The following is a 144,179-nucleotide window of genomic DNA, read 5'->3' on the forward strand; positions in this document are numbered from 1 at the left end:
GTCCCGATGAACTGTAGATCCTGTATGGGGACGAGATGCAACTTCTCCCAATTTATAAGAAAGCCAAACTCCTCGAGAGTCCAACACTCCAGAGGTATCTGAGACTGAAGAACGGACAGCACCGGATGATGGAGAAGCCAGTTGCCAGGTAGCGGTAAATCACCCCTAGACCATGAAGATGAGCAACCAGGGGGACATGACCTTGGTGAACTCTCTGGGAGAAGTAGCGAGTCCGAAGGAAAGGACCCTGAACTGCCAGTGAAGGCAGCCAAAAAAAGCAAAGAAGCTGCTGATGCTGCTGGGAAAGGTGAATGTGCAAATAAGCATCCCTTAAGTCCACGGATGCGTACGATTCACCTGGGCGGATAAGGAATGATCCGCTGCAGTGTCCCTCTTGAACCGAGGTGTCCTCAGGAAGACATTCAGACATTTTAGACATTTCAGACTGAAGATGACTCTGACCTATTTTTATTGAAACCAAAAAAGCTGAAGATGCTTCTGATTTTTGAAAGCCCGGTGAAGCATAAGCTCCACATCATCTCTAAAGAGGCGGCTACCGGTGAAGGGCATGTGTAGCAATCCCGATTTCTGAGCGGAATCCACCTACCAGTCTCTCAGATTAACATGTCGATGAGATGAAACGGAAGAGGCCGTGGCAGAAGCCTCCAAACATCACAAGAAACATCTACTAAAAACTTGGCTAATCTTTCCATATTGGCATACAGTGCCAAACATTCAACCCCGTCAGTTGTCATGGACTAGAAGCACTTACCAAGGGACTGAGAGGCATATAAAGCATAAATTGTGGCACAGAGAGCCAAATTCAAACCTGAAAAGCACTTCTTCAGAAAGGCTTCCACCATGCGATCAACTAAGTCAGAAATAGGAACCTCATCAGACAAATAGAAGGATGTCCAGCCAAATGAGAAAGCAGGGCATCAATTTTGAGAGAAGATGGAAACTCCACATCATCCTTATCCAGAGAATAGAGGCAAGTCAAGAACTTGAGAAGATCCACCTTCTCAGTATTTTTGCAGTCCCACAGAAGACGATCCAACACCTCCTTGTTAACAGCCAAGCAAGTAAGCAGGTGAGAATGAAGCAGCTGAAAAAGCCTCGGACCTGGAAGGTCATCCTCCATAAGGATATTCTCATTGTCACCCAAGTACCGGAAGAGAGCCAAAGATCCTGCTTCTGAATGATTTTGGAACTGGGCGCAGCTTCAGGAACTGGAGGGTCATCCTCCTCCTCATACTCTGGAGAAGGCCAAGAAGATGCAGAGGCGGGAGAAGATACTGCCAATGACGAGACAGAAGAAGTGGGAGATGAGGGGGAGTAACAAAAACCTCCAGCCTCGTTGGACCTCTGAAAAGCCTCAGACAGCGAAGAAAGCAGGAGTTGAAACTGGTCATAAGACAGCCCAAAATCCTGCACCAGGAATATCTGTCTCATGCATGCACCTTTTCAATTTCTCCTGAGGAGCACTGGAGCGAAGGTGTCACTTGGCCGTACGCTTCCTGTGTTCCATGGTGAACTGAACAGGAGAAGGAAGCAGGGTCCCAATATAAGGCCCACTAGGACACCAAGTAGGCTAGGTCAGTGCCTGAAGAAAGAAAAAACACCCCACATTTTTTATTTTGCCATTCCCTACATTTTTTATTTATTTTATTCATGAAAAAATGGAGACAATACATGACATAGCAGGATTCCAAACTACTGGGTGACAGGCCAATAGCTTAACCAGCAGGCAAGATGCAACCCAGCAACTGGTCGGCAGTCCTTACGCCATAAGAGAGTGTCAAAGAGCAGACCCATACCAACCTAGCCAGTGCCGCAGGCGGGAAGCGCTGCTCGCCGGGTGAAACCGCACTGAAGCATAGAGAACGAACACAGCATTCAAGCACCACGCGTGTGAAAAGGGAAGTGGGCAGGTGCAATAGCAACAATGCAGTGGCCATCCACTGGTCTCACAGCAGACATTGGGGGGTGGTGGCCAGCAAAGTGCTCAACGCTTGACAAAGACACAGGAAGATGCACATTGGCCCGGGGCACAGCCAATGAAGGTAGGCACCCCAGACAGCAACAAAGGCAGTCAGAGCCGTCCCAATAGAGAGGACATGTAGGCAAAGGAAGGCCCTGCCTTCCTATGAACCAGGGAGACAGCCAGAGGAAACCAACCACAACTCCAGGCTCAGTGCCCCACACAGTACCTAATCCTGTCATGGAGTCACAAAAAAAGAGGGGGGGGAACGGGGAAGCCATGAAAACCATCCCCAAGAGGCACTGCGTCCCAGGGCTTACCTAGTCTCTAAGGACTATATATGGAACTTAGAGCAGATTAAGAAAACAGGATGTTTTCTGGGCTCCATGCCTTTTTAATCACTAGATTGGTGGGAGGTGCTTGGAGGTTGAGAAGGGTGGTGTGGGTTGCATTGAGCCTTTTCGATTGGTTCTGGCGAAGGACCTGGGTAGAGGTAGAACACCTCAGGTAAGTAAGTATTGGGACAAGAAAAAGAGTTGAGGAGGTAGTGCTCTATGTCCTTAGCACACAATTGTGTATTTTCAGCTTCCTCACGATGGGTGATGCACGAATGCATTCACTGCATGCTGCCTCAGGCAACCTTACAGACGCTGAACAATTTGGCCTCACAGGATGACGTTAACCGCAGTTTCCTTATGTCTGAGAATGGCCCTGAAGGGGGCCATTTTCAAAGATCTTCTCTGAAGGGAGGACCTGCTCACCATTTACATTTAAGTTGCCTAATGAGCCGCAAAAGTGTGCAAGAATTTGAAGCAACCTTTTTGTGCTTTCAATCTGGTAGAAAAACACAAAACTGCTATTTTTAGGTCTCAGCTAGCCCGACCTATTGATTCCAATATATACCATGTATTTAACAGAAGGTTTAGAGCCAGCTTCTTACTCATTATAATAGATGTGTTGCCTATCATAGTTGTATTCTCCTGATTCATTGGTTTTCCTCCATATACTTGCATTGGTCCCACCCAGAAGCATTTCTGTCTCACAGTGTTCCGATTGGATGAGATGTGTCCTGCCACTGAATACTCGAGGGGACTACTTTTTATTTACTACAGAACACTCAAATGGACTGCAGGTTTACTTGCTCCCTCCCCTTTTTTTGACTCCTTATCCTCCTCACTTTCGGCTACCCAATGCTCCTGTTCCCTTTAACCCCTAATTTTGATTTCATTTTTCCAGCTCCCAACTGATGCAAAGTGCTATTCAGTTCCTTTATTGCACTTTGCATGCAGGTAATTTTAACTGGCCATTTCCCCAATGTTCCTGCCCTGCTACCTGTCTTAATTACTTATTCATTTATTACAAGGGCCTAGACACTGCACCGTGCTGGTTGGGAACTCGCTTCCTTTACTGAGCTTTTCATGCACTTCTGCATTATTTTCACATCTTAATTTACCACTGTAAAAGGTTCTGCTGCCATGTGTGAGTTGTAAATAAAAAAGAACCGCCTGTGTCACGAAACTTAACATGTATCAGCAACCATCTTGGAATGGGTTTCTATAATAGAAAACCCATCCAAGATTGCCAGTGATGCACGCACGTCTTGACACATGCACATCTGAGGAATTTCACAAAAAGCATTGGCAAAGCCAACAGCTAAATCTTTCAAAGTTAAACTAGTTGGCTTCGCAATCCTTGTGTTAATACAGACAGCGCATTTTATTCAGCATAAACTGTCATTTCCTTCTTAAAGAAACTGCTAAATTTACGTACAAATGTCAGCTTAACTTCTATGCTAAATTACTCTTATAAATGTGAGAAAAACAACGATGTGGATAGCACTTATTGTATTAATCAAAACTAAAATGAACCCTAAAATATGTTTGTCACATTTCTATTTCACATTACTGTTTTTGTGGATGACGCTCTGATATGTGAAATAGGCAACTCATTTTTCAGCAAAAGTACACCCTATAGACTTCTCAGGGCTATCCTACTACCGTTAGGGACACTGCAGTTTGATGGACATCACTGCGACGTGTTAGGGAGATTTAACCCCTTTCACAGTGTATGCACAAATGTGCATTTATACTATGGAATGCATTTTGCACAATGCCACCTGGGTCAGAAGCCTGGTCCCGTAACATATCCGTTGATGTCCTTATCGGTTCAGAGCATTTGATATACTTTCCAGTGATAGAATTATGCTTATTAGAGGATTTTAAACATTTAAAAAATCCTGCTTGCCCACAGAATATTATCAGGGATGTAGATATAGGACACATATCTACAACTAAAGGTTAACTGCAATTAAAGTGCTGTGTCGTCATTCTACACACCAGGCACATAGCCTATGTTAATTACTCCCTACTTTTATTTCTTAGGTCTTGTACACAAAACATCATTAATTGCGAGTTCACTGGAAACCTAATTAATGGGCACAGTCATATTACGTTTCCCTATCTAACCTGCTCGGCCAATTGCCAGTCCAGCTTGGATGTGATTCGCTCATACAATAAGGACTGGCAAAGCCTCTGGGTCTGGCTTTAATGCCTGTATGAGCTTTCCACAGTAAAGTCAGACCTGTTAGCTTTGCCATTGATTGTTAACAAAGTACTTACCTCCAAGTCGCAAGTGAAGATTTGGAAAGGACGTTTTATTTTTGCATGCTGGAATGAAAACTTGATATCAGACAGGCTTGCAGTGGTATGATTGTGCAAGAAAGCAAACTAAAAAAAAACATACTGACATCGGAGTATGAAGGCTTCGATAAATGTTTTGCCACAACTGGGGATGTATACTCTCTTCTAGTCATTGATATAATTCCAGAAAAATTAATTGTAAATTACGACATCAGAAAGCACTAGTGATCCTAGAAAGATCAACACGATTTGGAAGCTTCATCAATTAGAATATTGACTCAACCAAGGCTGCCTATAGCTCAAATATAGCTTTGCTGGGTATCGGTATTAGCATTTACTGCTGACACTAGTATAAGCATTGAGACTGAACCTAATGAGAAGCCGAATAGAAAGATGCAGATGGTATTTTTAGTGACTATTTTTGGGCATTTAATTTTCCGTCACTTCTAAACAAACAGGTCTCATTTTTAAGAGAGAACCCCTGCTCTGAAACCCCATTTAATTTTGGAGAAGATTAATCATTTGCAAATCCTATTTTTCTTCCACGACAACTTGGAAAACATTCTAAATGACATTAGGTGCATAACCACACAAGAGCAGTCACGCTTAATTAAGAGTTGGAGCAGCCGCGTGCATCTCTGCAACACTCTCCAGGGCAGTGATTGAGGAAGTACTGGTGTGAGGAGCGAGTAGACACATGTTTTGATTATATGTGATATTGTAGCTTTGTGGCCGCTTAAAATTGAGAATTAGAGGTATGTGTATTAAATAAATGTGTTTTTGATCAAAAAAAATTAGGGTATGTGAGCAAGATGTAAGTATGGAATGCATGTGGGGTGGTGTTGTTACATTTAGGGAATGGCAGGTGGTATATGGATGTATGGAACATGAACGTATACATTATGACTGAAGATGGAGTACATGCGGAGGGTGATTGAGACGAAGGGAGTTAACTAAAATATGATTGCAGCATATGTATAGAGTATATTACATGGAGATAGTTTTTTAAATAAATGTGGGAAGGGTATAATAGTTACGGGGTCCTTTTTAGGTCACTGTTAGCCAGCGCATGCGCTGTCTCGAAGAGACATGTTTTCAATCTGTGGGCTTCACCCCAGCCACAGGCTATTTGCTTGCTCCATTGTTGCTCTCATATGCTTTGTCCCCATTTGTCCATGGCATGCATGAGTCATGCCTCTGTTAATATTGTAAAAGTCAATGTCGTTGTGCACCATGATACATACACATATAAAAACAAAACTGCATCACTATTATCAAATTTACCCGTCATGAACTCTCTATTAACCCCGACTCAAAAGTACGTGGTGAGGCAGGGTCTGAGGCCTGTGTTTACTGGCCGGTCACAGATGGGGCAGCACGTTCTCCAGCAGAGAAACGCGCAAACAGGAAACTCAGATCCATCTCACTCTTAGGCAGAGCAACATCAAAATGGTCCCTGGAGACTGGCCCCAATGAATCACACATGGTGCACACATTCTAAAAACACCATAACGTTAAGATGCCACATGAAGTTAGGAACACTCAACCAATCAGAACACAGCATGCAAAGTAACACCCAGTGATGATGCGTCCCCATGCCAGACATCTGGTCAAGTTACTTACTGGCCCTCATTGTGTCTACGCAAGGTCGATGCCCACCTGCATTTGTTATCAGGACCTTATTTATGACTCCAAGACAACTACACACATTATCAAAAAAAGAATACTGAAATTGCTTTGTGGTGCCCAGAGAAAAGTATAAAACAACACTCAGATCAACTGTACTTTAAGACAGGCCTCAGACCCCATTTCTGTAATTGTTCTCCAAGACGTAATGTTTGCCCTGGAGCCGATATTGACAGACTATCAGGCACACTTAGTCCTGTGTACCACACAGAGCTTCTCCTTGTCACAGGATAATCGCATTTGCTGGGAGCGGGCTATGGTATTTTTTGAGAAAGTCAACATTTGTTTTGTCGGTTTTTCTTTATTCTAGTTGAAAATTGATATAACTTTGAAGTTGTGGTGCTGATAAATGAAAGCAACTTTATTTTTAGTATTTTGTCGATGACTCAATATGCTATATGAAGGCATTGCTACTTCTCACAATCGCTATTAAATACCAAAGTAAAGTTTGCTATTTGATGCCAAATTTCATTACATTAGAATTAACAATTGAACTTTCTTCTAGCTTTTGAACCTTCATATGTATTGCTATTTGTGTTTGTGAAATGTTCAAGTTTATGCATCTGTAAAGAACACTGAGCTCTTAATGAAGTAGTTAGAGCTAGCAACCCCGTGTATATATTTCCCCATGACCAGAGTAGAACCTAAGGTTCCCGGAAACCATAAAAGCTAGTCCCCTAAAAACTGCCCAACTTATCATGGAGTTGCTGCTAAAACACATGCAAACTAGGATCCCCACACAGGTAAAATCTTAAGTTTTGCCAGAAATGGCATACACACTAAGACACAAGTGTTTCCCCTGGCCAAAGGAGGGAACCTTGACACATAATCAAACACGAGGACACATATGGAGCAAACACATAGCACAAAAGGACAGGAGAGGAGCACTATTAGAACTATGTGCTATCTTCAAGGACACTCAGGCCGATAAACCTAACCCGCAGTCAGCAAGCAAGGTGTCTGCACCCTCACCTGCCATATGCAGGAATGGAGGTGCTCTCCCTGATGCCTATCATCCCCGCATAAGGTTACACCAATCCACTGGTTTGGTGAGACGAGGGCCACCTACCAAACAACACACTGTTAGGTCCAGGCATGACAGCCTAACAGGCCAGAAGGACCAGGTAATTCCAGACCCACCCCAGTCTCACGCTAGAGCTCCCCGAGGATCAACCGCTCCCATACCCTCCGTCCATCGCATTCAGCCCCCAGTGGCACAGAGACCATCCACTCTCACTGTTTCAGGTGAACATACTCAACTGACAGGGAGATTCACAGCATTTCTGGACAGTGATACAACTAGCAGGGTAGGGAAAAGGGTCCCAGTCATCTGGGACCCAACGACCAGGGTGGGCACTGCCAGGCACGAGCACATAACCATTGAAGGCTGGCCCCCAACGGAGATAGTAGCGAGAGACGAAGGAGAAATCTTTGCACGCCAGTTCTGCGACTTACTACCAGACTGGACTAAGGAGGGGAACCAATGTGTCCCGTCTTGGCCTATGCATTTTCAAATTTCACACAGAAGCATGGCGGGTTGATGAGGCCGGAAGTCTATCTTTCAGCATATTGGATTTAGTAGCTGTATGTCTTCCAGGTTGTTTTAAAATTTGCTGCAGCCATTTGTGTTGCAAGTGACCACAGTGAAGGAATACTGATGAGGCATACTGTAATTGTGAATGTTCCACACTCAATGGAAATGTTGCTAACATACCAGAACTCTGCACATGACAAACAGAAGACTGACCTGTTATGGACAGGACAATCTACAAGCAGAGAATATTTCCATCAAGATGCAATTCTCTGAATCCAGCAACACTGCTTCCCATTTCAGATATCAAATGTGAAGACAGGGAGGATGGTGTAATTGATGTCGATTATGAACCAGAACCTGACTGCATTGCAGTTACTGAGTTGTGTACCAGACATTTAAAAAACAAACAACAACAAAAAACTTAGAAACAGCTGACCTGGCTTGATCTGTTGATGGCTCATGTTTAAGAAAACAAATTGGCTAAAGTGTGTGCATCAACAGGAGTAAAACAGCCAGACAAACTTCCTCTGTTAATCAGCATTAGAAGTACACCAAAGACTGGTTTGTTGCCTCATGAGATCATTATGGGAAGGGGCAATGAGACTTGCCAATGTTCCTTCAGCTGAATTAATTTCAATAACTGATGACATTGTGCTAGATTACTGCAGAATTCTGGCTGATATGGTGAAATCTGTCATTAGGCAAATGTGGCAACAGAAGAAACAAAAGACATTCTCCGTCATGGACTGAATCCTGGAGACTGTGCAATGGTCTGGAAACACAAAGAATTGCTTGGCGGGGACCCTAACGTGAATTTGATGATAAACCCTGCAAAAAAGTGTGCTTGAGCGGAGCCACGCTACTCACTGAGAGGAGTAAAGGCCACAAATGAAGGAGTGGTAGATTCGACCACTTAATCAGTCAGAGAGCCAAGAGGCCTAATTCAAGGTCAGAGTCAAGTAAATCAAAGAAAAACAGAATCATGTATGCAGCATGGATTGGGGGGAGAATTTTCAAACTTAGTAATTTGAAACCTGTGAAGAAAGCCTCAAACTGACAAAATTTCAGGTTAATGAGAGCTCTGATGAAGAACCTGAAAATGCCTAAAGTTCAATTGAAAAAAACAGGGATCAGAATGAAGGGCTGTTAAAATGTAAAAAGCATGAATGGCAGCAAGAAGCAGTTTCTGGCCCAACCAATGAAAGTTGCAGTTGAAAATCGGAGTAACAAGAACCCTAAGAAAAGGAAAGAAGCTCACAGAAGACCATGCAGCGAGAACTGATCTAGGTCCCAGTCCTTTAGAAAACAGGGGAAGCTTAGTGAAGACTGTTGGTGAGCAAGAAAAAGCTGAGGATAGTCTAAGAAAAGCAATTTGTGGAAAAAGTACTGTAAACCTGAACATTCAGTGAGACACCTGGATTCTGAAACCAGCGGGAGTGAAACCTGTTGCTAGAAGATTATCAAGACCAGCCCCTAATAGAAAATACACACCACCTGAATTGGTAGCCACAGTGTTAGAAGAAGAACAGGAGTTAGAAAGATACAATGCAACATAGCACCAAGTACAATTAGGAGTGAATTTGAGAGTGGCACAGAAGAGCCATCTTGAAAAATAAGAGACTGTATAGGCATTCAAGATTAAGAACTGAAATCAACTTTTAAAAACAAAACAAGCACATTTTGACATTGATTGTTTTATTGAAATAAGAAAAGCATATTATTTTAAAGAAATATTGTATTGACTTTGAAATTGAGCTAACAATAGTGGAAGATGGAGTACAGCAAACACTGTAAAATTATAGGTCTTGTGGTTTTAATAGCAGCTTGTGCTTATCTCCAATGGGACATTCTTCCACGAGAACTGTGCTAACTGTTGCTAATAAGTTGGAATCATAATGTTGAACATTAAGAGAAACTAATTAGTGGATTTCAGGATAACAGCTGTGCTAAAATGATACACAGTGATAGTAACATGAAAATTAGGAATTGTGTTTTGTTTTTTTTCACTTCTTCGGCTGGTGACGTTTCTACTTACTGCCAATTTCTTACTCTGTCTTGTACTGCATATGATGCAATATCCAATAATGAATTTCTTTTCCCTTACCTGAAGGATGTCAACACTTCTTTAGGAAATTTACAGATAAGAGGATAATAAGAATATTAAATATGATCAATTTCTGAAGATGATTTCATAAACTAAGTACGATAATAAAACCAATAATTGCAGTTACTTATGTAGTTTGAGTGAGTAGAAATACTAATTTATTATTAAATAGAACAATATATGGGTAAGGTATAAGTGACTGGAAAGTAGTTGAGGTGGCCTTGGACCAGGTAAGTGACGAAGTAAAGTTTAGGCTCTCTAGTTTGCATTCTAGGTTGATAATGAAGCAGGAGAGGAGAGCTGTTTGGTGCCTTTGAAGCATAGTAAAGCTGAATATGTAGAAGAAAGTGTTTGTGAGAGGAGCTATGAGGTGGGTGGGAAATATTTAGTGAGAGGAGAACTGATCCTGAGAAAGAGAACAGCTTATTTCAATTTGCTGCATATTTGGGGTGGGTTGTGTTGTCTTGCCTTACTGTTTCCAAAAGTGTATCATACAAATGAAATAGATGATGCAGCAAATCTAAGGAAAGTGAAGCTAAGATCTGAAACAGTAGTTTTATACAGCTAGAACATTAACACAGGTGGAGCAAAAGATAATGGCTATTATGGCAATAGTTACGCAAACTAGATCAGCATTAGACATTCTCTTGCCAAAGGAAGACTGAGGCTCATTTATGGACAGCAGGCGTAGGGCAGCGCCGCCAAGACTTCTACGCCAATTTGAGGTGATAGGAATGTACAACGTATTTATGAAACATGGTGCATTCATGTCCTTTCCCCCTGCACAGTTTGCTGCCTAGTGCTAACGTAGGCACCCTTTCACCATGTCGCAACGGTGATTGTTTTTGTGCAGCAAGGGGCACCTTCCAGGACAAAACAATCCAGAGGTGCTTTCCTTTTTCTATGTATGCTGCAGGACACAGTACACATGGAAAGAGGAACAAACGAGGAGAAATAAAAGTACTTATCATTACACCACCCGAGTCGTATGATTTTGGTGCTGCCCCAGGTTTATGTCATTAAGTAAATCTTGGGCAGCATCAAAATCCATGGGTGTTGCGCTTGGAATGCCCTCCTAGGACAGATTAAGGCAATGATGCAACTTCAGCTGCTTTGCCTTACTCCACATCTATGAGGCAATGAAATGCCATGCAAAGTGGCTTTGTGTGGCCTCCGTGATATGATTGAGAGGCTTGCGCTATCCAATATATCCCAGATAGCAGTAGGATTACTAATTCATACTAGTAAAATTACGAATAATTCACATTAATTGCAACCTTGATGAGCATGGCTTATGAGAAGGTGTAGGATCTTGGTTTAGCGAATTAGGAAAATGATTTAGTAAAGGGGGAAGGTGAATGGTTAGATAACCACGGTGGAGGTGCCTGGGGGCCAATATTCACCCCTATAATGGTATTGCATTTGTTTGGCTTTTGATGAAATGTTCTGCGTTTGATTAAGAAATGTGAGAAACAAGGTAGCAAAAGTGGATTGAAAAGAGATCTGAGGAAAACATGATGGTGGATATCAGGTTTACAACCAGCTAAATATTTCAGAGAATTCCACAAAGAAACAAAGAGATTAAGCCTAAAGGAATTTTCATAAATAAAGTTTATACTGGGTTTAGTGATTATAAAATAATGTGGCGGGGGTGTGTAGGGAAGCTTTTCTAGGTTCATATTTTCCTGCAACAAATACTAAATGGTTATGTTTTTTTCTGATCCAATACACAAATGCTGAATCAATGTGATTACACTAGAAACAAGTTTAATAAGGATTGTTAGACCAGGCATCCTTGGTGTGGTTTCCACCGTCTTTTTAAGGTCAGGCGCATAGGCGCTCAGACCCCTTTTGTAATCTCTGTGGGCTTTGAACCATGCCAATGTTTCATTGGTTTGTGGGCTTGCCTTTTCAAATTTGCTTGATTTTAGTTGTGAAAGACATGCATACGTCATTCCTTTTCCAGTGTTTAGCCCTCCTACACAGCACCGGTAAACTACTGAAAACATGAGTCTCCATGTTTTCGCATGGCTTCCGGACTACTTTTTCTTTTTATTTCCTACACAACTTGATCTCGCTGGCCAGTAGTGGAGCGCTTTGTCTGACATCAACCCGTTACATATATAATTGCATAACAGCTGATACGCTGGACTGCCAGTTAGCTTTGTTTTCCTTTTGTGTGCTCCTTCACACTCATGCAGCTTTAAATCAGCTCGCTTATGTAAAACTGTATTACTTTTCATTTTCAATTTATGTGGCTAGAAAAGTCTGGTTAGGACTTCACAATGCTAATAGCTCTAAGTCAAACAAATGCAAGGCCCGTTGCAAATGCTTGTTTGCCTCTGCTTCCTGTATTTTTACTGCATGCTGATATTAATTTTTTTGCTGGTTTTTAGTACTCTGGGCACTTTACCACTGCTGACCAGTGCTTAAGTGCGCCCTGTGTAAATTGTGATTATGATTGGTTATGTCCGATTGGTTTATTTGATTTACTATTAAGTCCCTAATAAAGTGCACTAGAGGTGCCCAGGGCCTGTAAATCAAATCCCACTAGTGGGCCTGCAGCACTGTCTGTGCCACCCTCATAAGTAGCCCTACAAACACGTCTCAGACCTGCTACTGCACTGTTTGTGTGTGCAGGCTTGCATTGCCAATTCAACCTGGCTAGTGTACCCACTTGCCAAGACCAGACCTTCCCTTTTAGTACATGTAAGTCACCCCTAAGGTAGACCTAAGGCAGCCCCATGGGCAGGGTGCATTTTAAAGGTAGGACATGTGCTGATGTTTTTCATGTCATGATAGTGAAATATTGCCAAATTCAGTTTTCACTATTGTAAGAGGCCTATCACTCCAATAGGGTAACATGGGGATTGCTTTAAATACCTTTTAAGTACAGTTTACCATGAGGAGAAGATAGTGATATGGAGTTTGCGGTCTCTGAACACACAATTTAGAAATACAAAGTTTGAAAATGCTACTTTTAGAGTGGGCATTTTCTTGCTTAACCATTCTGTGCCTGCCTGTGGAACCCACATCTGTGTAGCTGACAGCTGGGACCTCCTGCATACACTCTAGACAGTCAAAGGGAGCGTAGGTGTGCCTTGCAAATCCTGATGGGTCTACCTGGGCTAAGTGGTGGAAAGAGCAGACACCTGCGCGTGAAAAGGGCTGGACCTTCCTGAACAAAGAACCCCACCCCATCGGAGAGGGTCTGGAACAGAGCAGGATAGAACTGGATCTTATGAGGAGGAAGGATTTGCCTTTGAAGTTTGCCTACTTCAAAGGCCAAGAACTAGTATAAGTAGTGGACCCAAAACCCTGGACTTTTAGAACACTTTTGGATCAAGACAAACCTCTGCCAAGGAAACGAGCTGAGAGGAGTACTGCCCCTTCACTGTGTGTGTTGGCCTGCAGTTGCTGCTTCTGCCTTTAAGAGGAGAAAGAATGGACTTTGCTGTGTATTCTGCTTGTGAAGTTTCTCCAAGGGCTTGGATTGAGCGTGCCTCCTGTTAAGAATTCTCAGGGACAAAGACTTCACCTACTAGCCACTGGGTTCATTTGTTGTGGACCCTAACTCACCATGTAGTGCCTATTCCAGTTTAAGCCCCTTGGGAATGAAAACTGGCCTAACAAGAAGAATCAAGTGCAGACTCATGACTCTAGGGCTGCTGCTACTGCCCGACTCCACTTGCACCCGAAGCCGTGGTCCCCACAGGAGTGCGACAACCACGACTGATGCCGCTGAAGTCCTGCAACACTGAGTCCCAAGAGCTGTGTCACCGATGTCCACGACACTGGACTCCGCTGTGGCATGACCACAACCCCAAGAAATCACCCATCACATATTGACCTACTGGATTCATCAACCCAATGGATAACCAGGAACAGCCTGCTCACACAGACACATCAACTACCCTGCTCTGCCATAAGAAGCAGACACCACACCGGATCCAGCGACGCCGCACCTCCCCAACTCCATGCACTCGCCCGTTTCCCTTGTTAATAAAGGTATTGTAGATGGGTGGGACAAGTGCCGCCCTCCTCGCAGGTGGAGTCGGACCGTTGGTAACGACTCCATCAACGACGTTGTGATAGCCCCAGTAGGAGTTATTGTGTTTCTAAGCACTATATTGAAGTTTAATCTTTGAAAATTTGTATTTATGCTGGTTTACGTTAGATTTTTGTTGTTTTGGTCTTGTTTTACTCCGATTAAATATTGGCATTTTTATAAGCCGGTGTGGAGTGTCTTTGTAGCGTTTTCATTGTATTACTGTTTGTACAAATACTTTACACATTGCCGCTGAGATAAGCCCGACTGCTTGTGCCAAGCTACCAAAGGGGTGAGCAGGGGGGTTATCTTAAGTGTGTATCTCCCCTAACCTGACTAGAGTGAGGGTCCCTACTTCGGTAGGGTGCACACGGCCTGCCAAATAGAGACCCCATTTCCAACAAGGATGTGTAGAAATCTGTTAATGCATCTTTAGTAGTCACATTTATAGAAACAACGATTTTGGATCAAATGGATTCAGTTTCCTGTCAGGCCACTCCTGCTCACTTCCCCATTCCCACCGTTTCCCCTTTCTTTCCCCCGCAGGCTTCCCAGAAGCAGATACAAACTGACTTGATGGATTCTTCCACTGTTTGAATACCAGGTTCCACTAAACACCTATTCTGCCAAAGTTCCACCGTGCAGACTAGGCTTATTAATAAGTGCAAAACATCACTGCTAAATGTCCTATTTTGTTTGAACATCCGCAGATGTGAGTCACATAGAAGCTGCTGGGTAAACTTTCAAAATGGAGTAGTGCTTGTGTATTAGGGCTATGACTTTCAATGGTCTCATTTGCCCACAAAAAGATAATTACCATCACGCCATGATGATTCTGCTGTTTTTGCCAAACTGTTATGCAACCTTTGTGTATAAACCCTTTATTTTGAGGGGAGCGTTACGTTTATCCTAGGGATACTACTTGATTTCCTTTGATTTTTGCTTCTCACTGGGACATTGAATTTGTTCTATTATTCTATACAACTTTAATTTGAGCCTTAAGGGCAAATTATTCTGCATTGCCCAAATTCTTGATATTTTAATATAACCTTTTAATGTGCCCTCTGGACTAGAACTCAGTTGATTGGTCTAAAATGTATTCAATTTAGTCCATTGGACTGGTCTGTTCCTAACACCGAGATACTTTGGCCCAAGCTTCTGCAAATAGGTCTCTCTATTATACAAGGTACCAACAGTCCTGGATAGAGTTAATGGGTTATGTAGTAACTGCTTGCACTAGAGCATGGCAACAAGCAAGGGCACCCACTCTCTCCATTACTACTGGCACTGTAAATAGAACTGCTAGCCTGCTAGATCAGATCATGCGAGGCATTTTTTTTTTTTATTTAAAGATGGAAGCTCTGTAACAGATACTTTAAGCGTGCAATGTCCTTTATTGAGTGGACCCAGCGGACCCCTTGACCTCAGGGTAGGTCGCCCCCCTGTCCCCGCAGCGCCACCAGCTCTTGTGTGTTGCCTTCTCCTCCTTCTGCTTGCTGATCCGCCTGTTACCCCCTCTGCCTTCTGTATCCTGTGTGCTTGTGATCCCGTTTGCATTCTGAACCCCAGTGTGATCGTGCCCCCCCCTTTAGCTTCCTGTATCCTTGCGTGCTTGTGCTCCCCTCTCCCCCCTTTTTGCATTTTGTATCCTCGTATGATTGCGCCCCCCCCCGTTTATTGCCTTCTGTACCCCTGTAAGACTGTGCCTTCTGTCCCACTCACCGTTTCCCCCCCCCCTCGCCGTCCGTTTTTCCCGCTTTTTTGAGGCCGCCTCGTCCTTTAGGCCTCTCTGCGCCGCTTTTTTCCGCCTTCGCCTTTTGCCGCTTTTCCCGCCTACCCGCCCTCCTCCCGCCTCCCAGCTCACCCCGCCCCCCCCCGGCTACCCCCTTAAATGGCGGCGCTGCGAGGCCGCGCCAAAGGCGCGCCTAAGGCAAGCCCGTCTGCGCCCAGCGCCCGAACCCCTGGTCCCCGCCCCCCCCCCGCCTGACCTACGACTCCGCCATCCTCACCAGCCTCAACCCCGGCCGCACGCCGGGCTGCTACCGCGCCACCCCGAAACGGACCCACAGATCCTTCACCTGCAACAACTGCCACTACTCCTGCCATCGGACCCACTCCGCTCCCGCCGAGAACAACGCCCCCGGAAACAACCTCCACTGCATCCTGATCAACACCCGATCCGTCCACAGGCACGCCATCGAACTGTGGAACCTCATCAACTCTACGAACCCGGACATTGCCTTCCTCACCGAGACCTGGATGAAACCCACCTCGGCACCCGACATCGCCATAGCCATCCCCGACGGCTATAAAATCATCCGGAGAGACCGCACCAACCGCATCGGAGGAGGCATCGCCATCACGCACAAAAACTCCATCCGAGTCACAACCGACACCGACAACTCATTCCCCGACGCCGAACATCTCCACTTCACGATCCACAGCGACCCCAAGACCACCCTCAGAGGCACCCTCATGTACAGACCACCAGGACCTCGCTCCAAGTCCAACGAAGACATCGCAGACTTCGTCAACCCTCGCACACTCTCCTCCACCGACTAGATCCTCCTAGGAGACCTCAACTTTCACCTAGAGAACCCCACCGACAACAACACCACCGCCCTCCTGGACAACCTCGCCAACCTGGGACTGAATCAGGTTGTCAACACCCCCACCCACTACGCCGGACATACGCTCGACCCCATCTTCTCCTCCAGCAGACACGTCACCTTCAACCACACCACCGAACTCACCTGGTCGGACCACAGCTGCGTCCACTTCAGCTTCAAGAAGACCACTGTGCATCACCACACTCAGCAACCACCAAGAAGACACTGGAACCGTATCACCACGGAACAGATCGCAGCAACCCTCTCCCAGAACAAACCCACCGGCACCACCGACCCAAACGAAGCCGCCAACAACCTCACCAACTGGCTCTCCGACTGTGCAAACCTCCTGGCCCCCCGAAGACTCAAGCCAGCACCAACAACCACAAGAAAAACTCACGGTTCACCCCCGACCTCAAAGGCTCCAAGAAAGAATGCTGCACCCGAGAGAAGACGTGGCGCCTCAACCAGACCGAAGAGAACCTCTCAGCTCTCAAGGACGCCATCCACCAAAATCACCAACACCTCCGCGCCGCACGAAAAACCGCCTACCGGAATAGCCTGGACAACAATGCCCACAACAGCAAGGAACTTTTTGGCATCATCAAAGAGCTCTCCAACCCGGACGCAGAAAACAACTCCATCCCTCCATCACAGGACCACTGCGACTCCCTCGCGACCTTCTTCCACCAGAAAATCACCAACATTTACAACAGCTTCCCGACCGCCGACGCGAACCCCCCCCCCCCCCAGAACCCACCAACGAGATCACCACCATCCTCAACTGGAGCCCAACCACCACCAAGGAGACCACCCGCGCCATGAATTCGATCCATTCCGGCTCCCCATCGGATCCCTGCCCGCACCACATCTACAACAGGGCAGACGACATCATAGCACCACACCTTCGAGACGTCATCAACGCCTCCCTCACCACCGCCACCTTCCCGGAGAGCTGGAAGCACGCAGAGCTCAACGCCCCCCTGAAGAAGCCCACAGCAGACCCCACCGATCTCAAAAACTTCAGACCCATCTCTCTCCTGCCGTTCCCCGCCAAAGTGATTGAGAAAATTGTCAACTCGCAACTCACCATCGCCCTGGAAACCCACGACTCCCTCGACCCCACACAGTTCGGTTTCAGAGCCAACCACAGCACCGAAACCGCCCTCATAGCAGCCACGGACGACATCAGAGCCCTGACCGACAAGGGTGAGACCGTGGCCCTCATACTACTGGACCTCTCTGCAGCCTTCGACACGGTCTGCCACCGCACCCTGATACGACGCCTCAGCAACGCCGGCATCAGAGGCAAGGCCCTCGAATGGATCATCTCCTTCCTCTCCGGCAGGACCCAGAGAGTCAGCCTCCCCCCTTCAGATCGACAGCCACGGAAATCATCTGCGGCGTACCCCAAGGATCTTCCCTCAGCCCCACTCTCTTCAACATCTACATGACCCCCCTGGCAAACCTTGCACGCAACCACGGACTCAACCTAATATCATACGCCGACGACACCCAGCTCATCCTTTCCCTCACTAACAATCCCACCGCAGCCCGAACCAAACTTCACGAAGGAAGTGGCGAACTGGATGACAGACAGCCGTCTGAAACTGAAAGCAGACAAGACGGAAGTCCTCATCCTCGGCCCCACTCCCACCGCATGGGACGACTCCTGGTGGCCCCCCGCCCTAGGCAGCACTCCCCAACCCACCGACCACGCACGCAACCTCGGCTTCATCTTGGACTCATCACTCTCCATGACCAGGCAGGTGAACGTGGTGACCTCGGCATGCTTCAACACCCTCCGCATGCTCCGCAAGATCTTCCGCTGGATCCCCACCGACACCAGGAAGACCGTCACCCACGCCCTCGTAGCCAGTCGCCTGGACTACGGGAACACCCTGTACGCCGGCATCACCAACAAACTGATGAGAAAAATCCAACGAATCCAGAACGCCGCCGCGAGACTCATCCTGGACATCCCTCGCCACCACCACATCTCCGGACACCTGAGAAAACTCCACTGGCTCCCCATCAAGAGGATTACCTTCCGACTCCTGACCCACGCACACAAAGCCCTCCACAACCTCGGACCCAAACTGATCAACAGCCGCGTCTCCTTCTACACCCCCCTGCGCACTCTACGTTCCGCCGGTCAGGCCCTGGCAGCTGTACCACGCATCCGCAAAGCCACCGCCGGAGGAAGATCCTTCTTCTTGGCAGCGAAGACCTGGAACTCGCTGCCCAGCCACCTTTGCGCCATACCTGACCACCTCTCCTTCAGAAGGCAGCTCAAGACCTGGCTCTTCGAGCACTGACCCCCCCCCCCCCCCCACCCCCCAGCGCCTTGAGACCCTTTATGGGTGAGTAGCGCGCTTTATAAATGCGAATGATTGATTGATTGAGCTGTATAAATCCCAATTATATTTTTACTTTTAAGAGACTTGCAGAACTACACCAGCTATAAAATAAACTGAGGGAAGTCAGTCATAGACAAGATCAATAGGGCGCAGAATCCCACAGTAAATCAAAGTGGTAGTCCATAAGTAATTATGACTGAGTGCCAAACAGAAGCATGGAGATGGTACTAAGTGTAATTTGCATGAAATTAAAGGACAGCAATTTTTAAGATTATATTACCAAAATTAATTTAGGCCGTGCAAAACACTCCATTCACATTACCAGAGTACTTTTTTTCCTGAGGCTGGGCAGAGAACTATGCACATTGTTATGGGTTGCAAATAGACCCAGAATAGCACTTCAGACATTAAGTAGGTAACTATATAAGGGCTCATTACTCAGCACTCCACCGGTAGGTCATGAACTACTGTGTATCCACCAAGTGGACCCATCTTTCTCTAAAACTGTCCAATTGTTCCACAATTGGCACAATCCTGGCCCACAGCTAATTCCTTTCTAAAAGGTATTAGTGGTACCAATGGCACTGTGACCAGGGAGTGTCCCTCAGGGCTGCAGCATATACTGTGCCACCCTGAGGAACCCCTCCCCAAGCACATGCACACTGCCCATGCAGCTTGTGTGTGCTGGTGGAGAGAAAAGGTAAAGTCAACATGGCATCCCTCTCAGGATGCCACACCCAACCACTGCCTGTGGCATAGGTAGGGTGCACTATAACACAGGTGAGGGCATAGCTGCATGAGCAATATGCCCCTGCAGTGTCCAAGTCCATCCGTAGACATTCTAAGTGTATTGTGGCCATATTAAGTGCATAAGCTGGGAGTTTGTCATTAACTCCAAAGCTCCATGATGGCTACACTGAACTCTGGGAAGTTTGTTATCAACCTTCTCAGCACAATAAACCTACACTGATGCCAGTGTTGGATTTATTGTAAAATGCACACAGAGGGCATCTTTAGAGATGCCCCTGTATTTTACCCAACCCTTTAGTGCAGTCTGCCACTAATAGATGTGTTTCTGACACACAGGCTATGACCCATGGGGTTGAGGGCCTCCGTGCTCTGAGGCCAGGAACAAAGCCTGCACTGAAAGGGGGGGTCTTCACCTGCCCCCCACCAGGAACTGCAACAACAGCTCAGGCCTCCTGTTACAGAGCCCCATGCCCCATGGCACTCTAGCTAGTGGAGATGCCCGCCCCACGGACAATATACTACTTTTGGTGGCAAGTCCAGCTGGAAAGTTAGGAGGAAAAACAAGGCGAGACCACTCCAGCTAGGACCACCCCCAAGGTGTCCAAAGCTGAAAGGACCCCTCCCTGCAAAATCCTCCATCTTGGTTTGGAGGGCAGGGACCAATAGGGTTAAGTCTGTGTCCCCCTCCCCAAGGGGAGTGGACACCGGAAGGGTGTGGTCACCCTCAGGGACAGTAGCCATTGACTACTGCCCTCCGACCATTGCAACGCCTCTAAATGATGGATTTCGGCTTCCCTTAACCTAGCTGGTCAGATTCCTAGTGACTACAGGAAGACAAGGGAAAAAAAATAAATAAATAAAGAACTGCTAAGCTAAACCCCAGCAGAGAAGACTGAAGACACCAACTGATCTGTCCCCAGCGCTACAGGCCTGTCTCCAGCTTCAAAAGCCCTGCTACAAAAAGGTGACGTATTGCTCAGGAACAGCGACATCTTAAGAGCTTCAAGAGGACCAGCAAGTCCTGCCCACTCTGCACCCATGTCCAGGTGGCCCACCGGTCCAGAGCAGGTCTCCAGACGCTTCAGAGGTAGTGTCCACCCTGGGTTGACCCCTCCTGACAAACAACACCTGTAGCATAAATCCAGAGGACTCCACTCACTGCAAGAGAATCGGACGAAGACTCCCGACACCTAAAGGCACCCCTGCACCGGCAGCCCCCTGGCCGTAGGGAAACCAACCACCTGTTCAGCAATCAGCCATCCTCTTTGTCCAGTCTGTGGTTTCCCAGAACCGACTCCCTGGACCTAGCCTGCAGCATCTTTGTGACCCCACCCCCTATTAAAAAGCATTGGGAGCCCGATGCGGTGTTTGCACCCTGCGCCACGGAGGGCGTGTTTGGTGCTGACCGGGTCACCCCTCAACCCTCTGTGCTCACCTGAGGGCCCCCCCCCAAGTCTGCCCTTCGAAGACACAGGTACTTACTGGTAAGCAGGCCTGATTCAGAGAGCCCCCCGTCTACACAGGAGCCCATTTTAAATCTTGCATCATCCTTGACCTCTGCACCTGGCCAGCCCACTGTTGGTGGTGGTGGGTGTTTAGGGTTAACTTGAACCCAAACCTGTGACATCCGAACCGCCAGAGACTGGAATTTTAAGTCTTGTATTTAACTCAAAACTGTACTAACTTTTCTTTCCCTTTAGCACCGTTTCTGAAAATTGCAGTGTCAACTTTTAAAACCGATATTTGCTATGTTCTTGAAAACCATTTAACTTGTCAAATTGAAACAAGTGGTATTGCTACGTGTGTGATACTTACACTGAGCGTGTGCTTCCTTTACTACCTGAGTGTGTACAACAAATGCTTTGCGCTACCCTCTCATAAGCCTAACTGCTTGTCTAGACTACCATAAGAAAGCTTCAGTATTTTCTAATTTAGCCTCTGGGGAACCTCTGGACTCTACACACTATATGTCATTTTGGCATGGTATATATAGAGCCAGCTTCCTAAAAAGCCTGAATAATCATTGAAGGAGTGAGCTGGTGAAGCAAATTTACCTCAAATAAAGATGGTACAACTGGGACGAGCAGGCAACGGGTTAAAAATAACACTATGGTGAATTAATGACATGTACGGAGCTGTATTGACTGGAGCTTTATATAGCTCAAACTCAAGTGGAAGGCACAGGGAGGGACTTTACCTGACTAATAGTTACATTCTAGAAGTACACACTTTTTTTTAATTATTTTTTTTTTAAACATGGGGAGATAAAGTGGTTTGCCCAGAATCATCAGATGTTGATCTCGCGACTCGAATCTGGTTCACCAGTTCCAGAGACAGCAGCTATGGCTGTTACGCCACATCCTCCCCCATGTAGGAATGGAGCGGAGGGATCCTAACTGTGATTATGTGAAGCGAGATTTTATTTAAATAAATAAAAAGTGGGGGAGACTAGACAAGCCGACAGTGATGGAGGATCGCCAGTCAGCTTACAAGACAGTTTAACAGCAGATAGAGGTAAATAAAACCACAAAACATACCGAGAAATCAAGTAACCGTAGGTCGAAAGTGGGGGCAGGGGAAAAATATACTGCTTTGGAGAAACGACCGAGATACGTACAAAAGAAAAATAAACTATTGGGACGCAAATCTATTTAAATTGGCAATTACCGAACAGTGACGCCTTTTCGGTGCAAATACAGGAGAACAGCCTATAAGGACTGGAAAGCCATAAAGCTAATTATTGCACAAAGCAGTCTTCATTAACATAGATTGTTCTTAAAAGGTGGACAACATCTCCAGACCACGAGCGAGCAGAGTAACAATTCCTGGCCGACGCGCACACGGTGGTAGGAAAAACTCGCCTGAACAGCTAACACTGCAACAAATAAGCAAATGTGGAAACAGCCAGGAGTTCGGCACAGTACAGTAGTAGGTTGAAAACAAAGGAAAGACACACGTTACGAAACGCAAACAGACAAAACACAAGGATTTCCACGCGGAAAAAAAAAAAAAAAACACTTTCAGGTTCGCCTGGGTTAATTTTGTGGGCGAAAGTCGCTGTATAGACATCGATCCCACGGCTCTCTCACAAACCCTAGATCCACGCCAAACCACAGCTGAAAGCGGGTACACCAAAGAAAAGCAAACTAATCCGTAACAAATTATTACAGGGAAAACACTGCGAACGATGAGATTCCCAAAAAATAGGCTGTTTCTTTAAAGGCCTGCAAAAAAAATGGTCGTGGTCCACCCGCCGATCTCATTATAAACGCCTCCTTTTCAAATAGATTTCTTTGTTCGAGGAAAACACCCTGCCACCGGCTTTAGGATTCTACAGCCCATGATCCACAGCCCCAAACTCCTGTCGGCACTCCCCAGCTAGCGCCGCGCTCGCTCTTCAGCAGTCACTAGGCCCCAAAGACTACAGGCAGCAGGCCGGGGCTCAGATCAGGATCGCTGGATACTCACGGGCGGGTCGGTGCTCTGGGCCGAAGCCTCGCACCCCCGGCCTAGTATATCTGATCGACTCATCACGTCTGAGCCCGAAGGCGGGATCCGCTGCCTGATGCTCGGAGCCTCTGCGCACAGAGCCCGGCGACGGGGCTAGCGGCTGAGGAAGCCTTCTCATCCCAGCCCGGGGCCAGGAGCGGAGAACCCCGGGCCGGTCAAATAAGATCAATGTGTATGAAGGGCTGAGGGGAGAACAGGCACACATCATGCAAAACAATTATGAACATGCAAAGTACAACTACACCACAAACACACTCTAAACATCCTCTCACGCAGCCAACCTTCCCACTCTGCAACGTTTTTTTCCTCCGTACACCGTTTTAAAGGGTTTCCGCGCGTTGCATTCTGGGACAGAATGTCACGTTCGAAACGTAGGGCTCAAAATATGTGGAAAAGGCGGCCATCTTGGATGAGTTTAGTATCTGTAGGTACGTCGATATTTTGTGAAAATGTGAGTTTTAACACCAGAGATCGGGAAAAATAATTATATGGAAAACAAAACTATTGCTTGCGTAAAGAGAAAGGCAATGAAAGAACGCGTTCAAAGCTATTTTTGAGGTAGTACCTCCGCTAAAATTATGAGTTTTCCACTGGTGAAGCAAAGTAAAACGAGTCAAATGTATGTTAAAATATTGTTACAATCGTTGTCCGTCTTTTTGTTGTCTTGCGTCGCGGTCCGTTGGATTGGTTCTTACAAGAAACGGAGAGTATGTGTCTAGCACGCGCACAAGTGGTCGTCAGCCCGGCGTCCTCCGGTTGCCCCAGGAGACGAACTCTCACCCCCGTGACGTAGGAGTGACGGTTCCCGCCAGTCCGGGCCCGGGACGTCTGCTGGTTGAGAAGCCGAGTGAACGGGGAGACGAGAGGCGCTTGAGCCGCAGCTGAGCGCAGGGGCGGCCGGCATGGACGAGCTGTATCTGGAAAACATCGACGAATACGTGACGGATCAAAACAAGATAGTGAGCGCTTCTTCCATTTTCGTTGTGATCGGGAGCACCCTTTGCACGGACAGTTATGTTTTGGGGGTGCATTTACACCCCTGTCATAGATCTTCAGTAGCACATGTGTTTCACTCTGGTGCACCTGCTCTCGTGGGTAGATCTGGCTCTGACGTGCTTTAGGGCATATGCACGACGGTTGTGGTGTCCAGTAAGTCAGACTTGGCAGTGACCGCATCAGAGAGATGTTTCTAGGTGCACGTGCATCTTCTCCTTTGGAAGTGCAGAGTTGCGTATGTCACTTAGTCTGTCAAGGGCAAGCGCCTGTTGTGCACTCTGCTGGATCAGACCTGCAGTTGTACCAAGGGTGGGCGCCACCTGCGCGTGCACCTCTCCAACACGTTCTCTCTGTTTGCATATAGGTTGCATCCTCCTCCTCCCCCCAACCCGGGGGATCCTGTACCCCTCTGCAATAACCTCAGACATTTATAGGTCACTTACATCCTCGTGTACGCGCGTGTCTGTTGCTCATCTGATGTATTGTGCAGGCGCTGGAAGGACGCGCCAGACACAGCAGGAGAAGGTGAACTTTAATTGTTTTGACAATCAAGTAGTAGTTAAAAGCTGGGGGTGCGCTGCAAGTCCCCGAGAAAGTGCCTGTTATCTACCCTGCCATTCCCTGGGGAAACCCATGTCATCAGCAGCTGGACCCCGAGCCTAACCGAGAGTAAATCAGCGGGCTATGTAATAACCACGATACAACACCACCGACTCGTTAGAGTTAAGAGGAAATCCCGACCTGGCGTGTACTTCAGTCTGTCATAGCCTAGGGCAGAGGTCTTCAAACTTTTTGATGCCGGGACCCCCTCTTAAAAAAATTTAGGTGTAAGGACCCCCTCCTGATAAACATTTCTAGAACCTGGTACTCCTCATCATCAACAATAATAAACATCCCCATTTCACACAGCAAATCATTTTTACTGTGAGGAAATAATATTAAACAGTGTTTCGCAAATCAAAGATCAGTGAGTGTGGGGGCGTGGTCAAGGGTGTGGCTAAAAACAAAGGTCCTCATTTATTAGGAATTGACATGTGGCAGAGCTGCAAGTCTTCTTGCTACACTGCCACACTCCAATACAAAAGGGCAGGAATGGACTGTATTTATGAAATACAGTACATTTCTGTCCTATCCCCCCGCGCTGGCGCACAATTGCTGCCTAGTGCCAACATAGGCAGGATTGTATTTGTGCAGGAATGGGAACCTTCCTGCACAAAAACAATCCAGAAAGGCATTGTACCTCTTTCTACATGTGTGGCAGATAGCAGCACACATGGAAAGAGAAAAAACCAAGGAGAAATTAAAATATTTCTCCTCATTCTGCCTGCGTAAGGTTTTGGTACTGCTCCAGTTTACGTGATTTTGTAAATCTCGGGCAGCGTCAAAATCCATCTGTGTTGCACAGGAACACCCACCACTACTTCCATGGAACGCCTCCTGGACGCAAAGTAAGGCAATGCAGCAGCTTGCGCTGCATTGCCTTTCTCCATATCTACAACGCCATTCAAAGCCACTCAGGAAGGCGTTGCGTCACCTCATAGGTATGATTGAGAGGCCTGTGCCGCTGGAGCATTAAAAAAAAGTGATGCTCCAGCAGCGCAAGCCTCTCATGAATAAACCCAAAATATTCTCTAAATTTGTTTACGTCTTTCACCGCCAGGTAGCTACATATAAAATAATAGCCAGCTGAAATGAAAAATAAATAAAATAAAGTTGTTACTCATTGGGAAATGCACTGTAGTGAAACCTCTATTAGTTAATGCACTGCAGAGGTCTGTGTTTAACCGGAGAGCAACAGAACTAAATCTTTGTTAGTACAGTTGAGAATAATGACTTGTGTATTTTTAGTGCCATGATGTCACAGCCTGTGACAGAAAGCACTGTGAATATATAAAAAGGCATTATTTTATACTTGCATTGCACACAGTATTAGATAGGCAACTACAAAAAGGTTTATTATAAAACAGTGCTTCCAAAATGTGTATTCAAGTAATATCAGAGCATATGCAATACCTTTTTTTTTAATAGCTGTCCCTTCAACACCTCCAGGTGAAGTAAGCGCTGTGTAAATACAATTAAAAGCATGCACTTCACAGCTCAGTTGTTAACTCTTTGCACTACCCCTAAAAAAAAAAAAAAAAAAAATGTTTGTCCTCACAAAGCTTTGATCATTTAAAGCTGCTCCCAAGCACCCTTTACATTTGCAGATCAGCTAGTAGAGCACATTTGCTTTTCATTCAGGAAGCAGAAGCCCTGGCCTGAAAGTCTCCTTAGCTGTCTGTGAGGCTTTCGCAGCACAGGAGACTCAAATTAAAGTTCAGCTGAGGCATTTTAAGGATCAGCTGGGGGAATGTGCGACCCCCTTTCCAGGTCTCCACGGCCCCCCTGGGGGTCCCGACCCCCAGATTGAAGACCTCTGGCCTAGGGCGAGGGTTCACCTACACTTAAGCAGCCAAGGACACCCGCATCTGTTTGTTAAACACTCAGGCACATGATTGACACCTATGCACAGAGGACCACATGTGCATCTATCCCTTATAATAGGGGTGCGCAGAGTATCTTGTATCATACACTGTGGTGACATTTATTTATTAGCAGGGCACAATTCCTATAAAAAGAAGTGGGGGGGACTAACCAAATTAGGCAGTACGCAAGTGACATCACAACCATGGACTCGCAGGAAGTGACATCACAAGATGTGACATCAGATCTAAAGACCATCATATGTTTAGCCAGTCTAAATGGGTACATTTGAATGCTTTACATTATTTAACAAATGGGATTTTGCGTCAGAGGTGTGCCAAAAAAGTGACCCAACCCCAACGCAAAATCTGGGCCCCAACTTATACATTTATGTTTTTTAAAATCCTGCCACAAAGAAATTGGCAATAAGGAGAAACATGGCAATAAACCTGTTCTGCTTAATTTGTTACAAAATCTGCAGTTTAAAATATCTTATGGGTTCAAGGCACCTGTTGCAGAGATCTTTGTATGCCAACTAAATCTCAGAGGATAATAATGTTAAATTAACTCTGGAGGTTAACATATTTGCTGAAGAGATCTGTGTTTTGTTTAGTCCCAGTTTTAAATAAAAATAGCGTAGGGTGTTAATGTGTCTTCTGCAAAACACTTCATGTAACATGCAGATGACAGTTTTTTATTTTTTTTTAGATAGAAAAGTGTTATTGCTTTTAACACAGATCTTTTTGTTACTTGAAGTTTATAAATTGTAATCCTTATAGTAAGCACAGTAAGCTATAAAGGAAATGTGGCTCCTACACCCTCTAACCCTCACTGTCTTACGTAACACAGATTTTACAAATTTATATGATTTATTGTCATTGTATAGTCTGTGTGTGTGATGTAAAGCACATTGATATGAGCAGTGCTATAGCACTATAAAGGAAATAAAATAGTGGTAGTTAAATTATTTGTGCAGATACTGAGACAGACCAACACATCTGACATTCTTACAGTGTATGCATATCTCTTATATACAGGGACTAAACAAAGTCAAACGCATGCCTTTCATAAGTACCTGTGAAGTGATAACCTGTGAGCCTTTGTTTCCCCTTCATTGCATTTAAGTGTGAAGCTCCCCATAGCTCTAACAAAAGGAGGCCTGATGGCCCCTTAATTTCGGTCTTTGTTATGGGCACAGCTGCAGTATGATAACCCCACACCCGGCTTGCACTTTGCTGCTTGAAAGGAAAGAAGCCAACATGCAGGCACTGCTGAATGTGTCCCAATGTTTAGCATATTTCTGTGGGGCCCAACCTCATGACAGGGTAGACAGTGTCTACCTTGTGAAAATAGTGGGTAGACGCCGTCTTCTGATGTCTAACCTCAGCTTGTGCCCTGTTTATGATACCCTCAGCTGTGCACTTCTGTTGTATGGTCCTAAGTATGCAAGTTGAGCCCCCCAACGCACATATCAATCTTAAATACATGACTCGCCTAGCAGTTACATCCCAAGAGGCACATATTTTTCTACCAGGTTAACGTGCATCTTTATATTTTTTCCCATGGTCACATCTGACCATTAAACACCCCAGGGACCGTGCAGATTTGCTTATACGCCTAGAGCACACAACAGGTATACCGTCAAGAGTGCAAGCACATCTCTCAATTATGAAGAGCATAGGATCTCATGTAATACCTTCTACTGGAACAACTGTGAGTTATATTGCCAAAGGTTCTTAAGTTGGGTTCCATGTGAAAGTTGTGTCTATAGTGTGTCTATATTTTCCTGTGGAATCTTCCAAGAGTATGTGTGATTGTTCAACGATTCCGGTACACCTGTGTCAGTTATTTTCTCTGGAGATACATCTGGCTGATAAACATTCATAAAGGACATTTGTCCTACATAGAGTGCCAATCAAACTTATCAGTTATACCTCATAGAGAACACACATATTGAGAATACACACTGTGAAACCAGCGATCTATGCTACTATCTCGTTGACCCTGCCATCAGTTAAGGTGTCACAGTTCTCGTGTCTCTTATACTTCAGGGACCACGTATGACAAGAATACACCCTATACTATATTGATCTCTTATACCACATAGATAACACCTCTGTCAGTTGTACCTTAAGGGAGCATATACGATTGTGTTTTCATCCAGGAAAATACATGGCATCTGACAGTCACACCTCTGGATATCTCAATGGGGTTTCATCTGCCATACCATATTTTAGACTATAGCCCAGGTGCCAGTTCCAGCATAAAATAAGGTTGGAAACACTATTTTTTTTATTGGAAGATCTTTAAAATTTTGGTCACTGAAGTGATTTAAATGATGTTGCTTTCTTTGCCCAGACTGATGGGGTTAGGGCTTACGTAGGGTATGTAAGAGTCGCAGTCTGCAGTCCTTCTCTCTGTGGGGAATTGTGGGAGTAGGTGAATTGAAGAGGAGTAGGAGGAGATTTAGACTTGTGTATGGGAGTGGGCCAACACATGTGAAACCAGTGTTTTGTTTGATTTCCCCCATCTTTTTTTGTGTGGAGAAGTAGTTTAGGCTAAAGTTAAGGTTTTGGGAGATAAGGGTTATTGTAATACAGCTAGGCTCACAGAAGCTGTTGTGGAGAAATGTTAATGATGCTTACTCAAGTTAGTTTAGATTTTGGTAGAGAAAAAAGCCATTTTTAATGAAAGTAGGACCTGTATAGTAGCCTGCCTTCTTTGAGGGTGAAGCTGTCATAGTCCGATATGGATTTGGGTCAGATGAGCAGGAGTCAAAGACAGCACAGTTTAAGTTTGTTGAAATCGAGGAGGACATAGTTGGGGTTGCAGAGTGGACGTGGCAGTGCACAGATGTGCTAAGATATGATTCCTTGATGAGTAGCTGATTCAGACAAATAATGAGATTACTGAGCGGTTGTCCTGGAATCGTTGGCGTTAACTGTATCCTTGGCCATGAACTCAATGTTGTTTTCAAGCCCATGTGTCAGTGGCAAGGGGTATTCTGTTGATGCAGAGGAGAATGTCCCAGTTACTTACCAGTAATATTCATTATACCGTGTTCAGGTCGTATTCATCACACCCTACTGAGTGAGAACCCATCTCCAGCAACAGAAATGGTTCCATACCAAAGCTAAACCAAAAAATACTCCAAATATGTCTGACTTCCTGTTTCTGCATTTGGTGGGAATAAAGCTGAAATAATCATACTCTACATCCTTGTCATACTGAGCATAAAAACTGAAGAAAAAAATATACGCCTTTAATCGATTTCTGGTTGCGCGCCCCCTCCTCCCCCCATCTATGAAATCAGAGTAACAAAGATTACTTGTGAGTTACCAGGACATTTTTATTTTCTTGCCTGTCTTCCTCTTCCCAGCCCTTACTGCATGCAGGTATACCAAAGGTACAAGTGCAGCCAAAAATGCTTAGGAGACATAAAGTTACTGCAGCAAAAACTTATTCAAAGATTTTTTTAAGGAGTTATGCAGTGCAGCACTCGCCACGTTCACCTAAAACAGAACACAGATAGTTACGGTGGTATGAGGGGAAGGCCAGGTTACTGCCATACAAATGTTTTTCGCTGAGGCACCCTTTAGCGTTTCCCAGGATGCAAGCATTCTTCAAGTCGATCTAGCTTTCACTGAACCGGGCAGTGATTGTTCCTTATTCTCATAAACCAAGACAGTGGTCTTTTTCAGCCACCTACTCAACGTAGCTGAAGAACGTTGAGAGCCCACACCTGATAGACCAAATGTTACAAAGAAAGCTTGAATTTTCCTAAAGCTCTTAGTTCATGATAAATCAATAATCAAAAATAACCTTGATACATAAATCAAAAACGTGAAGATCCAGTGTGAGAAGTCTGTCCTCCTCTGGAGAGGACGGGCACTGAAAATAGGAAGAACTAGGGTGTTGAGATATATGTTCGGCGGGACGATGGGCAAAAATGAAGGAGTTGGTCTCAGAAAAACTTTATCTCAAAGAAAAAAGTGAACATAAAGATGAGCCCCCAATTCCACGTACCTTCTCTCAGAACAGATAGACACTAAAAATAAAACCTTATACAATTGGAGTTTCACATCAGCAGGCTAACCGCTCACAAGTTGACCACCGAAGAGCCTTCTAAACAAGATGCAGATCCCAAGATGAAATCAATGAACGAACCACAGTTTTTTGTTGTTTTTTTAAGGAGAAACTCCTTAAAAGTCTGGATACTGGGGTGTCTGGAGTCCGCACTTCTGATTTCCCAGACTGCTGCCCATTTTCTGCGCAAAGTCGAGGCCACTTATCCCAACACAAAACCATCCCTTATACAATACAAGATCTTCATAGGGTCAAATGAAGATAGATTCAAATCTTTTCCCCAGTTGGATGAAAATGATTACTTGTGCTTAGCATAAATCTGAAGAGTAGCTGGATGTCTAGATTGTTGAAAGAGAAAGCAACGTCCTTTGAACAACTCAACTCTTGAAGGTTTAGCGTTTCAATTTCCAGACCCAGAGCCGAAGACAGCTTAACGCTGACTTGCTGGGGACTGGAGGGGCTAAGCAAGCTGGATCTAGTGAAAGAACCCATTGCGGAAGGAACCACAGATCTTAGAAGAAGAGTGAACCAATTGCATTTGGGGCTAAATGGAACAGCAGCACTTCCACATGGTCTGAATGGACTTCTGTAGCACCATGGGAATAAGCAAATTGGTGGTAACGCGTAGGGTTGACCAGATTACTGAGGACACAGGCCATGTTCCTGGAGTCTGTGCAAGAGTGCAATAATTCGATAGCTAAGGATTATTTTTGGTAGCGAGTAGATCCAGCCGTGGCTTTCTAGATTCAAGCACTATCCACTGGAAGATCTCGGACAGAATGGTCAGGGAGCATGGCAGGCGAAATGACCTGTTTAGATGATCCCCCAAGTAAATCCTTCCTCATATCTTATTAGTCAAATCTGCTAGGTTGGACGAAATCTCATACCTCCTCCCCCAGTGATTTATATAAGCCTTGACCACCTGATTGTCTGCACCAAAACTGATTAATTGCTTAAGAGTGGGGCAGATTGAGAAAGACCTAACCGAACAGCCTTCAGCTCTTTCCAATTGGATGAGCTGTGATTGAACACCTGCCTTGCACTTGTTTGTTCCCTAAGGTTGTCCCCATCCTCTCCTGCTGGCATCTGTCATGATCACTTTCTAAAAGGGAGGGAGAATGGACAAGCTCCTGCTCAGGGATTCCAAATGCACCCGCCCCGCAGGTCCTCAGCAATCTGATGATGAATCAGAACTGGTGGCTGAAGTCATGAGAAGAAGGGATCCAGTGCTTTAATAGGCGAAGAACAAGTGTCCAAGAAACAGTTGAAATGTTCATACATCAGTGGTGGCAATATCTCAAACAAGGTCAGGGCAGTTAAATACAAATACGGGGACATGGTCAGGGGCAGTGCTTGTCTTTAAATTCTGAGGCTCTTTGGGTGTATATCTGGGAGACTTATTCAAAACGTGCTGTGGTTAGTTCTCCTGTGAAAAGGCCATTTTTAAATTAATGTATTTATATAGAGCAGCTGCACCAGTCTGCATTGGCATGATAAACAATTTTAATAGCCATTTAATAAATGTATGTTCATTTTTAGGGCCGAGCCTGCAAGTGCATGGACTAGCGAATGCGTCTCGCATGTGAGACGCTGTTGTGTTCAGTACAGGGCTTGGAGCCGCCTGTCGCTCACCATTTGTTGGTTTGCGTGGCACTCTTCTTTACAGCCTCAAAATTCATCAAGACAGGACTGGCACCATTTCCGGTCCTCTGTGTGGAGCAGGGAGCAAGCACAAATTGATTTTTTACTTAATTAGTGCCCGTCCGCTGCTCCAGACGCGATCGAGGTACTATTTTGTTCTAATTTACAGTGCCCTGCAAACAGAAGGCTTGTGAATGGCAAAAACGTGCCCAACAGGATAAACGAAATTGCAAAGTTTGATTTTTTTAAGCTAACTTTATTTTATTTTGTTAAGTCATCTTTATTCAATTTCCACTTGTCATTTTTTGTTTTTGCTCGTGGGCGCTGTTGTCAAAAGATGACAATTAACTTGTTCAAAATATGCTAGACCTCTTGAATTGCAAATGCTTGTTATGTAAATGGTGTAACATCAACCATTCTCTGCTTTGTGCCCGAGACCTCGCCGATAGATTTGCCAGGTGAGACTGCTCTATGATTCTTATGTGGCAGCGTGAATATTTTTCCCACTGAAGCGTTGAAATTGATTCTGATGAACTGAATTGCTATTGATGGTATTATCCGGATGAGGACTCTTATAGATATTTGTTTCAAGGGGGCAATGCGCTGTAAGCCGTGTACTGGTAGGGCACCATAGCAAATGGGAAGTACACTGACTGATCGTCTAATGAGAGGCCCTAAACTGAAGGCAGTAAGGGCACATGTACTCGGGATAACTGCAAAGACCCACATTTCTAAAAACAAAATAAGTAAATACAAGCTTGCCATGCACCCAACCCACATGCCCCAAACCATTGAAACAGATGAAGGACAACTATGGAACAACGGTGGACACACAATCTGAGCCATCCTACAAACACAGTGGCTCTGAGGTAGGTACAGTTGGTGTACTGTGATAGAATTTCTGTTGTCTGTAACTAGTCTCTTTGTAGCATGAAGTACTCCCTTGATGGAGGTGAGGTGGCTGTTCAGGCATCTAATTGAACTTTGCACAAATGCTTTGTGAACCAGGCAAGGCCTATTTTTACTCCACCGTTTCCTTTATCTGTGTGGTACATTGCAGCATACTTTGGCAAGATGGTTAAGGCAGTCTAATCCGTTTTTCCTACCCAGATGGGACCTGATGATTTAGTATCTCCCAGATAATCTGTCTGTTAACGTATTTTGCAGTGGTTAACTGTTTTAAGGAATTTCTTGCTCAAACGTCGTGGTCAGGCACCTACAACAAAAATAAGGTCCAGGTAGCCCAACTCAACGTTTTGTAACTTAGAAGCAGAGTTCTAATGAAGCGTGTAATGACGGCCCTGACCTTGTTTGAGATATTGCAACCTTTTCTACAGAGGCAGCTTGCTGACCAAGCTGGTTATGGTATATAAAGAGCAAAATACCTAGAAATTCAAAGCTTTGGATCAGGACCTCTTTTTTTTCCATTTGACTCCTAGCCAACTTTCCTACATTCATTGCTGTACGCCACCAGGCAGTCCAGCACCCCCTCTATAGAGCGGTCTCCTTGAATTCAAGCCAGGACTGTGTATTGTTGGTATCAGCTAACATAGCTGACAACAGGCTAGGACCCCCTGGATCACTGGGAACCTAGTGGCACAATAAATATGGGAGAGGAAGAACCCAGAGGCACTCTGCAGTGTATAAACAGTTGGGTCGATGACCTTCGCACACTCGATTCTTGTGTTCTCTCTTCCACAACTTATTCAGTAGGCAGTGCCTCCGTATATTTTTGTCTCGCAATTTCATTTATTTTATTTACAGACATTTCAACTGCTAACTATTTGCAATATTGGGAATGCAAGGATTTGCAACTTTCAGTACCTGGCCACTTGTTTGGGAACATTCATTTATTTTATCCTGTTTCCTCAACATTTGCTCCCCTTAATTTCAGGTGACATACAAATGGCTCAGCTATACTCTGGGGGTGCATGTAAACCAAGCTAAACAGTAAGTATTTCTACACCCTTTCTTTTTCCTTTAGCATCTTTTTATTGGTTACATTGGTTTATATTTTGTTTCCAAACTTACAGCTGACAATGATATTTCTATATTTAGTTTATATATTGTTTGGCAAATATACAACATACATTCTTAGTTTTAAGTGCTGCGCATTGTTAACTAGGAGGTTTTTGCAATTGCAGGATCTCTTTATTCTAGGTAACCGTCCTGTGTGAAAATATTTAAGAAGGGGCTTATACTGTTGTGTATTACAGTTCCCTGATTATTTTAATTTTCAATCCCTTTAAATCGAGGTGAAGCTCGGGTGCTTATAACTCCACTGGGCCTGGCTTTCCTGGACACTTAAGTAATCTGATAATTTTTAAGTACACCTGCAATGGGTTCAAGTTAGGTTTGTAATTTCTTAATACAGTTTTCATATGATGTTTAGTGAAGCTGCAAAGGAACTCCAAATTACATATCAATTTTGCTATTTTTATTTTAATTGAAATTGACATTGTTTCTGTACATTCAACTATCAATTGATGTCTTTTTCCAAATGGGTAGGCCCACTGTTACAATTAAACATTTAACAGATCTACATGTTACTAAATTAAAAAATGGACAGTAACTTTAGTATATGCAATTCTGCTTTAATTAACCATAATGTTAGATAATTGTGCAGGGGTGTGGAATTCCTATAGCCCAACGCGCAGGACATATTGTTTGTGGTCAAGGACAACACGTTTTCATGTTTCTTTTTTTCTTTGGGACAAGCAGGCCCAATCCCATTCAGCACAAACCCTTTGGCTGCCAGTTTACAGTACCACATTATAAAGTAGGGTTGGGAATTGTCTGCCGTTAAAGTAATATTTGCATCCATATGTTTATGCTGCTCAAGCTTGTACCTATGGTTCATTAATGCAAAGCCTTTATTTTTGGGGTGAGTGCTCTAAATACATGTTGTAAGCTCAGACTGCACTACTGACAGTGGCTCCAGTAACAAAAATGTGTACACATGCTTGCAAAATTTAACAATACGAAGCTACATGAAATGCTTTCAGAATGCTCTCCGATTAAATGCAAATATTTGCAGAAGCTTGAAAGCAAGAGTGAGGATTCTTCGCTTTCATAATAAAATGTTCACAAAAAATGTAATCAGGGAAAAATGCTTTGCTAAATTACTGTGAAATGTTATGTACAATTTTTTTGAAGCATCATTCAGTAAAATGTTTTGATGCATGCTAGTATTTCCCAAAAATATTCATAATGGAAAATTAGTGAAACCAGTTTCAACAAGATTATGGCAAACATGAAAATAAACAAGCAATGGCAAAACCAATAGGTCTGCCATCGGTGGTCATTTTTTTTGGTTTTGTCAGTGCATGTCTTATTTTGACATGACTTTTTTGGTAAAACTTTATTGTTGTCGGAGCTGCCAGGCCTTCACCATTGTGACAGACATTGGACAAGTAGATATTTTATGAAATTTCACATCCCTGAAGGTGTGAAGAAGACTTGCCAAGAAAGGATATTAATATAGTGCCTCCACGTCCTTGATCTCTCTCCTGAATGCATTAAACAACTGGAGGCAGAATTGACTCTGGGAGGCACTTGTAGCCCTTTTCCCAAAGCCTCATCCACATAAATCTAAACAAAATTGTCAGCGCACTTAACATGTATGTTAACTCTTTGCTGTTAGCACTTCTGTGAATTTTCTAATGTCCAAGAGGAGAAAGGTGTATGACTCTGTTTTTGTGTCAGGGTTGAAACTTCTGTCTCCTTTACTGTCTCTGTAACCCTCTTGTTACTACTTTCCTCAGGATGTTATACGACTATGTGGAAAGGAAGCGAAAGGAGAACTCTGGAGTACAGCTGCATGTAACCTATCTGGTGACTGGGAAGCATGTTCAGAATGGGTACCCAGTGAGTGTTTTGTACATTCCTTTGGCTCTAACTGATTTACACTTTTAAGATATGTTGTATTTATTTATTTATTTGTTTGTTTTGTAAAGTTCTGACCCATGACTGGATTAGCTACGTAGCACTGCTAAGGCATATCTAGGCTAGATTAATCCCCTTTGCGACAGTGGTTGGATACATGTTTGTGAAGGGTCAGGGATATGATGGGGTTTATGCAGACCGTTTGTCGGAGACCTTTCCTTACTCGCCCTTAGTTGTCCCTTTCAGATGTTGGGGGATTCTTTTCTTTTCAAGGTAGGATGGGGAAGTTACCATTGAAAGTTAGGTTTTTAATTTCATCATGAATACTTCCAGACTTGGAAGGCTATTGCGATCTTGTCCAGTGAATTGCACATTTTATACACCCACCACCCAGATGTTTAGCATCATATCTCACCCCTTAAGCATCCCCCACCAGTTCTTCTTGCGTTTGATTCAGATCTGTGTGACTAGGTTGCCTTTTTGAATCTCCAGTTGTGGACTAGGGTTTAAGTAAGAACAAAAAAAATATAAACATAAGGTTGCTTATATTGAGACAAAGTCTGGCGGGTCCCTGGTCAGTTTAATACAATGTGTTACCTGAATGAGTAGAACAAACTGACCATCTCAGTTGCAGCTCTGTGATGGCCAAGGGAAACTGGGTGGGAAGAAGTTTAGTCAATTTGGCCTACTGACTTTACCAAGCCATAGGATGCACACGATTGTTCCTTGGTGTAGCTTTCCCACCCTTGCAAACTTCCAAAATATAACTTACTTTAATCCAAACAACATTGCAAGTTTGAGAGTCTCTTACTGTTCTTTTTAAAGTAGACCACTTTGGTGATGGGTGAGGTGAGAGGTGTTTTTTTTTTTTCTTTTTTTTTTAAACAAACAAACCTAAAACATATTTCTAGAAGGGACAACTTTTGAAATAGGAACATGTTGGTTGTCCAGTTTATCCAGTCCCTGAGGTTCATTTATGGGTGTCAGAGTTACATGATCGCTTGGATTTTTATCCTCAATCTTGGGATAGATGACCCTGAGTGAGTCCCTTGTAGTTAGCAATTTTAGCATGTTATGTAACTAGAGCTGACTGAGGGAACTGGTACTTCAAGTGCAATGGTGGCTAACGATCTGCTTTTCTGCATGAAAATTTTGTATGCATCCACTGCAGCCAAACAACAGCATGTGGTTGTGTTTTGTTTCCCCAGGTAGTTCACAAAGGCAGAAACCACTAAAAACAACAAACACACACTTTCAATGCAGCAAAGTAAACTAAGCAGCACATGTGCTATGTAGCAGGCTATCACGTGGGTCAAGAGGATTACCCACAGCACACAACCCTCCAACAAAAACATTAACCAGAACAATTCTTATGCACCCATCCCATCACAGAGATATGCCATACTATTGTACTTGTAATAGCCCTTTATGCCCTGATTTACCACATGTTAACAAGGATGTCTAACATTGCCAAATTGTCTGCAGAAAATACGCACATTTCTCTCTAGCATGACAGTTAAGCATCCACCCTGCAGGCTGTTCATTCAGCTGCCTGTCCAACTGACTATATATCTCTGCATGCTCTTTGTATGTGTGTTGTGAGTAAGCAAGCGTGCTGTGAATTCCAATAGATCGTTGGATGAGAGTGGCAGTGGGAGTTTAGGTAGGTGCTAAAACGTGAAGACTGGATAGAGCCTAAATATGGCCTACCTGGTCGGCCAGTCAAGACTAGGGTGCACTAGGTTAAGGGGACGTCTAGTGATAACTCAAGTCCTGCCCGTGGATAGCTTTCAATACAGTATGAATAGGCTGGGGCATCAATCAAGCCTGAAAGTAAGATTGGTGACTTTTTGAGAAATAGGTCACTGACAAGAAGTGGCATAATTCCCAATCATTTGAAACCGTGCTTGGATTGAGAAGGCAGTGGTTTCTCCCAGGGGCGAGCAGGATCATTCAAGCAGAATCACACAGGTCATTAATTGTGGTAAAACGTAAGACGAGCGGAATGCACCCTTCTAGATAGTTGTGTAAACATCTGGGCCATACGTAAAAATGAAAAAGTCCAACATATGTTTGCTTAGCGAGGGAGTGCTTGAAGTGGCCTAGCAGGAATTGGTGTTCAAGATATAGTTGCTAGATCTTAGAATCTGTTATGGTTAGGCAAAATTAAACTCGTGCATCAAGACCAAGGCACTGTGAAAATCACACTACAAAACCTGTGTGAATGTATTTACACAATTGCAAATGGGAACTTTTAGTAGGGGAGGAGATGACTGGGAGGGGCATTTACATTGCCTGCAGCCATAATAGCATCACAACATCTGCTGATGAATATGTTTTGAGCATATGCGTAAAAGTGGGAGGAGATAGAAACACCTCCGGAATAATTAGTGCACCATGATTTGTTTGAATAAGGACTGTGTTTATGGGCAACAGATAATAATGTAATTTTTTCTGTAAGGAATTAAGAGCAGAGGAAACAAACGTGATCTAAGAAACACTTCTTTGAGAAATAGGTGTTTTTATTTTTTTTGATTAGGATAATGGTCTTCCTCTCTTGGTGTATGTTCATATGTGTTTGTGTACACTAATTCAAGGAGATTCTTCAAGCAGCTTGACATGTTATTTTCGTTATTTTTCTGAACTGATGCGACACCAGTGTTAGACCTGTCAGCTCTTGGCCTGGTTTCCCCAGCGTTTTTGCTTCTGACCTCCTGGTTTTGATCCTGTGCTGAAATTAAATTGTTGCTGGCTTTATGACTCTGGGCACTTTACCAGTGCTGAACAGTGCTCAAGTGCAAGTGCTCCCTGTCCAAACTGTATTGGTGATTGGTCTATCCATGATTGGCATATTTGATTCACTAATAAGTCCCTAGTAAAGGTCACTGTGTGTGCACAGGGCCTGTAAATCAAATGCTGCTAGTTGGACTGCAGCACTGATTGTGCCACTCACACGAATAGCCCTGTAAACAGGTCTCTGGCTTTCCATTGCAGTGCTTGTGTGTGTAGTTTTGTCATGTGCACCCACTTGCCAGGCCCAAGCCTTCCCTTTCACTACGTATAAGTCACCACTAAGATAGGACCAAGGCAGCCTCAAGGGCAGGGCGCAGTGTATTTAAAAAATAAGACATATGTTTTACATGTCCTGGTAGTGAAATACTGTTAAATTTAGTTTTCACTATTGCAAGACCTGTCTCTCCCATAGGGTAACATGGAGATTGCCTTGAAATACCTTTTAAGTGTAATTGGGAGTAGATAGAGATGTGGAGTTTGGGGTCTCTGAACTCACATTTTAAAATATATCTTTTAGTGAAATTGTTGTTTTTTGATTTGTAGGTTTGAACATGCCCCTTTTAGAAAGTGGTCATTTTCTTGCATAGCCAGTCTGTGCCTCTGCCTGTCTGTAGAATACACATCTGGGTCAGGATGACAGTTGGGCTGTTTGTGCATTCACTCTAGACAGTCACACAAAGGGAGCTGAGGTGTGCCCTGCATATCCTGATGGCACATCACCAGACTGATAGGTCTTCTTGAGCTAGAGTGGTGGGAGGAGCTGGCACTAGCACCTGAATAGGGTTGTGCCTCTCCTTACACAAAGCACTGTCTAACCCCCTGAAGTGTGTCTATGGCCAGTGCAGGAAAGGCGGGGTCTTGTGCACTACAAAGACTTCAATTTGCATACTTCAAAGACCGAAATGGTATAAGTACTAGACCTCTGACCCCACATTGTTAGAACACTTCTGGACTAAGAACATTCTGCCAGGAAGAAGAGCTGGATGCTGTAGGAGGGACTGCCAATCTGCCTGTTGCTTTGTTGTGCGGATCTGCTGCTTCTGTCCTGAGAATGAAAGGAATGGACTGGGCTTTCTACATCCTGCTTTCCAAGGTTCTCCAAGGGCTTGAACTGAGTCCTGACTTGCCAAGTGGTGCCAAATCCAGTGTCATCAGTGGTGCAGATGGGGAAAAAAGGTCATTTGTTTTGGCAGTTGTTCCATCAGTGGTGCAGGAGGTCCCAATGCAGCTACAAACTACTACCAAGTTGTTGCCAGTACATTGCCCCAGAGGGATCCATGGATGTTAAATCAAACTGTCAATCATGAAAATCAGAGTGTCTGTATCCAGTGTTATGTGACAATGCTGGCCTTCATGAAAGGGTGGTGAATGCAAAGAATCGACATTCTAAAGAATTGAAAAATGCTTGTGATAGGTACATGAGCACTGTGTATTGTCTTTGAGCGGAGGGAAAAGCGCAGAGTAGAGGCCATTACCTGTCATTAGGTTCTCTGTGTCTACAGCGCGGTCTGTACCTTCCTGAGGGTCACCTAAACAACCACCCACAACACCACACCACACATTTTCTCACTCCTGCGCTCTCTCTCCTTCCCCGCTAGTTTGATGTACCACTTGTCCTGCCTATCTTTTTCTTCTATTGTTCTATAGTGTATGCTTTTTTTCTTGTGCTTACTTTCCTTCTGTCCTTCGTGTATTGAATTTTGTCATGTCATTTCGGATCTACTCCCGCTGAACTGCTTTTAATTTTAAATACCTAAAATTTTCTCACAAATCACTTCATTTTTTTTTTTCTGCAACTCTGTTCAGATTCATATTTGTGTGCAGTTTAGGATTGAATTTGAAGGCTAACGTGCCTCTAGTATGTAGCACAGATACGTAAAACAAGTAAACAAAATAGTTGCTCACTATTCAGATGTGTGAGTAAGCACATTACGATTGGTTTAGAACCCAGTATATGCCTGATTGCTTTCTAACTGATTGCTTTTGGTTTCTACCACTGACATATTGTCTTTTTTGCAGTATCACAAGGTGGCCATAGTGAAGGAAGAGAAGTTGGAAGGTAAGCTACAGTTACAATTAAAGTTTGAGACCCATGAGTAATATCAAATGGCCTTTATCCCGCTTAATTTACCATTGCTTTGTCCCTCTGATTTTGAACTTTGGGTTTTTACCTTATGCTGTCCCATGGTTGCTGTCTCTTGACCCCCACTGACCCACAGATGACCCCTCCTATCTGCCCATCCAGCAGTGACCCTGCCCAGCTCCCAAGGGCAACTGCTAGAGCTACTGAGGGCCACTAGACCCCACTTGCCACACACCTCTGGGCCTCTAAAGAGCCACTCCTGAAGTCCAGTGCCCCTCCCCACCCGCCCCAAGGGTCAATGACACAAGGGCCAACCAAAGATCACACCGGCCAATCAACCCACCCCCTGCCCTCCATGCTCCGACAGTTATTCAAACACCCCCCCACCCGCCCCTCTCCAAATGGCTGATCAATCTCCCCACCCACCGCTATCCCAACGGCTGATCAACTCCACCGACCCACACGGCTGTTCAACCCCACCGACCCCTCTCCCAACGGCTTATTAACGCCCCCCCACCCACCCATCTCCCAACGGCTTATCAACACCCCCCCCCACCCACCCCTCTCCCAATGGCTTATCAACACCCCCAGCACCCACGCCTCTCCCAACGGCTTATCAACACCCCCCCCACCCACGCCTCTCCCAACGGCTTATCAACACCCCCCCCCCCCACCCACCCCTCTCCCAACGGCTTATCAACACCCCCCCCCACCCACCCCTCTCCCAACGGCTTATCAACACCCCCCCCCACCCACCCCTCTCCCAACGGCTTATCAACAGCCCCCACCCACCCACCCCTCTCCCAACGGCTTATCAACAGCCCCCACCCACCCACCCCTCTCCCAACGGCTTATCAACAGCCCCCACCCACCCACCCCTCTCCCAACGGCTTATCAACAGCCCCCACCCACCCACCCCTCTCCCAACGGCTTATCAACACCCCCCCCCCCACCCACCCCTCTCCCAACGGCTTATCAACACCCCCCCCCAACCCACCCCTCTCCCAACGGCTTATCAACACCCCCCCCCCCCCCCCACCCACCCCTCTCCCAACGGCTTATCAACACCCCACCCCTCTCCCAACGGCTTATCAACACCCCCCCCCCCCCCCACCCACCCCTCTCCCAACGGCTTATCAACACCCCCCCACCACCCACCCCTCTCCCAACGGCTTATCAACACCCCCCCACCACCCACCCCTCTCCCAACGACTTATCAACACCCCCCCCACCACCCACCCCTCTCCCAACGGCTTATCAACACCCCCCCCACCCACCCCTCTCCCAACGGCTTATCAACACCCCCCGCACCCACCCCTCTCCCAACGGCTTATCAACGCCCCCCCCACCCACCCCTCTCCCAACGGCTTATCAACGCCCCCCCCCCCCCACCCACCCCTCTCCCGACGGCTTATCAACGCCCCCCCCCCACCCACCCCTCTCCCGACGGCTTATCAACGCCCCCCCCCCCCACCCACCCCTCTACCAACGGCTTATCAACGCCCCACCCACCCCTCTCCCAACGGCTTATCAACCCACCCACCCCTCTCCCAACGGCTTATCAACGCCCCCACCCCTCTCCCAATGGCTTATCAACGCCCCCACCCCTCTCCCAACGGCTTATCAACGCCCCCCCCCCACCCACCCACCCCTCTCCCAACGGCTTATCAACGCCCCCCCCACGCACCCCTCTCCCAACGGCTTATCAACGCCCCCACCCACCCACCCCTCTCCCAACGGCTTATCAACGCCCCCCCCCACCCACCCACCCCTCTCCCAACGGCTTATCAACGCCCCCCCCACCCCTCTCCCAACGGCTTATCAACGCCCCCCCCCCCCACCCACCCACCCCTCTCCCAACGGCTTATCAACGCCCCCCCCCCCACCCACCCACCCCTCTCCCAACGGCTTATCAACGCCCCCCCCCCCCACCCACCCACCCCTCTCCCAACGGCTTATCAACGCCCCCCCCCCCCACCCACCCACCCCTCTCCCAACAGCTTATCAACGCCCCCCCCCACCCACCCACCCCTCTCCCAACGGCTTATCAACGCCCCCCCCCCACCCACCCACCTCTCTCCCAACGGCTTATCAACGCCCCCCCCCACCCACCCACCCCTCTCCCAACGGCTTATCAACGCCCCCCCCACCCACCCACCCCTCTCCCAACAGCTTATCAACGCCCCCCCACCCACCCACCCCTCTCCCAACGGCTTATCAACGCCCCCCCCCCCACCCACCCCTCTCCCAACGGCTTATCAACGCCCCCCCCCCCCCCCCACCCACCCCTCTCCCAACGGCTTATCAACGCCCCCCCCACCCCTCTCCCAACGGCTTATCAACGCCCCCCCCACCCACCCACCCCTCTCCCAACGGCTTATCAACGCCCCCCCCCACCCACCCCTCTCCCAACGGCTTATCAACGCCCCCCCCACCCACCCCTCTCCCAACGGCTTATCAACGCCCCCCCCCACCCACCCCTCTCCCAACGGCTTATCAACCCCTCCCACCCACCCCTCTCCCAACGGCTTATCAACCCCTCCCACCCACCCCTCTCCCAACAGCTTATCAACCCCTCCCACCCACCCCTCTCCCAACGGCTTATCAACCCCTCCCACCCACCCCTCTCCCAACGGCTTATCAACCCCTCCCACCCACCCCTCTCCCAACGGCTTATCAACCCCTCCCACCCACCCCTCTCCCAACGGCTTATCAACCCCTCCCACCCACCCCTCTCCCAATGGCTTATCAACCCCCCACCCACCCCTCTCCCAATAGCATATCAACCCCCCCCACCCACCCACACCCCTCCCAATGGCTTATCAACCCCTCCCACCCACCCCTCTCCCAACGGCTCCCCCACCCACCCCTCTCCCAACGGCTCCCCCACCCACCCCTCTCCCAACGGCTTATCAACCCCTCCGACCCACCCCTCTCCCAACGGCTTATCAACCCCTCCCACCCACCCCTCTCCCAACGGCTTATCAACCCCTCCCACCCACCCCTCTCCCAACGGCTTATCAACCCCTCCCACCCACCCCTCTCCCAACGGCTTATCAACACCCCGCCCACCCACCCCTCTCCCAACGGCTTATCAACGCCCCTCCCACCCACCCCTCTCCCAACGGCTTATCAACCCCTCCCACCCACCCCTCTCCCAACGGCTTATCAACCCCTCCCACCCACCCCTCTCCCAACGGCTTATCAACCCCTCCCACCCACCCCTCTCCCAATGGCTTATCAACCCCCCACCCACCCCTCTCCCAATAGCATATCAACCCCCCCCACCCACCCACACCCCTCCCAATGGCTTATCAACCCCTCCCACCCACCCCTCTCCCAACGGCTCCCCCACCCACCCCTCTCCCAACGGCTCCCCCACCCACCCCTCTCCCAACGGCTTATCAACCCCTCCGACCCACCCCTCTCCCAACGGCTTATCAACCCCTCCCACCCACCCCTCTCCCAACGGCTTATCAACCCCTCCCACCCACCCCTCTCCCAACGGCTTATCAACCCCTCCCACCCACCCCTCTCCCAACGGCTTATCAACACCCCGCCCACCCACCCCTCTCCCAACGGCTTATCAACGCCCCGCCCACCCACCCCTCTCCCAACGGCTTATCAACGCCCCGCCCACCCACCCCTCTCCCAACGGCTTAACACCCCGCCCAACCCCCTCCCAACGGCTTATCAACGCCCCCCCCCCCCCGCCACCCCTCTCCCAACGGCTTATCAACCCCTCCCACCCACCCCTCTCCCAACGGCTTATCAACCCCTCCCACCCACCCCTCTCCCAATGGCTTATCAACCCCTCCCACCCACCCCGCTCCCAATGGCTTCTCAACCCCTCCCACCCACCCCTCTCCCAATGGCTTATCAACCCCCCCACCCAGCCCTCTCCCAACGGCTTATCAACGCCCCCCCCCCACCCACCCCTCTCCCAACGGCTTATCAACGCCCCCCCCCCCCCCCCCACCCACCCCTCTCCCAACGGCTTATCAACGCCCCCCCCACCCCTCTCCCAACGGCTTATCAACGCCCCCCCCACCCACCCACCCCTCTCCCAACGGCTTATCAACGCCCCCCCCCACCCACCCCTCTCCCAACGGCTTATCAACGCCCCCCCCACCCACCCCTCTCCCAACGGCTTATCAACGCCCCCCCCACCCACCCCTCTCCCAACGGCTTATCAACCCCTCCCACCCACCCCTCTCCCAACGGCTTATCAACCCCTCCCACCCACCCCTCTCCCAACAGCTTATCAACCCCTCCCACCCACCCCTCTCCCAACGGCTTATCAACCCCTCCCACCCACCCCTCTCCCAACGGCTTATCAACCCCTCCCACCCACCCCTCTCCCAACGGCTTATCAACCCCTCCCACCCACCCCTCTCCCAACGGCTTATCAACCCCTCCCACCCACCCCTCTCCCAATGGCTTATCAACCCCCCACCCACCCCTCTCCCAATAGCATATCAACCCCCCCCACCCACCCACACCCCTCCCAATGGCTTATCAACCCCTCCCACCCACCCCTCTCCCAACGGCTCCCCCACCCACCCCTCTCCCAACGGCTCCCCCACCCACCCCTCTCCCAACGGCTTATCAACCCCTCCGACCCACCCCTCTCCCAACGGCTTATCAACCCCTCCCACCCACCCCTCTCCCAACGGCTTATCAACCCCTCCCACCCACCCCTCTCCCAACGGCTTATCAACCCCTCCCACCCACCCCTCTCCCAACGGCTTATCAACACCCCGCCCACCCACCCCTCTCCCAACGGCTTATCAACGCCCCTCCCACCCACCCCTCTCCCAACGGCTTATCAACCCCTCCCACCCACCCCTCTCCCAACGGCTTATCAACCCCTCCCACCCACCCCTCTCCCAACGGCTTATCAACCCCTCCCACCCACCCCTCTCCCAATGGCTTATCAACCCCCCACCCACCCCTCTCCCAATAGCATATCAACCCCCCCCACCCACCCACACCCCTCCCAATGGCTTATCAACCCCTCCCACCCACCCCTCTCCCAACGGCTCCCCCACCCACCCCTCTCCCAACGGCTCCCCCACCCACCCCTCTCCCAACGGCTTATCAACCCCTCCGACCCACCCCTCTCCCAACGGCTTATCAACCCCTCCCACCCACCCCTCTCCCAACGGCTTATCAACCCCTCCCACCCACCCCTCTCCCAACGGCTTATCAACCCCTCCCACCCACCCCTCTCCCAACGGCTTATCAACACCCCGCCCACCCACCCCTCTCCCAACGGCTTATCAACGCCCCGCCCACCCACCCCTCTCCCAACGGCTTATCAACGCCCCGCCCACCCACCCCTCTCCCAACGGCTTAACACCCCGCCCAACCCCCTCCCAACGGCTTATCAACGCCCCCCCCCCCCGCCACCCCTCTCCCAACGGCTTATCAACCCCTCCCACCCACCCCTCTCCCAACGGCTTATCAACCCCTCCCACCCACCCCTCTCCCAATGGCTTATCAACCCCTCCCACCCACCCCGCTCCCAATGGCTTCTCAACCCCTCCCACCCACCCCTCTCCCAATGGCTTATCAACCCCCCCACCCAGCCCTCTCCCAACGGCTTATCAACGCCCCCCCACCCACCCCTCTCCCAACGGCTTATCAACGCGCCCCCGCCACCCCTCTCCCAACGGCTCATCAACGCCCCCCCCCCCCCCCAGCCACCCCTCTCCCAATGGCTTATCAAACCCCCCCCCACCCACCCCTCTTCCCAATGGTTTATCAACCCCCCCCCACCCACCCCTCTTCCCAATGGTTTATCAACCCCCCCCACCCACCCCTCTTCCCAATGGTTTATTAACACCCCCCACCCCTCTTCCCAATGGTTTATCAACACCCCCCACCCCTCTTCCCAACGGCTTATCAACACCCCCCCACCCCTCTTCCCAACGGCTTATCAACACCCCCCCACCCCTCTTCCCAACGGCTTATCAACACCCCCCACCCCTCTTCCCAACGGCTGATCAACATCCCGCACCCACCCCTCTCCCAATGGCTGATCAACCCACCCCCTCCCCTCTCCCAATGGCTGATTAATCTCTCTCCCGAACGGCTGATTAATCTCTCTCCCAACGGCTGATTAATCTCTCTCCCAACGGCTGATTAATCTCTCTCCCAACGGCTGATCAACTCCCCGCCCAGCTCCAGATGGCTATTAACCTTTCCCCCCACCCACCTGACTCCCGATGGCCACGGAGGGGGATACCCTCCCACCTGCTTAGCTCCCAATGACCACTGAGGGCTACCCCCCATCGGCCCAGCTCCTGATGGCTACTGAGGACTCCCCTGTCCCTACCTGCCTGGCTCCTGATGGCCACTGGCCCCCGACAAGGCTCTTGATGGCTCTGGTCCCAGTGGTCATTGCTGCTCTCAGTTGCCACTGATGCCTTGTGGTTACCATTGGCTGCTCACACCTGGCTCCCTATGGCCACCACCGATTCGCCCGCTCCTAGTGGTCTCTCCCTCTACCCCCCACTTTCCTGCTCCCTATGGCCTTTGCTTCACAGCTCACAATGGTCCCAGTGGCCATTACCCACAAGCGCCCTATGGTCACTTCGCCAAGCTCCCATTGCCACTTCAAATTGTATTTACCATAATCTAACACTGTTTTCCAGGTATAACATGAACGGCATATTGTTGTCCACCAGGGATTTGTATCTTTGGAGAGAGTTTGTGGGCCTGGATCTCAAATGTATTTGTTATTCTTCAGTTTGCTGATGAGCAGGGAACTTTATAATCGCCTGAAAGCTGACATATGTTTTGGTTTGTATTCTTTTTCTTGCAGCTGTGAAGTCCAAGCTCGCAGTGGTAAGCAGCGTGCATGTCTACAGCATACAGAAGGCAGTTCTAAAAGACAGTGGGCCCCTCTTCAGCACTGATTATGATATTATCAAAGCAAACCTGGAGATATGCAACAGGTAAGTACAACAGTGAAATCTTTGCAACATTGGAGTGCTGTTACATTCTAATACAAGAGTTTATTCAGGGATAGTAGAAACCCACCACCACTAGTGTACAGTAATAGAATTGTTCATGATTCTGGCAAATAGTCGTGATTTTTAAGCACTGAGCCATTAGTTACCCCGAATGGCCACCTGAGTCCTGTCATCTGTTCTGGCAGAGTGCACTCACTTAACTAGAAACAGTCTTAAAATTCTTAACCACAGTTTGAGTACAACATACGCAGCGTTTGATTCCGAAATCAGGAAATCATAACTATTTTTAGGGGAATTTTAATTGATGTGAAGATTCCACCGAACTGCGAAATACATGAAACGTCAGTGGGGGCGATTTCAGAGCCCCGGGCAAGTCATGAAATGGCATGCACCTGCACTTCATGGAAAAAACATCTAATATAATAATAGGAGAAGCCTGTTAGGATTTCTCTGTTTACACAACGTCTGATAGTATGTAATCAAGAAGGTATATAAGAGTTCATAAAATCAAATACAAAATAATTTATACTAAAGCCATAACTAAATTTGTTTGAAGCAGTGAACAAAGCAAGCAGTATAACCACCTTTGAGATGCACGTGGCAGCAGACACCGAGACAACATAGAGTTCCTGTGCACAGTCACTGGAATTATGCAGAATTGAAAAACTGTGTGCTAGCTGGATGTAATGGAAACTGGTAATGATGCCCTGAGTAGGCATTATAGAAAATTCGATGTATTGACTGAGCGTAAGGAAACCAGTCAATGAAGTGCTACCTGGTAATAACCGACTAACTATTTACGGCACAATGGGCCACTGGAAAATGTATAACATGAAAGTATCTAACAGTAATAATATTAATTGATTTCATACAATATTTCGACACAATACATGTATTCACGGATGTTCAGTCGGCAGTAACCAGGGTATGGAACACACCGGCATCCTTTAACAAAGGGTTTCCAGATATTCAAGGCACAACCGAAACAAAAAATAGGAAGTTTTAACCATATATAACTTTACTTCCAAACTTTCTTGACCAGACTCCAACACGAAACCTCATACACAAAGTCCCCATAACACTACTAAACTATGGAGGTGATGCAGACACAACTCTCTCTTTCTCCATCTTCTATAAGCAACACAAACAAAGCCCCAGAAGGACAGCGCATTCTTTCCCACACAAGTGCAACCCAGCACTTCGACACCCCACAACCAATCACAATAGCTGGCCAAAGCAGCTTGTCCAAGTGCCAAACCAAAGAAAGCACTTAGTCTGCCCTCACTGCCACTCCCTTTGGGACCTGCACCAAACAAAACAAGACATCTTATAAACACAGTGATGACAGTCTCAGGTAGATGCATACTGAAGGTATTGACAACGCACAACAAAGGCTAGGGCAGTCCAGCAGTACATCTATCGACTCCAGTCGTTAGCAGGTAAAATGTACTTGCCTACACCATACTAGAGCTATCTCAAACCAGCTGTTCAGACACAATACTGACTAACTCCATTATGAGCAAAATGAATAAAATGCACAACAAAACAACCACAAATGTATTCAGCCTCCTGCAGGAAATTGTGTACTAAGAGGCATTTGAAGGTACAGTGAGTTCTACACAATGTTCCTAATCTGTCATGTGACCATGTTTGGGTATTGAACATTATCCCCGTATCTCCTAAGAAACAGTCATTATAGAATAGTGTTCATGTACCTTTGTGATACATTTTATTGGCTAAAGCTGATATTTGTATGAAACAGCCTTACAAATCTAATATGTTTTCCCTCCAGATTTAGTGCCATTCAGTGCACCTTTGCAGTCCGCAGGGCACCATCTGAAATCACTAAGTCTCACAAGAGTTCGCAGGAATCGAATGAACAGCAGGTGACCAGTGCACCAAAAACCAATGGACATGGGCTACCACCCTCTTCCAAGGCCACCTCCCAGCCACCTAAAGGAATCATGGGCATGTTTGCGGCAAAAGGAAACTCTAAAACTCAGACCACCAGCAAGGACTCAAAGCCTGAAGTGAAAGAAGCCCCAGTAAGCTACCTTTTTTATTTTTCTCGCATGCAAGAGATTCTGGTCTTCTTCCTTCTAAGGGTGTAGTCCTCTTATTAAATAGCAATCGTCTCTGTTTTGAGCTCCAAGCCTCTTTTTTCCTTCATCACAAAAGTATCCACAAAAACAAAACATTCTATCCACCCAAACTAGCCTCATCAGCACTAAATATCTGTATAGAAACAATATTGTAATGCTACTAGAAATGCCCACCCGCAAGGTAATCTGCTGCGGTGGCTACTTATTATTACCCAAAGAACTGCCTTTGATGTCCACAAACCACCGCCCCCACTCATCAGCAAATTAGTAATCAACCTCTTTTGTCTCAAGAACGCAGTTCCTTCAGTCAAGCATTCATCCCACCTAACTGTTACACACCCAGCTGACCAATGTTTTCACTCAGAAGTATTTTGTCAAAAGAGAATCCGCTGGGCAGGATATCACACAGGGCTCTCAAAATCTACTCGACCACTCGCTATGGCGAGTCATTTTTTATGAGGTTGAGCTATTTTTAGAAACTACTTCTGGGGAGTGGACAAAGAACAGGTGTTCTGTTCAGACAGAAACCCAATTAGCAACTAAGATGCCTTTAAATCTTATTCTTGTAGCATTTGCTCTGTGTTCAGAGACAGAGGTCAAAAGTCAGTTTGTCTTCTTGCAATGCAAATACTTTTCCTTGTGACTGCAGAGTTCCAAGATTTTGTAAGGTGAACTGTCTGACCTGTGTGAAATGAAAGGCTGTGGGTATCTGGTCTTTCCTAACACACATTTATATAACTAAGTCAACTTAACAAACGTTTCAAAATATATTTCAGTAGCTGTGAAAGACCGTTTTTTTTGTACTTGTGTGATGAAAACAATATATTAACAGGATGGGAAAAAAAGTCAGAACACTTTATTTGGTGATGTGCAAATGATAAATATTTTTTTCACAGATTGCTAATACACTATATAGCTTTATCAGTAAAGCTGCAAGTTAGTGGGAAGGTTTTTTTGACATTTCTTGGAAATTTACTGTCTGTAAATGAGTGCGCTACCACATCATGCTTTAGTAATATACTTATTAAAAGTGAGTGTTTAAACATAAACTGAGAAACACTCCTGCCCTGATGGCAAAGCTATTAGTAAACTAAGGGGCAAGTCATGCATGGATCAATGTGTATCTTATATATGGCTAGATTTATTATACATGGAGCAAACCTTTAGTGTATTTAATCAAACAAAAGAGGACTTTTTTTTTTTACAGCAGAAATGCTGAACTCGCATATTTGAAGGTGCACTTATATGTGAGAATGAAGAAAAAAGCGACTGTAAAATATAATATTTGCATAGGATCACACAATTTGAGACCCATTTCCGGGTCAATTACATTACAGTTAGAGTAGATTGTTCAAGCTACTTGACCTGCAGTTCTAGTAACATTTCCATGAGTTTTTCGAGGCCTAAGCATGATATAAATTTATTAGAAGGCTGGCTTTGTTATTCTGGCATAGCCCAAATATGGACTGTACACCACATATTACTGGCTTTAACCTCTCCTAACCCCTCCCACCCGGCTCTCCAAATTCCACCAAGGTCTAATAAAAGCAAATGTGCTCCCAATGTTTTGTGTCTGGTCATAAACCAAAGAAATGTATTCATATTGAACTGCGCCTGTGTGATGTCACCCAGCAACGGATTCCTCTTGGTAGTGTGGCTTTCATTAACATAATTGCATCACAATCCTGTAACACAACAATAATGGCTTTGCATGCTTTTGAAAGCAAAATCTCATCTTTGCTAAGTAGAAATAATTTGCAAGTCAGGCAGGATACAGGGCTGATTTGTGTATGGCATGTAAACTCAATGATCCACAGCCAGCTGAGTGAAGTTAGCTGAACCCATGTGTAAGATGCACAAACCAGAAGAAGGACCCACAAGTATATATTTAGGTAATTTTAGGAAGCAGAACAGTGATGCTGAGCTCATAAAAATTATTCAGTATTATGTACTTGTAAGAAGAGAACATGAAGGGATGTATACTTTGGAAAGGGGAGTCTTTTTGGACATAGGCTTACAGACTCGATGTACAGGATGCCTTCTAGTGCTGAATGAGGTGCTCTCTAGATGGTGTTTTTAGTTCTTATCTGTAGTGCAGAGTGTTGGGGCGAGCCACATTTGTTGTGGAAAGCTAGTTCAAAACTGGTTCGTAATTAAGTGTACTTTGTTTGCTAGTCTTCTCTTTCTTCATTGCTCAACTACTAAGTTGGCAGTGTCTTGGCTTTTTTATGTTGGCCACCATAAATTGTTTTTAGGGAAGGTGTGTTGGTGCATTGGTTGTCACTGCTTCCTAAGCCATACAACAGGAAGATGAAGCAAATTTCATAGATCGCCAATATTATGCCTTTCAGGGAGAGGTCATGTGATGAAATTTTCTTTGATCCTTTTTGTAGTGACAGTCAGTGGCTTGCGTGAAATAAAGGAAAAGGAGGAAAAACAAGATCTGTTTTGTACCCCTGTCTGTGCCTTTTGGCTAGGAATGTACAAGTAGCCCTCCCTGAGAAACAACACCTGGTTACCTGAAAGTCCATGTATGTTGCCAGGGGTTTGCTGGATTTGTTACAGAGCACAGTGTGAAGCGTGAGCACGCTCCTCTATGTAGGACCTCAGGAAGAATCTCCCTTAGACACAAAGGAAAACAGTTAAAAGGAATTGGGAATTAAAAATGAGAATGAGAGATTCCACAGATTAATACTGTGATCTTTATAAAAGCTGAGTGGGCCGAAGTTCCATTTTAATCATCAATGCAACAGAACCACTTAAACAAATCAGGGGTGTGGAATTTAATAAAATATCTACTTGTCCATGGAACAGGTTGCTTTTTAAATCTACTTGTCCTGTAAAAAAGTCTACTTGTCCCTTTGGTGCCTTGTAGTGCGGTGACAAGTTATGTCAGCAGTCCATTATGTAAGCCTCTCTGATTATGTCAGGGCTACTACTGTAGTAGAGCTTGAATACTTGCAGTTTCAATCCCTACTATAGCAATTTCCTTATTTTGCCACCTTTCTGCAGATCTACATATTGGGGCTGGAGGAAGCAGCAGCAGTAGTTCCAGGGCTGGAATGCCTTTGAGTCTGCAAACCTACTAACATACATGTTTTAAGGATTATCACCATAATGAAAGGTTGGAAGTTTACTCCTGACAATGGCAGAAGTAGAGGTCCTTCCAGGGTTGGGAAAAAAAGTGGTTAGAGGGAAAGTGAACTTGTAAATGCTCAATATATTTTCACATGAGCAAATCTACACATGCATATTTGCTCATGCTAAAGTACAGTTAACAAATATTTTCTAGGAGTACGATTTCCTGGTCTACTTCTGTAAGTTCCTGTGCTTTCATGAACACCACTAATTCAAAGACCTATACCATGGGTGCAATTTTGTGACATTTTTTAAAGAATTGTGTCCCTAATTGGGTCTGGTATTAACAAAGACCTTTGGCTTTATTAAACTTTTATTTCTCTCTCTCTATCAGCTGGCTTTATTGTGAATGATCGCATTATGCTCTTCCACAAGGAGCATATTGGCACACAAAGTAGCTTTGCTCCGTGCCAGGAACTACTATGGCAATCAGTGGCGTAACAAAACTGGAGCCCCCTCCCCCTGCAAAGAATATTTGAGGGGGCGCAAGGAATATGGATGGGGCCCCCTCCAGACTCAGGATAGGTGCTTTGCTGAGGGGGCCCCCTGCAGGGGGGCTGCAGGGCCTTTATTACGTCACTGGTGGCAATGTGTGCTTTTTGAGAAAAAAAGCTTTTTTTCCTTTTGGCAGTGTTTATTACAATGGTGTGGGCTGACAGCTCACACAACAATAAAGTGTTACAAAAGCCATGTCAAAACAAGACCTGCATTGATGAAACTAAAAGACTCGCAAATAAGATGGATCGGTTGGCTTTGCCAGTGCTTGTTTATTTTCATGCTTCATATCAAACGGTTACACTGATTTCCATTAGGAATATTTTTGGGAAATATTAGCATGCATCAACACATTTTACTAAATGACGCATCCGAGAAATAGCACCTAAAGTTTCATAGTAGCAAGAAAAGAAATTCTATTTGCATTTTTTCCTGAACATTTTATTTTGAAAGCAAAGAATCATGACTTTCTTACTAGCTTCTGCAAATAATTCCATCTAATCGGAGAGAATTCTGGGAGCATTACCACAAGATCTATCCTTTCCATGCAGTCGGAGGTTTGTTAGTATTGATTGGTGGCTTTTGTCTTTAGTTACCATCCATCCTTTCCTCCTTGCTATAACAGTCTCTGTAAATGTTCATCTTTTGATAAAAAAAATTATTTGCATTTAAATGTTGTAAAATACCATCCAAACGATATTTAATCCTCATTTCTAAAGATTGGCATTGATTCTTTATTTGTTATTCTGATCATAGCCACCGTGTGTACTGTTGTGTGACAGAATTTCCCAACTTCTTCGTGTACTTCCATATGTAACATAATATAAGTGTCTTATGGAGTTCCGACAATTTTTGCTGTTTTTATCATTCATTATATTTATATGCAATTCTGATGGAGGCATTTCATATAAATACTATGTTTATACCTTGCATTTCCCACAGTCCCTATAGATACCAAATGTGTTATGCATTTTCTTTAGTTCAAAAGTTTGTATTCATTTCGATGTACATATGAAGAGGCACAAAATGCATATATGTATTAGGTGCAAAAGAATTTTGTGAGAAATAGCCATTATACAAATACTGATTAGCGGAGAAGATTCCCATCAAATAAAGTAAATGACAGGAGGAAGTTTCTGATGTCTTCTTGACTAGTCACTTGCAGTAAATGATAAATGTATAATAAAGTACTTTAGCTATGGAGAAGAAGATGGATAATGCTCTCTCCGCGCAGAAGGGGCTCACACTATACCGCTTACCAATGAAAAGTTAAAAATAATTTATAAAGGCTATTTGATGTATACTGTAGATAGAAGAAAGGTGCATTTTCTGATCCTTTTGCGTAACATGAGGATTTAATGTAGTGACTTGTAGCCTCAAATTACACATTGAAGATAACCGCCAGTGTTAGCCAGTGTGTTTTTCATGTCAAATTGTGGTTGAGTCCCTGTGTAGAATTGGTCATCCCATCTGTCTTCTAGTCACTGTAGGCAACCCATCTTGATCACCTATTCTCTTCCATGTGGCACATCCCACCATATCTGGCAAGTGCCCAACAACAAACAGCCCTGGCCCTACAAACTGACTACCTTTCACAATCCATTCTTCCTACACACACTGAGGTCCTGCCAGCTTGGCAACCATTTCACATGCACCCTGTGTCCTGGTGTTTCTATTATCTTTAGCTGTCCTTCTCCTGTTCCACCTATCCCTGTGTGCTGAGTTTACTGAACACTTCTCTTGTGACACTGCAAGTATGCCATCAGCAAGGCGTAGCTATTTTGCCTATTGATGTTTGTTGACAGGTTTGTTATGATGCTGTGCACATGAGATCTTTGTACTAGTGTTTTTTTGTCCAGCTTCTTCCTAAGCTCTTTGTTATTGTTATCACAAGCAGGCATCCACTGCAAGCAGCAAGTCAACAACCAAGTCAAATACAGTGAACAACTTCTTTGGGAAAGCTTCTATGAGTAAGTATCACATGTGTGTTCAGGTTCTTGAGTCCAGCATTTTGGGGTCCCTCTTGCCTATGTATGAAAAACACGGGAACTGACTGTCTCTCATCAGGACCTCCTGAGGGTGAGAATGTGAGCTGAATACTTGCACCGTAAACATGGTGGGATCTGCACGTCATGTATTCAGATACCAACGGTGCACATTCAGCCTTCCATCTTTCCAGAGTCAGTGAATCAAGACAATTAAATTGGCTAATAAAAGCACCGGTTATTTACAGGACTCAAAATGGCAGAAGTGTTGTATGAAGCTCTATAAGTTGTTATTGTTATGCTTCCAGAATGGAATTGCTGGCATCCATTACAACACACTAAGATCATTCATTCAAAGAACTGCATAAAAATGAGTACTAAGGACTTTCACAAAAAAAGACTAAGCAATGCAAAGATTAAAAGACTCCTGCGCCACAGCGGAGCGATATGTTTTTACCGTTCCGCACGTACATACTACTGAGTAGTCTTTCCGAGACCCTTTGGCAAGCACATGCTTGGACGACCTTACCAGTATGAACTGAGAAGGCAGACAGACTGTGACCCAAGCATTTCCCTCAACTTATCTGGAAATAATTTGCATTGGACCACGATCAATCCTGTCCAAGACTGCCAGGAATACATTTATATATTAGTGGGTGCTGGATTACCTTTCGCCAAAAGATATATCCACACATGAAATCCATACTTATATTTTAAAAGGCATTATTAAATATTAAGGTCTCGTTTTAGTGCAGGGTATCTGAATAAGCATTACTGCAAATATAAAAATGGTGAAAACGATAAATTCAATTCACTAAAATACAATAAAAATCAACATATCCGTTAGCAATCATTAAATTCAACCAATGATGGAGTTGATCTTTGTTGGAATCTCACCCCCTTGTTTCCTAGGCTGATATTTACATTGTTATCAAATGCCGTAACAATGAGTTTCCTAGGTGGCCTGTAGTATGGGTACCTTATGCTAATTGCTAGATTTTTTTCTCAGTCTGCAGCCTGGCTTGGAATAGGCAGGGCCAGTGTCTTTAGCTGCAGGGCTGTACTGGGTCTGAGAAGGAGAAAGATAGTGCGGGACATTCAAGTAGCCTGTTTCCCACTTTGATGCTCCCTTGAAATATTGAATCTTCTCTCTCCCCTAAAATGCAAGCGCATCGATATTATATACTGACTCACAGCATTTTATTAGGAGAACGGCCTCGTGATTTGTGATGTAGACGTTTTACTACAGGTGATATCAACTCTACTGCAAATTTGCCTAAACATATTGTGTTTCTTTTTGTAAGGCATACTGCTGTAATATATATATATATATATTAGATGCACTATTAACTTATACCAAAGCATCATTGCACTATGAATACATGTCATGTAAATGAAGCAGCAAACAGTGATAATGAATACACATATGAATTGCATTTAAATGAACATATGCAGTTGGGGGCCCAAAAAGCAGGGAAAGGGCAAAGCATATTACAAAACTCGCTGAGGAACTCTTGACAGTTCTTGAGTAATAAATGTAAACCCATATTTTGAAACGTTGTCTTGAACTGACCCTGCTTCATTAGCTTTTTGTACAAACACCATTTATCTTTGTTTCCCGAGAGTCCCAATGATGAACTGCAGCTATGTTTTGTAACTGGCGCCTTCTTTATTTCTGATGTATGATTTATTGAAAAACACAATAGGTTTTAGCACATGTACCAGAAATCACACATTTCTTTTGGCGTTGTACATCAAAAGTCACAAGGCCCATTTTTCACATAAAGTGGTCTTACATGTGCATACAGAGCGTTTAAGACCTTTCACAAGTGGAGCAGACTTCTTGTACTGAAGAAGATATATACCAATTTAAGTGTTCCGAAGCTTCATAGAGTGCTTCAGAGACTGCAAGCAGAGCGTATCATATATCACATGCAGTTTGTAATTTCCTTTCAAGCTGGATGTTAGTCTCTCTTCTGAAATATCCCTTCCCACAACATAGGGATAGTAAGTGCTAAACAAACACTTTATAATGTAGTACAGTAATACAGGCCATCAAAATGGCCTCAAGATTAAACTTTAGTTTAGTCCTCAGTTGGTTTAGGGCAGTGGTTTCCAACCTGTGGTCCATGGACCCCTGGAGGTCCGCGAAGCCTTCTCAGGGGGTCTGTGACTGCTGAGAAAATGAAATAATATTAACAGATTAGGTCCCCAGCTTTCGGTAATGATTCAGTGGGGGGTGGGAGGGGTCCCCGGATTCCAATAATGATTCAGTGGGGGTCCCTGGGTTGCAGTATTCATAAAGTGGTGGTCCACAGAAGTCAAAAGGTTGGGAACCACTGGTTTAGGGCAACTATGTCGTCGTGTAGCAGACTATGTGCAAGCCCACTGTACCTTAATCCAGTAGGTATTCAGAAGGCCGTCCATTCCTAAAAGTGCCTGTGTGAGCTCTTCAGCCACCTACCTAACATGGCTGAAGTAGACCTGGGTTTGTTTGTGTTCCTGTCTGGAGTGGAGCTGGCCTGGCAGTTCAGATCTGATTGTTCCTACTGGAACAGGACCAAGTCTGATTCGGTTATCGCTGGACTTTGCCCGGTGTGGCACTGTAGGAATAAAAACAATTAACTGGAATGAGGCTCCCAGTAACCACCAGTGGCTAATATTAATTCAAGCATTCCACCCATCACGTTTTTGTTTTTTTAGATGAGAAACCCAGAGTGTAATGATTGTGGGCAGATATGGGTCCTGTGCTCACTGTGCCATAGTACTGCTATGCTCACATTACTGAGTAGACCAGAAGGGATGAAACCTGTCTGGAGTTGCTTGGGTTTTCACTGGGAGAAGACCAGGCCTGGCATTTCTAACCTGGCCTGGCATTTCGAACCTAACTTGTTCCTCTTAGAGCAGGGCCAAGTCTTATTTACTTGCCTGTCTACATTGGCATACTGAGCAAACAAAATGATGGCCTGAAAAACCAGCCCAGAATCGATACCAGTGCCTGAAACTAATTCGATCATTCCACCCATCACTTCATTTTATTTTTTTTACTTGGGCACTCTCGTGATCTTCCAGGATCATTTCTTGAAGAATTGTGGTTTGTCTTCCAAGATAGTTTCCTATGTTTGTCAAGGATGTATTGGAGGGGTTTTACACCACTCTTGGGATGTGAAAAGGATACGGAAGTTGAAGCTTGCAGTGCAACCTGGAGAAAGTTTGGTAGTTTGACTCCTAGTTGTTAAAAGGGCTTAGGGCAGAGCATAGAGCAATTAGTAAGAAGGAAGGAAGAGCTATCTTCAAAATGACTTCAAACGAAAATCAATCAGAATATTTCCTTAACTGTTGAACAATATGCTAGTTCACCTAGGTGTGCATTTAGTTAATCGCTCTCTAAAGCTAGTGTTTATTTGGTTTATAAAAGCATGGGCAATGTGGCACAATATTTCAAATGAATTCATTCTCAGTTGAAGTTTTAAAAATGTGATCAATTTTTGTTCAGGTCTGCTTTTCTGAAGTTCTTCATCTCTGGTTAGAATTGAGCCATCCTGGCTTAAATTTTCAATAGAGCTGTTACTAATGATTGGAGATAATATAATTAAACTAGTAGGGCACACCTAGGTATGAGGGCTTGATTTATGACCAATTTCCAGGAGGAACAGCTAACAAAGTAAATAAGTTTGATTTAATTGTATTGCCATTGCTCTCCTATGTTGAGTCCTTAAAAATCTAACATAGGTTCACTTTGCCTGGGCCTGCACTGGACATCTTTGACCTGGACCATCACGTCACAGCCAAGGGCCCTATAATGTAAAGGACACACTGCCACGATCTGTGCCACGGTGCCCCTTTAAGTGAGTGAGCTGGGCCCAGATTGAGTTTCTCTATTAGAGTTCATGCGCTGCTACAAGGGCAGTCGCAAATTTGCACCTGCCCTGCAGGACAGCGCATTAGGGAAAGGCGCCTGTTTGAAGCAGCTGGCCTGTCTTTCACAGTGCAGATGGCAACGTGACCTGCTTTTCAAAAGGGAACAGAGATCCCTGCAGTAGAATGCACTGTGAATGCACCTGCCATTAGGGGGAATGTCTGTAGGAAATTAATGGAATCCTCTTGGTTCCATTTCAAGGGGTAGCCTCACGAAGCGCACTAACTGTGTGCCACCTCTTTGTGACGCTTAGTCGGTGTGCCCTTCGACAGCTCATTTGCCTCTGCGCCCACGTCTATAATATTGCGCGGGCACAGAGGCAAAGTGTTCCCTCATTTGCATGAGCTTTGGCCTGTGCAAATGAGCAAAAGTCCCCTTAGGCTATCTCCTGTGTTACATGTGTGCCGGCGCGATCTTATTACAGAAAGGGCAGCAGACGCCTCTGCAGCTCCTTCTGTAATTTACAAAAGTGCTCCAAAGGTGCAGACAGCAGGCCCACACCTTGGACACTAGTGTAATATGTTCTGGGTCTTTAAACCTGGCTTAACCAGATTACGGTGTATGACTACTGGAATTCATTGTGAATTATTACTCCCATTTTATATACATTAGTGAAACTGGAAAACCACAATGCTAGTAGATGCAATCAGTCAGTTTGTTAGCCTCTTAAAATATGCCAAGCATTTTGAGAGCCATCACTCTTTTACTTAAAACCCTCTTTGAGAGCACAAGTTGTTTAAACCAGATATCGCAAAGTAATTAGTTTATTCAATTTAGCTGACATTAGACAGCACCTTCTAAAAAAGTATCTTGTCCCCCATGCCTTGTGTTTGAGGTTCACTGCCTGCCACTTCATTTTAAAGATGTAAATGTAGGGGATCCAGCTGTGAGGAGTGGCAAATTACTCACCCATGGGGGCTCCGTAAAACACTTGTGCCACCTTATGCAAAAAGGATATACTTATCTGTAACAATGTATTCTTTGTAACAACACTGTATCCCTATGCATGTTTACATTAAACTGTACCATGATGTGATGGACACAGCCTCTAGGCCCTTTAAATGAGATGTTTTGTTTTTGTTGATGTTCCTATTGATCAAAGGAACCTAACTTTCTCCAACAACAAGGCCTAAAAAGCCCTTCTTATTAATATTTAGGATCTCTTTTGGAAACATGCACAGTCACTGTATGTTTTTTGTTTCCTGTATAGGATGTGAATGTTTACTGTGATTTTTTTTTTTGTTTTGTTAAAGTGCATATTCGTTTGTAAAAGTAAAGTGAGCAGAATTACCTGATAAAACAGAAATGTTTACAAATTCATCATTTTTTAAATTCATACTTTGTTTCTGTGCTGTGCATTTGCATCAGAATCATAGTTGTCATATTTATTCACAGAAAAAAAAGCGAACTCGGAGTTGGAGCAAATGGTGAAAGAAGAGAAATCCTGCACTCAGCGAGCGAGTCCTGAGCCAGAAACAGAGGTGTGTATGTCTTCGACTGCGGACAGACCTGTGGAGAAGGTAGAGGAAGAGCCCGCAGAGCAGCCAGTAGAAAGCCCTATACCCAGAGCAGAGTCCGCAGTCCAGCAAAAGAAAGGAAAGAAAAGGTAGAGTTAAAGCGTAAAAATCTGCGTTGTCTTGTGTCCTCCTTTTTGTTCTTGGGAATTAAAATTACAAGAATTAAATGTGAGACTTTAAAGGTCAAGAAAACAAACTAAAACATATTTAAAAGTGACAATGATTTGTGTCAGGTTTTATTGCATTTGGCATGACTGAGCTGTCCCAGAAAAATTAAAACGCAACAACAAAGAAATTGTCCAAAAAAAATGCAAAATACTGTGGGGATGTACAGTAAGTGTAAAACCTTTTGGGCAAAAACCCTTGGGGGGGGGGGGGGGGGGGGGACATTCACAATGCATAAAGGGAAATATGCGGGGTTTAACCCTGTGACTCCCCTATTGATGTATCTGTACACCTCCCAGAATGGTGTCCCAAGACAGGCTTATGACATCTATTATATACATATGTGCAGAATATGATATGAAATTGTTGGCTTTTTGGGAGGGGGCACGACTCACAAGAGGCATAGACTTGATTGGGTCATGATGCCACCCCCAACAATGAATTTAAAACACATATTGTATTCTACACAGCTGCATATATGGTTTATGCCATGCATTTTTTGCATATTTGTTTTAAAAAGTGTACTTCAACAAAGCAAGCGCTTAAGAGGTTACATTTTGGCTAATAATCACATTAAAGCAGGCGTCCGACTATTAGGAGACTTGGGTCCATGGGTAAAGTATGTTTTTTACATGCAACCAACTGTGAGGCAGTAAACAGCTTTTTTTGTTGTCAATTTTCCTCAGCTCTGTAGGGAGGTTAGGAGAAGCCTAGCTCCACTCACTACCCCTGTCACAATCCCTCCCACTTCAACAACCGAAGAAACAAACTAGCAGGTGGACAGTGAAATTGGGGGAACTAGGACTGTTTGCGTCCCTACTTCCTAGTCCATTTCTCTGTAATTATGGACAGATCCTTCCTCTCACAGTGCTCATCTGGAGCAAGACCAAGGCTCATTCGCATAAGACTGGGTCTAATTTGAGATGCCATGGTTGGTAAATAAAAGATGGCCTGGGATGTGGCACCAAGTAATTACCAGTGGCTGAGATTAATTCAAGCATTCTATCCATCCCTTTTTAGGTCTTGCCTGAGACAGACGTTTTGTTAGGGTACATGGGGCTTAAAGCCTGCCCACTGTTTACCATTAGTTGGTTTGCTCATCTCATTTCTTGCTTCTCTTGGCCACGTGTGCCAGCTTCAGTTCTCTTCGTGTGTTAGTCCTTTCCCTGTTATATTTGCCCAAGTGCTGCTTCCTTTCAGCACCTAGTGTCTTTGCATTGCTCCTAACCCCTGCACCCCACACTTTTGTTTCTTGTCCTGATGTCCTTGTCGCTCCGCCATTGCTTCACTGTTGTTTGCTCCTTAGCCCCCCAAAGCGTCCTTGCTTGATTGCTCCCCCAACACACACACACACACACACATCTTACTCACTCTCCTCCATTCTTGCTTGCCCATTCCCCTCTCTGTGCAAGATCTATTGGATTTTGTCAGTGTTTTTGCGGCCATGATGTACAGCAGCACAGCTGAAAGTAAAATAAAAAGCACTGTGACACAGTCAAAGCTGGTTGCCTCATAGATTTTTTAAAGTTACTTTTAAAGATGAATTTGGCTTTCTCAATGTTTGTCATATTGTACTGCGCTGCTATGCAGCATGGATGAAGGTTAAAAAAAACAAAGTGCCATCTGCTGGCCAGCTTTAACAGTGTCCTAGAGCTTATTTTCTTTTTTTTCTTTTTACTTTCAACCTTGCAGCACAGCAGCTGTGCTGCTCTACACCATAGCTAAAAACATTATTAACAAAGCCAATCAATCTTCCATAGGTGGGACCTATTGGCTTTGTCAATGCTCATTTGTATTCTTCACTGTGACGCCCTTAGTGCGATAGGAATGTCCAGATGTTTGGTCCTGTGCTCACTGTGCCAGTGGAACCAAGCTGTTCCCGACTGAAGAAACCCCAAATAGGCTTAAATCTGTCTTGGGTGGTTCTATTCTAATTCAGAGAGGAGCAGATCCAAGGCCTATTAACGTATGGCTCGGTCTAATATGAGATGGCATGATTGGCAAAAAAAATAGACTGGGATGTGGTCAGAGTAATTATCAGTGGATAATATTAATTCACGCAATCCATTCACCACGTATTTGTGTTCTACATTGTGATGCCCGAAGTATGACAAGAATACCAAGATGTGTGTCCTGTGCTCACTGTGCCACTGGAACCCAATTGCATTGGAGTGAAACGCCCAGGTAGGCCTAAGCTAGTCATAGGTTGCTTGTGTTCCAGTTCAGAGAGGGCCAGGCTTGGCAGTTCAGGCTGGACAGTTCCTTCTGAAGCAGTATCAAGGATTATTTGCATATGGACGGGGTCTAAAGCATGGTGGGCAAAAAAAACGATAAACTAAGATGCAACCCTGAGTGTTTACTAATGGCAGACTTTATTTCATGCATTAAATCCATCACTTGTTCTGTATCCTTCTCTGTCCATGGTAATTGCTGTGAGAGGAAGGAGCCGTGAGTGTATGTGCCACAGCAACATGCCAGATAGTGTTTGGATTTTTTTTTCTTTTTTTCTTAGCTTAAGGAAAAATACAAACATCTGGTTCCTTGCTGGAGCACAGACACACTACCCTTTCTCATAGTGTTTCTCACTCTGACAAACTTTTTGGGAGAAGGGAGTTGTGTGTCTTTGCCCCAGGAAAGAGCCAGATGCAGTTTGAATTTTTCTCAGCCTAAGAAAAGAACATACCATGACTCGCACCTTTCTGAGGCACAGATGCAGAATGTAATCATGAACACTGAATTCTAGGAGGCTAAAATAGAAGAGCACTATAGGACTTGGCCCTTTCTGCAGGGGCATCCCCAAACGTTTTGCCTTCACCCTCCTGTTTTCTGAACCTGTTTTTGTTGGCTTTTAGGACTCTGTGCACTATACCACTGCTACCAGTGCTAAAGTGCCTTGTGCTCTTTCCTTTAAACGTGGCAGAATTGGCTTCCACACAATTGGTACATTTAATGTACTTGTAATTCCCTAGTACAGTGGTACTACATTCACCCAGGGCTTGTAAATTAAATGTTACTAGTGGGGCCAGCAGCACTGCTTTCGCCACCCATGTAAGTAGACTTTTAAAACATGTCTCAGATCTGCCATTGCACTGATCCTATTCAACCTGGCAAAACAACCTTTTGCCATGCCTAAACTTTCCTTTTTAATACATATGTCATCACTCGGGTGGGCCCTAAACACCCCATAGGGCAGGGTACGGTGTATTTAAAAAGTTGGATATGTACTTTTAAGTTTTACATGTCCTGGTAGTAAAAAACTCTTAATTTAATTTTTCACTAATTCAGGGCTTACCTCTCCCAAAGGATCACATTGGATTACCCTATTACATTTAATAAGTGATAACTTTAAATTAAAAACAAGCAGGAGTGTTGAGTTTAGTGTCTAAAGAAATGTAATTTAAAACCTTCTTATGGTAAGGTCAGATTTTAAGTCACAATTCTGAAAACGCCACTTTTAGAAAGTGGGCATTTTCTTGTCCTAACCATTTGGTGCCTGCAGCCTATATCCTGGATCACGTGACTAGGTGTAGCTGGCAGTTGGTCTTTCTGTATTATTCCCATACAGTGAGACAAATGGGGAAAAAGTGTTGGTAGGATGGGCCAACTCTTGCTTGATGGGGGTGTTCACCCACCACACTTTACCATCATAAAGGTTCCGCCTAAGCACACTTACAAAGGATTTGACACTAGTCCTTTGTGTACCGAAACAAGCTGTTGCCAGGGCAGTGAGGCAGGAAATTGAAGCACCTCTGGAGGTGGAACCCTCTAGAAACTTCTCTTATTTCAAAGCTGACACCAATTATACCTCTGGACCTGTGGATACTTCAGAAGAAGGATGCTGTGCTGCTTTACTGCCAGGAGAACTGCTGTCATGTTGCCTTGTTTTCTGAGAAGGAAGACTGGATCTACTCCCTTCATCCCGGGCTGAAGAGACTTCAAGTGTCAGCTGACTGACCCTGTGTTCTGAGCTACAGGGACATCACAAGCTCCAGCGGCTGAACCCACAACTCGACCTGCCTGAGCCCTGTTTGCCTCTGCTGGAGTGTGTTCCTGATCCCCAAGAGGTACCCCTCAGGTCCTGGCCCTTTTAAGTGGCACCAGTGGTGCTCCTTCTAAAAGAAAAGGAGAAACCCTGAAGTTATGGGCTGTTCGCGATCATATCAAATAAAAAGAAAGTATATTTTGATTTAAGGTCTGGGCGGGGTAAAAGGGAAACAACAACCACAAACAATATGCACAATCCCACATGACCTGTACGTCTTCTATAAAGGCTCTAAATGCTCAAGGCTGGACCAAGTAACTATTCAGAGCATGCAAATTTCTATTTATTTTTTCATCATTTTTCATTTATTCAACATAGTAGGTTGACTCTACATTGATTTCTAATATTGTATTCAAAACATTATTGACACTTATTTTTCACGTTTCAGTTTCTTAATTCAACAAAGTTACATTTTAGAAAACACAGAAACAACTTTTGGTACATTACATATACATATCACATGAAAACGTTTACTGTGTACATATTTATAATAACATGAATCACCATTACCTCCACCCCCATACATACCGCTATCCACTCTCTCATTCAAACATACAACACACACATCCTTTCACATCTACCACCTAGTCCCAGCCATACATAATATATACTCCAAGATTCCAGCAGAGAAAAGATCTCAAATTTCTGCTGTTGTAGTGTTGTTGACTGGGATCCCTTGAAGAACAGTCAACGTACGTTTTGGTGGGTAAAATAGAATAGCAATCCACCTTCTTCAGGACTACACAATTTGAAATCATATGAATGAGGGGTGATCTAATACATAGAAACAATAATGTCACAAAAGACAGGCCCAGAGTTATATAGTTATTGTATCATTTTCTTCTACATGGAGGCATTGCTCAGGCTTGGAGGAATTTCATTGTTTGAAAATGTTGACAAGCCAAACACACAGAACCAGCTGTTCCCTGAAATGACATGGTGAAAAGTGCCATTCTCTATATAGAAACCTTATATCCCCTTTCTAAGGCAGAGAACTGTATTCAATGGACTCATCTTTTTGGAAGCATCAGACCACGTGTAGACTGTGAGATACATGTGGACAGAAAGCAGAAGCTATGGTGGATACAGTTTAAATATGGGGCGAGACGTGACGACCATGCATTCCCTATATAAAAGTATGTGAATTCACCCATGCTTGTTGCACCACTTACGCCATCATAGCTCTAGATAGCAGACCTGTGTCATACGTTGGCGTCCCGTCCCACTCTTCCCGCGTGCTTATAGAAATTTATGAAACCACTAAGTGTGTGTGTCCTAAAAAAGTGCAATAAATGAGAAGTCAACTTACTATTAGAACTTACGTTAGTGTCTAATATATATTATGTGCTGGTCTATCCAATACATGTGACTTTACTTGATGTTTAAGAGGGCTATAAATACCCGTCTCTTAGTACCCCCTAGCCGTCTGGACCTGCTTCTTTCAACACACCAGTAATACCACCTATAACCAAGAGTAAAGATTCAACATCAGTGCCTGCGGGGGCCATTTTTGACCAAATTGGATTACAGTCGTAGTGCATGCCTATGATCATAGTAATACTTGTTTTTGTATCCTTGGTCGGTCACATATCGTAATTGACGGACAGATCCCTTAGTAGAAGAAAGAAGGAAAATCCAGAGCGTGCTACTTGGAACCACAGTCCTACTGTTACTATGCAGCAACAAGTGCCATGATATTTCATAGAGTCTCCCAGAAACCTTTAAATGTCGTTGTTGAATAAATATTCAACTTTTTTTTTCTTTCAACAAAATCTTTTATATATTTTATTTTATTACAAAAGTAACAAAATACAATACCATATAAATCATATGAAAAAAGATGATCATATCATGCTGAATATTGGAAGTGCATCATGCATTGCTTATATATATATATATATATATATATATATATATATATATATATATATATATATATAAGCATACATCTTGAAATTCATACAGAAACAAGATTTTGACATGCTGAATCATAAAAAATGCATCATACATGACAGCAGACAATGGAACAATCCCACAAATAGAAAAGAAAGAATGAATACTCCCGATCAGTGAATGATTATAACCACCCCATTGGTCTAGATATTACCGCAGCAATCCCTTCAACCATTTGGTGACTGGGGCCCATACCCTAAGTCCCCACCGCTTTTTGCGGACCCCTTTACATTCATAGAGTGACGTCTCCATACGATCGATTGCTAGCAGCCTAGCTCTCCATGCTGTAAAAAGGGGGGAGGGGGTGAGCAGGGCTAAGCCATTGAGAGGTCATACAGAGCCGGGCAACTGACATAGCGAGGAATAAAAGCTCTGCCTCGTGTTTCAATCCCTCATTGTCTTCTGAACAATCGATCGCCTGTAAGATCATCAAGGTCGGGGCGATGTCAACATGAACCCCCATTATTCCTCCCAAGAAGCTTCCAATCTCGTACCGAAAACCTTGCAATTTAGGACAAGCAAAAAACATAAGCAGAGAATCTGCCGGCCGGGCCCCACATCTATTGCATCTGTTGCAGTTCCCCCTAAACCTACCACCCCATTTTGCCACCTTTGCCGGAGTATAGTAGAGTTTGAAAATGGTCATGAAGTGCTGGCTTTTTAAATTTGCATCTAAGAGAACCATGTTCACCAACTCTAGAGACTCCTGCCTCTTTCAACTAAATCTCATCAACATTTGTAACTTTTGTTAGCTGTAAAAGGGAATCAAATACCATCAGAGCAAGGCATTTTCATTGGATTATAATTAACATTTTTAAGTGCCATAACAAAATGGACAGAAGGGCATGCACACTGAACTCCAACAAAGGGGTCGCAGTGATACAGTATCAGCATTATGATGTCAACCTTTGGTAACATCGACTCTACAATATCTTCATCTAAAATATCAAAGTAAGTAGTTGTGGAGTTAAGAATATTAATCTCTACTTCTCAAACGCTTACACTCTCAATATATTAGTAGTCAATATCACAAAGTGGATATGTGTGTGTATATAGGTACGTGTGTGTGTGTGTGTGTGTGTGTGTGTATATATATATATATATATATATATATATATATTATTATTATACCAGTTTAACACTTAGGTTAAAAATGCCGCACTCACAGGATTGTGATGAATCCACTTTTATTTTCAATAACGAAAAATCCCACCACCTAACACCTACGCGTTTCGACCTTCACGGTCTTGGTCACATACACACACACGCAGGAAATCAACTTGCATTGGCGAGTCTTATTTGATCAGGTTGCGCTATTTTTAATACTTGTCCCTTCTGGCGAGTTGACACTGAACAGGTGTTCTGTTCAGTTGAAAAGTGGAGGGGCAATGAAAGATGCATTTAAATCTTTTTCTTATGTCACATTTGCTCATGTTCACACACAGAGGTCAAAAGTCAGTTGTTCTTACAATTCATTTTCCTTGTGACTGCAGAGTTCCAGGACTTTGTAAGGGGAACTGTGTGACCTGCTGCTTAGAATGTAAAATAAGAGGATATAGGGTGTCAGGTTTTTCCTAACACACAAAATTTAAATGACTTGGTCAACTGTGCAAACATTTCAAAATATATTTCAGTAGTTGTGAAAGCCCCTTCTTATATTTCTGTGTGATGAAAACAGGACATGTTTTCTAAAACCCAATTTTCAAAGATTAATACACTATATAGTTTTATCTGTAAAGCTGCAAGTTAGTGGAGAGGTTTTTAGACATTTCTAGGAAAGTTACTGTGTGTAGATGACAATATGTTACCACATCATGGTTTGGTAATATATTTATTACAATTGAGTGCTTAAACAAACTGAGAAACACTCCTGCCCTGATGGCAAAGTTGTTAGCAAACTAAAAAGTCCTAGGTTATGTGGGCTAGACCTCATGGGTATGTGGGCTGGATTCTTGTGATGTATGCAGCAACCTTTAGTCTATTTAAACAAGAGTTTTTTTTGTACTGCAGAAATGCTGAGCTCACATATTTGAAGGTGCAATCATGTGTGAGAATGAAGAAAAAAGGCGACTGTAAACTATTTGCCTAGGATCACACAATTTGAGACCCGTTTCCGTGTCAAGTACATTACAGTTAGGTCGAGTAGATTATTTAAGTTGCTCGACCTGCAGGTCTAGTAACATTTTTATGATTTTTCAAGCCCTGGTGACATACATCCTGCCATGCTAAGTATTGTCGATAGTAAGCGGGTGAAAGACGATAATGTGGCAAACGCTCTTGCTTATATTAAGCAGTCTGCAAAAAAATGTATGATGGTGTCAGGTAAGTCTCCAATTCCTTTTGTCCAGTAGGAGAGGCCTCACTCCCAACTTCTCGTTGTTAATCTTATTCAAAGCATGTGTATTTATGGAGTAATGAAAGCTGGAGTAGAAAACGTTATGTTCGTATAAGTATGGTTGTTCATTTATTTTATCTTACATAGATTCACATGACCCGTCCGCGTAAGGCTATGTATATGTTAAAACGTGTGCCTTAAAAATCTAAAGGTGGTGTGCACTTCTTTGAATTTCCTTTTGACAAAAAAACAATAGCTTAGCAAATGTATTAAATGTGTTTTTAATATAAGTGTGTTAAACGTACTGAGGATCTGAAGTCTGGTTACAGGGAGTAATTTAAAAGCAAGAGATTGTCTAACATAGCAATGCTAGAGAACTGTAGTTACAAAAAAGTACCTTTTTCCTACTTTTTTTTCATGTGTCGTCATGCTACCGTACAGCGGCTGATTGGGGGTTTGGGAGTCTGAGCTTGCCTCGTGTCCTTCCCTGTAATGTTTGGTGTGATGTGGCCTCTGCTGTCCTTGTCATTTTGATGCCTAGGGCAAAGGGATCTTTTGAGTGATGTGTTATGTGTATTTGTAAAGCGCAATATCAGCGTGAAGGGTATCCGCGTGCTGAATCCAAAGTCCACTTGAATCCTTTCTTTAGTTCTGTGTATGCTAAGAATTTCAACGAGGTAAAATGTAAAACTCTAATTTGTTGCAACCCTTGTCACAAAGTCTACCGTTTTCTGTTTGTTTAACCTTTGTGGACAGTAAAGTGAAACGTTCTGATGTGTCCGACAGTGATGATGAGAAAACTACAAAAAAGAAGAGGAGAAGAATAAAAAAGCCAGTGTCAGAGAGCAGTGAAGATGAAGGTAAGCCAAGTAACTAAAGCGATGGGAGAGCGGTCTTGGCCATGCTCCCCGCAAGGATCCCAGGTAGGCTATACAGGGAGGGGGGAGGGGGCATTTTTAAGTTTAGCAGTAAGAAGAGAGATCCTGTGGAGTTGTGGTTGTTGTTGCATTCCTTCGGTGGTTGGAATTGGATAATGGCATTCAGGTACCCACATACACCCTCTCTCTCTCACACACTCTTTCAAACTCGTTCTCCGTCAGGCTCAGTTATTCACCCTTTTACAGGTTCACATATTCACGCTTGCACTCCTCGTTGTGACTCAGTCTTTGTCGCTGTGTCCCTCTCTAAGAGCTCTCAGGCTTGGAGGAATGTTTCTTGGCCTTTTGGGTGCTTGATGCTAAGCTGACTTTGAATCTGCAGAAACTATTCTGAGAGGGTGGAATAACTGAGGCAAGGCTGACAGTCGAAAGCCTCAGGTCACCTGGGACTGAGCTCAGGGGAATCTCCTTGTTTGCAACTTGTATAACGCACACCCAGCCCCTAAGCAAAGGTGGTTGTACAAAATATGAGTAAACTAGACACAAGGGGGCGCTGTTACATTAGGGAGAGAGGAGACTGGAGCGAGCGAGAAGGAGATGGCCTTTGAATGGATACATAATAGCAAGGACGCCATAAGAATTTAGGAGTTGAGGCGGCCACCAGCAGCAGCTAGAAAACCTTATCACAAGGGCAGCCTCGCTTAAAGGGGCGGTGTGTAATCTTTTTAGAGAGCTCTCAGGACCTTTGTTTATTCCTCTTTCAAGGTAATCCGGTCTAAATGTTTGCCATCAATCTTTCCCAGGCAAATTATTCAGATGTCTTGATGTAGAACAACGCAGCTGTTTAAAAGTTTATTTAGTTTTCCGAGGTAACCATCACAGGAGCACCGAAGTTTTAAATTTTGCTTAATCGGACAGCCCGGATCTTTAAGAGCAACTCGGTTCGCACCTGGCTTTCGATTAAAGATTCTGGAGAGACATCCATAACCTGGCACAAGCTTTCGAAGGCTGTAGGAGGCTGGCACTCTTCATATTTCTGCTTTTTAACAGACTCTTGGGACTTACTTGCAGTTAGGCTCTCTGTGAGTCATCGATGAATCCTAATACTTTACAAGAATTGTAGAATTAGGAGTGACGATCATGCCGCGCTCCACCGACGTGAAGCAGGTGTCGGGAAAGAAGCATGCTGGCCTTGTTTTTGACTCGTATAAGGATTTGACCTACAGCCATCGAGCATCCAGGCTCCAGCCCAAGAGACGGCGCTCAAGAGACTCCACGATGTTATGTTTGAAATCGTAGAAGGTGCTCGGTAATAACAGACATGTCTTCTCGGTGTCTTCCTCCAGTATTTTTTTTGTTTAGACACCCGTCTAAAAACTACAGTGCAGATCCGACCACTAGATGGCACTGTGATGCAAAGCATGTGATACCACAATTGTTATAAGGCTGCAAAAGTATCTTACTTGTAAACCGCATTTTAGATCAGAATTGACAGCGTATTTATCTAAGATTGCAAGCTATATTGCGTACACTGTACATAGAATGGACTTTGGTCAGCTCTCTTCAACCATCCACTTTCTTGAATTGTCCCCTTTCTCCCACTGACTTGACATTGTCTGTCCCCTAATATTAGCCCAAATGAGTCTTTCTCTCACATAATGCTGTTATCTATTTGGTGTACTAGTCTACCTATCCGTAACACAGCCTCCTAACATTTTTAGGTCTCTACTACCAAACAGCTCAGTATGTTCCCAAAAGGCCTATTGTCAGCTGACAGTGGGCTTGGAGTCTGCCCATTGCTTACCATTGGTTGACTTCACTGTCACTTTCATTTGCTAGCTTTTTATTTATTAACTTGTGTGGGCTTTCCTTCATCTTCTTGTGTTTATTTTGAGCATGGCTTCATTTGATGTGTCCTTCCACTGCTCACTTTCAAGCACAAGTTTTTTTTTTTCTTTTTGGTTAAGCCCTCTATGAGAGTGCATGTGTTTTCAATCTGTCTCCTTCATGCACTTCTCTCCCCCCTCCACCCGCTCTGTTTTGCTCTTTCTCTCTCACGTTGCTTACTCTCTTGGCAGTGTGCTTCTACCTCCCTCCTTGCGGTCCCTCTGTTTGGTGGCCTAAGAGGAGAATCTCCTTTGACATCCTTGTTATTATATAATCAAGAAGACCAGCTAGATGACACCCAACTCCTGGACCCATCCCAATCAGGCTTCAGACCTAGTCAAAGCACTAAAGCTGCCCTCATTGCCGCAACTAATGACATCCAAAACACCATAGAACAAGGCTACACTGCAGCACTCATCCGATTCAGCCTTTCTGGACTCCTATGCTGTCTCCGACCAGATCCTTATCCGATGCCTCTAGCATTCAGGAATTCGTGGAACAGCCCTTCAGTGGATCAGTCGTTTCCTTACAGGACGCACACATCAGCCTACCTCCTGACTCCTCTGAAGCCACCGAGCTGGACTGCGTAGCCCCCCAGGGCTCATCATTCAGCCCAATGCTTTGTTAACATCTACATAGCTCCTGGCACCAACATTGTGCAAACCTTCCACGTCAACATTGTCTCATACACCCAAGACACACAGCTCATCGCCCCCCCGCTTCAAGGACACTGCCAACCCCCAAAGAAAGTTCATGTCAGATGTCTCTGCTGGATGAAGTCCAACTACCTCAAACTCATCCCTGACAAGACAGGGGTAGTACTCTTCAGGAAGGACATGGCTCTTTGGTCCTCTGCTTGGTGGTTATCAGAACTTGGTTCCAGTCCAACCCCTTTCAGCATAGCCAGGAACCTGGGGATCCTGGTCGACAACAAACTTTCAATGGCTGACCAGTCAACTCTGTCACCTCCTCCTTCTTCCACACCCTCAAGGAAATCTTTAGATGGCTTCTTCTCGAAACCCGCCGAACAAATACACAAGCGCTGTTCACCAGCAAGCTAGGCTACAGAAACGCATTCTATGTTGTAATCTCCGCTCAGTTCAACAAGTGGTTCTAGGGAACTCAGAACATAGCAGCTAGACTCACACTCACCGCCCTCCTCGCACCCACATCTTCCCCCACCTCAGAAAACTCCAATGGCTACCCAAACACAGGCATGCATAGTACAAATTACTCACTCACACTTGCAAAGCACTACACATTTTAAGCCCCACCTACTAGAACACCCGTATCAGCTTCCACAACGCCCCACTAGACAGCTCCGCAAGCCTGCTCTCCACTGTACTCCGCATCAGAAGAGCCTGCGGCCTCATTTCTCATACCCGGCTCTTAAAGTCTGGAAGTTACTCCCCCTTCACATTAAGGCCGCCAGCTCAGGTCTAGAATTCACCAAAAAATCATAAAACTAGGCTCTACACATAAGACCTAGACAGGACAGCAAGCAGCACCCCTTCTCGCCAGCGCCAGGATACCCTCCCCGTGAGATGCACGCTTTACAAGTAAATAGCATAACACAATACCAAACCACCAATAAGAAGACACCATTACCAATGCCATACCACCACCAATACCACCAAAAGCCGCCACATACCAACACCACCACAAATACCATCATCATAATTGCCTACCCCAATACCATCAGCATACGGCCACCGGTGACACCAACACCCCTGCCAAGCACTATTCTTTCGTTTTGGCACAGGGCCATGTAACCAACACAAAGCCTGTGTATTGGTAGTGATATGAAGCAGGAGTTCTTCTGTAGGATTCGGCTCAGCTCACCCTAGCAGTCTACATCCGCAAAGGAGTGCGCCGATGTAAGCATGGAAGAAAGTATTTGAAGCCACAGAAAAAATCATTACCTCTTTCGTAGAGGGGGCAAGCAAGCGCCAAAGATATCAGCACTATTTACTGTCAGGCCCGGCTTACGCTGTTCATGGATGGGATTATCTTTATGGCTTCAGTGCTTTACTTTCAGTGGAGTGGTAGTCTCAAGGCAACCTTGCACTGCAGCTGCTGCGTTTTTGCTCCTTCCATGCAGTAGCGAAAGTCATCGGTCTGTGGGTGGTGACGTGCTTCCTGACATGTCGACTAGCTCTCCTCCATTGTGTGATCCTCAGTCGGTGTGCTTCCTGACATGTCGACTAGCTCTCCTCCATTGTGTGATCCTCAGTCGGTGTGCTTCCTGACATGTCGACTAGCTCTCCTCCATTGTGTGATCCTCAGTCGGTGTGCCCCAACGGTTCCCTTCAATAGTTGTTGAGGGGGTTGCAGGTCGACTGCTGCACATGGTGTGGGCTGTGAAGTGGTGAAATGGGGCCTGTCATGTGGTCCAAGAGCTCGGGGATAGAAGTTCACAGCACACGGCTTCTGACTCATTTCCAGTACACAAAAGGCAAATTGATGAGCACTGCCAATGTTATTTTTCCTGAATAGGCTCGTGGGTGTGTATTCTAGTTTGTACCTAGAACAACAAGGTAGATGCAGAAGAAAGATGACTTTCGACCACTTCTCAACAGTTAAAACCAGTGCTTTAAATGGGCAGGTACTGTCCGGTACTGAGTACCTGCACTTGTTTAATTTGAAAGGGAGAGTACCAGCACTTCCCAGCACTGCTGCAATACACCTAGTGTGAGAGTACCTGCACTTCCCAGCACTGCTGCAATACACCTAGTGTGAGAGTACCTGCACTTCCCAGCACTGCTGCAATACACCTAGTGGGAGAGTACAGCACTTCCCAGCACTGCTGCAATACACTTAGTGGGAGAGTACCAGCACTTCTCAGCATTGCTGCAATACACCTAATGGGAGAGTACCGGCACTTCTCAGCACTGCTGCAATACACCTAGTGGGAGAGTACCGGCACTTCTCAACACTGCTGCAATACACCTAGTGGGAGAGTACCGGCACGTCTCAGCACTGCTGCAATACACCTAGTGGGAGAGTACAGCACGTCCCAGCACTGCTGCAATGCACCTAATGGGAGAATACCTGCACTTCTCAGCACTGCTGCAATACACCTAATGGGAGAGCACCGGCACTTCTCAGCACTGCTGCAATGCACCTAGTGGGAGAGTACCGGCACGTCTCAGCACTGCTGCAATACACCTAGTGGGAGAGTACCGGCACGTCTCAGCACTGCTGCAATACACCTAGTGGGAGAGTACAGCACGTCCCAGCACTGCTGCAATGCACCTAATGGGAGAATACCTGCACTTCTCAGCACTGCTGCAATACACCTAATGGGAGAGCACCGGCACTTCTCAGCACTGCTGCAATACACCTAATGGGAGAGTACCGGCACTTCTCAACACTGCTGCAATACACCTAGTGGGAGAGTACCGGCACGTCTCAGCACTGCTGCAATACACCTAGTGGGAGAGTACAGCACGCCCCAGCACTGCTGCAATGCACCTAATGGGAGATTATCGGCACTTCCCAGCACTGCTGCAGTACATTTAATTGGAGAGTACAAGCACTTCTCAAGAACAAGCAGGTACTCTGAATAGTCAGTCCCTGCACTTTTATATTTCCATTTAGGCACTGGTCAAAAGAAATCATTTTTGTCTTTGAAAATAAATGTTCGTGCTGCATTCATTTTTATTGCTCTGCGTTTGCCTTTATAGTGTTTTCATAAACTGAAGAATCATCTGAAGAACTATGTGCTAGGAGAACGTTACAGTTAGGGGTTTTTTCTGCTGCGTGTGACCCCGGATGCAGATGTCTTGGTTTCAGCCTACGACAGGCTTCTCTGACAAGTAGCTCACGAGCTACTGGTGGCTCTCTTGCTCTCCTGTCTGCAACCTGGACTACTAAATTAGAAGCTTTTGGCTGGCTGAATTAATATATGTATCCCAATATTCAAGACATGAATGTCTGTATTTTCTGAACTCATTAGCTGATGTTTGGAGAAAATGGCTAAAAATTTTAAAGCACATTTAAAGCTGATATTTCAGTGATAAGCCATGAGGCATTGGTCAGACTTATTACTAGGGCCACTGGAATTATGTGGCAGCAGAGGGCCAAATTATGTGTCAGGTTGGGTAAATATACAGCAAGAAAAGGCTAAATATGCAACACAATGCAGCACTTTTTGTTTTAGTATTACGTAATTAGCTTGTCATTTAAAACCTTTGTAACACTTTCTGGGCATTGATTGCACCTCATTTGTACCAGTTTTGCACTCAAACATAGCAATAAGGAACAGAAAGGTGGCCAGTCCAGCTTTACAAAGGACCTTCAACTGCACGGCAACACGTGTTGTCACGTTTTTAGAAACTTTTGAACTGTCTGAGCTAGAAACATTATTTTTTTTTAATCTGCAGATTATGCGGCAGATGGTGGATTATGTGGCAAATTTGGCAAATCAATAATTATGCAAAACTTGCCACCGCTGCACAATCACATAATTTCAGTGGTGCTGTTTATCACTAATATTACCTTTTGCCAGTGGCATTGCAGCTACGGCGGTTACATATCACAGTCCACATTGACAGTCTTCTTTAAATTACTGCTGGCAATCGTGCATGATGCACTGAGGTGATCAGTGCTTGTACTCTTGCTATTGTAATCTTGTCTGATGTGGTCACTACAACAACACTAAATGTTAGGAGCTTGGGATGATTTTCTTTGATCATGAGCAGCTCTTACTACAGAAAATGTCGGAGACCCCCTGGCCTACGCAAACCTACAGCCAGCCTCGTCGATACTGATGGAGTCATTTGTTAAGGTGTTGTGTCTGGCAGTCTATCCTTTGAAGCCAATGTAGAATCTTTCTTTTTAACTTTAAGGCACCATCTTTTATGCATATACCAGTCCAGATGTATTAGTATTGAAAATATTGAGAATGTTTTATTTATATCCCCTTTGCCACGTACTTGCTGCACTGAATAACGTGGCTATCACCCAAGTCACCTACCTCGTTCACTTACCAGCATCTCATCGTGCGTATTTATTTGGTGTGCCATCAGAGCCTAACACGGAAACCAACAAAAGCCGACTCCTTTGGCCCCAGTCCTGGTGTTTGACCTTTAACGTCAGGGCCCAGCAGTGATGAAGGCCTGGCAGTGCCAGCTCCCGTTGCCAGGTGACGCACTGCGCAGCCGACGCCCTTTGATGCTGTGTCGGGCTGCCTGGCGCGCGCACAGGTGATGTCTGCAGGTGGTCACCGCTCGGGCCTCAGCGACTGGACGTGATTGGCCTCACCCCTGAGGTCAGGGTGAGCGCGCTGGAGCGTCACACCTCACCGTGCGTCAGTGTCCTGCACGTAGAGCCAGGCGCTGCAGCCAAGTCTCTCTATGCTCACAACCAAAAGAGTTTAGCCCTGAGCTTTAAATGGACATGTACTCTCCGGTACGGAGTACCGGCACTTTTTTATTTTGAGAGGGAGAGTACCTGCACTTCTCAACAAAAACTTTATACTTTTAATTGGAGAGTACCGGCACTTCTCAGAAATAAGCACGTACTCCGGTACAGAGTACCTACGCTTCTATTTTTCCATTTCAAGCACTGGTTTAGCCTAGTTAGTGCCCCCCGCCCAGTGCCCTGCAAATATGAAAGGCGTCTTCTGACCCCCGAGGCGGCAGGAGAGCGGCAAAGTTATGCAGGTTTAGAGTTCTCTTGTACGCCGTGTTAAAAAATATATATATATATATATTAGAACATTATATTTGGCGACAAATCACACTTAGAGCGATAGGATTGAAAGGCTTGGGAATATCACTGCTAAAGCCAAAACATTTATTCAGAAAATGTATTCTATATAGTTTGTAGAAAAAAATATGAAAACAACCCAGGAACCAACACATTTGTGTGTAGTCGTTGTTGCATAGGCGTGTCCGCAATAAACTTGGGTGCACTGGAGAGTGTCGGTTTCCACGATAACAACGGTGCCATGTCTGCAGATAAAGTTCACATTCCCGTTCCACGGAGCTCACTGCCCCCAGGTTCCAGACATTAGAGGACATATGTGATTTTGAGAATGCACAATATATAACACATTATTAAGAACATCGTTACGGACAGAAATAATTTACAACAGTTTACAAATCTTGAAAGTTTTCTGTGCAGTCAGGGGTTTAAATACTGCCAGAAATAAAGAATACAGGGGTAGCACTGTCGTGGTAAATGGGTGTTCGGGACTGCCGGCTTCTTCTTTCTCTCTCCCTCCCTCTCCCCAAAAAAACAAACACACACACTCACACACACACACACACTCACACACACACTCACACACACTCACACACTCACACACTCACACACTCACACACTCACACACACACACACACACACACACACACACACACTCTCACACTCAAACACACACACACACACACACACACACACACACACACACACTCTCACACACACACACTCTCACACACACACACACACACACACACACACACACACACACTCTCTCTCTCTCACACACACACACTCTCTCTCTCTCTCACACACACACTCACACACTCTCTCACACTCTATCATTCAGTGATGCCTGCGACACAACTAAATTTTTGCATCTTGGAGTTTTTTTGCCACTGTTTGACGAAGAGATGGCCCACGCTGCTTTCAGTCAGCAGTAGCCCAAGGAAGTCCTGAATTGGATGTCTGGACATAATTCACTTCGGAGTGCTTGGCTGCCATCATGTTTTTCCACCCTGGCCACATGGACGTCAATTCCCCAAAATGCCAGGGGTAGCGGAAGTGACATCACACACCATTTCATCTTTACGCTCACTCGCGCACACACATGCTTCCACAAACACTCATACACACAACTTCTTTTACATAAACACCATAAACACAGTCACCTACAAGCACACACACAACATACATTAAAAAGTGTTTTTACTTACCTCAGGTGCCAAGTAGGGTCGTATTCCAAAAATTGTACTCCAATTTTTTATTACACTAATAGTGAATAATATATTCTGTACTATTAGTGTAATAAAAAAAAGATTTGAGAAAACAAAGTGGAGCCCCAACCAACATGCATAAGGACGAGCTGCCCCTGTGTTCCTGATTTTGTCCCCTCTGAGGCCAGCGGTCGCAGGTGCGACCCCTAAGTGACGCCCATACCTGGTCCTGTAATTAAGCATGGCTTGAAGTACCGACACCTGCGGTCAGATGATTCAGAAGTGGGGCTACATTTATTGGGCCATGCTTGCTTCCAGCTCGCCTCCATGTACCGACATCATCCCTTAGTTTTTACTTTTTGCTGACAGGTACTGCCTTTTCAACGAAAATGAAGAACCAGACAGAGACAATCTGGGGGTCATTCTGACCCTGGCGGTAATTACCGCCAGGGCGGAGGTCGGCGGTAGCACCGCCAACAGGCTGGCGGTGCTCCGCCGGGCATTCTGACCGCGGCGGTACAGCCGCGGCCAGAAGCGGAAAGCCGGCGGGCTACCGCCGACTTTCCGCTGCCCGTCTGAATTCTCCATGGCGGCGGAGCGCGCTCCGCCGCCATGGGGATTCAGACACCCCCTACCGCCATCCTGTTCATGGCGGCTCTCCCGCCATGAACAGGATGGCGGTAGGGGGTGCCGCGGGGCCCCTGGGGGCCCCTGCCGTGCCCATGCCAATGGCATGGGCACGGCAGGGGCCCCCGTAAGAGGGCCCCAAAAAGTATTTCAGTGTCTGCCCAGCAGACACTGAAATACGCGACGGGTGCAACTGCACCCGTCGCACCTTCCCACTCCGCCGGCTCAATTCTGAGCCGGCATCCTAGTGGGAAGGTTGATTTGCCCTGGGCTGGCGGGCGGCCTTTTGGCGGCCGCCCGCCAGCCCAGGGCAAATGGCAGAATCACCGCCGCGGTCTTTCGACCGCGGTGCGGTGTTCTGACGGCGGTACCTTGGCGGACGGCCTCCGCCGTCCGCCAAGGTCAGAATGACCGCCTCTGTGTTTTCTAGGAGATAGATGCTAATGATATAAATTTGTATTGCACAATTGCTACCCTGGGAGAGTGTGTCTTGACACTGGTCCTTTAACATAGAAGAGTGAACAGCTCAATATTATTATTCCAGGCATGCGGTGAGAAGCCAGGAGATATTTTTAAGAGAGTGCAGGGTGGCGTTCCAAGCTTCAGCAGTGAGTGCCAAGAAGAACAGATTTTTGTGCTGTTGTGTATGTACGAGCTCCATCATGCTCAGTTCACCATTCAGGCAGGATGATTTTATCCTTCAGCTCGGACCTCTAGCTTCTGTGGTCCCCACTGAATCGCTACCGGAAACCCAAGACCCTGGCCCAAGAAATTTCTACAATTTGAACCTCAAAAACAATATTAAAAAAACCCCAGAAATAAGCATACTTCAAACAAATGCACAAATTAACATTTTTAATTCACAAACTATGCAAAAATCGCAAATTTAATTTTAATAGGTTTTCAAAATGTGGTTTTATTTCTAAAAGACAAAGCAATGTGCCACAGGAAAAGAACCACTGCTGTTCCTAATATGCTCTTCGTGTCAGGGCTAAGATGCAGTCTGATATAGCAATTTCAGTCATTTTGTTTTGGTAAATACAGTTGTGAACAATTAAATGGATATCAAAATAGCACTGGGCATGCCGAACTCCTTTTTCTTCAGAAAGCATTGTTTTGATAATATTGACAAAACCTGGTCTTCACCTATAACCAAGGTGGATTTGAATGTTTTCTTTGGGTTTTAAATGTAGACTTTGCGTGTCTCCCTGCATTAATCGATTTGTTCAACTGCTGTGCTACACTGTCTGAATTACCTTTATTCCAACTCAAGTAATTGAACCGATTCTTAATGAGAATCGGACACTTTCATTTGGAAGCTTAGATGTGTGCTTCTGGATGGGGTTAGGCTGCTGGCATATGTGTTACCCCGCTTCGAGAGCAGTCTGGTATTTGTCAGATTAAATCAGACAGCTCTCTGCTGGAATATTAAACCTGATTGCTTCTGGCAGCAGGGATTGTACTAATCGCCTTAATTTGTGTGCAACCTTTCCCTGTTTTGTGGTAGATGCTCCCGCTTCACCCGCAGCCATGGAAGAACTCCCGTCTAAATCCCCGCCCAGGCCTGCAGTGAAGGCAGAGCCGGAGTCCCTGCCCGCTGAGGTAAGAGGTCACACTGCTTGTTCCTAACTCACTGACACCACCTAGGAGAGGGATGTGGAAGAAAAACACAGAAAATGTCATTTCTTCATTACCTTTAAGGACGCGGAGGTGGCTTTTAATAGGAGAAAGCTAAAATAGCATTATTTTCCCATTTAAAATGTGGCAGTCTCCCATCTAATTCAGGAGGATAGGCATCTATTCTACGCGAATACCCATTGTACATATCTTTACATTACAAATGCATGTCATGCAAAATCTTTCTTCCTGATATGATCATAGCTTTAAAAACATATTAAAGTCACAAAGGCAACAATTGTTACTTGACTTCTTAACTGTAGGTCCTCTAGCTGCAAATATTAAATGACAGAAAATATTTTAAAATGGATGAAAGTGAACAAGCCTCACATTAAAACACCACGTACTTTGTAGTGTCTCCTGATTTGGCGTTGTCATACACAGTTCCTGAGGCAAAAAGCAGACCTTGTCTTCCCTCTACCTCCCTGGATAAAACACAGATCACAGAACAATTTAATGCTTGGAAAACAGAAAACATCTAAACCAAAAGTGAGCATAATGGGGCCCATAACTGCATACCCTGAACTTTGTCCCCCAGGATCAAGCTACAAGAGAAACAAATCTGTGGGAGGCCAAAATGGATAATATTACTTCCTCACTTTTTATATAAATCTTAACCTCTTCTCACAGTAGTGAGGCAGATTGAGTTCTTTAGCAAGATACGGAGGCTCATTATGACAAGTTCAGAGCCTGTCCATCACTTTCTGTGATGCATGAGCCATCATCCTGCCAAAGTTGTAAAAGTAGATTCAAAAGATCAGTCAGCCGCTCTCATTACATTGTGTAATTTCCCAGAAGAAAAAAGTCCTCTGATGCCATAGAAGTTTCCTCAAATGAGGTTTTTATATGCATTCCTTGGCTCTGCCTTTAGGCACCTAAACCCATCTTCTCAAGGTGGGTGAAGAAGCAGGTTCAAACGTTTTCTGCAAAGCAATCAAAATCTGAGGAACCAAAGGAGGTCTGGAAACACATCTGTGCTTCCTAACATTGGAAGCATTAAACAATCGGAAATCTTGTATAGAATATAGTGGCAGAAAATATTTGATATGCCTATTGAGATAGAAAGGTAATCCACAGGGAAGAAAAATCTGCCTACGGCCAAAGCCTTAACATCTGAAACACATCTAAAGGACATCAGGCATAAAAGAATGGTTCATCTTTAAGCAGCCAAAGTACCACATCTTTAGCTGTTGAAAGTATGGTCAGCCTTACTCCCATAAAGTGACACTAAAAAGTTAACCACCTCTTCTGGAGAAGGACCATCAATAAATGTGCTACTTCATTCACTCAGAGTGAGCATTAGTATGAATGGATGGAACCCAGAAATATAAGTGATGGAGAGGGATTCATGCAGAGACCAGGGCCATCTCAGGAACCCATGAAATTCACCAAACTATCAGCTGCAGGTGACCCAAGAGCCCAGGGGTGCAGTACCAGATGTGGAAAAGTTAGACTAAATCTGGGAAAATTAATTGATAACTCCAGAAGTAGAGGAACCTGTACTAGAGTGGCCAACATTCAGACATTAGTGCCACCACTGTGCTCTGTCTTTTCTGACATGGATCAGAGATCAAAGAATCATGAAAAATGGAGCAACGCATAAACCTGAATATCTACCTAGGGTTGTAGAAAAGCAACCAGTGTGTCTTCTCAAGCCCAAGGGATATACCGTTAACGGATCCCAAAGTTTGTTGAGGCATTGGAGAATGCTGTGATCCAGATCCCAGCACACAGGTCCTAAAGAATCCTAGTTTGATTATCTTGGAAGATATTAGCCCTGCACCATTACACCACTTTCCAAGTAGAAATGCCCCACATCTATGCTTAAATTCCTTCGGCCCCTTCGACCATGCACCTCCTATTTGCAGCCTAAATGTTGTCTGTTCACAACAATACACAATTGGCTCTTCCATGGACCAGGCCTGAGACTGAGAAGGAACTAAAAGGCAGTTCTAACAGTGTAGGAGTCAGTAACTACTTGTCCACATCTTGCCACTTACCTAGCTTGCAGTTGTCTGACTTCAGCATGGCACCAGGAGCTTGATCCAGAATAGTTTTATCATTACAGGTTTCCATATGGGAGAACCAACCCACTCCTCTCTTGCATCCGGGAAAAAAGGAACTAATGCCAAGTAAGGAAGGTCTTTCCTCAGTTGAACTACTTTGAATCTGAGAAAGGCCTTGCAATGCTGTGGTTGGAATTGATTGTTGCAGATAACCGCCACAATCCTGACCAACCTCCTCCTGGACAAATGATTAAAAATTCAGATAATCTTCCTTTTGTAGTCCAACTATTTCAGTTTACAAGAATGGGGTGTGCATGAACTGATTCCACCAAGAAACAGAAATGGAATCTTTGGAGATGGAACTATACTCCACTTCTTGTAATTGTTGACAAACACCAACTATTGAAGAACTGACAGGGGCATCTCAGTTTTACCCACTGACATCAGCCTGTCTTGTGGCATGAACAGCTTGTAGGCTATGTACACTTACCACTGAATCCCCCTTTATCTTAACAGACCCACTACCGGTTTGAGAAGTCTGGCGTCCAGCATCATGCTGCTGCAGAGACAGGAAAAGGAAGAGAATTGAATTGGAAAGTTTCCTGACCCCAAACAAACTGAAGGATCTTCGATGTGGAAGCCATATTGAAGCCTAAAGATAAGCATTCTTTAGGTTTAAGTTGATCACCCAGTCTACTTCTAATAAGGAACACTCACTCCAAGCAGTTAATGCCTATCATTATGAATGATGTATTTGAGGCACAAATATCACCAACCCAAGATAAATGAAGTAAAAAAAGACTGCTAAGAAACCCAAGGACTTGTACAGGCACCCTCTCTGTAGCTTTTTCGTGAGTGTTGACACCATGGCCAAAAATACATTTTTGTTCTGCAACTCACTTCGAGTACTTGTGAATTAGATGTTAGAATCTTCCTCTGATGGAGAAAGTGGGTATGTTTGCTCTCCAAGAAAGTTGTGTAGAAAATGCATATTTCTTTGAATAGGACCTGCTTTTGGCAGCACAAGATCTTCCACTGACCCCACTTATATCTGCTTCTGCACTGACTGCCACGATGGTGTTGTAGCCAGATGAGTTTGCTTGTCTTGTGGAGTGCTGGGTACCACTTTATAAGCTGTTTTAAGGGGCCAGAATAATGGAATCCGCATCACTAGTCCATGGCAAAACAGCATAGGGATAAAACTTTCTTTTAAGATTCTGTTTATCTTATCCAGCATAGTAAACCTCTTGGGTTGATGGAGATGTCTTTGATACATTTTCACCAATCAGAAGATTATTGGCATCAGACCCCAAGCACACACACACAGCCCTCTTGCTCTAACCAATAATTGTGGGCAGATTTCAAGGCTGACCAAATGTATTCACCGGCTCTGCTCCCTCATTTGTTAGCAGCCACAGAATATCGACAAGCTTATTTTGGCATGCTTAAATGGCCTTGTTCATCCATGTACTACGATCTTACTCTTCTTAGTTAAAGAGTTGGCCATGAACAGATCAAAATCCAGCATCTTTCTAGTTTTGTGGGTAAAATTGTACAAGGGGTTGCTGACCTTAACATGCTCTTTTTAGCTTTGTCAGTGAAGATTGAATCCAACGACTGACACAATTCAGAATTGGTCAGCGGGAGTCGATTCCACCTCTGCAGGATGCTGGATAGTGTTTGGATCAAAGTAAGGTGCAGCTAGACAATCCGGAGTAATGTTAACATTTGGACCTATCGTAGGAATTGCAGCTAAAAGATTTTGAGCCCAATAACAGTAACCTTCATGAGGTGGTCCGTCCACCTTTTTAAAGTGTTGAAAACAGTGCATCCTTTGGCATCTCTTGCGCTTAGCACATCAGTTGTGTCGTTCCCGATATCCTTGACTAGATAAAGATATGTCTCAAGCGACAGAGGCCTCAGTCGTGGTTTCTTTGTGCCTGACATTTCCTGCTACTCTGGACAACAGATGAATGCCCCTCTGACTGCTGCCTGAAATGTTCAACCTGTTGAGCAGTAAGGCCTTCTCAAGGGCAGGAAAGCAGAAGAGTTTTCAGCTTGGCAAAGGACGTCACAGGGGAACTCCAGATTGCGGTATACATTGACTTCATCGCAACAATAACTGACTGTAGTGCAGACTGCAGTGTTACTTGTACATCACCAGAATCAGTACTCAGCTGTTGTACCACACCCGACACCCCCCCCCAAGAAAGACTCCGGAGAAACCGACAGAGCCCATGCCCCTACCTTCCAAACTCTGCTAGGGCCGTCCTCTCTTACCCGTGCCTTCTAAATGCGAGATAGAAAACCGATACAAAAATATACCCAAATTACTTTAAAAGTGCCTGAATATTTACAAATGGCAACAGCCTGTACAAACTTTACTCTTAACTATTCTAAAATAAAATATTTATTTTTCTTTAACAATTCTTTAAATATGCGCACTCGACTCGGAGCACACAAATCCCCACTGTACTCCCAGATATGGCATCACCATTTCTCACTTCGTAAATACTGATGGAAGAGCCTGCCCATATGTTAAATGGAGGATGCCCATCATTTCAGAAATGTATTCTTCAGTTAACAAGCGCGCAGAGCTGGGCTTGCCCATGAACCCAGGAAAGTAGTAGTGGGCGAAATCAAAACTCTACAGCACACATAGAAAACTAGCACCACAAAACAACCCTGTGAGCAGCACACTGATGTGGCTCCCTCTTCTACTCACCTCCGAAGAGCAAATGTAATGAGAAAGGGGGAACAGCACAACAAATATATAGTGCAAAAGACTGACAAGATGCTTGCACGTGTTGCCTTCCAAACCACCCTCTGCCTCCCCCTGGCACACTCTGCCCCACTCCACTCCCAACCATTGCCACTCACAGCCCTCTGTAGCATCAGGTTCAGAGCAAATATCACAGCTCTAAAAAGAAGCATGCAGCAGTTAACCAAATATCTCAAATGTACCATAAAATACAAACAGGTACAATGTGCCCACACACATAATGGAAACATTGACACCATTTGAACAACAAAAATGAGAACGAAAGTGCACTCATCTTGTAGGAAATGGCAAAAGTCAACAGAAGTGGTGGCAGTCCAGGGCCTATGATGCGAGGTCTGCTCCAGGATTGGAGTCTATTTCACCATCACTAAATACTTTCGGTAATTTCAGTTAATTGCTATTAGTTCAAGTTTAGAGTTGTGAACAGCTGCATTGCAAAACAGTTCCTCCTAAATATTGATGAAGTCTGATTGTGCACTGCACTCGCATGCTTCTAGCTTTTGTATATGTAAATCCAGAATGTAAACAGTTTCTTAAAGCTGATTTCTTTGACACATACACTCCAGGCGCAACCCACTGGGAAGAAGAGAAAACGGAGGCGGGTGCTAAAGTCGCACACGTTCATGGACGAGGAAGGATGCATTGGTAAGGAAAACTACTTCTTAATGTTCACGCTTTATAGCGCGGTATTTGAGGTGATATTTATATGATTTTAATTCAGTTGCTAAAAAAATAATGCAGTAAGTGCACCATGAAATTAAAACTAACTGATAAAAAAAATCTTTATGCAGTTCTGAGTGTGACAAAGAAGTACAGCTTTCCCCTTCCATTCTTGGTGATGGGACAAGACAACATGAGGGAAGAACACACAGAAAACCAATTTAAAGAGAAGCTGTTGGTGCTTTGGGAATGAGCATTCATCTCTTTGATGTCACTTCCTTTGGGGGTGGCCTAGTCGCAGTACATTTCAAATGGTAGAGCTGTCCCCAGACAATGAGGGGCAACGAGCAAGAGCCTTTGTTGTCGGTGAGAAAAAAGATGCAATAAAGGTCTGTATGGAGAGATGACTCTAAACCGGACATCCAATGTTCGGCCTTCACGAAAATGTGTTTGTGGAGCAACTCCTATCACAGTGAGGTGTCAAGCCCTTCTACACATACCAGTGTCTCCTGTCACCCCCTTTCTGAGCCAGTGTGTGCCTGCCATTCACTCAAGCTCCCACCAACCTCCGCACAATCTGAGGATATAGTTTCAGCATGTTAGGAAAGGGCAGAAATCGCCATTGCGCGACCTGCTGCGCACCCTTGGGCAGGATAAATGAGGTGTAAGTCATAGGGGCAGTTGAAAGTGCAGCCCAGTATTACTAGTCACCACCTCAGTCCCAGTGCAGAGTGCAGCAAGGGATCCCCTGCTGCACAACCCAAATTGACACTATTATATCCTTGTGTGTGTTATGAGCTCTGTGCTGCTGCTGATAGAATCATTATGTTCGATGGCATCTGTCGCTGTAGATACGCATGTTCTGCAATAGCTCGCCATCTGGTGTTGGGCCGGAGTGTTACAAGTTGTTTTTCTTCGAAGAAGTCTTTCGAGTCACGGGACCGAGTGACTCCTCCTTTTGTCTCCATTGCGCATGGGCGTCGACTCCATCCTCGATTGTTTTTTTTCCGCCATCGGGTTCGGACGTGTTCCTGTCGCTCCGAGTTTCGGAACAGAAAAAATAGTTAATTTCGGAAGATTTTCGTCGGTATTGTTGCGTTCGGGATCGGCATACTTACATTCAACACCGCATCGAAGATCGAAGAGCTCCGGTGCCCTTCGGGGTAATTTTTCGATCCTCCGTCGGGGCCTGGTCGGCCCGACCGCGTGCTGAAGAACGCCGATGGAACGGACCCCGTTCCGTTTCTGCCCCAAATGCCACAATAAATACCCCTACACAGACCAACACTTGGTCTGCAACCTGTGCCTGTCACCTGAGCACAGCGAAGACACCTGCGAGGCCTGTCGTGCGTTCCGGTCCCGAAAAACACTCCGAGACCGTCGAGCCAGAAGACTTCAAATGGCGTCCGCACCGACAGCCCGACGGGAGTTCGAGGAACAGGAAGAGGAAGGTACCTTCTCGATCCAAGACTCAGACTCCGAAGGATTCGACGATACACAAACCGTGAGTAAGACGTCGAAAACCACACAAAGAAACATTTACAAGGCCCAGGGGACGCCACTGCCACCAGGCCATGGCTCAACCCATAAAATCGGTGACCGACCGTCGGCACCGAAAAAGGCCCAAACAGTGCCGAGATCGTCCGACTCCGGTCGAGACACCGGCACGCAGCCTTCTCGGGACCGAGAAAGTGCTGGAGACAAGCCTCGACACCGAGATGCCGGTGTGGACACGGCTCGACGCCGAGACAGCGGCACCGAAACAGATCGACGCCGAGAGGTTTCGGCCCCGAAAAGGAAAAAAGTCACCTCGGAGCCGAAAAAACACGCAGACACAGTTTCGACGCCGAAACAAACTGCAAGCGACCCAGCTTCAGGCTCTTATACAGAAGAGCACTCGCTAACCTCCCAAATGCAGAAGCATAGGTTTGAGGAAGAGCTACAAGCAACTGATGCGGACCATACGCAAAAGCGTATCTTCATTCAGCAGGGGACAGGAAAAATAAGCACCCTTCCCCCCATTAGGAGAAAGAGAAGGTTGGAGTTCCAGACGGAACAAGCACCACAACCAAAAGTGGTGAAAAGAGTTACACCACCACCCTCTCCTCCGCCCGTGATTAACGTTTCACCAGCACAAACGCCATCACACTCCCCAGCTCACACCACCATGAGCCAGGGTGACCAAGACCAGGACGCATGGGACCTATACGACGCCCCAGTGTCAGATAACAGCCCAGAGGCATACCCTACAAAACCATCTCCACCAGAAGACAGCACCGCGTACTCTCAGGTGGTGGCTAGAGCAGCACAATTTCACAACGTAAGCCTCCACTCAGAACAGGTCGAGGATGATTTCCTGTTCAACACACTCTCCTCCACCCACAGCTCCTACCAAAGCCTGCCTATGCTCCCTGGTATGCTCCGGCACGCAAAAGACATATTTAAGGACCCGGTCAAAAGTAGGGCAATCACACCAAGGGTGGAAAAAAAGTATAAGCCGCCTCCTACAGACCCGGCTTTCATCACAACACAGCTGCCACCAGACTCTGTTGTTGTAGGAGCAGCTAGGAAAAGGGCCAACTCTCACACATCTGGAGATGCACCACCCCCAGATAAAGAAAGCCGCAAGTTTGATGCAGCTGGTAAAAGAGTCGCAGCACAAGCTGCAAACCAGTGGCGCATCGCGAACTCCCAGGCACTACTTGCGCGCTATGACAGAGCCCACTGGGACGAGATGCAACATCTCATTCAACATCTGCCCAAAGACTTCCAAAATAGGGCAAAACAAGTGGTTGAGGAGGGACAGGCCATCTCCAACAACCAGATCCGCTCCTCCATGGACGCTGCAGATACAGCTGCACGGACAATTAATACATCTGTAACTATCAGAAGGCATGCATGGCTCCGAACGTCTGGATTTAAACCAGAGATTCAACAAGCAGTTCTCAATATGCCTTTTAATGAAAAAGAACTGTTCGGTCCAGAAGTGGACACAGCGATTGAGAAACTCAAAAAAGATACGGACACTGCCAAAGCCATGGGCGCACTCTACTCCCCGCAGAGCAGAGGGAATTACAGCTCATTCCGTAAAACGCCCTTTCGAGGGGGGTTTCGGGGTCAAAGCACACAAGCCAGCACCTCACAAGCCACACCGTCCAGTTACCAAGGACAGTATAGAGGAGGTTTTCGGGGACAATATAGAGGAGGGCAATTCCCTAGAAATAGAGGAAGATTCCAAAGCCCCAAAACCCCTACTACTAAACAGTGACTCACATGTCACTCACCCCCTCCACACAACACCAGTGGGGGGACGAATAGGTCATTATTACAGAGCATGGGAGAAAATCACTACAGACACTTGGGTTCTAGCAGTTATCCAACATGGTTACTGCATAGAATTTCTACAGTTCCCTCCAAACATACCACCAAAAGCACAAAATTTAACAACACACCATTCCAATCTCCTAGAGATAGAAGTGCAGGCACTATTGCAAAAGAATGCAATCGAATTAGTGCCAAACACACAAATAAATACAGGAGTTTACTCACTGTACTTTCTGATACCAAAGAAGGACAAAACACTGAGACCAATCCTAGACCTCAGAGTAGTCAACACTTTCATCAAATCAGACCACTTCCACATGGTCACACTACAAGAAGTATTGCCATTGCTAAAACTACACGACTACATGGCAGCTTTAGACCTCAAGGATGCTTATTTCCATATACCAATTCACCCATCGCACAGGAAATACCTAAGGTTTGTATTCAAAGGAATACATTACCAATTCAAGGTACTGCCTTTCGGATTAACAACCGCACCAAGAGTCTTTACCAAATGTCTAGCGGTAGTCGCTGCACACATCAGAAGGCAGCAAATACATGTGTTCCCATATCTAGACGACTGGCTAATCAAGGCCCATTCGTTAATAGAGTGCTCAAATCACACAAATCATATCATACAAACCCTCTTCAAACTAGGGTTCACCGTCAATTTCACAAAATCCAAGATTCGGCCACGCAAGGTACAACAATACCTGGGAGCCATAATAGACACATCAAAAGGAGTAGCCACTCCAAGTCCACAAAGAATTCAAAATTTCAACACCATCATACAACGCATGTATCCAACACAAAACATACAAGCAAAGATGGTATTACAACTCCTAGGCATGATGTCATCATGCATAGCCATTGTCCCAAACGCAAGACTGCACATGAGGCCCTTACAACAATGCCTAGCATCACAGTGGTCTCAAGCACAGGGTCACCTTCTAGATCTGGTGTTAATAGACCGCCAAACTTACCTCTCGCTTCTGTGGTGGAACAACATAAATTTAAACAAGGGGCGGCCTTTTCAAGACCCAGTGCCACAATACGTAATAACAACAGATGCTTCCATGACAGGGTGGGGAGCACACCTCGATCAACACAGCATACAAGGACAATGGAACGTACATCAAACAAAACTGCATATCAATCACCTAGAACTTCTTGCAGTTTTTCAAGCACTAAAAGCTTTCCAACCAATAATAGTTCACAAATACATTCTCGTCAAAACAGACAACATGACAACAATGTATTATCTAAACAAGCAGGGAGGGACGCACTCCACGCAGTTAAGCATGTTAGCACAAAAAATTTGGCATTGGGCAATTCACAACCAAATTCGCCTAATTGCACAGTTTATACCAGGGATACAAAATCAACTCGCAGACAATCTCTCTCGAGATCACCAACAGGTCCACGAATGGGAAATTCACCCCCAAATACTGAACACTTATTTCAAACTCTGGGGAACACCTCAGATAGACTTGTTTGCGACAAGGGAGAACGCAAAATGCCAAAACTTCGCATCCAGATACCCACACAAACAATCCCAAGGCAATGCCCTATGGATGAACTGGTCAGGGATATTTGCTTACGCTTTTCCTCCCCTCCCTCTCCTTCCTTACCTGGTAAACAAACTCAGTCAAAGCAAACTCAAACTCATATTGATAGCACCAACTTGGGCAAGGCAACCCTGGTACACAACGCTGCTAGACCTATCAGTGGTACCCTGCGTCAAATTGCCCAACAGGCCAGATCTGTTGACACAGCACAACCAAAAGATCAGACACCCAGATCCAGCATCGCTGAATCTAGCAATCTGGCTCCTGAAATCCTAGAATTCGGGCACTTACAACTTACCCAAGAATGTATGGAAGTCATAAAACAAGCAAGAAGGCCATCCACCAGGCACTGCTATGCAAGTAAATGGAAGAGGTTTGTTTGCTACTGCCATATTAATCAAATACAACCATTACACACAACTCCAGAACATGTAGTGGGTTACTTGCTTCACTTACAAAAATCTAACCTAGCTTTCTCTTCCATTAAGATTCACCTTGCAGCAATATCTGCATACCTGCAGACTACCTATTCAACTTCCCTATATAAAATACCAGTCATTAAAGCATTCATGGAGGGCCTTAGGAGAATTATACCACCAAGAACACTACCTGTTCCTTCATGGAACCTAAATGTTGTCCTAACTAGACTTATGGGTCCACCTTTTGAACCCATGCACTCCTGCGACATACAGTTCCTAACCTGGAAGGTGGCATTTCTCATCGCCATTACTTCCCTGAGAAGAGTAAGCGAGATTCAGGCGTTTACTATACAGGAACCTTTTATACAACTACACAAAAATAAAGTCGTCCTAAGGACCAATCCTAAATTTTTGCCAAAGGTTATTTCACCGTTCCATCTAAATCAAACAGTGGAACTTCCGGTGTTCTTTCCACAGCCAGATACCGTAGCTGAAAGGGCACTACATACATTAGATGTCAAAAGAGCATTAATGTATTACATTGACAGAACAAAGAACATCAGAAAGACTAAACAACTCTTTATTGCATTTCAAAAACCTCATGCAGGAAACCCAATTTCAAAACAAGGTATAGCCAGATGGATAGTTAAATGCATCCAAATCTGCTACCTTAAAGCTAAACGACAGCTGCCCATTACACCAAGGGCACACTCAACCAGAAAGAAAGGTGCTACCATGGCCTTTCTAGGAAACATCCCAATGCAAGAAATATGTAAGGCAGCCACATGGTCTACGCCTCACACATTCACCAAGCACTACTGTGTAGACGTGTTATCCGCACAACAAGCCACAGTAGGTCAAGCTGTATTAAGGACATTATTTCAGACTACTTCCACTCCTACAGGCTGATCCACCGCTTTTGGGGAAATAACTGCTTACTAGTCTATTGCAGAACATGCGTATCTACAGCGACAGATGCCATCGAACTGAAAATGTCACTTACCCAGTGTACATCTGTTCGTGGCATCAGTCGCAGTAGATTCGCATGTGCCCACCCGCCTCCCCGGGAGCCTGTAGCAGTTTGGAAGTTACCTTCAATTATTTATATATGTATCATCTCAACCTTAAATAAGTGCATACTTAGTCACTCCATTGCATGGGCACTATTACTACAATTCAACTCCTACCTCACCCTCTGCGGGGAAAAACAATCGAGGATGGAGTCGACGCCCATGCGCAATGGAGACAAAAGGAGGAGTCACTCGGTCCCGTGACTCGAAAGACTTCTTCGAAGAAAAACAACTTGTAACACTCCGGCCCAACACCAGATGGCGAGCTATTGCAGAACATGCGAATCTACTGCGACTGATGCCACGAACAGATGTACACTGGGTAAGTGACATTTTCATTATAGTACGCTTTAGATGATCAGCTCTATAACCTGGTGATCTTGTTGCCGACAGGTGAGTCGGCCAAAAACATACGTTTTTGAAAGCCGACCTGAATGTGTTAATAATCTTGATCAAATCAATGTTTTTCGGGCAGATCATTCAGCAGCTATATAATCCACTGAAAGATGTATTTTGCACAAAAGTGCTGTCTCCCCTTCCCCCCCAGAGCAGTTATCAGATCAGAAACTGTATGCTGCTCCATTGGAGGCCTGGCTGTGAGCCCAGGCTGGTGATGCTGGGACATCACAATGGAAAGTGAAACAGTAATTATATGCCTTTTATTTAACCTATACCTGTAAAGCAATTTCTTTGCTTTCAAAGTTGAAGATGCTCCCCTAAGGCCACATTTGAATTGCAAGTTGAGTTGCACTAGCCATATATTGTTCACCTTGATGACATCTTAGGAATTATCCATCAGGCTACCAGAGAGGAGTGTCCACAATGCCCAAGTACAACAAGCATCAAAGCTGAGCCAACTTGTGCGATGCCCTGTATGTAAAGCAACCTCATAACCAGGGCAATACCTAGAATATTGTTACACTATCTCAAGGAGCATCATTACCAGACTGTTGTCACAAGGCCCTAGTATGTCAACCACTAGAATCAACACAGTTCCATATTGTGCTCAGCATGAAAACATTCATATTTGCAGCATCCATAAAGACTTAGTATGTAAAACGCCATATGTGGGCTCACTTATAGAGTGCGACAGTATTTAAATTACCACAGCCAGACCAATTCCACATTCTTTCAGCATATCCATGCCAATGTCCATATTCCTTCTTGTAGGTAAATCACCATAGCAAGGTCGATTGCACATTTAATGTTCGTAAAACACAATAGTCAAGGCTGTTTTTCATCTTCTACGCTAACGTCAATCACCATAGTCCAGCCGGTACACAATGCAGTACTGAGTCTATAAAGCATCTCAGCGTGACCAGTTTTACATTGCCAGAATGTGTAAAACCCCACAGACAGGTCGGTTTTACACCAGTATGTAAAGGACCTTAGCCAGACCAGAGATGGGAAAGAAAAAAAAATATATGTATGTGTATATGTGTATATATGTATGTGTATATATATATGTATGTATATATGTATATATATGTGTGTGTATATATATATATATATATCAAAATTGCCGCGGGCAGTAGTGACTCAGCTGGTAAAGAAACGTAACCATTTCAGTATTACTAAGCACATAATTCAAGATAGCCAGTATTGCACGACTAGTTTGCCATTATCCAAGTCCGTAAAGCTCTGTAGCCAAGCCATCATTTCTGCAGTGGGTTAATACCACGTCTACACCACCGCAGCTTACATTTAAGTTGACACCACCCGAGTATGTTAAGGTCAATAGGCAAGCCACTTCCACATTATCCAAACCCAAACAGAGAAAGCACCAGAGACAGTCAGCATTGCCTCAGTAGGTTAAAGCTCTTAGCCACGCCTGTTCCAAATTAACACAATTATGAACCTTAGCAAGGCCAGCGTTGGAGCTCTACTACTGACTTGCTGTGTCCTCCCTTCCTGGTCCCTCAGTCAATATAGTCCCCCTTGATCATATGTAGCTGCTCGCCTCTCACACAAGGGTGTTTGGGACCAGACCACAAAGAGAAGAAGGGGCTACTAATTATCGTCTCTGTGTCCGTGGTGTATACGTTGCGGCAGGCTCTGCTGCAGCCTTGGATCCCAACAGTGTATCCATGTCCCCATCCACTTTGCAGCCCATTAAGTTCATGTACAGACATGCTGCATATCTGCCCGGTCAGTGATTGGCACGCTATTTGGCAGATGTGATTGGGGACTACCATGAAATATACTAGTGTTCCAACCAGCCCACCCCTGCGCGTCACAAGATTCAGATCTGCAGTCCCTTCCTACGCCTCCCCTAGTATAGCATCACCCCTGTTTACCATTAAAGTTACTGCAATAACACTGTTCAACTTAGCCAGGTCCAACCCTACTCCCTCTCCAGACAGTACAGCATGGACTCACTGTCCACTACCCTAAGTAGAGACAAACCGAACAGATACTTTAAACTGCTATCTACAACCTAGCAACTCTCACTTGTCTTGCATCACTTGCCCACAACACTCTGACCTCCAGCACATCATCACCACCCTATCTCTCCCTGCTCGCCTCACTGGAATCCCATGCTACTGGACCTGCACCTCCCAGTTTACAAGAAGTTCCCCAAAGCCCATTGTATTGTGTACTTCTACTTTTAGCTGTTGGATGTTTAGTCAATGACAGAACTTCAAAAGCTTCAAAGCACCCGTACAGCAGACAAACAAAAAAATCCAAAAGTACAAATCGCTTATAAATGACATAATGAAGTAATTAACTGATGAACTATAGTATGCTTTCAAAATATAATACATGGAAGCAATGGATGCTTCATGACCAAGGTAACACCACTCTTGCCACCATCAGTCCTGCGCTTTTGGAAGTCTATTCTTTCCTGCTACTCCGAAAGCCCACTCTCTCTTCTAACCTCCTGCTGTACTCCTGTGTGCTGATGACATTTTTTGTCGAATACAAATATTGCTCTGGCCAGGGGCCAGTGATCATGGTTTTTCTTTTGGAGTATAATATGAGATCTGCTCTCCTCTGTTCTTACCTCGCATAGTGAGCAGTGTGCAGTATCTCTGTGCTTGTTGCTTTGTTTGTTAAAGCTACACACTTGGATTTATTGTTGGTTAAATCCCTGGGCTACTCTTCCACCAGTTCTGCTGCTTGTGGTCTTCAGATGTTCTCCTTGCTGCACCTTTTAGTGCAGCTGAATCTCTGCCTCCACCCTCAGGGTCTGTGCCCTGACTCCTCAGTATCATTTCTGTGGCGAGCTGTATCTTCCGCCTGTCCAAAGCAAAGGAACTTAGGTTGATGAGGACACGATGGAGTCGCAGAACAGTGTCACAGAACTGGGATGATTGTGGAGGAAGAAGGTGTGCAGATAAAAATTGGATTGCACAGGTGATCGATCCTGATCAGAGAAGACACACACCTGAATTTTTTAAAGAATAGATTCCTAAATTAAAATGAGATTAATAAAACGAAAAAAGAACAATTCTTTATAAAGATGCAAAATGAGTAACAAATGCATCCAAAATTCTAAACCAAAATTAATTTATATAAGAAAAATTAACACTGGGGGCCAGGACGTTGGATGCGTTTTACATCACTGTTTAGAATATACTACGCATGCGATACCAAAGCTGCTGCTGATTATCATCATGATTCCTGTTCTAATTGGGCAAGACAGTACTTAACTAAGGGCTTCATTTAGATCTTGGTGGACGAGTTAATCTGTCACAACACTGACGGAAATCCTGTCCGCCAAAATAAAGAATCCCATAGGATGTATTGGGATTTATAATTTAGATTTCATCGGATTGGATATTCTTCACCGTTGTAACGGAGTAACTCGTCCGCCAAGATCTAAATTAGGCCTCAAGTGATTTGTTCCGAAGCAATTGAAAACCCTCATAGAGAATGTCCTCACTTGCATGAACTGCATTGTTCAATGCTTTTCAATATTTCCACCTCCAGGGGTTGCCCATTTCACCTGGAGAGTAGGTGCCTTGATCCATGAACAAGCTTCATTGCCTCGGTGGAAAGGTGGTTTAGTAAGACCCCTCTCCGTGACGTAGCCGTGCTAGTGATTAGTAAGCGATTAACCACGTGTCTTAATTTTTTCTTTTAGTCACTGAAAAGAGGTATGAAACGGAGTCCTGCACAGACAGTGAAAGTGAATCTGTAAAGCCGAAGCCTAAACCTAAACAGTCGGCTCCTCCTGCTGCTAAGCAGGAGCCTAAAGCCTCCAAGAAGGGTGCTGCTGCATCCAGCAGAGGGGGGAAGCAGGCCTCCATCATGGGCTTCTTTCAGAAGAAATGAGCTTGAGCATCCGGCACCGCCCATTGGATCATCTTGAGAAGACTTCACTTCCTCCTCCATCAGCCCGAGGGAGGGTAGGAGTCCCAGAGGAGAGCAATGAAGAAGGCGCTGGACATCTTGCTTACCGTGTAAGCAAGCACTCATTATGTGGACAGTTTTTTCATGCGGTCAAGGTTTTTATTCTTCTGAGTTTGTTTTGTAATCTTCTTTTGTTTTACATGACATGCAAAGTGCATCCGTTTGAGTAAATGTATTGCTGGTTATCAGCTTGCAGGACTGACTTCTTCTAGTTTCTTCCTGCAGGCAGTATTCTGATGAAACACATTGCTGTCTGCGTTCCACCGAATGATATGTTCATAGGGTGGGTACTGAAGCTAATTTGTTACAAAGAAGTCCTCCTGTTACTGCTAGCTAGTATTCTGTTCTCTTTGGGGGTTTGTACACGCCACCGCTCGATCAGAAAAGGCTATGCCAAAGCAATGCCATCCCACTCTCTGCAAACCATCCAGATGGAGATGCTGACAACATCATTTCTGATGCACTTGATATTACATTTTATCGCATTACGTACTTAAAGTTGTAGAAATTGATTTAAAACTAACTTCACAATGTGTTTTATAATGGAGGGGTTAGGGCAGAGCTGAATATTTACTGTATGAATTGTGTTCTCCTGGAAAAGGGCCATTCACTTTAACGTAGAGCAAATTGTTCTCTCGCCAGCCCCTCTGGAAATTAAGCTATTACACTGACAAAAGCAAAGGAAGCTATTTTTCATTACAAATGTTGCTCCAAGATTGTTTAAAGGAAACACAGACTTGAATATATCAAAGTTATAAATAAACATTTTCTTTATTGTACAAAAAAACACGAATTGTGGTAAGCTTTACTGTTGTCTCACCAGATCACCTGCAACCCCTCTGCTGTGCAATTGTGTTGAAGGTCAACCAGATCCCTGTTTTGGAGTGATCACTTTTACATTAAATCTGTTCCTTGAGTTCTCAGAATGGACTTCAGTAAATAAAATAATAAAACACGGATTATGGATCTTAATCAGAGAAGGTATCATATAGAATAGCTTTTGTAATGCAGAGTAAACAATGTAACACAAAAACAATCTTGAGTCAGTATGATGTCCCTTGCATGAAGGCCCAACAAACAAATGAACTTATCCAAACAAATAAAAGACAAGCATTATCAAAGCCAATAAAGTCTTGGTTTATAGTGCTAATGTGTGAAGCCTTAGCACATTTTTGCGAGAGACACGAGAGAACCTGCAGGAGTAGACCGAGGCCAATCTTAAGTCACTCAGGCCGTTCAGTGGAAGCGCTTGAGTGGAGGCGGAATGATACACCCAAACAGCCAATAGCATTAGGTGAGAGATAATTACTCCACTGGGTTAAGTAAGACGCCATTGACATAGTTTCAAGCCAGTTGTTGAAAGAGACTTCTTGAAGAAAACCAGTGCTTGATAGCAGCGAATAAATAATATTAGCCACAGGCCTGTCTGCCAGCTGTCAAAAACCAGACCTTTAAAAAAAGTTATATTAATTGGCAAAGTAGATTCTCACAGCTGTCAGCAATGGAGCTCATATATAATTTTTTAAAAAAAAGCTGCCTGAAACTCTAACTTGCACCGATTTCATTGACTGTATTGATTTGCTCTCTATGAGCGCCCAGGTATATCAGTCTCACTTCCCAGACCGACCAAAAGACTGGGCGTAGATTAAGGGGTTTAATACAGATAAGTGTGAACTATGAGTTAGTTATCGGAGACAGTTTTTATCTGAGACAAATATTGATCTTAATAATTGCCATCTCAAGGGGCTCACATAGGCTGAACCCTGTGATGCCACAAGGGTAACGAGAATGACCCGCTTCTGCTCAATCATCATTTCCTAATGAAGAGTTATGTCGCTTGCAGATGTATCTGACAAAAAGCCCCCTACTATGTATGATCATATTGTTAACATTTGTAAGAGTGTGTAGGTATTCCAGAGCTCACTCATTGTTTTAGTCCTTAATATAGCTGCTTGTTTAATGTAAGAAAGATCTCTCTCACCTGATGGGTTATCTATAAAGCGCACTGACACCATTTCATTATGCTGTGCTACATAGCAATGTAAATCAATTAAAAAAAAAAGCATCAGGCATAGTTATGACTGGGCCAACCCCAAATGCCGAGGTTATTGCCCAGACACAGCCACAAATGTCCAGGAATAGTCACAACATGTGAAACCAATGCATACGAAGATATAGCCTCATTATGCTGGAGTGTAGGGTGAGGTGAGTAATCTAGCGCCTTACTATACGAGGTCACTGTTAAATACCCAGTACAGCCGACCCATCTGTGGATTACGTATCAACTATGCTGTCCTGACTTTCCATGTCCAGATTTACCCTCCGATCCATCTTGCAGTCTCTCCATAAGCAAACATTGCCCCAGATGGCCAGTGAGGAGTCCAGCCTCAGTGGCCCTGTGCAGGCCCCCCAACTTCAACCCCCATACAGAAATGCAGTTTTCAGAGATGTATGGCCCCAAATGCCCATCACAGCGTACCTATGAGAAAATTTAGAAATCAGGTACCTAGTACAGCCTCTTCAAGGGCATATTGTCTTAGCCTCCCGGTGCCGTCTTCCTGTGTAGAGGATTAGCCTCCAGTACCCGTTACATCCGCCCATGAGCAGAACTGCATATAACCAATATTAGGAATAGTCATGACTTCAGTATGCAAAGATTTAGTTGCAAGATTTAGTCCCAAAGTTAGTATAAAATTCAGTGTAGGTTTCCCAAGCTTCAAATAGTAAGTTCAACATCCGCTTGGACATCTCTTGCAAACTCCCATGCACTGACGTAGCTTAAATGCCCCTCAAATGCCCAGTAAATTGACTCCATATCAAGGTATTCTCTCATGACCAATGCGCCCTTCATGTGCAGGTTTAGCATGAAATGAGACGTGCAGCGTCACTACAGGCATGTTGCCCTCAAGTGCCTACATGCACTTTCCGTTGTGCAGGTTTTGCCGCAAGTGGAAGATGCAGGTTCCCTTTGTGCAGATTCAGCATCAAATGCCCTGTGTAGATTCTCTTGTGCAGGCTGATCTTCAGATGCCCAATGGAGGGTTTTTTAATGAAAATTCAGCCCCAGAAGAGTAGTCCAGCTCTTCGTGTAAGTTTAGCCCTAAGTGCTTAGTGCAGATTACCTGTATGCAGATTCAGTCTGTGTATCCCACTGCTTTTGCAGGTTTAGCCTCAACTCCCCAATGCAGGCTACCTATGTGCGTATTCAGTCTAAATTGCCTACTGAAGCCTCCATGTGTGCAGATGTTGAAGCAAAGGTCTGTGCTGCTTCCCCATAGGAGGAGCATCAAATGCCAGGTGCATCATCATCTAACACCTTGCGGCTTCCTATTAATTGAGATTCCGTAGGCATACACTGTAGGAAGTTGGCTCTGTGTATATACTATTTCAAAGTAAGAAATAGTGTGCACAGAGTCCAAGGGTTCCTCTTAGGAGTAAGATAGTGGCAAAAAGAGATGATTCTAATGCTCTATTTTGTGGTAGTGTGGTCGAGCATTAGGCTTATCAGAGGGTAGTGTTAAGCATTTTTTGTACACACACAGGCAATAAATGAGGAACACACTCAAAGACAATTCCAGGCCAATAGGTTTTTATATAGAAAAATATATTTTCTTAGTTTATTTTAAGAACCACAGGTTCAAGATTTACAAACAATACTTTAAATGAAAGGTATTTCACTCAGGTATCTCAGGAACTTTGAATTATCACAATAGCCTGTACAGTCTTGGCAAAAATGGCAATAAGCTATTTCAAAAGTGGACACAGTGCAAAAATCAACAGTTCCTGGCGGAGGTAAGTAATTGTTAAGTTCACAGGTAAGTAAAACACTTACAGGGTTCAAAGTTGGGTCCAAGGTAGCCCACCGTTGGGGGTTCAAGGCAAACCCAAATTTACCACACCAGCAGCTCAGGGCCGGTCAGGTGCAGAGGTCAAAGTGGTGCCCAAAACACATAGGCTTCAATGGAAATAGGGGTGCCCCGGTTCCAATCTGCCAACAGGTAAGTACCCGTGACTTCGGAGGGCAGACCAGGGGGGGTTTTGTAGGACACCGGGGGGGACACAAGCAGGCACAGAAAGTACACCTTCAGCGGTACAGCGGCGGCCAGGTGCAGAGTGCAAACAGGCATCGGGTTTTCAATAGGAATCAATGGGGAGACCTGGGGGTCTCTTCAACGATGCAGGCAGGCACAGGGGGGGGGCTCCTAGGGGTAGCCACCACCTGGGCTAGGCAGAGGGTCGCCTGGGGGTCGCTCCTGCACTGGAGTTCGGTTCCTTCAGGTCCTGGGGGCTGCGGGTGCAGTGTGGTTTCCAGGCGTCGGGTTCCTTTAAGCAGGCAGTCGCGGTCAGGGCGAGCCTCTGGATTTCCTCTGCAGGCGTCGCTGTGTGGGCTCAGGAGGATCAACTCTGGCTACTCATGGGCTCGCAGTCACCGGGGAGTCCTCCCTGTAGAGTTAGTTTTCCGCAGGTCCAGCCGGGGGTGTCGGGTGCAGAGTGTAAATCTCACGCTTCCGGTGGGAAACGTGTGCATGTGGTCTTTAAAAGTTGCTTCTTTGTTGCAAAGTTGCAGTCTTTGTGGAACAGGGCTGCTGTTCTCTGGGAGCTTCTTGGTCCTTTTAGATGCAGGGTAGTCCTCTGAGGCTTCAGAGGTCGCTGGACCCTGGGGGATGCGTCGCTGGTGCAGTTTTTCTTGAAGTGGGGAGACAGGCCGGTAGGGCTGGGGCCAAATCAGTTGTCGTCTCCGTCTTCACTGCAGGGCTTCAGGTCAGCAGTCCTTCTTCTTCTTTAGGTTGCAGGAATCTATCTTCCTCGGTTCTGGGAGCCCCTAAATACCCAATTTAGGGGGGGGGGGTGTAGGTCTGGGAGGGCAGTAGCCAGTGGCTACTGGCCCTGAGGGTGGCTACACCCTCTTTGTGCCTCCTCCCTGTGGGGAGGGGGCACATCCCTAATCCTATTGGGGGAATCCTCCATCTGCAAGATGGAGGATTTCTAAAAGTAAGTGTCACCTCAGCTCAGGACACCTTAGGGGCTGTCCTGACTGGGGAGTGACTCCTCCTTGTTTTTCTCACTATCTCCTTCAGCCTTGCCACCAAAAGTGGGGGCAGTGGCCGGAGGGGTGGGCATCTCCACTAGCTGGGATGCTCTGGGGCGCTGTAACAAAGGGGGTGAGCATTTGAGGCTCACCACCAGGTGTTACAGGTCCTGCAGGGGGAGGTGAGAAGCTCCTCCACCCAGTACAGGCTTTGTTCCTGGCCACAGAGTGACAAAGGCACTCTCCCCATGTGGCCAGCAACATGTCTGGTGTGTGGCAGGCTGGCAAAAACTAGTCAGCCCACACTGGAGTCGGGTATGTTTTCAGGGGATATCTCTACGATGCCCTCTGGGTGTATTTTTACAATAAAGTGCACACTGGCATCAGTGTGCATTTATTGTGCTGAGAAGTTTGATACCAAACTTCACAGTTTTCAGTGTAGCCATTATGGTGCTGTGGAGTTCGTATTTGACAGCCTCCCAGACCATATACTCTTATGGCTACCCTGCATTTACAATGTCTAAGGTTTTGTTTAGACACTGTAGGGGCATAGCGCTCATGCACCCATGCCCTCACCTGTGGTATAGTGCACCCTGACTTAGGGCTGTAAGGCCTGCTAGATGGGTGACTTATCTATGCCATAGGCAGTGTGAGGCTGGCATGGCTCTCCGAGGGGAGTGCCATGTTGACTTAGTCATTTTCTCCCCACCAGCACACACAAGCTGGCAAGCAGTGTGTATGTCCTGAGTGAGGGGTCCCCAGGGTGGCATAAGACATGCTGCAGCACTTGGAGACCTTCCCTGGCATCAGGGCCCTTGGTACCAGGGGTACCAGTTACAAGGGACTTACCTGGGTGCCAGGGTTGTGCCAATTGTGGAGACAAAGGTACAGTTTAGGGAAAGAACACTGATGCTGGGGCCTGGTTAGCAGGGTCCCAGCACACCTTCAAATCATAACTTGGCATCAGCAAAGGCAAAAAGACGGGTGTAACCATGCCAAGGAGGCATTTCCTTACACATACTGACTGCTACAGTGGCTCTAGCTCTCACTGGTAAGCGAGGGACCAGGAGTTGACAAAGTTGAGGAGTTGGACAAATGGACGTCTACCTCCTGGTCCTTCCTACTTGGGGTTCATCGGATCAGGGGAAGCTGGGCTGGTAAGGTGCAGTCAACATGGGGCCAAAACTGAAGAATACAAAGTATCCAGAGGGAGCGAGGGAAGAAAGGGATGGTTCAAAGTGTGAATTCACAGCTGAGGTAGAGCCAGCCACATTTCGTTTGTGCTTATAGTCAGACAGGTGCAGTACAATATGCTCTAATTGGGAGTAAGAATAAAATTAGGATATAGTGTACACATTTAATCGATGTTGCATCAAGCTGGAAAAATAACAATTAAACCTCCTGTGTGATCACATACAAACACATCATACTCAACAAAACCGTAGAAAACATGAGTAATGGAAGTCCTAAGAAATTCCCCAGTGAATCGATTTTAAGAAATGGGAGACATCTTTTGATATGGCTCATTGTTTGCATTACTCTAACTAAATGTTTGATAATTTGTAAGTTGGTCATCTTTCTTAAAGTTGCTTTTATGTATTTCGTTATCTTTCTTTTTTTTAAAAAATATAGAAAGGCAAATGCTAAAAGACAAACTCCTGAATGGAATACCTGTCACATTAGCCAAGGTGTTCTGTATCTGGAGTCCAAGCCCCAGCCTCCATTTCGTATGGACAGGAGAGGGATTAGGTTGTCTTGTCGTCCTCTAAGGTGATTTTTATGCTATTGGCTGTTTGGTGTATCATTCCACCTTTCAGGAATTGCTTTTGTTAGAATACATAAGGGACTATTTTACACCTGAAAATCACACTTGATCATCACGCTGATTCACATTCAAATTTATCTCCTGTATGCATAATATAGAAAATCAAATCTTTTTCGCTACTTTTTTACCCAGCATTTAGAAAATCAGTATGGGGTTGTCTCTGGCAAACCACATGCTGAACTGGGAGGAGGGCCGCCTGCTGAACGTTGGTGCACCGGAGGTCGGATTCTTCCAAGGCCTGGGAGGTGCAGGACCGATGGTCTGTTAGGCGTCGGTTATCTTCATCCGGAGTTTTTGCGGTCGGGGGTGGTCCTTGGGATTCCCTCTGGAGAGGTCAACCCAGGGTGGGCACTCGCTCGCAATCGCCAGTGGATCCTCTCCAGCTGGTTGGGCCACCTGGACATGGGCCGTGGCTGTCGTGTCGCGTGGGTTCTCATTAGGGTAATGAGGCTACTGGATCTGGGGGGTAGGATCGCCTGGGTTGTGGGTACTTACTACAATTCCACACCAGGGGACACCTTTCGGCCTAATCCAGGGTTTCCATCTAACTAGCAGCGCTCCATCTCTAACCGAGATGATTGTGGCAACCAAGCTCATGGTAAGATGGACTCCCCAGGGAATCAGATCGGATCCTGTTTTCTCAATCACTAAGGTCTCTCTCAGGCAAAGACAACAGAGGCAGAATATATTTAAGTAAGCATTTATTAAAATATCTGCATCTTAGATAAAAGCATATGCATAGCAATGAGGGGAATAATAAAAGACAATAGGAGCAGGCATGTGACTAAAAATGTAAAACACAAAAACAGTCATACCATGCTGTCTAAAAAGGGGAGTAGATCTATAGGCCCTCACCTACGCTAAGTAGGAGCACAGCATACTAAGCCTAATCTGCCCTTTGTGTTTCCCCCTGGGAGAACATCATCCCTCATATCTGAAGAAAGGGCCTGAAGTCTAAAAAGACACCGTCCCCATCTGGATCAGGGCTCGGCCGTCTAAGCAGGTAGGTGTAGTGAAGCTTGCAGCAATCAGCATACAGTCGTGGTCATCTGGCTGGAATCTCCCTCTAATGTGTTTGGGACTAAGGGGATGGTTTCTGTGAATGCTGGAGACAGCATACAACATTTGTTGGAAACCCTATCTGACTGTAGCCTTGGAGAAAGCACAAAGTGAACTATATGTCCTACTAAGAACACACTCCTTTCCTAGGTGAAAGAACAATAGGATAGAGAGAAATAGAACAGCACCGCAAATGAAGCTATTGCTAGAAAAATAAAGCAATGCTGAATAAAATGTAAACGGGTGAAAGTGCACAGCTGCAGGCCTAGTTAGCTAAAACAACGTGCTCAGAACATGACTAAAATAGCAACACAACAGTCAGGTGCAGAGTGGTCAGGACTCACGCATTCGGAGTGGTGCTGGAGTCCTTGGTTGTTGTTTCTTCTTGGACAGGGCTGCTCCCCACATGAGTTCTTGGTCCTTTTGAGTGCAGGGCAGTCCTCTGCAGCTTGGCAGAGGTCGCTGGTCCTGCTGGATGCATCACTGTTCTGTTGCAAGTTCTTTAAAGCAGGAGACAGGCCGGTAGGGCTGGGGCCAAGTCAGTTGTCGTCTTCCTTCTGCTCTGCTGGGGCTTCAGCTTAGCAGTCCTTGTTCTTTCCTGCCAGGTCGCCAGGAATCTGACGTCTTGGGTTCAGGGGAGACCTTAAATCCTGGATTTAGGGGTGTTGCATGGGTCAGAGGGAAGTAGCCAATGCCTACTGTCCCTGAGGGTGGCTACACCCTTCTTGTGTCCACTCCCTCTGGGGTGGGGGACACAATCCTAACCGTATTGGTCCCTGTCCTCCAACTCAAGATGGAGGATTCTGCAGGGAGGGGGTCACCTCAGCTCTGGACACCTTAGGGGTGGTCCTAGCTCGGGTGGTCACCCCTCCCTGTTTAACCTAATTTTCCCACCGGACTTGCCACCTAAAGTGGGACTTTGTCCGGCCGGCAGGCAGGCAGGCAGGCAGGCAACTCCACTAGCTGGGGTGCTGTGACGCACTGTAACACGATGCTTGAGCCTTTGAAGCTCACTGCCAGGTGTTACAGTTCCTGCAGGGGGGAGGTGTGAAGCACTTCCACCCAGGATAGGCTTTGTTTCTGACCACCGAGAGCACAAAGGCTGTCACCTCATGTGGTCAGAAACGTGTCTGAAAGTGGTAGGCTGGAACACACCGGTCAGTCCTGCACTAGCAGTTTGGCTAACATACAGGGGGCATCTCTATGATGCCCTCTGGGAGCATTTTTCAATAAATCCCACGCTGGCATCAGTGTAGGTTTATTGTGCTGAGAAGTTTGATATCAAAATTCCCAGTATTCAATGAAGCCATTATGGAGCTGTGGAGTTCGTAATTATAAACTCCCAGACCAGATCATTATGGCTACACTGCACTTACAATGTCTAAGAATGGACTTAGACACTGTAGGGGCATATTGCTCATGTGTGTAGGAGGCTGGACTGGCTTGTAGTGAGTACCAAGGGGTACTTGCACCTTGCACCAGGCCCAGTTATCCCTTATTAGTGTATAGGGTGTCTAGCAGCTTAGGCTGATAGATAATGGTAGCTTAGCAGAGCAGCTTAGGCTGAACTAGGAGACGTGTGAAGCTACTACAGTACCACTTAGTGTCATATGCACAATATCATAAGAAAACACAATACACAGTTATACTAAAAATAAAGGTACTTTATTTTTATGACAATATGCCAAAGTATCTTAGAGTGTACCCTCAGTGAGAGGATAGGAAATATACACAAGATATATATACACAATAGCAAAAATATGCAGTATAGTCTTAGATAACAGTGCAAACAATGTATAGTTACAATAGGATGCAATGGGGAAACATAGGGATAGGGGCAACACAAACCATATACTCCAAAAGTGGAATGCGAACCACGAATGGACCCCAAACCTATGTGACCTTGTAGAGGGTCGCTGGGACTATTAGAAAATAGTGAGAGTTAGAAAAATAACCCTCCCCAAGACCCTGAAAAGTGAGTGCAAAGTGCACTAAAGTTCCCCTAAGGACAAAGAAGTCGTGTTAGAGGAATAATGCAGGAAAGACACAAACCAGCAATGCAACAACTGTGGATTTCCAATCTAGGGTACCTGTGGAACAAGGGGACCAAGTCCAAAAGTCACAAGCAAGTCGGAGATGGGCAGATGCCCAGGAAATGCCAGCTGCGGGTGCCAAGAAGCTTCGACTGGACAGAAGAAGCTGAGGTTTCTGCAGGAACGAAAAGGGCTAGAGACTTCCCCTTTGGTGGACGGATCCCTCTCGCCTTGGAGAGTCATGTAGAAGTGTTTTCCCGCCGGAAGGACGCCAACAAGCCTTGCTAGACGCAAATTTTGCGTTTCGCGTTTTTGGACGCTGCTGGGGCCCAGGAGGGACCAGGAGGTCGCAAATTGGACCTGAAGAGAGAGGGGACGTCGAGCAAGACAAAGAGCCCTCACTGAAGCAGGTAGCACCCGGAGAAGTGCCAGAAACAGGCACTACGAGGATGCGTGAAACGGTGCTCGCCGAAGTTGCACAAAGGAGTCCCACGTCGCCGGAGACCAACTTAGAAAGTCGTGCAATGCAGGTTAGAGTGCCGTGGACCCAGGCTTGGCTGTGCACGAAGGATTTCCGCCGGAAGTGCACAGGGGCCGGAGTAGCTGCAAAGTCGCGGTTCCCAGCAATGCAGCCCAGCGAGGTGAGGCAAGGACTTACCTCCACCAAACTTGGGCTGAAGAGTCACTGGACTGTGGGGGTCACTTGGACAGCGTCGCTGGATTCGAGGGACCTCGCTCGTCGTGCTGAGAGGAGACCCGAGGGACCGGTAATGCAGCTTTTTGGTGCCTGCGGTTGCAGGGGGAAGATTCCGTCGACCCACAGGAGATTTCTTCGGAGCTTCTGGTGCAGAGAGGAGGCAGACTACCCCCACAGCATGCACAAGCAGGAAAACAGTCGAGAAGGCGGCAGGATCAGCGTTACAGAGTTGCAGTAGTCGTCTTTGCTACTATGTTGCAGGTTTGCAGGCTTCCAGCGCGGTCAGCGGTCGATTCCTTATCAGAAGGTGAAGAGAGAGATGCAGAGGAACTCGGCTGAGCTCATGCATTCGTTATCTAAAGTTTCCCCAGAGACAGAGACCCTAAATAGCCAGAAAAGAGGGTTTGGCTACCTAGGAGAGAGGATAGGCTAGCAACACCTGAAGGAGCCTATCACAAGGAGTCTCTGACGTCACCTGGTGGCACTGGCCACTCAGAGCAGTCCAGTGTGCCAGCAGCACCTCTGTTTCCAAGATGGCAGAGGTCTGGAGCACACTGGAGGAGCTCTGGACACCTCCCAGGGGAGGTGCAGGTCAGGGCAGTGGTCACTCCCCTTTCCTTTGTCCAGTTTCGCGCCAGAGCAGGGGCTAAGGGGTCCCTGAACCGGTGTAGACTGGCTTATGCAGAATTGGGCACATCTGTGCCCAACAAAGCATTTCCAGAGGCTGGGGGAGGCTACTCCTCCCCTGCCTTCACACCATTTTCCAAAGGGAGAGGGTGTCACACCCTCTCTCAGAGGAAGTTCTTTGTTCTGCCATCCTGGGCCAGGCCCGGCTGGACCCCAGGAGGGCAGCTGCCTGTCTGAGGGGTTGGCAGCAGCAGCAGCTGCAGTGAAACCCCAGGAAGGGCAGTTTGGCAGTACCAGGGTCTGTGCTACAGACCACTGGGATCATGGGATTGTGCCAACTATGCCAGGATGGCATAGAGGGGGCAATTCCATGATCATAGACATGTTACATGGCCATATTCGGAGTTACCATTGTGAAGCTACATATAGGTAGTGACCTATATGTAGTGCACGCGTGTAATGGTGTCCCCGCACTCACAAAGTTCAGTGAATTGGCTCTGAACAATGTGGGGGCACCTTGGCTAGTGCCAGGGTGCCCACACACTAAGTAACTTTGCACCTAACCTTTACCAGGTAAAGGTTAGACATATAGGTGACTTATAAGTTACTTAAGTGCAGTGTAAAATGGCTGTGAAATAACGTGGACGTTATTTCACTCAGGCTGCAGTGGCAGGCCTGTGTAAGAATTGTCAGAGCTCCCTATGGGTGGCAAAAGAATTGCTGCAGCCCATAGGGATCTCCTGGAACCCCAATACCCTGGGTACCTCAGTACCATATACTAGGGAATTATAAGGGTGTTCCAGTAAGCCAATGTAAATTGGTAAAATTGGTCACTAGCCTGTTAGTGACAATTTGAAAGTCATGAGAGAGCATAACCACTGAGGCTCTGGTTGGCAGAGCCTCAGTGAGACAGGCACCACACAGGGAAACATATACATGCACACCTATGAGCACTGGGGCCCTGTGTGACAGGGTCCCAGTGACACATACATATAGGCCACAAACCTATGAGCACTGGGGTCCTGACCAGCAGGATCCCAGTGACACATAACAAACATACTGAAAACATAGTGTTTTCACTATGAGCACTGAGGCCTGGCTATCAGGATCTCAGTGAGACAGTAAAAACAGTGACAAACACCCTGACATACACTCACAAACAGGCCAAAAGTGGGGGTAACAAGGCTAGAAAGAGGCTACCTTCTCACACAACCCCCCCCCCCCCCAAACGAAGGACAATAAGGCTAACCTTGGCCAGTTGAGACTTTATTGTCTAAGTGGTGATAAGTAGAGAGTAGCTCTGCAATAGACTGGTTACTCCCTTTATCATCCACTATATGGTTACTTCCCTGTGGGGATGTAAACCACCCTGTTTGAAGTTTTTTAGCTAAGCAACAATGTGAAGATGTATTTTCAGAGTTTCTATCAGTAAGTTTTAGTTAAGAGCAGTGGGAATTGTCCATGAACCTATTTGTAGTGATGGAAATGCCAGACAGGGATGCTGTCTCAGAAAAGCCATAGCTGGGCAAAAACTTTGTCCATATGGCTGGAAGAGAGAATAGGGATGCTGTTTCTCTTGGGTTGGAGCAGGGCAGGGATGCTGTCCTATCAGCTCCACACTAGGGCAGGGATGCTGTCCTAAGTGTTGTGAGGCAGTGCAGAGTTTCTGCACTAAAGTTTCTCTGGGAGGGTTGGAGGGATGCTCCATGTTAACTAAAATGGTGCTCTTTTTCTCACCAATGTTAGTTATCCCACAGAGAGGTACTTCCACCTCAGGGAGTACAGTTTTGCCAGCTGATGATTCCCTTGGAACAGGTGCCACCCCAGGAGAGGTTTCTCCCACCACAGGAATAGTATCCTGAATGGTAGGGTGGTTAGGGGATACTGTGATACCCTTTTTACCTGTTGATGGAGAGGGATCCTGAGTTTTCAGGCCTTCTCTCCTTTGCTTTTTCATTTCACTTGAAATGAGAGGGAACAATTCCTCAGGGATGCCCAGCATGGCTGCATGGGCATAAAACTCTACATCAGCCCAACCTGAGGCCTCTAGGTCATTACCTAAGAGACAGTCTACAGGTAAGCTAGGTGATACCACCACCTGCTTAGGGCCAGTAACTCCACCCAAACTAAACTGAATTATAGCTAAGGGAAGAAACTTAGTGGAGTTATGGACATCAATAATCTTATACTGTTGTCCAATGATGTGTTGTTCAGGAGGCACTAGATTTTCAGTCACCAAAGTGAAACTGGCACCTGTGTCCCTGTAGGCCAAGGCCTCAACACCATTTATTGAAACTGTCTGCCTGTACTTATCCATTGTAAGGGGACAAGCAGCCAGTGTGGCAAGGCCAGTGCCACTAGGTGTGACAGAAACTGTCTTGGGACTGACTACCCCAGTTTCTACTATGGACCCATAAGTGAACCCAACTACACCCTTTGCTTGACTGTTGCCAGCAGTCCCACCACTAGTACCACTACTGCTAGGGGCACTAGAGCTTGATGTATTAGTGGTGGTAGGCTCAGGGGGTTTACCTGGACAGGACTTATCCCCTGGCCTATGGCCTCTATTTTTACACACAAAGCACCAAGGCTTTTTAATGTGTGCAGGTTGGGAAGAAGAGGAAGAATTTGTTTTATCCCCACCCTCTGAAGAGTGTTTAAGATTTGAAGTGGGATCTTTGGTTTTACCCTTATCCCCATGCTTATCTTGAGATTTTTCACCATCTTTCTTCTTATTGCCATCTTTGTCACCCTCTGTATGAACTTTTCTGTTCACTCTTGTTCTGACCCATTTGTCTGCCTTCTTTCCCAATTCTTGGGGAGAGGTCAGATCAGAGTCCACCAAGTACTGGTGCAACAAATCAGACACACAATTATTAAGAATATGCTCTCTCAGGATCAAGTTATACAGGCTGTCATAATCAGTAACTTTACTGCCATGTAACCACCCCTCCAAGGCCTTCACTGAATGGTCAATGAAATCAACCCAGTCTTGTGAAGACTCCTTTTTGGTCTCTCTGAACTTTATCCTGTACTGTTCAGTGGTTAAGCCATAACCATCCAGGAGTGCATTCTTAAGAACTGTAAAATTATTGGCATCACTTTCTTTCACAGTAAGGAGCCTATCCCTACCTTTTCCACTAAATGATAGCCATAGGATAGCAGCCCACTGCCTTTGAGGGACATCCTGTACAACACAGGCCCTCTCAAGTGCAGCAAACCACTTGTTAATGTCATCCCCCTCCTTATAAGGGGGAACTATCTTGTGCAGATTCCTGGAATCATGCTCTTTTGCAGGATGACTATGGGGAATACTGCTGCTGCCACCATGGGTATCTAAACCCAACTTCTGTCTTTCCTTCTCTAATTCAAAAGACTGTCTATCCAAATCCAGCTGTTGCTTTTTAAGCTTCAGTCTGGTTTGTTCCACCCTCAACTTATTGAGTTCCCTCTCTAACATTCTGTCATCAGGGTTGGTGGGAGGGACATTTCTAGAAACAGAGCTGTGATGGGAATGAACAGAAGGAGACCTGTCCCTTACAGAAGGCACCCTAACAGCTTGGTTTACAGAAACATTATTACCAGTATGGTGAGAATAAATGCTTTTGCTATGATGTGAGACAACACTATTTATTTGGTGTGGCTCATCATCATTACCATCTATGCTAGATTGTCTAGTAATGGGCAGGCTAGGAAGTTTCTTTCCTGAATCTTTTCCTGGGGGAGTCCCTGAATCAGATTGAGAACTATTAGGTACTTTTTCAACAGATGGGGCACCTATGGCCTTATCCTGTTCTCTAAGCATGTTAAGTAACAGTTCCAAGGAAGGATTCTTCCCTACACTCAAACCTCTCTCTATACAGAGACTCCTTGCTCTTTTCCAGCTAAGGTTGTCATATGCAAGTTTGGACAGATCAACACTTTGGCCTGTGCCAGACATTTTTTAGAGAGAGTTAAAGTGATAGAAAAAGAGAAAAAAGTTTTCAGAACTTTTTGGAAAGACAGAAAAAAACTTTTTAAACTTTTAAGAACTTTTTGAAAGTTTAGAAGTACTTTTCAGCACTTTAGAAAAGAGTGAAAAGAGGAAATGCAAAACTTTTTGGCTATGTGTATATACACTGACCTTGTTTTGTATATTTTTCTCTTATGAAAAGTACAATGACAAGAGTGGTAAGTAGTCTCAAGCACGTATCCCACCACTGCACAACCAATGTAGGAGGCTGGACTGGCTTGTAGTGAGTACCAAGGGGTACTTGCACCTTGCACCAGGCCCAGTTATCCCTTATTAGTGTATAGGGTGTCTAGCAGCTTAGGCTGATAGATAATGGTAGCTTAGCAGAGCAGCTTAGGCTGAACTAGGAGACGTGTGAAGCTACTACAGTACCACTTAGTGTCATATGCACAATATCATAAGAAAACACAATACACAGTTATACTAAAAATAAAGGTACTTTATTTTTATGACAATATGCCAAAGTATCTTAGAGTGTACCCTCAGTGAGAGGATAGGAAATATACACAAGATATATATACACAATAGCAAAAATATGCAGTATAGTCTTAGAAAACAGTGCAAACAATGTATAGTTACAATAGGATGCAATGGGGAAACATAGGGATAGGGGCAACACAAACCATATACTCCAAAAGTGGAATGCGAACCACGAATGGACCCCAAACCTATGTGACCTTGTAGAGGGTCGCTGGGACTATTAGAAAATAGTGAGAGTTAGAAAAATAACCCTCCCCAAGACCCTGAAAAGTGAGTGCAAAGTGCACTAAAGTTCCCCTAAGGACAAAGAAGTTGTGTTAGAGGAATAATGCAGGAAAGACACAAACCAGCAATGCAACAACTGTGGATTTCCAATCTAGGGTACCTGTGGAACAAGGGGACCAAGTCCAAAAGTCACAAGCAAGTCGGAGATGGGCAGATGCCCAGGAAATGCCAGCTGCGGGTGCAAAGAAGCTTCGACTGGACAGAAGAAGCTGAGGTTTCTGCAGGAACGAAAAGGGCTAGAGACTTCCCCTTTGGTGGACGGATCCCTCTCGCCTTGGAGAGTCGTGCAGAAGTGTTTTCCCGCCGGAAGGACGCCAACAAGCCTTGCTAGACGCAAATCGTGCGTTTGACGTTTTTGGACGCTGCTGGGGCCCAGGAGGGACCAGGAGGTCGCAAATTGGACCTGAAGAGAGAGGGGACGTCGAGCAAGACAAAGAGCCCTCACTGAAGCAGGTAGCACCCGGAGAAGTGCCAGAAACAGGCACTACGAGGATGCGTGAAACGGTGCTCGCCGAAGTTGCACAAAGGAGTCCCACGTCGCCGGAGACCAACTTAGAAAGTCGTGCAATGCAGGTTAGAGTGCCGTGGACCCAGGCTTGGCTGTGCACGAAGGATTTCCGCCGGAAGTGCACAGGGGCCGGAGTAGCTGCAAAGTCGCGGTTCCCAGCAATGCAGCCCAGCGAGGTGAGGCAAGGACTTACCTCCACCAAACTTGGGCTGAAGAGTCACTGGACTGTGGGGGTCACTTGGACAGCGTCGCAGGATTCGAGGGACCTCGCTCGTCGTGCTGAGAGGAGACCCAAGGGACCGGTAATGCAGCTTTTTGGTGCCTGCGGTTGCAGGGGGAAGAGTCCGTCGACCCACGGGAGATTTCTTCGGAGCTTCTGGTGCAGAGAGGAGGCAGACTACCCCCACAGCATGCACAAGCAGGAAAACAGTCGAGAAGGCGGCAGGATCAGCGTTACAGAGTTGCAGTAGTCGTCTTTGCTACTATGTTGCAGGTTTGCAGGCTTCCAGCGCGGTCAGCGGTCGATTCCTTATCAGAAGGTGAAGAGAGAGATGCAGAGGAACTCGGCTGAGCTCATGCATTCGTTATCTAAAGTTTCCCCAGAGACAGAGACCCTAAATAGCCAGAAAAGAGGGTTTGGCTACCTAGGAGAGAGGATAGGCTAGCAACACCTGAAGGAGCCTATCACAAGGAGTCTCTGACGTCACCTGGTGGCACTGGCCACTCAGAGCAGTCCAGTGTGCCAGCAGCACCTCTGTTTCCAAGATGGCAGAGGTCTGGAGCACACTGGAGGAGCTTTGGACACCTCCCAGGGGAGGTGCAGGTCAGGGCAGTGGTCACTCCCCTTTCCTTTGTCCAGTTTCGCGCCAGAGCAGGGGCTAAGGGGTCCCTGAACCGGTGTAGACTGGCTTATGCAGAATTGGGCACATCTGTGCCCAAGAAAGCATTTCCAGAGGCTGGGGGAGGCTACTCCTCCCCTGCCTTCACACCATTTTCCAAAGGGAGAGGGTGTCACACCCTCTCTCAGAGGAAGTTCTTTGTTCTGCCATCCTGGGCCAGGCCTGGCTGGACCCCAGGAGGGCAGCTGCCTGTCTGAGGGGTTGGCAGCAGCAGCAGCAGCTGCAGTGAAACCCCAGGAAGGGCAGTTTGGCAGTACCAGGGTCTGTGCTACAGACCACTGGGATCATGGGATTGTGCCAACTATGCCAGGATGGCATAGAGGGGGCAATTCCATGATCATAGACATGTTACATGGCCATATTCGGAGTTACCATTGTGAAGCTACATATAGGTAGAGACCTATATGTAGTGCACGCGTGTAATGGTGTCCCCGCACTCACAAAGTTCAGTGAATTGGCTCTGAACAATGTGGGGGCACCTTGGCTAGTGCCAGGGTGCCCACACACTAAGTAACTTTGCACCTAACCTTTACCAGGTAAAGGTTAGACATATAGGTGACTTATAAGTTACTTAAGTGCAGTGTAAAATGGCTGTGAAATAACGTGGACGTTATTTCACTCAGGCTGCAGTGGCAGGCCTGTGTAAGAATTGTCAGAGCTCCCTATGGGTGGCAAAAGAATTGCTGCAGCCCATAGGGATCTCCTGGAACCCCAATACCCTGGGTACCTCAGTACCATATACTAGGGAATTATAAGGGTGTTCCAGTAAGCCAATGTAAATTGGTAAAATTGGTCACTAGCCTGTTAGTGACAATTTGAAAGTAATGAGAGAGCATAACCACTGAGGCTCTGGTTGGCAGAGCCTCAGTGAGACAGTTAGGCACCACACAGGGAAACATATACATGCACACCTATGAGCACTGGGGCCCTGTGTGACAGGGTCCCAGTGACACATACATATAGGCCACAAACCTATGAGCACTGGGGTCCTGACCAGCAGGATCCCAGTGACACATAACAAACATACTGAAAACATAGTGTTTTCACTATGAGCACTGAGGCCTGGCTATCAGGATCTCAGTGAGACAGTGAAAACAGTGACAAACACCCTGACATACACTCACAAACAGGCCAAAAGTGGGGGTAACAAGGCTAGAAAGAGGCTACCTTCTCACAATGTGGCTATGCCCTCACTTGTGGTATAGTGCACCCTGTCTTAGGGCTGTAAGGCCTGCTGAGTAACAAGGGGTAAATAGTTTGTTATACATCCTGGACTTTGGGTGTGAGATAGATACCCACATAGCTAACCCAAGTAGAAGTCCAATGAAGCAGATATCCAACTATTACTTCATGCATTATTTCTCTAGGGAGGTTGATATTAAGTACCTCGGACTTGGACTCATTTATTTTATATCCTGCTAATGTTTTATAGGTCTTGAGATGCAGAAGTTCAAGTTCTAATAAGCCTGGGAGGGAGCGGGGCAGGGGGGTCTCTCTGTGCGAGACCGAGGTAATCAGCAAACAGGGCACATTTGTGTTCTTCGACTCAAAATTATACCCCCTTAATGGTCTCAGCTGCTTTAATGTGGGCAGCTAATGGCTCTATAGTTATAGCAAACAAGAGGAGAGGCGGGGGCAATCCATCTTTGTACCTCTCACCAGTTTAAAGAGCTGGGATGCCCGGCCAATGAGAGCTATTCTTGCTGCAGGACTGTATAGTTGGCCATTATATTCGAGATGGAGCAGGCCTATACCTACTGCCTGCAAAAATACCAGTCTTCTTCTTTACTACTTTATCATTTAAATGGATTAATTTACAGATGGGGTCTTGGGTTTTTCAGCCTCTGACAAAGCCCGACTTGTCAGGAGGTCGATTTTCAGGAGTATTTCACCCAGTCTATTCACTAAAATGTTGGTATATAATTCTAAGTCAATATTTAGTAAGGTAATCAGTCAATAAGTCACAGGTTTTAGAATGAGTGATACAACAGCCTGTGTCATGTAAAGTGTCACTGAACCCTTAGAAGTAAATGCATTAAACCATGATATCAGTCAAGTGTGCAGCTTGTGGAGGAAGGTTTTATAAAATGCACCAGTGTAGCTCATCACTTGTCCCACCTTCAGTTGTTGACTTGCGACTTTCACTTCATCCTCTAACATGGGGGCGTCCAGTTGCTTTGCACATATTCTGGAGATCTTCATAAGCTGTGCATCGTTAATGGAATTGTGTTGAGCTGTAAGGGAATATCGTTGAGCTGTATGTAATTTCTTATAAGTGTTTCTGAATTCTTTTAATATGTTAGGTTTCGCCTGCAAGAGGGTCCCATTTGTTGTTACTAATTGCTTAATATTTGAGTTTGCTATTTTTTTCTCCGAGGAGTCGGACAAGATGAGGTCCTATCTAGTTATGAATCTCAAAGAAATGCCATTTCAGATGACAGAGGGTGAATTCAACCCTTTTACCTATAATAGTATAAGTTTATCCCTTAGTGACGTGAACTGTCTCATGAGGAAAAGTGATGTCATAAGACTGTGCCACGGAGTGTATCTCCGATTCCAGTGTCTAGATTAGTACTAAACTGCGCCTTTTAATGTTTGCCATGATGGAAATACATTTCCCACCCAAAGTGTCTAATTTTGCTGCTCAGAGGTAGCTCCAGATAATTATGGTTTACATTTTAAATTCCAAGAGTGTTACTTCCAACAAGACTGGCGTGAAAGGCAAATTGAAGCCCAAGATTTCACTGAGAAGCTTAAACAACTTAAGGCCAAAATTGAGGGCATCTGTGGATCTGTATTGCACTCTACTCAGCACCGCGTCTCGAGTGAGTAAGGGGCAATGATCCCATCTCTTAATGCTGTGGGCATCATGTTGTCCATACCCATGACAGGTGTGTGGTCAATTCTGCACCTGAACAAGCTGTTGAGGTCTCAAACTCCAATCCTGGTACCTCTGGGGCCCAGACCAAAACCTGGGACTGGGAGCAACATGTCGGAGAGACGACAGGGCTACAAATGCACTCGGCTGGTGAGGAGGGAGCGGGAGACGCATCCACTCAGCACCGCCATCTTGGCTCCACCCTTACCTGCCCCTTTATAACATGACCATACTGTAAAAAGTGTTCCACAATGATATTAAACAACACACAAGTCTGTCAGAGGCAGTACTTTCATTTATTAAAACTGTAGACATGTACATATATATGTACCTTTAAATACAAAAATGGCCTTGAATGTGATATACCTTTACATTATAAATAAGCAATGCACTATTAGTCAATTTATACATTAATGAAATGCAAACCAGACTGCTACATTTGCCACACTAGAGAGAACAACAAATATAAAAAAATACTCTAAGACCTGGGGGTAACCGTCCTGTCAGCATTCCGGTTTTGAGGTTGATGCACCACACAGTGCCATGTTCCCTGCACTATCTCATACGTTAATTTTGGGCATTTCAAATCTGATGCTAAATACATAACAAAATAATATGTAAAACTAACATTTTAATTTTCACTTCAGTATAACTTGATGAACACCCAAGTCACAGTTCTTGCCTTTTTTTTCATGTTTCCACATGGAGACTATCTAGAACTTCACTTTGAGGCCTGTTCATTTTAAACATTAATTTAGAAGATAGAGGTCTATCCAGTTAAACTCTGGGGGTGAAATTTGATTTAATTGCTTGTTATTTTCAGGAACACCCATTCGTCATCAACTTTGCTGTGGGGCAATGTGAATAGCTATTTGGCTATTTTTAAAAGAAGGAATAATTTGCTCTTCTGAGAACCACAAACAGTGAATTCCGCCTCAAGAGAAAGTCAGATTACACCCATCATCTATAACACAACCAATCAATCAGAGTGCTAATAGAGCGCAGATAATCACCTGTTCGGGTCTCAAGGTGCTGGGGTGGGGGAGGGGGAGGCAGTCTGCAGCTCAGTCGAAGTGCTGGTTGGCCGGTTCAGACGAAGAGCCAGGTGTTGAGGTCCTTCCTGAATTGAGGAAGAGAGGCAGATTGCCTGAGATGAGGAGGAAGAGAGTTCCAGGTCTTAGCGGCAAGGTAGGAGAATGATCTTCCTCCGGCTGTGGTCTTGCGGATCCGTGGGATGGTGGCAGGGTCAGGTGAGCGGAACAGAGTTGTCTGGTGGGTGTGTGGAAGGCAAGGCGGTGGTTGAGGTATGCAGGTCCAATGTTGTGGAGGGCCTTGTAGGCGTGCATGAGAAGCTCACAACTAGTACAATTTATTCAAAGTGTAGCACTCTGCCATGAACAGCACCCTATCAAAATATTTTTTTTCTTTTTCAAAAAAGTTGATGACCCTTGCAAGCTTGAGCTAATCACCATGAACTGGGAGAATTTTCAAGGCATACTTTACTCCATTCTGATGAAAAAACAGATTAGTTCATCAACACCTTTCTATCTTCCTGAATCTATTTCCCCACATTCAAGCATATTCCCCAACTTCCCAAACACAATGATGACAACATAATATTTGAATTAGGAACCTAGCATTGCGTTTTTCTGATGTTAGGCCATGTATATTGGACTGAATGATTGTATGACATCAACATGAAACACACTGCTCACAGGTATATCAGTAAGTTTGATCATTAAGTCATACAAGAGATATTCTTCCCTTTGCCGTAAGAGGTCAAAATGTACAAAAGCAGTAATCACATTCTGGAAGAGTAGGTGGTAAATCTCTATCCCATGTTTCCAAGAGCACCAAACAAGTCTTCTCAAACTAGCCAAGATAGCTTTATCACTAGCATATCCTGATGGGACATAAATGCATAGACCATCAAACTGAAGAATCAGTCTATCAAAACATATGGACTTTCCAACTGCCCTGTAAAATGTGCTTCAGCATCCATCGGTAATCAGAATTGGAACTCACAAATACAATTCAGCATACACGTTCTTATGTGTGAAGTTTACTCTAACCAAAAGTGGACATCTGCAAACAATTCTTCTACATCAAAGTTGTTGCAATCAAAGCAAAAGCAGCATGGGAAGCTACATTACGTGCCATGCAATAGACATTGTGATTCACACTAGTTTTGGTGGAATGGACTACACATTCCTTCATTCACAGAAGCACCATCCACACCAAAGCCAAAACAATTTTCATATGGAATGGAAAGCTTTAGCTTTAGACACTACAATGAATATACCCTCAGCTGTACAATCCTGGTTTAAACACACATCAAGAAATGTGCAGCACTCCATGCTCTGTTTGAAATAAACAATGTTTACAGTCATGGGGTTTATTTTTCAGTGCCTAGGCTACTGCTACCATCAACACACAGACTAATGGCTGAAATTGTAACGTTTGTCACTAAGTCAGTCAACACCTCTGGTGCGATTGCTGTTTGCTTTCATTCTAGCACACATAAGTCTGTGCCATTTTAGAATCTGGGAAAAGTTTTTATAAAGCTACCCCAAATGAAGACACAGGCACCTTGTGTTCAGCCAAAATTCCTGTGTACTTTATTTCTGCTTCTCTGGCAAGAGTCTTCAATGCAGTGTTTCTTTGTCAGATAGCCTGATAGGGTTTCATTTTCATCTTTGCACCGGACAGGATGTACGGACATTACCAGTAATATGGCATTTCAGATCAAATTCTCCTGGATGACCATAAGAGACCTTTTCCTCAGACAGGCTCATGTATCAGTGTTAGAAGGCACAAATATCTCTAAGAATTAAAAATAATTCCCAAAATGATAAGAGTTCCATAGGAGATTTTGGCAGATTCCAGACTAATGCACTAGTACATGCTGCAGCTATTCACAAGCACCCACACATAATGGAGGCTGCTATAGTACAAGAGAAATTATATATTTTATAATTCTCTATATTTTGCAAGAGATGTGTTGAGTTGTTATAGGGCCAGACCAGACCCTGTACACTGAATGGAGCGTACCGGGGCATCGACCCTACAAACATAAAATATAGAAATGCAGATCTTCTGTTTAAAAGAACGTCACATACTTCACTAAAAATAAGCTGGACACGGGAAGAAAGTGAAATACTCAGACCAAGTTTTGGGACAATTATTTAAATGTTTGTCTCCTGAATCCACAGTGTGCAGCATAGACATACCGACATCTCTTCCTAAACATAATAGGAAATAGACTTTTGTAAATACAGTTATCATTGAACATTCACTTGTAAAGCATATAACTCAATTCACAACTGAGGACACACCTAGGTGGCAGCACAATGACATTCCATGGAATAACATACAAAACATGATACTACTACTAATTTTCAACAAACTTCAAAGCACATAAGAGTTTAACTACCTTTACAATGCTCTGCTGTATTCGGGACAGGTGGAATTTACTTCTATAGGACCATACCCCATATTTCTTCTCTTTAGATTACCTTTAGCTTTACCCATTTTTGGAACTCATAGTTGAAGTGCAGGGTTTAATGTCATCAATTTCTGATATTATGCAGCTAAACCTGTGAAGGGAAAGAAACCAAATATGCCCAACATTATCCATGTGTGGGCAATAGGATTAAAGCATGCTTTGACTAATGCTTGATGGATGCATCGAAGCCACATTGTCCAACAGTGGCCACCATCTAACTGTTTGGGCCTCTTGCTTCTTGTTGAGAGTCCCATGTCTCTGTAAGCTCCTTCTCATTTTTGAAGGCCAAAAACAATGCTGTTTTTCAATATTTAGAACTATCTGGCGCTGAGAGTATCTGTCTCTTCTAATAAGTCAGATTTGTGCAATTCACATCACTGATCTTTGTTTACGCATTGATCTGTTTCTACCCTCTGGAAATATAATTTTGTGCCCCTGGTGCTCACTCACTAAAATCTTTGAGCTCACCTGTGTTACACCATCCTACCCTGAAACTGACACTTTAAAGTTTAGGACTCACTGCCTGTCTGGGAAGTCGTCAGCAGTTTGGCTATGTAGTCCGCACTGACCGGTCCGATGCGGTATAGACACGAATAGCTCACTGATGCCCCACCGGTGCTGCGGAGCACACATTTCTGAAAAAAACAAAAACATTTATATTTTACTTTACATTCTCAGCACGAGCTTAAGCTTTAACCATATTCAGATGATGCATAATCATACCCAAGGTATATGATGTCAGTGAAAAGAATCCAAGAATGAAATTGTTGGAGACTGGGAAAAACGGAAAGGGAAAATACACTGGGTGAAGAAATAAGCTTGAAAAGTCTGGGGGTGCATTGTGAAACCTGGGCATGGTCCCCACCGTTCCCCCGCTCTTCACCCCCACTGTGCCACGGCTGGGCAGCCTTGTTTAAAGGCAGAGAGAGTATGACATGGGCAAAGAAATACCGCCCACAATACATCACAATGCAGCCAGTGTGCACACACTGGGTAGTTACCTTTCTCACAAAGTGCTAAAGACAGTCCTTCTAGGCACTGCGGAATTTTCTGTGTTACTAACGTGCTTAGCTCATGTCCACTGAAAATTAAACTGTCCCATCATCCTGTGTGAGACCTTCGCCCAGTAATAGTGTTTATTTAGCCAATAGCACAATGCATTGTGGTACTTGTAGTCTTGTTCTTTACGGTCAGTTTGCCAAAAATGCATGGACTTGTTGAAATTATCTGTATCGGAGTCATAAATGAATCTGTATTTCAGCCACTATGGAGAGGAAACGCTCCTCAGTTCCATCCAATTTTACTTACATGCTTCAGTTGGTATTGTACCTTTACTTCCCAGACAAGGATGTTCCATTCCACACTGCTACCATGTTCACCCACGCTGGCACATGTAAATGAACCCATTCACCTGCCTCTAACCCTTACACTACCTGATAAACTGTGATACTGCACAACGTCTGTTTGAAGGGTTATTCATGCTGCTACTGTAAATAAATATGGGGGTGTACTCTCCCCCCTTACCTGCAAATGAACTTCTCCTGCCTTTGACAGCTGCAAATTTGCCCCAAAGCTAAACTTCCAATGGTGTCGGTTCCAGTTCCTAGGTAACCCTCACCAATGTAATTATCCACTAACCTACTCACTTGGAATTGGTCTTTAATTCAGACACCGAAGCCAGAGATGCAATGGCCACGCCCGGATTAGCTCCTGACACAAGATGCAGGGTGACCCGGGACCTTCATATCCACCTTTTACTTGGCCATGGATGGCCTATGGACATAAAATGGCGGCCAGTGAAGCTTGCAAGCAGAATCTCCACCGCAGAAATTCCTGAAAGGGGTAGCCTCTCTTCGATGGGTATCACTTAAGCATAAACATGGGGAAGAATTTGTTTTCTTGATCCCTGCACCCCTTTTCCACCTCCTGTTTTAGAGGAAACACGGATTTCTTCAGTTTCTGCTGCGGCCTCATTACTGGGTTGTGGTTGCTGAAGAAAAACCGAGGGCCACCTCAAATTGATGTATGTCTCTCCACTCCCCCCCCACCCCCCGGGCTATACCCAAGACCACATTACAATGGCAGACGTGCTATGAGACTGCCAATACCACACCTAAACAAACAAAGACAGCAAAATACATGGCAAACCCTTAAATGGCAATGACTGGTGCCCGGATAGCTCGACCCCTCCTGGGCTTTGTTACTGGTTGGAGACCCCCTACTTCTGGGACCGTGTACCCTTGTGGACAGGCTCCAATAAAGAGGGTAGGCGGCTCTGGTCTCCTTTAAATTGACCATACTATGCTAATGTCTTTTTCAGTAATTTGTCTCACTGTTTTCTCGAGTACAACAGGAGAATAAACTATTCTAATATTTCTCCACTGTGCCTCTTTGAGGAAGGAGGGGTAGATCAAGAGGATTTTGAAGCTTACTAATCATTCTCCTAATTTTTCTAATGCCTCTGTTTTTTCCTATTTTATCTGGAAATAATCCTAGGGAAATCCCCAGCAGTGCTTAATTTGAGCAGGTGGTTTCTGGTGCGGGGCACCGGCACTTATTTTTGAGAACCAGCACTTATTTTTCTGCCACAAGCATTTACTACGAGCAAAAGACACCTATAGGAAAGACTGAGAAAGAGAAAAACGAAAAAGCGTCACAAAGAGAGAAAGCAGAAAGCTGCAAGAGTGAGCTGAAGGGGCAGGCAGTGGCTGTAAATGGATTAAAAAGGCCCAAAATGGCTTCAGGATTATTCTGCCTCAGTATTCTGTGCTCGCGCATTGAAATGCAGCATCCGCATGTTTCGGAGGAGAGCTTTCGGCCTGGCACGTTTTTATTTACAAATTAAGCACTGATGCCCAGCATGCTGTTTATCACTTCAAGAGCATGGAGCTCAAGCTACTTACTTCATTGGATCCCTGCTGCTATTTTATGCCGTGACTTTTTCAACTTTTGCCACCCCAGGGCGCACACCTCACTGGACATGCGCACCTCGGAGGCTGGGTATCCCACAGGCTTAGCATTCCACAATCACGACAAGCAGGAAGCTGTGTTTGAAATGGTTCTCAACTACCAGCCACCAGAAGCTTTGTTTGTGCCCTGCTTTTGCTGCATGTCAGGTGACCTAACAGTAGGGTTGCCAACTTTCCTACAGAAAAAACACTGGTCATTTGTTCGCGTATTAAGATTCTGCAAGGTACTTAAACAAAACTTAATAGAAAATCATTCCTATTATTTTTTTATATAGATTTTTTGTCCTTGTTTGCTTTAGCTATCAGTCAGAGATCATTAACGTAGATCTAGACAACATTTTAAAGTGCTTTCTTCTTATATTTACTGTTTAAGGTGTGTACTGCTGAGGGGTATATCGGCTTTAGGTGATTTCCCTAATATTTCCACTGGCCGAAGCATTAAAATACTAGTGATGCCGGTAAAATATATGGCCTGGTAGAAACCCTACCTACCAGCCTTACCGCTGAAATCAGGGGGAAAAAAAGTGACCAGTAACAGAAGTAGAACTTTTTTTATAGGTGATACTTCCAAGCTCTGCTCAAGTCCACAGCGCATCATAAAACTCCCTCTCACCAGCATTCCAACCCGAGCTTCAAGGCGGTTGGAGCCCACCATGCAAAAGAAAGGGGTGGGGAAGATACCATAATATGATATATATATATATATATATATATATATATATATATATGTTCGATGGCATATGTTGCTGCAGATACACATGTTTAGCACAGTCCGCTGCCTGGTGTTGGGCTCGGAGTATTACAAGTTGTTTTTCTTCGAAGAAGTCTTTTTTGGTCACGGGACCGAAGGACTCCTCCCTCTTCGGCTCCATTGCGCATGGGCGTCGACTCCATCTTAGATTGTTTTTTTCCGCTGTCGGGTTCGGACGTATTCCTTTTCGCTCCGTGTTTCGGTTCGGAAAGTTAGTCAGAATCTCGGAAGAAAGCGTCGGTATTGTTCCGTTCGGTATCGGGATAGTTAGGTACATCGACACCGATCATCGGAAGACTTTGGGGTAGCTTCGATCCCCCATCGGGGCCTGGTCGGCCCGACCGCGTGCGACATCGAAGCCGATGGAACGGACCCCGTTCCGTTTCTGCCCAAAATGTCACAGTAAGTATCCTTATACAGATCAGCACTTGGTCTGTAACTTGTGCTTGTCCCCCGAGCACAAGGAGGATACCTGTGAGGCCTGTCGAGCCTTCCGGTCCAGAAAAACACTCCGGGACCGAAGAGCCAGGCATCTACAAATGGCGTCCACGCCGACAAAACAACGTTTCGACGACGAAGAGGAAACATTCTCGGTTCCGGAATCAGAATCCGGAGACTCCGACGTCGAACAACAAACAGTGAGTAAGACGTCGAAAATAAAAACCATTGAGAAGACAAAAGCCCAGGGGACGCCACTGCCAACAGGCCATGGCTCGACCCATAAAACCGGCGAGCCGTCGAAGGCGCCGAAAAAGGGCACGCCCATAGCGAAGACACCCGACTCCGGTCGAGGGACCGCCATGGAGCAACCTCGGAACCGAGATAGCGGCTCCGAGAGGCAAAAACAAGATGCCGGCACCGAAAAACATCGGCACCGAGACACACTGCCGAAAGCCACAAAAATTCTGTCGGTGCCGAAGCCGAAAAAAGATTCTCTCTCGGCGCCGAAAAGTTCCACACCTCCTTCCTACACAGAGGAACAAGGAATAAGTGGCCAGATGCACAGATTTGGACAAGAGCTCCAAAGTGTAGAATCAGACTACACACAAAAGAGACTGTACATCCAACAAGACACAGGGAAGATATCAACCCTTCCCCCTATAATGAGAAAAAGAAGGATCGGATTTCTCAAGGATGACGCACAACCACAAACCAAAGTGGTTAAAAAAGTCACGCCTCCGCCCTCTCCACCACAACAGGCATCGCCGGCACAAACTCCGCCACAAATGCACTCACCAGCGCAAACTACTATAAGTCAAGATAATCAGGATCAAGACGCTTGGGACCTATACGACACCCCAGTGCCGGACAATGATCCCGATTCATACCCCACAAAGCCGTCACCGCCAGAGGACAGTACCTCATACTCGCAACTGGTGGCTAGGGCAGCAGAATTCCACAATGTCCAACTGCATTCCGACCCTATAGAGGATGATTTTTTATTTAACACCCTCTCGGCTACACATAGCCAATATCAATGTCTCCCAATGCTACCAGGGATGTTACGGCACGCAAAACAAATTTTTGAAGAGCCCGTAAAATCAAGAGCCATCACCCCAAGGGTGGATAAGAAATACAAACCACCACCCACAGACCCAGTGTTTATTACTTCGCAGTTACCACCTGACTCCGTAGTAGTAGGGGCAGCTCGCAAAAGAGCAAATTCCCATACATCTGGCGACGCCCCACCTCCGGACAAAGAAAGCCGAAAATTTGATGCGGCAGGAAAAAGAGTAGCATCACAGGCAGCCAACCAGTGGCGCATCGCAAATTCTCAAGCGCTGCTAGCCCGATATGACCGCGCACACTGGGATGAGATGCAACTTCTCATAGACCATCTTCCCCAAGAATACCAAAAGAGGGCGCAGCAAATAGTTGAAGAGGGACAAACGATCTCAAACAATCAAATCCGCTCTTCAATGGACGCAGCCGATACTGCAGCGAGAACAGTCAACACTGCTGTCACCATAAGGAGACACGCTTGGCTCCGCACTTCAGGGTTCAAACCTGAAATCCAGCAGGCTGTCCTTAATATGCCCTTCAACGAGAAACAACTTTTTGGCCCTGAAGTGGACACAGCCATTGAAAAACTTAAAAAGGACACAGACACGGCCAAAGCCATGGGCGCACTCTACTCCCCGCAGAGCAGAGGCTCTTTTAGAAAAACTCCATTTAGAGGGGGGTTTCGTGGCCAACCCACAGACACCACCAGCCAACAAACAAGAACCACACCATATCAGGGTTCATTCCAAAGGGGAGGTTTCAGGGGATATAGAGGGGGTCAATTCCCAAGGAGTAGGGGAAGATTCCAGACTCCAAAAACACCTCCACCTAAACAGTGACTTTCAAGTCACACAACCCCTTCACTCAACACCAGTGGGGGGAAGACTAAGCCAATTCTACCAATCTTGGCAGCAGATTACAACAGACAATTGGGTACTAGCAATAATCCAACATGGCTATTGCATAGAATTCCACAAATTCCCACCAAACATCCCTCCAAAAACACGCAAAATGTCACCACAACATTTAGAACTTTTAGGACTAGAAGTTCAAGCACTACTGCAAAAGGATGCAATAGAGTTAGTACCAGTACAACAAAAAAACACAGGAGTTTACTCCCTGTACTTTCTAATTCCAAAAAAAGACAAAACATTAAGACCAATATTAGATCTCAGGACACTAAATACCTACATCATATCGGACCACTTTCACATGGTCACACTACAAGACATCATTCCACTGCTCAAACAGCAAGATTACATGACCACATTAGACCTAAAAGATGCGTACTTTCATATACCGATACACCCTTCTCACAGAAAGTACCTAAGGTTCGTATTCAAAGGAATACATTACCAATTCAAGGTGTTGCCATTGGGAATAACAACTGCACCAAGAGTATTCACAAAATGTCTAGCAGTAGTAGCAGCACATATCAGGAGACAACAAATACATGTGTTTCCTTACCTAGACGATTGGCTAATCAAGACCAACACAGTAAAAAAGTGCACAAACGACACCACATATGTCATACAAACCCTTCACAAACTGGGTTTCTCCATCAACTATACAAAGTCACACCTCGAACCGTGTCAGACACAACAATATCTAGGGGCAACCATCAACACATCAAAAGGAATTGCCACTCCAAGTCCACAAAGAGTGCAAGCATTCCACAAGGTAATAAGTGCTATGTTTCCAAACCAAAAGATACAAGCAAAATTTGTGCTAAAACTTCTAGGCATGATGTCATCATGCATAGCCATTGTCCCAAACGCAAGACTACACATGCGACCCTTACAACAGTGCCTAGCATCACAATGGTCACAGGCACAGGGTCAACTTCAAGATCTGGTGTTGGTAGACCGCCAAACATACCTCAACGCTTCTATGGTGGAACAGCAACAATTTAAACAAAGGGCGGACATTTCAGGACCCAGTGCCTCAATACGTTATAACAACAGATGCTTCCATGACAGGGTGGGGAGCACACCTCAATCACCACAGCATTCAAGGACAATGGGATGTACACCAAACAAAATTTCATATAAATTACCTAGAACTGTTAGCAGTATTTCTAGCGTTAAAAGCCTTTCAACCCATAATAACACACAAATACATTCTTGTCAAAACAGACAACATGACAACAATGTATTATTTAAACAAACAAGGAGGAACACACTCAACACAATTGTGTCTCCTAACACAAAAAATATGGCAGTGGGCGATTCACAACCACATTCGCCTAATAGCACAATTTATTCCAGGGATCCAAAACCAACTAGCAGACAACCTTTCGCGAGACCACCAACAAGTCCACGAATGGGAAATTCACCCCCAAGTTCTGAACAATTACTTTCAAATTTGGGGAACACCCCAGATAGATTTGTTCGCAACAAAAGAAAACGCAAAATGCCAAAACTTCGCATCCAGGTACCCACACCGCGAATCACAAGGCAATGCTCTATGGATGAGTTGGTCAGGGATATTTGCATACGCTTTTCCCCCTCTCCCTCTCCTTCCATATCTAGTAAACAAATTGAGTCAAAACCAACTCAAACTCATACTGATAGCACCCACATGGGCAAGACAACCTTGGTATACAACTCTACTAGACCTTTCACTAGTACCGCATGTCAAACTACCCAACAGACCAGATCTGTTAACACAACACAAACAACAGATCAGGCATCCAAACCCAGCATCATTGAATCTAGCAATTTGGCTCCTGAAATCCTAGAATTCGGACACTTAGACCTCACACAAGAATGTATGGAGGTCATAAAACAAGCTAGAAAAGCTTCCACTAGACACTGCTATGCATCTAAGTGGAAAAGGTTTGTTTGCTACTGCCATACCAATCAAATCCAACCATTGCATGCCTCTACAAAGGACATAGTGGGATACTTACTACATTTGCAAAAAGCAGACCTCGCTTTTTCATCTATAAAAATACACCTCGCAGCAATATCTGCTTACCTACAAACTACTCATTCATCGTCTCTATTTAGAATACCAGTTATTAAAGCATTCATGGAAGGGCTAAAAAGAATTATACCACCAAGAACACCACCAGTTCCTTCATGGAACCTTAACATCGTCTTAACAAGACTCATGGGTCCACCTTTTGAACCCATGCATTCCTGTGAAATGCAATACCTAACGTGGAAAGTCGCATTTCTCATTGCAATCACATCCCTCAGAAGAGTAAGTGAAATACAGGCATTTACCATACAAGAACCATTTATTCAAATACACAAAAATAAAATAGTTCTAAGAACAAATCCAAAATTTCTACCAAAAGTAATCTCACCATTCCATTTAAATCAAACAGTAGAATTACCAGTGTTCTTCCCACAGCCAGATTCCGTGGCTGAAAGGGCACTACATACATTAGACATCAAAAGAGCACTAATGTACTACATTGACAGAACAAAGTTAATCAGGAAAACAAAACAACTGTTCATAGCTTTTCAAAAACCACACATAGGAAATCCAATCTCTAAACAAGGCATTGCTAGATGGATAGTCAGATGTATTCAAACATGCTATCTTAAAGCCAAGAGAGAATTGCCTATTACACCAAAGGCACACTCAACCAGAAAGAAAGGTGCTACAATGGCCTTTCTAGGAAACATTCCTATGAGCGAAATATGTAAGGCTGCAACCTGGTCTACGCCTCATACATTTACTAAACACTACTGTGTAGATGTACTAAATGCACAACAAGCTACAGTGGGCCAAGCTGTACTAAGAACATTATTCCAAACTACTTCAACTCCTACAGGCTAAACCACCGCTTTTAGGGGAGGTAACTGCTTTATAGTCTATGCTAAACATGTGTATCTGCAGCAACATATGCCATCGAACTGAAAATGTCACTTACCCAGTGTACATCTGTTCGTGGCATTAGTCGCTGCAGATTCACATGTGCCCTCCCGCCTCCCCGGGAAGCCTGTACCCGTTTAGAAGTAAATCTTAAATCTTAAACATTTGTACATTTGTAAATAATTATTATAAACCTTTTATGTACATACGTATTCACTCCATTGCATGGGCACTATTTATAGCAAACAACTCCAGCCTCACCCTCTGCGGGGAAAACAATCTAAGATGGAGTCGACGCCCATGCGCAATGGAGCCGAAGAGGGAGGAGTCCTTCGGTCCCGTGACCAAAAAAGACTTCTTCGAAGAAAAACAACTTGTAATACTCCAGCCCAACACCAGGCAGCGGACTGTGCTAAACATGTGAATCTGCAGCGACTAATGCCACGAACAGATGTACACTGGGTAAGTGACATTTTCAATATATATATATATATATATATATACATATATATATATATATATAATACATAGATATACATTATTTTCTTGTTTGTGTGGATATGCAGAAAAGCAATTTTTTACCTGTAAATTACAACACATACCCTCCAATGTCGCTTAGGAATCAACCACTTTTTAGGCAGGCTGAGTGAAGTAAGTGGGTCACAGCAGGAATTGTCAACCTAATCACCCCAATTATCCAGCACATTCCACAGAAGGCATCTCCACTAGTAGTAAAAGTGCCCCGTCAGCTTCCTGAATCCTGTCACTAGGTGGCAGTATAAAGTTCCCATTTCTTTGAAGGGGTGGCAGGAGGTCACACCCCCACAGGTGCTGGGTGGGGCTAATATTTTATAACATGAACTGCAAGGAGGTATCCTGTCTGGGAGATGAACTCCACTTAACAATTAGGGATTGAGGCATGGGAGAGAGATGCTGGAGCAGTGGTTTCTTCCCTTCCTTATGGGGCTTCACTGATTTTAGGGTAACAATGTTTGTATGAACCACAGTCTTGAAAAATCTTCTCCAGTGTTTGACAGCTGTGAGATAACGCTGCTCAGGGTCTCAACTCTGACATTCAGAGACTACGCCAGGTGATAGGCTGTTCGCCAGACCCCTTGACAGTCTATCCAATACCACAGCCTCAATACCTCCTGACAAACGAATTGAAATGCTTCTCCCTGTTGCTTTTTCATGTCACAATGTGGTTGTATTGTCCATCAAGATCTGGATGGATCAGCCACAAGTGGGGGAGGAAGGCCTCTAGAGCTAGCCAAATTGCCTGCAGTTCTATCAGGCTGACAGAGACCCCTGATCTCCAATGTATCCTCCAGATGGGCTAACCACATGAGTGGAGGCACCCATCACTATTGTTGCCGTGACCAGAGGGGGACAGAAGGACATTCCTCAGAGAAGGTTCTGCCCTGTCCACCACCAGACCACATGTGCTACAACATTGCAGAAGACGACTATGACATCCGACAGATCTCCTGCACGCTGGAACCACTGCCTGGGATGGGAGTCACCACTCTGGTACAGTTTCTTGAGCAAGAACTGCTAACCCACAGAAAGAACACACTGTAATTGGAACACTGTGTTTTAACATAAACATCCGGCCACATGTCCAGAAAATGGGCTCCCATGTTATGCAGTCTACCACAACATTGAAGAGAGCCCACACATGCAATTATGACTCAGGCTCTGAAGAAGGCTTCTTGCTCAGTGTTTAGAGTATTACCCTCCCCCCCCCAACTTCAAAATTTGAGTTTTGTTGTGCCCTCCCTCTGATTTTGATGAGTTTGATGAAGTGTTGACCGGGTGTGATGGACTAGAGATGTGAAGAACCTAGATTTGACATTGGATTACGTGATAAGGTCACTGGTCCCTTAGTCCCATCAGACTACTTGTGAATAAACCACATTAGTCGCAGTAGTGAGGACAGAGGTTGTGTAAGGACAGAGGTTATGGCTTAACTATGTTAAGTTATTCAAGCATTGAAACAAATAAGTTCACAGAAGACATGAAAATAACATAACAGGTCAAAAACAGTGGAACTAAGGTTGTATCTCATCACAGCTGTCAAACACAGTAGATCAGCATCTGCTCCAAAGGGGTGATATAAAGAGTGGCTGTAAGACAGACACTTTTTGTGATTTTTCTTTAACAGTCTTTCCTTCTCTATCATTTTCTTGTCTAACAGTCCCTGGGTGACCCTTCTAGATCATAGGAGCACACTGGCTCCACCTCTGTGAGAGCTGGTGGTACCGACAACACAGAACTTGGTGCCAGAGGGGTGAGCGAAGATGGAGGTGGTGCTGGTGGCCTCCTCTGCATCACCTGCAGTGGGAACAGCGCCCAGTATCTTTGCGCCAGTGAACATACATGAGCTGGGATGGCACCAGAGGCCGAAGAGTCGGCACCAACCAGCACCGGCATGAGGGGGCATTAATATGGACTCTCTCCGGTGCACCTACAGCCCCTTGGGGCCTGAAGGTGCACCAGAGAGAGTCAATATTCTGGAGAAGATGTTGAATATGGCATATACGAGTGCCAGAGGGTCTGATCCTGGAACCAGGAAGACAGGTTACAGCAGCAGGGGTGCTGAAGGCTAGAAGAAGAATTTGGAGGTGGCGTTGGGAAGGAAGGCTCCAGAAGGGTTCTCCAATGACTGGCTGGTGAGCTACTAGAACCTCGCCGGCACCCTGGATGTAGCTCCCTGAAGTGCAGCCCAGCAGAACGCGTAATTCAGAGGGTCTAGCCAAATAGAAGAAAGCTGTGCCATACATCTTCCTATCCCCAGCCAATCCAATAGCAGGCCGACATACTTACACATACTGTGACTGTCTGTAGTACCTGCAACATGACCACCTGGCTGCACTGCCGGGTGAGTAAAGTCACATGAAGAATGATTACTTTGCAAGACCCACTCCATCAGTCATACAGTACATGTGAAAACTGAGCCAATGTCTGAGAGTTATATGATTAACTTTGTAGTTAAGGAGAGCAAAGGCTGACTTGGGAGTGAAGACAACAAATGGCCTCGTTTGTTTCAGAAGGTGGAGTGTTGTGTGCATGTATATATGTGTATTTGTTTCAATATTTCTGTGCATCTGTATTTATGTGTGTACTGATGTAAGTGTTGTGTATGTGTCTGCATTGTGTCTGTCCTTAAAAGACATCATCTCTTCCTGGAATCAGTGCCTGGTGTCAGGGAGCACCAAATGTTTCTGGTGTCCCCAAAAATGCAAGGCATCTCCTCATAACAGATGTCCCATATCCCACCTCTCTGAAGTAAGTGCCCATAATGTGTCTGTATGTAATGTTATGGGCTTATGTCTCCCCTTTGGTTGTCTTTCCCTTTTCCCTATAGAGTTTTCCTCTCCGGCTCTCAGTATAATGGAGTCCTGATGTCAATCCTATTATTTTAAAGGATTGAAATGCCGCGGACTACTAAAGTGGGCACGCTTTATTATTATTTATTAGTACCTGGGCTGCGACTTCTCGAGTTTGTGATACACCTACATTTCTGTACATTACATGTGCATCACACTTTGTGCAGCGACCATATTGGTTCACCTCACTGCACTTTGTTCATCATTGATGGTTAACATTTACTGATCTTTATGATGGGATATTAGATGCAGATAAATCATCTTCTTGAGGACATGATTCATAGCTTTGTGTTAGGGACCAGTGTTCCCGGTATGTGTCCTCTTATCAAAGGGCTGGTGGAGAAGGAGTAGGTGAAGCGCCACACTGTGCATGCGTCTGATTGGACGCATAGGTGTGCAGTTGAACAAGTGAGAGGGGCGCTGCATGCGTAGGCAGTCTCTCCTGAGTGCAGGCCATCCAAGCCACTTACCCCTTAGTTTGTGGATTGGGGGAACGTAGGAGGAAGATGACCAGTCGAAGGAGGACTGGATTGAGTTAAAATGATTGTGAGGAATTTGTTGACATTGCAGAGTGAAGTTTGGAAAGAGCTATCAAAGGAAGAAGCATGCAGTGTTTTTTAAATTTACTGTAAAGTTCAGAGATTGATTTTGTTTGCACATGGAGTTGGTGAAGGGAATGCATGCTCACCAGCTATATGGGTGGGGGGTTAGGGGTAGTAGGGTGAAGATCCTGGGTCCTAAAATCACAGGACAAGAAAGCATAGAAGGGATCAATCAATTGAATGATTTATTGCATAAAAAGGATTAAAACAGGTTGTTTGGCTTGGCAATGACAGAGCAGGCATGTTCCTGAACATGAGGAGATGGGTGGCTTAGATCAGTGGTTCCTAACCTGTGGTCCGGGGACCCCTGGGGGTCAGCGAAGCATCCTCAGGGTGTCCGCGACGACTTAGAAAATTAAATATTATTAACAGATTAGGTCCCCAGCTTTCAGTAATGACTCAGTGGGGGGTCCCCCGATTCCAATAACGATTGAGTGGGGGTCCCCTGGTTCCAGTAATGATAAAGTGGGGGTCCACAGAAGTCAAAAGGTTGGGAACCACTGGTTTAGATCGTATAGAAATACATAAGAATTTGTTTTTGTTTGGGGTTTTATTCGTTTACATGGCCAAAAATCAAGGATGTCTGTGCTTGAACGCCCTCGATGAAAGCAGCCTTTTATCAACCTCAGTGGGTCTCTGGTCCCTCGCTCTGTTACATAACAGCAGGGCGAGGACTGCCATGCTTTATAGCTCATCAACACTCAAACCTGTGAGCTCACCCCACCCTCGGCACCCAGACCCTCTCACTGCTGTTGGATGTGCAGCACGCTGTCCTCCAGTCCCTCCACTGGCTGGGAGCTTGGCCACCAGACAGTGAAGTAATGTGATGAGATAATCTGCCTAGAACTAAACAACTCTTAACCAAGGGAAAAATGTCAAATAAACTTCAGAAAAGAAATTCAGGGCCGAACAGACGGCTGGTTGTCCGACATTAGGGCTGCACTATTTTTTTTATAATAGTTTTGTTGCGCCCATTGTGAAGTTTGGTGGAAAACGTTGTACCTTTGTGAAGCTTCATGAGGTCTTTTTTCATGTGTTTTTGAAAATCAAATTATTTGTAGGAGTTTTTTTCATGAAAGAAACTGTTGCACTAAAAAACTTTGACAAAGGCTTCATTGAAAAAAAGTTTAAAAACGTGCGACTTCGTTTAAGCGTAATATTAACAATCTTAACCGGAGAATGTTTCGGATTTTTGACAAATTGAAAACTGAACTACGTTGAGGTTGTGCAATGTCATTTTTTCCTCATGAACAGGACACAAATACATTTTGGGGGTCATTCTGACCCTGGCGGTAAAATCCGCCAGGGCCAACGACCGCGGGAGCACCGCCAACAGGCTGGCGGTGCTCCCATGGGCATTCTGACCGCGGCGGTACAGCCGCGGTCAGAAACAGAAAACCGGCGGTGTACCGCCGGTTTCCCGCTGCCCTGGGGAATCCTCTGCGCCTCCATGGGGATTCCGACCCCCATACCGCCATCCTGTTCCTGGCGGTTTTGGCTGCCAGGAACAGAATGGCGGTATGGGGTGTCGTGGGGCCCCTGGGGGCCCCTGCAGTGCCCATGCCAATGGCATGGGCACTGCAGGGCCCCCCGTAACAGGGCCCCACAAAGATTTTCAGTGTCTGCCATGCAGACACTGAAAATCGCGACGGGTGCAACTGCACCCGTCGCACCCCTTCCACTCCGCCGGCTCCATTCGGAGCCGGCATCCTCATGGAAGGGTGTTTCCCGCTGGGCTGGCGGGCGGCCTTCTGGCGGTCGCCCGCCAGCCCAGCGGGAAACCCAGAATACCCGCGGCGGTCTTTTGACCGCGCAGCGGTATTCTGGCGGTCCCAGTCAGAATGACCCCCTTTGTATTTTAGTGGTAAAGGTAATGCTGTGACACCACCAATCAACATGCCATTTTAGGAATGTCTTAGGAATCACATTAGGGGAAGATCTTAGGATGGAAAGCAGAGTCTAGCCTAAAAAAGTGGAAGATCCATTAAGTAAACTGATTTATAGTGATTGACTGTGTTAGATGAAATACTGCTAACATAAATAAGACGGATGCACAAGTCGGTGACAAAGAGGAGCTGTATCTCAATCGTTGGTGGCCCTTTGCCTAAGCTTTATACGTGTCTGTCTTTGCTTGCAGCAAATTTTCTGTCTGATACTGCATCCATCCTTTGGGATGCATTTCCGCAGCAGCCATTTTGACAGTGATGTCATAATCCCTGCCACATGCTCATGGTGTGTGTTGGTCTTCCATGCTCTTCATGGTGGTAGAAGGACCAGGACTTCTGGTGTTCCCTGTACCGGTTTCACTTCGCTCCAGTCATCCTCAATAATGTAACCACATCATGCTGTTGTTTGACCTTGTCACTTTTTGGTAACCAATTTTGCTTCATTTGTCTCCTCCGTTACATCACTGCAGGTCATCAGGTGCTTAGTTTTCACTTTATTGGTTCACCATTCAAGTTAATTCCCAGGAGGCTTTCATTCAATTTTTTGTCTGACTTCTTATTTCAGACCATATAACTGCAGCCCTTCAAGTCAATCCTCTCCTGTACTCTTCAAATATCAGTCCTGATAATGACCATCTTACCTTATAGGATCGAAACGTTGTCGACTGCCTCCATATGAACCACCCGCAGTCTTGCAAAACTGATTTTAATTTGACAATACAGCTCACAATGCTTCTCTCTTCTTTTTTTGATAGATTTTTTTGGTTGCTCCCCTTCAGGCCTGTATACATTTGGTTCTTCTCAGATTTGTATGTCCAGGATTATTTCTGAGCAAGTGTTATTATTTACACGTTGCCAGACCTGCGTAAAAGAACTTGGAGTTTTAATTTAAGTTAACAAACATGTCACCTAAATATCTTCAGAATGGGGGCCTTTTTCTTCTAAACAAAGAATTATTGGTAAAAATTGATTAACTTGCAGATAAAGCAATTATGAAATGCTTGTATCTTTCAGAACCAAGGACCTGGTAGAGGCAGAACTCAAAAATATTTCACTTTTGAAAAATATCACTTCAACAGGAGAAATACTTTAAAAACAGTAAAGGTAATAATGGGCCCCTAGTGGCAAATGTGCTACGGGCAAATAAACAGGCAGTTTTGGGTTACATTTCCTAAGGCATGGGTATAGTAAACCAGCATTAGAAAACCAAATAGGTCTGCCTTTAATGTACTAATGCACAGGCTTTCTCAATTGTTGTTTACCTGCATTGCATGCACACATGCTGTTTATCAAACGAAAGCCCCTGGACCTTGCCTGCAGCCTATGAGTGACCCCTGATGTCCCCTCGTAGAGAATCATTGGAGACTTGACACCTTGTTTGCACCCTGCACCCGGCCGCCTCAGCACCGCTGAATGTGTATGTTGGGTGCCTACTTGTGGCCCCCCAGTGCTCCTCTAAATCCCCCAGGTCTGCCCTCCGATGACGCGGGTACTTACCTGCCTGCAGATCTGATTCCGAGTGCCCCCTGTCTCCATAGGAGCCCACTTTAAATTTGTTTCACTTTTGACCTCTGCACCGGCCAGCCCTGTGTTGCTGGTGTTGGGTGTTTAGGGTTTACATTGAACTCCAGCGGTGGACTTCCTAACCCCCAGAGACTGTAACTGTAAGTATTATACTTACCTGCAAATCAAACTAACATTATTTCCCCCCATTAACTGTTTCTGAAAATTGCAGTGTCCATTTTTAAAACAGATTATTGCCAATATTTCAAAAACTATATAATTTATCGATTTCAAACAAAGTACTGTTGATACATGTGTGAAATACGAATCCATTGAAGTACTTACCTGCAACTTGAATCTTGTGGTTCTAAAAATAAACTATGAAAATATATTTTTGCTATATAAAAACCATTGGCCATTGGTCTGGAGTTAAGTCATTAAGTGTGTGCTTCTTCTATTGTCTGTGTGTGTACAACAAGTGCTTTACACTACCCTCTGATAAGCCTAACTGCTTGACCACACTACCACAAAAGAGAGCATTAGTATTAGCTACTTTAGCCTCTGTTAAGCCTCTTGGGGAACCCCTGGACTCAGTGCACACTATATCTCATTTTGATATAGCATTTACAGAGCCAGCTTCCTACAAGTATCTTGGTATACCAGTGGGCATGACCCTTCAGATGTGGGATATAGTAAATAGGGAGGTAATTTAACTATAGATCCCTCCCCATACACGCCAATATATGCTAACCCAGAATTCACTCCAGCACGAGAGAGTGGTGCCTTCACGAGACGGCACCAAAGAGGTTGTAGATATATATCAGCCATGTCCTACCAAGGTGAAATAAAAGTGTTCCCACAAAGTAAACTAGATTTCAATCTGCCTGAAAGTGAAAGACTGCGATAAGCGCCATTGTGACATTGGGTGTTGCACTAAATTAATAAGTGGCAATGCATGAATAAAACATCATTTGGAAAATTATTGTCCCCTCTTACAATACAGAGAGGGTTCATATCTAAACTGTACGCCAAACTTACAGATAGTACTTCATCATCTACATGAGCTCGAGGTAAATGGGACAGAGTGTTGAATTGGGAGCTTACAGATAAAGGATGGAATAGACTGTGGTCAGATATTCACAAATTTTCGATTTCCATTAAGACAAGAGATACTTTATAAATTGTTCTATATCTGGCATCTTCACCTCTCAAGAATCCTCAAAATGTTTCCTAGGTCCAGCCCCCTGTGCTGAAGGCAATGTGGTCAGAAGGGGACTTTTGAGCATAATTGGGGGAGGGGGTTCTGCAAATCTGACCCTTCTGGAAGGAAGTGTTTAAGCCTCTGCATGAAATCTTAAGCTTCTACTTGCCTTCTGGCAATATTAGCCATAGTATTATGAAGGAAAAAGAAAGACACCTCCCACCCACCCACCCACCCTACAAATAAGATCCCTCCCGCCCTGCATATAGCCCCCCCTACCACCTATCTGCCAGTGGTATGGGAGGCTATGGGGTATAATAGCAATGGAACTTTTGACTAGCAACATTAAGAACAAGCACTTCACATTAGAGGCGCGCTGGACCCCAATGGTTAACTACCTTCTTAAGGGTCTTCCCAACACCTTATGTAGATCATACTTAGGAGTCCTGGACATGTTTCATTGATCGTATGGGGCTAACAACACAGATGTTTATTGAGACAGGTGTTGCATGACATTGACAAAAGTTGACTCTTGAAAATGACGATTTTTTTAACAATTCTTTCTGCTAATCCTGATCGGGAGCAAGTTCTGTTTATATTTTGTAATTGTATCTTCAAAGGATGAAAAAGTTCTCCTGATGGTTCCTAAATGAACATGCAGTGAATCCTCAATTTCTGAAATGTGTGTAGAACAATAAATTTGCTTTTTACAAAAAAGAAAGGAGTGGTAAGTTAGAGTAAATCTGTATCAATGATTGTGCAGCTGTTTCAGGGCCGTGTTCTAGAGCTTCTAATTGCTCAAAAGGGGGAATGGTTGATATTTGTCTCTTAACAATGAGCATCATTGTTTTACTCCTGAGATAGTGTTGCTCAAGTGTCACACATGTGGTCGTAGACCATCAGTCTGCTGTGAATTCATAGCAATAAGTAAAGAGGGGGCAGTGTGATTACTCTCCTCAGCTACTACTGGTTGCTAGTATCATCCACATTTTAGCTCAACCCACATAATAGCCCTTGCAAGCTGGACATATGGGTTTTTCCTCATGTGTGATAGGAATCCACAAAGGAAAGGAGTTTATCTCCAGGACCACAGACAATGGGATGGAGAGCTCTAGCACGGCTGAAACCAAGTGGGACCGACGCCGCCTCCTGTCGTTTGAAACTATAGAGTGTGACATACGTGATATGACTAGAGGTCTGTGGACGGAAAACCAAATCAGCACGACTAAATATCAGTATGAGTTTAAAGTGTTTGAAAGAAGCAGTGCCTGGGACACTACCATAGTTACCACCTACCTCATCTCAGGTACACGGGCAGTTACTGCACATAGTCACCGCCACCATCTGGCAGCCTATTGGTTGCTGCTGGTCTACCCCTGATCGGGGTCAAGGCTGATTTGCATATAGCTGAGTCCAAACTGGGGTGACGTGGCGAGCAAAATAACAATGGTTTAAACCCAGATCTGTGACTGGGGGTGAGTGTTTGAAAAGTTTCAACACTCCGTCCATCATTTTATTTTGTTTTGTGATGTTGCTTTGTGCGCCCTAAGTGGCAGGGGTATGCCCAGACGTGGGTCCCTTGCTCGCTGCGCCGCTGGATTCAAGCTAGCCTGGCTGATGAAGGGTGATACCCTGAAACCAGTCCCAGGATGATTGTTTCTTGTCCAGGGAAGACCTGGCCTAGCAGTTCGGGCTGGACTGTTCCCATCGGGAACAGGGTCAAGACTGATTTGCATATGGCTGGGTCCAAACTGGAGGGACGTGGTGAGCAATATAACGATGGATTAAACCCAGATCTGTGACTGGGGGTGAGTGTTTGAAAATTTCAACACTCTTTCCATCATTTTATTTTGTTTTGTGATGTTGCTTTGTGCGCCCTAAGTGGGAAGGGTATGCCCAGACGTGGGTCCCTTGCTCGCTGCGCCACTGGATTCAAGCTAGCCTGGCCGATGAAGGGTGATTCCTGAAACCGGTCCCAGGATGCTTGTTTCCTGTCCAGGGAAGACCTGGCCTAGCAGTTCGGGCTGGACTGTTCCGATGGGGAACAGGGTCAAGACTGATTTGCATATGGCTGAGTCCAAACTAGGGTGACATTGTGAGCAAAATAACAATGGATTAAACCCAGATCTGTGACTGGGGGTGAGTGTTTGAAAAGTTTCAACACTCCATCCATCATTTTATTTTGTGATGTTGCTCCCCCTGGATACTGACATGCTCCCTGATCCAATCCTAGTCCATTTCTTGGCTAGTGACAGATTGTTGTTGGACCCCACTTTGCACACTCTTGTTGTAGATGTTTCTTTGTATTCCAAAGCTAGTGACCTGAGCTCCCTGAAGCCAAATGTATCATGCACCTCTTCTCCACAGGCTAGGTTGTGCTAGGGCGTTGAGCAAACAGACAGGAATACTGACCTATGTGTGATAGTTGTTCTTCAATCACTTTCATGGCAGCAGGCATTATGTTCTGGGGTTGCGGAGCCATCTTTTCTGGGGTGTAGACAGTGGTGTAACAAAACTTGAGGGGGCAGCCCTGCAAAATACATGGAGGGAGGGCCCACGCTCTGGACTCAGTCACGAGCTCTTATGGCAAGGGCCTGCCACCCATGCACAGAGCAAGAGGGGGCCCTCTGTAGCTCAGTGCCCCCCCACACACACACCACAGGGGCTGCAGGGGCTATTGTTATGCCACTGATTGTAGAATGTGATATTAACTAGAATCCTGATTGACACTCCCTGCCTTTCATGTTTAAAATCATCTAGATTTGAAAGGAAGGATGGTGTGACTGGATTTTAAAGATCTTTCACATAGGACTGAGTAGTAAGACTCACATTTGGAAATTCTCTTCAGAATCTCAATGGCTGACGTGTTACCCCGTGCCCCTCTTCCTTGCATCAGTCCTTATCCAGAACTCCTTTAAGACTGGTGATTTTGCTGCATTGCAATTTTTAAAGCAGATGGCTTTTCCCACCACAAGAGACACCACTATAGGGTCCAGTCGTTGCATAATTCACCGTGAATTTCCCTGTTTTCGACCAGTCAACTGGCACGATAGCCATTATTTGTTACAAATGTCATTCACATTTTGGATCATCCCATACAACAGTGATTAAATGCTGGAACTGTCAGTCATGGCCTATTGAGTTGCGCTTGTTGCCTGGATGAATCCGCAAAGTAATTTACATCAATATTTAGCATTAAAATATGTTTTCTAATTTAATATAATGTTTACTATACCTTTTAAATTATCACTGTGCTTTGCCAAATGGGGATCTTCCCCCAGACTGCATAGTCACTCTATGGCAATGTGTAGAGAAAAGTAAATGTTTATTTAACTCCAAATAAATTAGTAAAAATATTTTTTTGTTAAATATTAATCTACATTACTTTTATACATTCACTTTAAATGTAGAACAGTATTATTTGTTACACCACTATACATGTGAATGTGAAGTAAATCTTTAACTACATTAAATTAAATTAAATAAAAAATGTTCTAAAGTTTAAATTAAAAATAAATTCCCACCTAAAGAATTTGCATTAATAATTATTAAAAGTGGTGTACAGAATTAATTTAAGGTAATTTAATTATACTTAAATACAATTTAATGCTACATTAATTTATAAATTCAAAAAGGTTGTCAAAATATTTTAGGATTACATTATAAATATGATTTATATTTAGATATTTTTGGTAACATTAAATTGTATTTATTTATATTTGTACCTCTTTTAAATAATTTAATTTAACATTATTTCCTATTAGGTCTTAATTTAAATTCCTACTGCCATTATTTTCTATGGTAGGGTGTTACAGTACCACTGGTTGGCCATGTGTGGTCCTTTGGATGGACAAATTGACAATGCTGACTTTGGCATAGATCCTGGTGGTATTTGATCCAAGAAACTGAATGGTATCCTTGGATTTGCAGGAAGCATTCTTTCAGGTGCCGATCCTGCAATCCTGCAGGCTTTTCCTTCGGTTTGTCATTGGGTAGAAGCACTTCCAACTCACAGTTCTGCCCTTAGGCCTTACTTTTGTCCCCTGAATATTCACAAAAGTGATATTGGTGGTCACAGATCATCTAAACACATTATACCTGTATTTCTATTCCTCAACAGTTGGTTGCTAAATGCAGGCTCAACTCCATCGGTCTCAGACTACTAAAGAAAAATGTTTTATACATGTGTATAAAGAAACCACATCTAAGGTAACAAGTGTCATATTAGTATCCCATTCAAAATCACTTAGAATACTCAGGATGTGTGTAGTATTCTTAATGAATGATGGTAAATTATTGACCATGGGTTGGAGGAAAACATCTACATATTCAGATAATTTTTCTGTAGGTCCCGAGATCCCCGAAATAATAGTTCTTCCTGCTAAACCTGAAATTACATTTCGTAGAGGTAAAACCTTGAGAGATATCTTAAGTCCGAGTTATCCCTCAGATCTCAAAAAGGGGAACTGGCTGTCCAGCTACACAATAGGCTTTCGTAATTATGGGCATTGTGGACTATGTAAATGGGCAAGCCGTAAGAGGACAGAATTTAGTGACAATTTGGGAAAGACCTTTAGGATCACAACATATATTAACTGTGGCACCCCGTTTGTGATATATATGGTTCTTTGTAAATGTAACCGGTACTATGTGGGAAGTACAATTCGTCCACTAAGG

The 144,179-nt window shown here is 45.2% G+C and overlaps 1 protein-coding gene and 1 non-coding gene across 6 annotated transcripts; one reads left to right on the forward strand and one right to left on the reverse strand.

Moving 5' to 3' along the window:
- Positions 1–23,153: 23,153 nt before the first annotated feature.
- On the reverse strand, positions 23,154–23,549 carry LOC138252491 (small Cajal body-specific RNA 2). Its single transcript, XR_011195224.1, has one exon. It is a non-coding gene; the product is annotated as a small Cajal body-specific RNA 2 (non-coding RNA).
- A 446-nt stretch (positions 23,550–23,995) lies between these two features.
- Positions 23,996–98,910, forward strand: POLD3 (DNA polymerase delta 3, accessory subunit). Of its 5 annotated transcripts, none has more exons than XM_069203805.1 (12): positions 23,996–24,180; positions 34,302–34,357; positions 36,172–36,274; positions 41,105–41,144; positions 47,998–48,130; positions 49,941–50,193; positions 55,778–55,853; positions 61,183–61,393; positions 70,556–70,659; positions 81,619–81,713; positions 87,143–87,221; positions 97,705–98,910. In XM_069203805.1, exons 1-12 carry the CDS (start codon positions 24,124–24,126, stop codon positions 97,893–97,895), a joined length of 1,398 nt encoding a protein of 465 aa, XP_069059906.1. In that variant the 5' UTR covers positions 23,996–24,123; the 3' UTR covers positions 97,896–98,910. The 5 variants fall into 5 exon arrangements, with proteins under 5 accessions (XP_069059906.1, XP_069059910.1, XP_069059908.1 ...); XM_069203807.1 differs by having other exon boundaries at positions 24,012–24,180; positions 70,586–70,659; positions 97,705–98,754; XM_069203806.1 differs by having other exon boundaries at positions 24,012–24,180; positions 55,781–55,853; positions 97,705–98,753.
- The last annotated feature ends 45,269 nt before the right edge of the window (positions 98,911–144,179 follow it).

The sequence above is a fragment of the Pleurodeles waltl genome, chromosome 8 (genome assembly GCF_031143425.1).
Source record: "Pleurodeles waltl isolate 20211129_DDA chromosome 8, aPleWal1.hap1.20221129, whole genome shotgun sequence".
Taxonomy (NCBI): Eukaryota; Metazoa; Chordata; class Amphibia; order Caudata; family Salamandridae; genus Pleurodeles; species Pleurodeles waltl.

Excerpts from the sequence above, each read along its gene's own strand:
- POLD3 (XM_069203805.1), top strand. The coding sequence starts at position 24,124 with ATGGACGAGCTGTATCTGGAAAACATCGACGAATACGTGACGGATCAA. Across the intron at positions 34,358-36,171 it reads CATGTAAACCAAGCTAAACA|GATGTTATACGACTATGTGG; the intron begins GTAAGTATTTCT and ends TACTTTCCTCAG. Across the intron at positions 50,194-55,777 it reads CTGAAGTGAAAGAAGCCCCA|CAGGCATCCACTGCAAGCAG; the intron begins GTAAGCTACCTT and ends TGTTATCACAAG.